Below are 144179 nucleotides of genomic sequence, written 5' to 3' on the forward strand. Positions count from 1 at the left end.
AAGATGAAGCAAAGCAGAATTAAGATGCACGAAGCACGAAGCCAGGGCTTGCAGCCAAGGTCAGAGATGAGCAGCACATTCCTAAGCCGCAGAGACAGGGAGCCACCTGCAAAACAACAGAAGAAATCCTCACTAATTGCAGACCAGAAAGCTACATTTTGCAGTCTTCACCCACAACGTGCAGCCGAACCGAACAATAGCCATTCACTCATGGTGAGAAGTGGAGCAGTTCCCAGGGAAAGAGACATAACATGATACATGTTTTATTCTACAACGTTGCAGCTATGGCAAAGTGACTTTAGAGCTAATAACAGTACCGCAAATTGCGGTACCGTTATTAGCGCCTTCCCCATTGAGCCCTATGGAAGCTCAAATGGGAATGGGGAAGGGCCCTGGTGAATGGGTAATTACCGGCCCGCCAACCTTGGAATGGGGCGGTAATAGCTCCATTCCCCAGGGCAGAGTCGGTAAGGTTTTAGAGGCAGCCATGGCGCTATTAGTGCCATGGTTACCTCCTACCGTGTAATGAGGGCCATAGTCTTTTGCATCACATTGAGAAGGTGCACTGAGCGCTAAGAACAGAGCTGGGTCTCAGGCCTAGGGCTCCAGCCAATCAGGGAATACAAATCCAGGGGTGTATGTCAAAGGGTAAGGGCCAATGGTAATCCTGCGACCATGCCACAACGTAATAGATCGTTTCTGGGGACAGTTCAGGCAAACCCACCTGACATGCAAGGGACAGTAAAATAACCTCTATATGTGCCAGCTTTAGGTGAAACCACCCGAGCCACCCAATCAGGTGGGCTCTTAGGTTTTTGGGGAAGAGCCCTGATTTGCGATGTCAGACCGTAACAAAAGCAGCTGACATGGAATAGGACGAAATGTCAGTAAAAAAATTACCGGCCCCACCATAAGACCTAAAACACACACCACAAAAAGTTTTAACTACCAAAAGTTCTAACTTTTTGTGGTATTATGTGGTTAGGTGTTTTGGTGGGGTCGGTGTGAAAAAAAAATGTAAAAAGGCTGTGGGGGTTGGAGGGTGTCCCCCGCAACACCCCGCTTACCACAGTGAGCGGGGGACACCCCCGCAACTAGCCCGACAGAACAAAATTGAACAAATAAATAAATAATAAATGGGGGCTGCAGGGATGTCCCCCACAACATCCCGCTCACTATACTACACAGTATAGTGAGGGGGGTTGCGGGGGACACCTCTGCATGTTCGCATTGGGAAATGTACGAACATTTTGTATTTGTGCATTTCCCATGCAAACATTTCCATCGCGGGAAAACCATCTGTGGAAAAATCACGTAGATCTGCTGACACAGGCTCAGGAGCTGTGATTGCGGGAGAATTCTGTCTTTCCTGTATGATCCCTATCTGTTATGGAAAATAGAGGACAGTTCAAACTTGCCCTTGGCTCAGTGCTCCGTTTGTATGCTTGGGAAAGGTTCGCTGGGCCCTGGGTGCTCTGAACGGTGTGCTAAATCTAAGACAGACTCAGGACTGATGCAGCTTGAAGTCTTAGAAGTGTGCTAAGTCTAAGACAGACTCAGGACTGATTCAGAGTGAAGTCTAAGAAGTGTGCTAAATCTAAGACAGACTCAGAACTGATGCAGCTTGAAGTCTAAGAAGTGTGCTAAATCTAAGATAGACTCGACTGATTCAGCATGAAGTCTAAGAAGTGTGCTATCTAAGACAGACTCAGGACTGATTCAGCATGAAGTCTAATAGGTGTGCTAAATCTAAGACAGACTCAGGACTGATTCAGTGTGAAGTCTAAGAAGTGTGCTAAATCTAAGACATACCCAGGACTGATTCAGCGTGACGTCTAAGAAGTGTGCTAAATCTAAGACAGACTCAGGACTGATTCAGCATGAAGTATAAGAAATGTGCTAAATCTAAGACAGACCCAGGACAGATTCAGTGTGAAGTGTAAGAAGTGTGCAAAATCTAAGACAGACTCAGGACAGATTCAGCGTGAAGTCTAAGAAGTGTGCTAAATCTAAGACAGACTCAGGACAGATTCAGCGTGAAGTCTAAGAAGTGTGCTAAATCTAAGACCGACTCAGGACTGATTCATCGTGAAGTCTAAAAGTGTGCTAAGTCTAAGACAGACTCAGGACTGATTCAGAGTGAAGTCACAGAAGTGTGCGAAATCTAAGACAGACTCAGGACAGATTCAGCGTGAAGTCTAAGAAGTGTGCTAAATCTAAGACAGACTCAAGACTGATTCATCGTGAAGTCTAAAAGTGTGCTAAGTCTAAGACAGACTCAGGACTGATTCAGCGTGAAGTCTAAGAAATGTGCTAAATCTAAGACAGACTATTAGAAATTGCTGTTAGATGTCGCAGCAGCAGATGAAATGTGTCACATTGGCTGACAGATAACAGCATGATCATGGTTACTGGATTTAGACAGTTCAATGCGCCCCCTAGAGCTTCCACGTCATTGCATTTTTTGCTTTGGACTTTGTGCATTTAGGAATCCATTCTTGATCTTGGCTAACCAAGGAATCTTTAATGTTTGCTCACTGGATAGACATTCTTGGCTATAGCCTTTGTCAGGTTTCCCTGTTTGCTGGTTCACATTAAAAGCTAGCTCAAGGCCAGTACTGCACCTATTACCTTTTCCGCAAACTCCACCTCTAGCTCACAGGGTGTTGTAAAAATCTGGTATAGTGAGTTTTTCTCAATTGTAAGGTGATGGGGAAGAATAGTGGGGTTACCCTTCACTACTTGGTGTGCAAGATATTTCCACCTTGCTCCAGTTTGAGGCAAAGATAAGGGATAATCATGGTTCTGTGTAGCAACAGCTGATTGAAGTCGTGGAATTTATTTTAGAGTAACTAGAAAATTTAGAATGGAGGTATAATCTGAATATTATTGGAGAACATGAAACCATTGAGGGGGCATTAGTGGATTATTGCCAATGCCGAATTGATCAATTTACCAAGATGATGCTACATTATGCCGACACAATTGCCCCATCAGTGGAGATCTAACAGGGTGAGCGGGTAGTAGTGTTCGGCCAAAGAATAATTGTAATGGGAAAGATGAAGCCGCCCCAATCAAAACATTTACCCCCAATACTTGTAATAACCATACCTCCTACAATTCACAGATGAAGGCCCTAATACAACCAATTTCTATGCACAAAGCATTAAATCAAGCAAATGGTCTCATTTTATTGTGGGTGAAAACTGCGATTTCATTTAAAAACTGCAGTTAGTCTTAGGCCTCAATATAAGTTTAGTATCCTTCAAGCAACAAAACAAACAACTTCCAAACTAACAAACCAATCTACTTGGCACATGCAACCTGAATGTGCGGCTTTTCAACCTTCTGGCGTCTGGTGCATCTGACATACTTTGTTAGTTGGAAAACTGAAGTCAGGTTCGAGGTTATTTTGGAAACAAGGGTCTGAGAAGCGTGCTGGTGGAATGTAGTGCACGCTTAAGTAATGATCCTTATATGCCAGCACTCCAGTGTAATCCTCTTTGATAGTTAATTGACTAAAGTGGGGGTGGGGGGATAGCTCAGGGGCAATGCATTTGTCTTGGAAGCAAGACAAGGCAGCGCAACACAGGTTTGAATCCTGCGCTTTTAAACCAATCTCTGGTATTAAGCGCGTCATAAAAGAACAACCATAATTATAAAGAGCACACATCTATCACACATCTCTTATGAATATTTAAATGCAAGCATATCTATTTAGCTAAATGCCACTTTCAAAGCTTTCTAAGCGTTGTTTATTATTCGATAATTTGCTAATGTGAGCGCATCATCACACACAGCAACATCTTTCAATTTGCAAGAAATAAGCCTGGACTTCAGTCTGGGGAAGGAATTTGCTTTTGTGGTCATGTCTCCAAAGAACTCTACCAATGGATGAATAAATACTAACAGCCTCAAAATCAACCTGGACAAGACTGAAATCATGATTACATCCAACAACCATGGAAGCAACCAATACATCCCATAGCCCACAGAACTGGGAACACCACCCAAAGTCGTCAAAAACCTGGGAATCCTACTGCACAACGAGTTAACCCTAGAACCGCAAGTAAACACAATAATTAAGAAATGCTTCTTCCATCTACACACGATCAAAAAGATTCCAGCATTCCTCGCCTTCACGCACAAAACACCGGCCATCATCTCCCTCTTCATGTCCAGTATAGACTATGGCAACAGCCTATACCTCGGAATGCCGGACTATCTACTGAAGAAACTGCAACGTTTACAGAACGCCACAACCAGACTTCTCCTCAAAATCTCACAAAGAGACCACATCACTCCTGTGTTAAAGATGCTACATTGGCTGCCAGTCGAAAAATGAATCACCTTCAAAACAATGTGCATAATGCCCAGAGCAATCCACGGCCTAGGACCGAAATTCCCACAAAAGAAAATCACCATCTTCCAGCCGACTAGAACACTCGTGTCCAGTGATGACATCCGCCTAGAACCTAAACCGTACATAAGGAAAAAAACTTGGTGGACCAGCGTTCTCCTTCTTAGCCATAAAACATTGGAAGTCCCTCCCCAGAGAACTATGAAAGACCACCTAAAATTCCGGAAAATTCTGAAAACCTGGCTGTTCAGCTCCGAACAGGAAGTAAACGATTGAACAACATCCACGCACCTGAGGTGACAACACAACTGAGAAGAAGTGAGGAGTAGGCCGGACCGGAGTGGAGGTCAGGGGAGAAGAGAGGCACCTGAATGGAAGGGGTGGCTTTGAGACCTAGGATGGGCCCATACCGATAGAGGGCCAGAGGGGAAACAGGGGAGGAGGATGGGGTCTGACTTAATTGGACCACTGTTAGAGGACCTAATGACGGAAACATGGGAGAGAGAGGTGTCCCCCTCTCACATGGACGGACCACAGGGGTCAGATAACACATCCCCCCTGGAGGAACCCATGGGGATGGGAACTACGGCACACCGGAATGTACTAAAGGGGAAGGGATCTGGGTGGCACTTAGTCGGAACAGCAGGGGTAGGAAAGGTACTGCCATTAACTAACCCTACTGAAAACTCACCCTTCTACCTACACCCCTCAAATTCTGAACTAAATGCAACCATACCTCCACAGCACAACAAACCACATACTTATCACACCACAACAACTATACAAACCACACACAGTCTCGTCCAGCAGCAACCGAAAAACATACCTATACTCAGCTAATGGTATCACCGAACTAAAGCTGCCAACAGACCATCACAGCTCTCTTGCTCTTTTTTCCCGCTCAGTCCTACTAACTTACCCACCTCCCTCCATGCCTTGCAGATCCGCCAGAGCGCCAAGAGACCACGCAGGTAGCGACAGTGCACGGTATAAGAATGTTTAACTTAGCATAACATAACATACTTTAAAAAAAGGGAAACGTTTGTGTTACCTGAAATACCTCCAGGAAGCACTCACAGCCCTGAGCGCTTCCCTGGTGGTGCAAGGCGCTTAATTCAGTGCAGAGAATCTGATTCAGCCGACCCCTTCTCCAGTCCTGAGAACAAGACACGAACAGCAGTCAGATACTTCCTTTAAGGCCCTGTGGTTCCAGCTGGGATGCCAGGAGAGCTTTAATGACACACCATAGACAGAAGAGCCCACATTTCTAACGCAGCAAGGCTTTTGTCATGACACGCATGCGCACTGCAGAAAAAACCCACTCAATGGACACTTACAGCTCCAACAATATAAACTGAAGCCCATTGATATCAATAATAAGTATTCCCTTATAGCATGAGTTACCCGCTAATTGTCAAAGTGCTATTAGTGTTACGTTCTCAAGGGAAGTTATTTTATTGACCTTAAAACCTGAGAGACAATGCGGACGGGTTGTACTTTGAACCTGTGACCTTCATATTAGACACAAGTCTCTGCAGCGCAGAGCATTAGCCCACTGAGCTGTCTTATTGGATTATGTATTCACAGCATTGCGGTGTTACCGCAAGGTCCATCATGACACATCGGCCCTCATTCCGAGTTTGGAGGTAAGTACCGTCCCTTACCGGCATGGCGCAAATAGCGTGTCCGAGCTGGCAGTAGCCCGCTAAAAGCGCACTATTACGAGTTTGCGGGCACAAGCTTTGCGCGATGCCGGTAAGGGATGTAGCGCCATGCCACAAAAGGGCCCAAAAAAAACCCTACCGGCATGAATGGCACCATAGACAAAACTACCGCCATAGACCAACACGGCATTAGCGGTGACTGTAAATAGCGGTGACCACTATTTACAGTCACCGTTACATTGCGGAACCGGAAACAGTGTCATTGCACAGGAATGGAAAGGAGCATGGCAGCCATCTTTAAAAACACAATCCATTGCCATCCTCACCGCACAGGACCCCTGGCACACTGGTGAGCGACTGGAAACTACCAACAACCACCCAGGAATGCCCAAAGCACCAAAGAAGGGAGCTGCCCGCCTCCGAAAGGAGCAGTTCAGCCAAGATGAGCTGCAAATGCTTGTAGATACCCTACACAAGCATGCTGGGACTGTTTTTAGCAGCAACAGGCGGAGAGAGGCGTTGCAGAAAAAAAAAGAAATCTGGGCACTAAAATACCAGAAGGTGAGCGCAGTGGGCAACACCCCCCGCACCGTAAAGGATTGCTGCAAAAGGTGGGATGACCTGCAGCTGAGGGTGCGGAGCATCCTTTCTGCGAACAGAAACCAGGCCTTGGAGACCGGAGGAGGCCCAAGTTCGCAAATAAAATTCATGCCGTGGGAGGAGACATGTGCGGCTATGATAGGGGCCAAATCCATTGAAGGGGTCGGAGAAATGGAGTGTGGCGCGACGTCATCTGCTGATGGAGGTGAGTGTCCAAAGTAAATACTGCTAAGGCAAAAGTTATGAAAGTCACTGCTAACGTCTGGCCAAAGAGTCACGGCATGGTCGGCCACACACACCCCTCCTGTAAATCATGCTGAAGCAAGTGAGACCCAAGCCAGTGCCAGGTGCAAGGCTGTAGCGTACATGACACATACCACACAAAGTTGCTCATTCCATGAGGCACACAGGGTAGTTGATGTAAACAGAGTTCATGTTAGACATCACAGTGCCTGGCCAACATTAGTGACACCGACATTTGCATGCATTGACCACCCAAGTATGGAATGACGTGCCGTTCCCTGCACAAATGCTGATTACCCACAATTGTCTGAATGTGCTATCGTAGCCATGTATGAATGCAGGCTATCCAAACATCACTCATGCCGTCCCTCTCTTCCACCCCCACAGGCAGTGAGCATGACAGTGAGGAGCAGGACAGCAACCGTCCCAGTACATCCAGGGGCCAAGGCAGGGGCCGCCGTCTCCCAGCGACAAAGACAACACTGGGACGTACACCACCAGCACCAGCAAGGCCTGTGGATGGTGCACCACCCCCACTCCCACCCCTCCCTGCACTGCCTGCAGACACCTGCCCAATGACACGGTCCGAGGAGTCCAGTGTGGCTGGGGAGGTGGCAGCCACAGCCCCCCTCGAAGTTGAGTACAGCCCAATTGACATCTGGGGAGCAACTGAGGATGACACTGTGGAAGTCATGCACACCCCTGAAGACTTCTCAAACCCCCAGGTATCCTTCAGTGACTCTGGTGAGAAAGACACACTGGAGCAGTCTGGCCAAGGACAGACACAGGGACATGGCAGTCCTGTGTACAGTCCCGTTGAGGAAGCGCCGGCAGGACATGTCAGCCCGATCCCCAGCAGGGCCACTGCTTCATCCGCCGATGCACAGCGGGCTGACCAGCTCACTGCCTTGATAACAGAATTTGTGCAGGACAATCGCCAGGCCAGGGAGGAGTGGCATGCTGATTTGAGGGCACTGGGCCAGTCCATAACGGAAAGCACCAACCACCTCTGCGAGGTGCTCGGCCACATAGCCGATGCTCTGGAGGCTGCTCATCCTGGCAAACAGCCTCAGCATGAGGACACACCGTCAACAAGCAACTCCACCCAGACCAGCCCGCTCCGGGAGCGCAGAGTGACTTTACTGCCAGCCACGTGTGGGCTACGTGGACCCTATGGGACTAGTGTGGGGATGTTGTGGTGGGAGGGGGGAGGACGGTGAGGGTGTGTTGGGGAGTTGTGGGGAAGGGGTGTGGGTGTGTTGGGGAGTTGTGGGGGAGCAGGACGGGGTGAGGGTGTGTTGGGGAGTTGTGGGGGAAGGGGTGAGGGTGTGTTGGGGAGTTGTGGGGGAGTGGGAATGGGGTGAGGGTGGTGGAGGGTTTGACATTCATCATTGCGCATGTGTCATTTATTCTTGCACAGTGCATAATGTACATGTATCCCCACACCCAGTGCCCCATGTCCTAACATTATGTCACCCTCTGCTGACTTGTGTGTCAGAAATATTGTGCAATCAATGACTGCCGCACGGCACGTCCCTCCTGTGCATCGGCACCGTGATGATGTCCTGCCACATCTTCCTCCTCCCATTCATCATCATCAGGTGGTAGCAGTTCCATGTCAGGGGGCAGGGGCACGTTCCGATGGATGCACATATTGTGCAGCATTACACATGCCATGTTGATCTTGGACACCTTCTCATGCCTGAGCCCCACCGACCGGCTGAGGCAGCGAAATTGTGCCTTCAATAGGCCAAAGGTCTGCTCTATCACCACGCGTGTACGGGTATGGGAACGATTGTAGTCCTCCTCGTGCCAAGGGATAGCCACCATTAACTGGATGAGAATGGAATGAAGGTAAGTGTTCGCACATTCATTTAGGACAACTGTACTAGTCTCACATGGAAGCAGGTAATTTGTGCCCACACTCACATGTCCCGGGATGCATTGACCCCATTTCTGGCCCCGCTATGTGCCCTGTGCAATGGACTAATGGTGTGGGTTGCATCTTCAAGATGGGTGATGGTGTGCACTGACATCTTGTTGCACGTGCATCGTATATGCATACAGCAGTGTTGGTGTAAAATCAGTGATGAGTAGTGTTCTGTGGAATTTGGTAATAGGGAGCTTTGGCTGTAGTCAGTTCTATATTGGGCATTCTGCACTGATCAGTTCCATGGTGACATGCAGCACTCCTATGGGTCTGCCGAACCAGTGACACACTGTGGTATCCCAGGGCGACTTGTCCTGTGTGGTGAAATGCGGGAGTCAGCAACATAGCGCATATGCAGTGCATAGTGCAGGATGACCTTAGAGTGTGTGATGGCCGCTGATGAGTTGTGCATGTGTTGTGGGCTGGTTACCTGTTAGTCATGTAGTGATAGGTGTCAGCCTTACTTCATCACTATGGGATTTGGTTGTCATGTTACATTTCAGTTGCTTTGGGGCACAGTGTTCGGTGATGTGCACATCGTTCGGTGATGTGCACATCGTGCACTGACGTCAACATTCCCACCCAGGTGGAGTATGCATCCCCCCCCATTCCCACCCAGGTGGAGTATGCATCCCCCCATTCCCACCCAGGTGGAGTATGCAGCCACCCACCTCACAACCCCAATGCACTGCCATGGCCCAGTCAGGCAACTCACCAAGCAGCCAGGCACGTCGTCCAGCATGTCGCTCCATGTAGCGTGGCAGCGTGGAGTTCCACAGTACCAAATAGTCATGAGTTGATCCTAGATATCGGGCACAGCAATGTGTGATGATCTTGCTGGCGTTGCATACCATCTGCACATTGATGGAGTGGTATTGCTTGTGGTTGCGATACACCACCTCCATGGCAGGCGGGACCACCAACTCCATGTGGGTGCAGTCAAGGGCACCTACACAATCTGGAAGCATGGAAGGCAACTTTTGTATCGAATATATCCTGGGGAGTCCCTGGTAGGGACATGTAGTCCCTTGTGTGCTTGAGGAGGCCATCCAGCACTTGGTTCAGTATCCGGGAAAATAAGGGTTGTGATATGCCATATATGTGCCCCACTGTATGCTGGTAGGTGCCTGTGTCAAGGAAGGGGAGAACAGACACTACCTTCAGTAGAGGGGGGATGTCAGTGCGTATTTCTATGAGGCTCATTATGTCGTTGTATATCAGGTCTACTATGGTGGTGATGGTGTCATGGTCAAGCCGGTACAGGGTGTCGATCTGCTCAGGTGTTAGGTTGAAGGGGTGGCTCTGATGCGAGGGATTGGGGGCTGTCGGCGTTGTAACGGTGGCTGCACTGGTGGAGCATGCTGGGCCTGTCTCACCCTCCTTCTCCTCCTGCGTCTCCTCTCTGGTGGCTTGTTGTTGTTGTTATTGTTGTTGTTGTTGAGGCATTGCAAGCAGGGCCTCCAGCTCGAGTAATGCTCCTACTATTGGTATCATCTTGGTGTGGGAGGGGGTGTGGTGTGTGGGTGTGCTCCTTTTGTACTGGCCCTGACTCCATTGCATCCACCTGTGCTGATTGTGTGCACCTGTGGCTCTTGGAAACACTGCTCAGGGTTCTTAACGTCTGGTCGGCGATGCCGGTATTTACTCCATGCCGGTAAGCACTTCTTCGGCCTTCAGCAGGCCGTTATTTGCATGTCTGCGACACTTGTGATCTTATCCTGTTTACGGCATGCCGCTAATGCCGGCATGGTGTGTCGCGTGCGCGCACCCTGACTGCTATTTACGGCATCGTACTTTATGGTGCCGTAAATAGCGGTCTGGTTGGTCAGAATTGCCCGTAGCAGTAAGCGATGCCGGTAATACTTTACCGGCATCGTTTTTCCCTTACCTCCATCCAACCTCGGAATGACCCCAATCAACTTGAAATGTCTTCTAAATTGTAGACAACTCACACCTTATTAGTGATGGCAGAGCCAGAGGACAGCAACATACATACAAACATTGTTTCAAGAATGGGAAAAAAGACGTTTCTACCTCACTGCAAATCAAGCCATTTAGTCAAACCCAAGAAACACAATGGACTCGGGTCCACGGCATATGCTCACCCTTTGACCCTCGGCTACTCATCCAGGGAATGCCACGCCACCACTATGCAATTTGCACCACAACTTGACTTTTCATCCCAACTGTGCCAGCCAATGGCAATCAAGAGTACTCTAGACCTCCACAACCAACGTGGACACTCCAACCCCTGGCATTGCATCCTAGCACCCAAGGGCACAGGTGCTCGCCTTTCTGGACACAAACACCCCAATGCTCTTCACAAAAAACAATTCGAAAGTCACGGCAGCGGTGGGCGCTATTAATCCTAACACCTGGTGGGCGCTATTAATCCTAGTACCGCAGCATAAAAGGATTAATGACACTGTCCAGTGATGAACGAATGCATGGCTTCAAGGATCCTTTTGGTGGGCCTGGCCAAGCACACCCAGTGGGCAACATACAGCATAAGACAGTAGTGGGTAACCCACCCTTACAGACAGTTTGACGGTGCGTCCTGTGAAGAATAAGGGTCCTGAGAAACCGTGGTTTCTTTTTAACAGTAATGTCATGTGCTCAGGTTTGCACCTGATTTTTCTCTCCCTCTTCCCCAAACGCCAACCCCCTGCGACCCCTCTCTCTACCTTTCCAATCATTCACGTATTGTGTCCTTGGAAAGAATAAAGCATTTTTTTTAAGGCCTAACAGGGGCCTGTAAAGAAGTAACATTACCCCTCCCCTGCCCCACCCAATGCACCACGCTATTTCAACACATCTATCTTGCTTTGGCCAGCATGAGAATGACAATGGGCCTGCTTGGCCGGAGTGCCAGCTATCACCCCACTGAACTTGACTGTGGGGTGTGCCTTCTGGTGACTTTAGCCGTTTTAATGCGCATGGAAAAAACTGCGGTACCTGCAATCATAGCGTGTGCTGCAAGGACGTGGCCACGGTTACATGTCCTTATAATGACACATTATATGCAGAATACACATATACCAAAAATGTTACGTTAAAACATAACACCTTTCACACCCCTAAAAACCCACCCCGTCCCTTTCCCTGCTAGATTTAACTCTTTAACCCCCACATACATTTTCGTTATGTTTTTCGTTATAGAAGTTTCGTTTTATGTGCATGCCTACATAAACTTTTCGCTATAAAGACTGTATACCAAGGCCAATCACATCCTATGCAATAATGCAACATCCGCAAGGCATGGGCTGCAAGTACACAAGCATCCACGTCCTACGCAATGGATAGGAACTGCGCATCCACGTCCTACGCAATGGACTGCGCATCCATGTCCTATGCAATGGATAGGAACTGCGCATCCACGTCCTATGCAATTGATAGGAACTGCGCATCCACGTCCTATGCAATGGATAGGAACTGCGCATCAACGTCCTATGCAATGGATAGGAACTGCGCATCCACGTCCTATGCAATGGATAGGAACTGTTTATCCATGACCTACGCAATGGATAGGAACTGCGCATCCACGTCCTATGCAATGGATAGGAACGGCGCATCCATGTCCTACGCAATGGATAGGAACTGCGCATCCACGTCCTACGCAATGGATAGGAACTGCGCATCCATGTCCTACGCAACGGATAGGAACTGCGCATCCACGTCCTACGCAATGGATAGGAACTGCGCATCCATGTCCTACGCAACGGATAGGAACTGCGCATCCACGTCCTACGCAATGGATAGGAACTGGGCATCCACGTCCTATGCAATGGATAGGAACTGCGCATCTATGTCCTACGCAATGGATAGGAACTGCGCATCCACGTCCTACGCAATGGATAGGAACTGTGCATCCACGTCCTATGCAATGGATAGGAACTGCGCATCCATGTCCTACGCAATGGATAGGAACTGCGCATCCACGTCCTATGCAATGGATAGGAACTGCGCATCCACGTCCTATGCAATGGATAGGAACTGCGCATCCATGTCCTACGCAATGGATAGGAACTGCGCATCCACGTCCTATGCAATGGATAGGAACTGTACATCCATGACCTACGCAATGGATAGGAACTGCGCATCCACGTCCTATGCAATGGATAGGAACTGCGCATCCATGTCCTACGCAACGGATAGGAACTGCGCATCCACGTCCTACGCAATGGATAGGAACTGCGCATCCATGTCCTACACAACGGATAGGAACTGCGCATCCACGTCCTACGCAATGGATAGGAACTGGGCATCCACGTCCTACGCAATGGATAGGAACTGCGCATCTATGTCCTACGCAATGGATAGGAACTGCGCATCCACGTCCTACGCAATGGATAGGAACTGCGCATCCACGTCCTATGCAATGGATAGGAACTGCGCATCCATGTCCTACGCAATGGATAGGAACTGCGCATCCACGTCCTATGCAATGGATAGGAACTGCGCATCCACGTCCTATGCAATGGATAGGAACTGCGCATCTACGTCCTACGCAATGGATAGGAACTGCGCATTCATGTCCTATGCAATGGATAGGAACTATTAGGGTAATAATTATGGTGGGGGGCAAATGGTGTCTATGGTGCTGGGGGGAACTCCCCTGCATATTTCTGTGGCCAAATTGCTTAAAAGAAAATAATAAATGAGATGGATTTGGATTCGACCAAAGCTCCTCGATGAAATCACAAAGAACCCTTCCCAGTGGTGCCCAGATTGCTTTGCAAAGCAACTGCCACCCTCTTTTAACAGCTTGCCCACTATGTAGCCACTCCAGAGGAGCTTCCAGCTGTACCTACGAAAGTAAGGCACGCTACAGAACATTTCAGTGCTACTGTGATGGCAACGAGCTCAGCAGAAAGAGAGAAGGAGTTCTGAACACTCACAAGGCATAGTAGGTTTGTCTCCCATTCCCTTATTCTCATTATTTGTTTGTACTATTATTGCAATTATCTATCCTTGCTGTAATTCATTGTCTTCCCCTGTCCCCACCCTGTGTGCCCTGTGGGCGCTTTGAAACAGTTTTGCTAATTGTATAAGCGCCTAATAAGTGACCAATAAATAAATAAAAAATAAAGAGAGAGATCCAGCCACCACCTTGCACTGCACACTCACCATCACACACTCCAGGAACTTCTCCTCGGCTTTCAAGCTCCACCTGCTGTGTAAGGAGTGATCCAGTGCCCCCAGGACCTTCTCATGGACACTGGAATGTTCCATCAATTTCCTGTTAAAAAGACAACACATTAACACTACTTTTCACATCAGTGTCGGGAAACAATGACCCCACACCACACATCTATGCAAAAAACACAGCCCACAATTGCAGTCTATTAGTTAACATGCCCGCGGTCGGCTTTAGTTCAGCCGCTTGGCTCCTTCCAGTTGCTTCTCTGACATTTTAATGTTTTACAAAGTCTCCTTGCCAAATCCCTGCTACATATGAACCCTGTGCATAGCAGTCACAGTAGAACCCTGTGACAATTTGGTATCTGTCGCTGCTCTTCTTTTTGCCGCTACGGCCTTTTCTTCCCGTGTGGTCAGCCCTTGTAGATAAGTGGGTGCCATTTTTACTCCCTAAAAATAGGCAAATGCTCCAAACAAGAAAGAACAGGATGCAAAAATACCTCAGACAAAAAAATACAGGGAACCTTTGGCATACAGTAGCCGGCCCCCTGCTGCCAGCCACACAGCTCCAAGGACATGTGTGGATCGTTTGTGGCAGCACAGCAGCACCGCTGGAAGGAGTTCTAATGTTACCAGGGCCTGGTCTGAAGGGCAGCTTATAAGAAAATGTAGCTTTTAATTTGCATGAATTACTTACTACCTGCATAGAAGCATGCAGTACACAATCATATCACTTTTTAGAGGTAAATCTCGTTTTCGCCACCTAAACATTCCACCAACGGGAATGAGAAGTTGTCACTAGTGGCCAGACCTTCCACATCTGCATCTTTGTCGCTGGAGTAGGTTGGTGACTCGTCTGACAACTGGGGCGGAAGCCACTATGCCTGCTGTTTGTGACAACTAAGGCAGGAGGCCCCCGCCTGAAACAAGCAGGCAAAAGGGAAAAAGCCTACAGGCATAACAAAACCTTTGATCCGGATGGCTCTTGCTGGCAAGTTGTTGTAATCCTGGAGGTCCACTGAATGCAGGAGTCAGAGGAAAGGGAAGCAGTGTGGCGAATAGTTTCCCACGGAATACTCCTTGTACAGTAATGGATGGATGAGCGGAGCGAACTCCAAGAGTATAGCAGTGCTTCACAGGGCGGCACGTAAGCAATAGGAAGTTGCAGTTTGTCAGCGAGACGAGTAAAGAAGGTAGCGCAGGCAGAGAAAGCAGCAAAACAAGGAGGTAAGTAGGGTACAAGTAGCGGACAGGAGCACAAGGCAAGTAAGGAAGGACGGAAAAAAGGAGAGAGAGCGAATATACTCGAAAGACACAGCGTCTTACCACAAAGTGGGTTACGGTTGCAACGCGCAGAGCAGGCACTGTGGAGTGAATGCAATGTGAACAGTCAGCGACCATCTTGGAATTGACTAGACCGGCAAATGGTGTCCAGTCAAATGGTCGACAGACAAATGGTCGACAGACAAATGGTCGACACAATTTGGTCGACAGGTCAAATGGTCGAATTTTTTTTTATCTATATATATATTTTTTAGGTTTTCGTTTGGGGAAAAAAGGGGTTTTTAGCAAAAAAAAGAGGGTTGGGGGGACCCGCCCTAAAAAAAAATATATGTGAAAAAACTAACAAATAAAAAATTCGACCATTTGACCTGTCGACCTTTTGGTGTCGAACATTTGTCCTGTCGACCATTTATTTTCGACCAAATGACCTAGAACCCCGGCAAATCACGTTCCGAAGAACGTGACGGAACGCTAATGACGCTGCAGGCTCCATCTATGCCACAGTCTCCAAGAGGGGCGACTGCTGACAGAAGTGCTTTTTTACTCCTATAAAAATCAAATTTCTCCCAACTTCAAAAAATAGGGAATACATTACTCCCACTTCAAAATATTATCTGTATCCCTGCAGTTCCTCAAAGTTAGTTTTCGTTCTCTGGTCAATGCTTGTAGCTAAAGGTGCAGTTCCAAAGGTGGGAAAAGCCAAAAGAACTTGTTTATAAATGAAGTCACAAAAGAAACAACCAAGTCCCACAGGTAAGAGGGCGTTTCATAGGATAGATTTCCTGATAATGAGTGCAGCCTCCTCCATTGGTCAGTGTTTTTTTTTAAATAGGAATTTCAGCACCCAAAATACTATTTCCAAAAGTGGCACTAGCCTCTGCTTCCATCATGTTTGCATGCAATCATTTATGGTTACATATGTTTAGGCAAATTCAGTAAAGCATCATGAATAAAACGTACAAATCCAAACCTACGTCAAATTCCCATCTCCAATGGACACCAGCTAAAACCGAAAGATATTAAGGGAGACGAGGGTGGTGGATTAGAAGTAAAAAGGTTTTTGTGCATGTATTGAAACACCAAATCCACTCACAGCCTGTGTGTAAATCTTACATGGAAACCATGCTATTCCTTGGTAGCTAAAGATGAAAGTTCAGAGCTCCGCATTTCATCCCTCTTTAAAGACACACTAAATTGATCTTGAGCAGGGAGTTCATTTGTCGGTGAGATGCTCCTCCATGGCGACTGGCCGAGTGCAGGCTGGGAATACCCCTACTGCCGAAGCATGGACAGGAAGTTGGATATTGTTCAGTACTAAGAAAAGGCGTACACCGGACAGGAGATCAAGAAATAAAAGCTAGTCACTTTAATATTCCTTTGGACTGTGTGACAAATCGTGGGATGAGGTCACTTCTCCCAGAGTGGGGGGCGGGGGGCGAGGGCGTTCCTTGTGAGGCTAGGGAGGTGAGCCCACTACGCAATAATCCCCCTAGGGGTGCAGTAAGCGGGACCTCACAGGGAGAGTTTCCCCCCTCAGGGACAGGGACTCCCGTTCCATAGAGGAAGTCCCTAAAGCCCCTCTCTCTAACACCCCGACAAGACCACCAAGTCAGGCCACAGTGAGTTTCTGTCACACGGAATTCAAGTTTCCTCTTGAAAAACAACCCATGACCAATACTAAGAAGAGGAATGGTGAAAGAGTAATAATGATTACTCCACAATACTATGATGAAGAGTAAACTGAAGATGCAGAACATTCATCATACAGAGATGAGGGAGTACAACCCTCCACTAGGGAGGATCCAGCATCCTGTAATTAAAATCGCAGAAGGACTCCTCTTAGCGTCTGGCAAGGTGCAAGGGAGCGTCAAGCCAGTCAAAACGTGGCTGGACTGCAAGACCACACAAGCCTCCGTCAAGACGAAGGAAAAAGGGGCTGATGGCCAAAGACTTTGTAGGAGAACGAGGCTGACAAGCATAGGAGAAGGAAACCCTACAAAGAAAAAGCAGGCAAGAGTGGTGGCATGACCCTGGAGTGGTGGACTAGTGGGTCCAACAACTGCATCGAGACTGTTGAAGCCTTGAATCCCCAGAGCTGCAGAAAGAAGCAGAACGCTTACGGAACAAGCGAGCAAGCCATCTGGACCTCGTGTGAAATCTGCCTCCTGAGAACAGGCCAGCTGACGCCAACCCTTGTGAAACAAGGAAGCAGGGACAGCAGGAGACCTGAAAAGGATCACGGCAACCAACAGTGCTGCCATCATAATCGTTGTAGTACTTAACCCAAATGTAAGAAGAGTAACAAATACTCTGGGAATCAGCCTACTCGTCCCAGTAGTCAGAAAGAAGTTAAGAAGAGTAGCAAATGCTCTGAGACTCAGCCTACTCATCCCAGTAGTCAGAAAGAAGTTATGAAGAGCATCGAATACTCAGGGACTCAGTCTACTCATCCCAGAGAGTGGCTTGAGACTAAGAAAGGCCCAAAAGAAAGAAGAAAGTGGGTGTGAATAAGAGCCATATCATACTCATTATCTAATACACAAAGAGTTGAAGAAACAGAGTAACATTAAGAGTACGGACAATACGAAGAGAGATCCAGTCTCCCAGTTAGAATTAGAAAGAGCAGGACTTTCAGAGACACTGAAGTATTCTGCTCAGCATTCCCAGACTACACAAGGCTGAAGAGGAAAGACCACACTGGAACACAATCAGGGGGGAGAGAGACTCGGAAAAGCCCCCGACAGGAACTACATCCGTTAAAGATATTCGGACATAAATTATGCTTCGAGTTTATCCTGCCACTGGCTTGGGCTACTTATGATCATCATGGTTTTGGTGCAGGGATGCATATCTAAAATGCAGCCCCTGTGCCACAGAGAGTTGGCTGTCACTTCAAATGGGCAACTAAGACCCCTGAACATGCTCTGTGCCTCTGGTAGAACAGGTGCTGCAAATCAGGATGCTGATGCATAGGTGGACATAGATGTACGCTATGCTTTTATGTATTTTGGGGGCAGGAAATTTGTTGAACTTAGATGTGCGCCTAGAGGACTCTCTCGCACAGAGGACCTGATCAAACAGTGGCGTAAATAACAAAGCTCCATCCAAGCCTCAAGGTACATATAAACGCATACATTTGGTGGACATCTGCCGCAGGCATGGCTACCCACATGCACGGATCAGAATGCAGTGACGGCCTATGACAAATCCGATCTAGCTGGCCATATAACGTTTTCGCCACCTTATTTTATTTATTTATTCATTTTCATTTGTGTTATGCAACACATGCTCATGGGCCTCAGGGAGCACATAAAACATAGACAAGACAACAGAAGCAGCAGGAACGTCAGGGGGTGGAGATGGTTTGTGAAAATGAGTCAACATGGTTTAAGGTTGAACGGGTGGGTCTTAGTCATTCTTTTGAACTCTTTTAGAGTGTTTGCTATTCTCAGTCACAGGGGGAAACAATTCCAGACTGCGGGAGCCTGGACACCGAAGCTGGTGTGGGCTAACCTTGAGGCGGTCTGTGAGATGTTTGGGTGCCTCGTTATTCACACCTTTGTAAGAAAGGGTTAAGAGCTTGTGTGTAATTCAGTGGTTTATAGGGAGCCAATGAAGGTCCCTCCTGGCGTTGGTTATATGGTCTCGTGGCGAGAGACCGTGAATGGCGCAAACAGCCCCATTTTGAGTAACCTGGAGTGCTTTGATGTTGGCCAAGAAGCAGACTGTTGCAGTAGTCCAAACAAGAGTTCACCAAAGCCGTGGCCAGCAGCGACATGCTGCCAAAGGAAACATATGGACAAATGTGGTTGAGCAGTTTGTTGATGTACCCAGAGGGGACCTGAATATGTGAGACCTGTGGTCTCATCGTCAACTCAGCGTCAAGAAGGACACCCAGCATCTTCACGCTTTTGGCCACTATAATTCTGCTGCCGGCAGTGGTGAAACTCTCCTATTTAGAGGCATGTTTTTTCAGTCTTGGCAACAATCAGGCGCTCCGTCTTGTCTGCATTGAGGGCAAGCGAGTTAGCTACCATCCACACCTGGATTGCCTCATAGATAGAGTTAATGGCAAGGGAATCCTGTCTGTAAATGCCTGAGTGCTCAAGGACGACCTGGGTGTCATCAGCGTAGCTGGTATATTGCACACCCAGGTCGTCCAGGAATCTGAGGAGAGGCTTGATGTAAAAATTGAATAGGGAGGAAGGGATACATGACCCCTGTGGGACACCACAGGTTATGTCAGCTGGAGAAGAGCTGGCATCATCAGTTGCTACTCTAGTATTCCGGGGTCCCAGAAAGGATGAAATATACTGCCCTGCCACGCTAGAGCATGCAGCCTTGCCCTTTAATCTGGTCACCAGCAAAGAGTGGTCGACCAGATAAAAGGCTGCTGAGAGATCCAGAAGCATAAGAAGAGCTGGCTGACCTCTGTCTACAATGCTGGTAAGGTTGGACTTGAGGTAGGGACTTGCCATGCTTGACTCTGAAGCCCCACTGCTGTGGGCGAAGGATATTATTGCATTCAATAAATTCCTCGAGCTGGATGTATGCCACACGGTTCATGATCTTTAGCAAGAAAGGCACATTTGTTATTGGTCGGTAGTTTTTGGAAATCAACGGGTCTAGGTTGTTCTTTTTCAGTAAGGGCGTAATCCACGCTTCCTTGAGTAATAGCGGGACACTACCATCGCTAAATGAGAGATTAACCAATTTATTAACCGATGGGTGTAATACATCAAGACAGCATTTAAAGATACTAGAATGTCAGCTATCGCCAAGACATGAGGTAGATTTCATGTCTGATATTATCTTTCAGATTTTGGCTTTAGTGGATTGTTTGAATTCAAATTTGGTGGAAACCTTCTTGTCTTCCAGCTCCCCCACCTTCTTGTCTTGAGGGGTGGGGGAGCCGGAAGAGAGATGGTGAGAATGCCCTGTATTAGCCTCAACACCAGATTAAGCCTCAACACATCTGCCATCAGAATACAGCGATGACTAATGATAAAATCCTGTCGATCTAGACACAGAAAGAGTCTCTTTCACTCTTGCACTCTCCTGATCTCCCTCAGCACCCATCCACATGCCTGGTCTCTTGGGTTGCTTACCAGAGGCTGGCCAGCCAACCTAATTCCTTATCTTGGCCAAATGAACACACACATTATGAGCCTTTTCTAAGAACTGAGTCATTCTCCTGGGCTTTCGTTGTTTGGAACTGTTTGAAACCTGTTCGGGAGAAAGGAGTCAACCCCCTGGACTTTTGTTGTTTTCTCATAGTGTTGTGGATATAATAGCATAGAGCTAGATGGAAGACAGACCATTTGTTTGTGGACTTCCCTCAAAGACGAAGAGGCCCCTAGTTAGTTGGTAAAATAGGGAACCCCATAGATTAGGGCTAATTCCGCATTTCTTCACTGATTATTTAAATAAAATACCCTGAACCAAAAAGAACACGTCTGTCTCCTTCTTCTGATCTACTACAACTGGTTGATGTTGGTGAATCCAAAATGTTCTTTATCTGGCAGATTCAGAAAGAAGTAAGTCTGAATTACCCTTGACTTAAACCTAGGAAGGGCTATTTGGTTCATTAAAAGACTAATATGAGTACCTCTAATAGGAGTAAGCCACACTTAATCATAGTAACTTCTTTCTGAACCATCCTCTAAATGTTTAATAGAAATCTTCAGTGATAGGTATATTGCCTAAGTAATGCTGTAAAAACTGGAGAAAGGCATTAGAGTTTTAAGCAAGTCTGAATAGAGCGTAGACGGACATAATATGTTGCACCCATTTGTAGGTTATTTCCAAACAGCAGATATGCCAAGTTGAATATGGAACGTGCTCCTTCCAGCTAAAAAGCTCAGGAATGTGCGATACCACCAGTGGTCAAAGTGAGCGGGAACGGTCGGGAGCGGATTTCCCCTATTTTTATTTTTTACCTTTAACAGTTCCACTACTTTTTGCAACCATTTTCACCATTCCAGAACTGATCTTTGTGAAATTTAGGCACACTTCTCCACTTTCCCACCGAATAGCTGTTACAGCTAACCTGAAATCTGTTCCAACTCAATTGGCTGTCAACCAATATGGCTGCAACCGCCATAACAGTTCCACTACTATTTTTGGTACACTTCTACCCCTTATACCACTTAACCCAAAAGAGTATCAGCCAGTTGCAGTGAGATCATTTACTGATTACTGATCTGCCAAAGAGTTGCGGCAATGCTTGCAACAGGGAGTTAAGCATGAAAAAAGCTTGCTTGACTGGACGGTTTATGGAATCTAACATGTTTTGGTACTGTGAAAAGTAGATAGATACATGAACTCACATGATATGGCATTGTAAAATCAGGGCATTTACGAATGAGGTGGTAGAAATACTATATTTTCTCTTAGACCGTGATATCAAAGCTTACGTTTCTTTAATTATCTTACGTGGAATGCCGCTAATTTAACTAACCTCACTCGCTCACAAAAACAAGAGAATTTGTTAGCTATCACCTGCGCTCTGCAGGAGGTTATGCAGCAGTAGGCATCCCATGCACGACCTCAGCATAACAAGTAACAATTGATTAAATCTTGCAAATCTGGAGAATGGCTCGTTGTGGGTGGAAAGGAACACAGGTGGATTTGATGAGCTTTGGTCAAAATGTGTAGCTTCACACTCTGACAAAGAGCATACAATTAGATTTATTAGATTGATATCGGAGACATATAATAGTTTTTTGTACATGTTATGGTTTTTATAATTCAGTAATTATTATTTGTTAATAGTGTTTGTTTCCAAAGAAATGCAGCACTCTGAACAACCTATTAAAGTAGCCTCCTTCATTCCACACTTGAACTTTGCCTTATTTTTTGTCACTTTCCCCTGCTCAGTAGTGTTGTTCAAATCATTCTATTCACATTGTTATTATGTGTTTTAGTATTTTATCTTTAATCTAGCCTTGGATAATTTTCTTTGTCACTTTATTTTCAAAATCTGGTGTAGTAATCATGTATTTCTGCCATCTCTTTTCCTAACAGAAACCAAAAAAAACACAATTGATTAATAAAATTACACAAAAAAAACACCTGAATCAGGGGTGTATCTTAGCTTCAGCCCTCTTTCATTTTTTCATTAATAATGTCAAAACGGTGTATGCTGATGTAAGAGCTGATCCTCCAAAAATGAACGGGACTGATATCAAACCTCTGTGGTACACGGACGATTTGGTGTTGGTCTCCAAGACGCCCATTGGACTTCAGAATTTGTTAAATGCATTGTTAAATGCATTGTGTACCTATTTTGGTTTAAATGTTGTTAATTTGAAACAAAAAAACAAATAGTGCATTACGTGTCAAGAATGTAACAGAGAAATAAGATGGAGTGGACAGTTGAGAGTAATAGTGTTGAAGTGTTACCCAATTACATATATCTATGTGTAATTTTTGATGGGTGTCCATCTGTTAACTCCCAGTTGCAAAAAATAAGCATAAGCTAACCTCGGCCATATCGCAGACACAACTCATTTTACATAAATTTGGTACATTTTCTATCAAATATGCGATAATGTTCTGGATCCAAAATGTAACAGTGACGCTTCTTAATGGTCTGGAAACAAATAAAATGATCCAACCAACTTATTTGAATGAATTAGAGGCACAATTTTGGCGATCAGTACTTCAGTTACCACAAGGTACACCGGGTCCATGGCTTCGATATGAGCTGGGTTTGACATCTCTAATGGCCATGTGTAATTGGCATATGTGTGCCCTGTTTCAGAAATGTTTACTTGCTGTAATGAATGAATCGACTTTAGAAATTCTATCTCAATATATGTTGACTTCTCATCACATTTTTGCACAGATCTGGACTAGACATATTATTTCTGTTATGGCCAATGCTGATATTACAATTGACGTTCGTGGTTCAAATCCAGACCGGCCAAAGCAAAATTATATATGATGGATTGGATAGACATAAGAGCCTCATGCCTTAAATACAGAGACTTTAACAATCATTGGTTTGGCCCAAAAAGGTACAGAGATGTAGAACCTTATCTGTGGAGAGCTCCATCTCCACAGTTGAGAAGTGCAATATTATGAATGCGTCTCAATTTATGGCCTACACGAGATGTACAAACACGAAGGAAACTCATTAGTGCTGAAGACAGTTTTTGTCGTTTCTGTGGTAATCATCAGACTAAAGAAACATTAAAACATCTGATCGTAGCATGCCAACCGCTTATGGGGTTAAGACAAATACATTTTTGTAAACACATTGCTTACTTTGCTAACATGAAGCCGGAGGAAGGGTGGTTAGCAATTGTTTCCACAAGGATTCTGAGTATTCGATTAGCAACGGTAAACTTTTTGAATGCCTTGAAACTGGTAGAATAGTTCTTACTTGTAATTGAGAAAAAAAGGAACCTCAACACACAACTGATTGTTAAAGTGCATGAAGTGGTGATAGTGAGAACAACGAACCCAGCTGATATTTTTACACTATTGTATGTATGGGAATAGGTTGGACTATGTGATCTGAGGTGTCATTGAATTAGATCTTGTCTTTTTATGACCAAATAGGCATCATGATATTTTTTTTTTCTTTCTTTTAAAAGGAATTGTTTTAACATGTGTTGAAAGATGTTAAAATGTGTGAATATGTTCTTACTTTTCATTTTATTTTAATGTTTGAATTGTTGTATTTTCTTGTATCTTTTTCTTTTTCATTTGGTATTATGTAAATGCAATGATTGAAAAAGTTGATTAATTTCAGCTAACTCAATAAAAAATAAATAATAAATAACATTTCCCTGGTACACAAAGAACTATGTGGGCTTGTGGAAAAACTCAACACTTTGTTTTGGATAAATTCAATATAATTTCATATCTCATTTTTTGCCATGGCAAGGATCAGAGTCGCAGGGGTGCTAACACAGTGTTCAGCCAATAGATCAGATGATTGGTAGGGCTTACCTTTTGAAATCTTTAGTGACCCAGATATAAAGCAATGCACACTCTCCATAATCGTGGCAGCCTGCTAGGAGAGCTTCAAGGTGCTCATGAATGCACCGATCAAAGCATTTTACATAAATTATGAACAGTCCGACTTCTTGGAGAATGGGTGCATTCTTCCAAAATTTCGAATCCAGAATGATTTCAATGTGGCTTAGGTGTTCGCTTAGTGTCCTATTTCTAGAAGAAAATGAGGGAATCAAGAGGTTGATCGCTGTTTTAAGACAGCTCTCCAGTTGGGCTTCCCAGCCTTTGGGAGTCCATTGGACACCGCCATCAGCATCAAAGCTCTTTTCCAGGAACTCTTGTTGCAAGTTCTTCTCCCATTTCACTGATTCCGCCACCTGCCTCAGCGGTTCGTGTGTGTGCAGAGTCCCAGAGAAGAAATCTCCCAGAACTTTCCACATGTGGCGTGCTATGTCCTCGTAGAAGGAATCGGCACAAGCAGGGTTGGTTTTATCTTGTTCGTGGGCATGTGTGCAAGCTTCAAGGAACATGTTTGCATCCAACAAGGCTTTCCAATCTTTGCCTGAAACACAGAAGCACAGCCCTTAAATCATTTTGAAGTTAATTGAATTGACAAATCATATTCCATTTTTGTTTGCTAACAAAAACAACTTTCACACATCAAATGCTATTGGTTGACAGTCCAACTATGGGTTCCTAGGTTATTTATGGCACTTGCAAAGTCCAGTTTCCAAGGAGATCATTCACACTGGACTCCAAATCACTGGTTGTTGCGATGATCCTCCACATAGCGTCACTTCTCTGCAGGGGGGAGCCCCTTTCCATGAGGCTAGGGAGGTGAGGCCACTAACACCTGCGGGTGGTAACATGTGGGAGGAACTCCCCTCCTGGGGATAAGGACACAAGTGGGAGACACAGCCCCTGTAAACCCCAACCCTGCAGGCTGATGCTTGTGCCTGAATCTTCTATACATAAGATCGGTTTATAGTGATAATGTCGAGAAAAAAAATGTCGAAGTACAAAAATGTTGAAAAAAAATGCCAAAAAAAGAAATGTCGAAAACATATAGATATCATTAAAAGAGTCAATGTTTCAACAAAAAAAATGTCAAAAAAATGTCAATTAATATGACCAATAACACGAAATAAATAAACAGGACGAGTATCGTTTACTAGGGGGGGGGGTTCCCCCCCAACCCCTCCTCACCTGACGCCCTGAGCCACGTCCCCCCACCCCCCACCTCTGATCACCCGCTCATCCCTCATACTCGAAAGAAGAGGGTAAGAAATGGTTAAACTCATAGGTGACAACCACGAGTAAAGAACCTTGTTTTGGTACCAAAAAACCAGTAACGGCTGTGGAAAACCGTCATTACCTGACAGAACATCACCTGAGGGCGTACTGCAGGAAATCGATTGGATCTGATTGAGACCCAAAACAGGTAAGACAAACGAACATGTAACTAAATATAAATATATCATATAACACACAGTAGAATAAAAACACACATAATAAAGTAAATTTTATCATTTATTTTAGGATAGAAAATGGAAAACAAAGTGGAATTCATAACCACGCAAAAGGGAGGAAAGCAGTTAGTTTTGATTCGTACGTATTCCATAAAGAATGCCAAAATAAAGAACGCGTTTACTGGCGATGCACAGAATATACGAACACGAAATGCAACGCACGAGCGATAACAGTGGGCTCAGATGTACAAGGTAAACATGAACACAATCATATGCCAGATCAAACTAATATCATCATCAGAAAAACATTAACCGAACTGAAAAGAAAAGCCATTGAAAGTCAAGGGGAAGCTAGTGGATCTGTCCTTAAAGATGTTTGTGGCAAATTACCAACCCATATAACGGCTCACTTACCGGCTGAGAAATTATTGCAGGGCACAATAAACCGCACTACACAGCTAAAAGAAAATCTGCCACCGGCACCAATGTTTTATGAGGATATAACAATCCCAGATATTTTCAAACTAACTGAAAAAGGTGAACATTTTTACCACGCCACAATGGAGTTAAACAGTGAAAAAATCTTAGTATTTTCTACTGCAGCGAACTTTGAACATCTGGCTCGTAGTAAAAAATGGCAAAGTGACGCTACATTTAAGGTGTGCCCGCAACCTTTTTATCAATTTTACACAGTACATGGAACAATAAACGAAAAAATAATACCACTTGTATATATTTTAATGCCTAAGAAAACTGAGGAAACATAAATAATAATGTACATTAAAATTAAAGACACTGCACCAGAATCAAACCCAGAAACAATAATCATGGACTAAGAATCATCACAAATTAAGGGATTTTCTTCGATTTACAAAGGGACGAGGGTTCAGGGATGTTCTTTTCATTTTACGCAGTGTGTTTGGCGAAAGATACAGAAATTGGGATTAGGTACTAAGTATACAGAGGACAGTTGCTATCAATTTAACATAAAAAAAACTGTTTGCATTGGCATTTGTAGAGGAAAATAATGTTGTTGATTTTTATGAACATTTAATAGAGACAGAATACTATAAAAATCATGAAGAGGACAATACTGATTTGCTGGACTACTTCGAAAACACATGGATAGGGCAGTTAACTCGGAGAGGAACTAGCCGCAGGCCAAAATACCCAATACAATTATGGAATTGTTACCAGGCAACGTTGGAAAATACACCATGAACCAACAACACACTAGAAGACTGGCATAGCCACTTAAATAAAAATTTTAACATACACAATCCAAATTTATGGCACTTTTTGCGAGATTTAAAAAAGGAAGAACAGCACCAAGAATTTCGGTTGTCACAAACACTTTCATTGGCTAACCAAGCACCGAAACGCAAAAAATACAGGGATTATGACAGTAAACTGGTAAAACTAGTACAAGATTTTAACGTGGACAATAAGGAAAATTACTTAAATTCTGTGGCTTTCAACTTAAAATGTTAATAATACTTACGATTCGTAGTCATGTGGAATCCGATGTAGGATAGGTGCGGAAAATCCAGAAAAACCAACCAGGAAATCCATAAAACCACATCGGCATCAGCAACCAAACAAAATTCCAAATCCAGTGAGGAACAAAAAAACAAGCAATCCAAGACAAAAAACCCAATAAATCCGAGTTTGAAGCTGCAATCCTTGTGAATGTTCCGAGAAAAAATGCAAGAAAAAAAAAATAATCCAGGAAGAAAAATGATTTTGATCCAAGCGAAAACCCGAAACCAAAAAAATAAGGAAATCCAATACATCCAAACCACCCGGTTAATCCAGTGGAAAAAAAAGCTTCATCCAAAAAGAAAACCAAGAAAAATCCCAAAAAATCCATGAACGGAGCAACGGAGAGGCGACCGCGGGAGAACCGTTTGCTAAATGAACTTTAAACATGGCGGTCACGTATACGTAGCAGGACGTAACATGCGTAATAAACAATAACAAACTTTATATTTTGTTAAATACATATTTAAAGAGCAATAGCACCATCTGATGGACGTTAAATATATTGCAAGTTGGAATGTATTTTAAAGTTATCTAAGCATATATATTTATATATTTAAATGTTAAATGAAAAAATGACATTTACTGTTACAAAAACATACATGTTAACTGAAAAAATGATATTTATAGTTACAAAAAAGATATTAACAGTTATATAAAATAAATGTTAAATCAAAAAATGATAGTTACTGTTACAAAACATACATGTTAAATGAAATACAAAAATATATATATGTTCATTTCGAATAAATATAGAAAAAATTTGACATTGTTTTTCGACATAATTGTTTTCTAAAAAAAGTTTCAACATTTTGACTTTCTACATTATTGCATTCTACATTATGACTGACCACCCATTAAATCACATCCAAAACTATATGTTATTGTAAAATATCAAACCAACCTGATGTAAAAGGTAGAGGGATGAAGAAGAGCTTGAGAACATTATAGAGCTGCTGTAAATTTGAATGACGTTACGCCAGGGCCGTCTCCGCTATTTAAACTGAACAGCAAAGAAGGAGTGAGTTCTTTGTCGTCTTGTGACCCATCCTGCAATGGCCCGTACGGTTCTGGTAAGCTGAAAGCTGTACTTCCAGAAGGAAAACCCAGTGAGTGAGATGGCCTCATCAGAGCCCATAAGGTTGTACGTGGGCTGCGAGACACTGCTGCAAGACACATCTCGAAAGTTAAAGAGATGAAGAGCGGGGCACCTGGGAAGTGTCTTGCGAGCCAGTTGGGAACGGACGCAGTAGACCTGGAGAGATGGGAAGGTGGTGATGCGACATGTAGTGGGTGGGCCATCCGGTCCAAGAACGGTGCCGAGACCTCCTACTGTAGCCTACATCAGAGCCACAAAGGACAGTATGCGATGAATACAAAAGACTGATGGCGTGATCTGTCGTAGGTGGACTGAGTGGTCCAACAACAGTGCCGAGACCGCCAACAATAATCAGCCATGAAGAGAAGCACACCACAGAGGTAGTGTGAAAGAAGAAGTTGAAGTTGAGAGAGTGTACCTGCGACCCCTAGCGAAGCCGGTGAAGAGTTCCCAGGGAGAAGGTAACAGGAACAACTACAAATCCGGGAGGGGGCCGGGAAGACTCGAGACTGTAAATCATGAAGAAGTAGTGGATCACTTTGCAGCACAATTCCCAAGGCAATTCCACAAGAGTGTGATGCTGGAGAGCCGAGAGGGACTCAGGGAACATCGTCATCGTCCCAGTGGGGACAAGATAAAGAAAGAAAAATGTGTTGTAGTTCCTTCAAGGAAGTTTCAAGTTTTCTTATGATATATGATATGATGTGGCATTTATGTACACAAGTGTTTCTAGGCGCGACAAGACAAGGAGAGGGAATCAAGGGTGAACAAAATAACGATCTTACAAGGCCCTGTGTCATTCAGATCGCGCAAGTGCGGGGAAGAGGGAATGGGAGATGTGCCAGGGGGGAAGGGAAGGGGGAAGTGCAGTTAACTCAGAAGTGCAGCCAGCTGGTGGCTCACAAGTGCAGAGAGAAGGGACTGTAGTGTTGCAGATACAGACCCTTAAGTGATGGGGAGCCTGGAGGCAGTGAGAGGGCAACTGGACATGCAGGGGCCTGGGCCTGAGTTCAGAGGGTGACCAGGTGACCAGTGCATGGAGCAGTCAGGTGCATCAGCAGGGGATAGGAGAGAAAAAGCAGAAGCGAAAAGGAAGGTGTTGAGTTGGCTCCGGAACCGAAGGTGGTTCTGCTCAAGTTTGAGAGAGGCAGGGAGGCTGTTCCAGAAGGAGGCCCCAGCCAAGGAGATAGATCTGCCCCCAACTCTCTGCTTGGAGAAGCATCTGACCCTCATAGAGTTGGAGGTGGATGAGTAGAGAGCTTGAGAAGAAAGATGTTTTGAAAGAGAAAGTTGGAGGTAGAGCAGTCTCAGGTCTCAGAAGGCCTTGTGGACAATGCAGAGGGTCTTGAAGTTGATCCTTTCAGTCATGGGGAGCCAGTGAAGAGATTTCTGAACTAGAGAGATACGATCCCTGGGCATGAGGCCAAGGACAAGTCTTGCAGTCCTGTTCTGGATAGGTTGTAAAGGTCGAAGAGTAGAGGCTGTTGCAATAGTCAAGCCTAGAGAGGACCAGAGCTCTGGAGACAGTGAGCTCTTAGGGGAAGAGAGAAAGGGAGGAATACCTCTGAGGAGGTGCAGCTGATAGTTAGACTTCCTAGAGATGTCAGAGATTTGAGGAGAGAAGGAGAGGGTGGAGTCGAAGATGGCACCAAGGTTCTTAGCCTCACAGGAAGGAACAGGAAGAGGGCCAAGAGTGGACGGCTAGAGAGAGAGAGAGAGAGAGGAAGGGAGGGAGCGAGTGTCCCATTGAGGAGGATATCAGTCTTATTGGCATTAAGACAGAGATCATTCTGAATTACGGTCAGACAGTCTGGTATGAGAGAAGACACAGAGGTGGCTGAGGGGAGCCTGAAAGAGAGCTGAGTGTCATCCAATAAAATTGAAACTTGGAGCAGAAAGTAGGGATGCAGTGGGCAAGAGGTGCCAGATAGTGGTTGAAGAGCCAGGGTGAGAGGTTAGACCCCGGGGGAACACCACAAGTAGAGAGAGAGAGAGAAGAGAGGAAAGACACCAGTTGGACCTAAGAGGGACAGTTGGTGAGAAAGGTCAACCAGGCCAGGCCCTGATCAGTAATACCAAGGTTGTGCCGGAGACGATTGAGCAGGATGGCATGGTTGACCATGTCAAAAGCAGAGGATGAAAACGATAAGGAACATTGGGGAACCAGACAGGAGAAGGGAGTCATTCTCCAAGCCCCACGAGGATCCTGTAGAATTGTTTGTACATTACGAAACGCTTGGAACTTTAATGGAATTTTGACTTTGAGAAAACTTGTTGTCTTTGAGACACTTTGCACCCAGGAGAAGGGAGTCATTCTCATGGGTCACGATCAGAACTCAGACTTTACTATTGTTTCTTGTAGTGACAGGGTTGGCGTGGGAGCTTCTGGACTGGGATGGTGCCTTTTGATTTGGACTTTCACAGACTTCCTGACAAGCACCCTAGTTTCATTAATTTAGGTAGGGAAACCCCATTAGACTTAAGTATAGATAGGTTTCTCTTTTGGTTAAATAAAAGTCTATAACAATCACCATTGCAGCACTTAATCAGACTCTTCCTTCTTTGTCGCCACACTGTGCTTGCACATCTAATATGGCGGCCATATCACACGCAGGTAAAACAGCATGGAGATTTCTGTTAATCAACCTATTAGGCTTAAACCTCCAGATAGGTGGGTCAACATAATTATTGCCAAAGTTGCTCAATCCTGTTGTGAAGTTTTGAAATATTACAAACGGAAAGCTCTGGAAATCAACTATAAAGCCACAACTCGAGGAATAGATTTAGGATGTAATCACTTCTTAAACAAAGGGTCTGCAAACGTTGGCATGGCAGTTGTCGTCCAAAGCATCAGCAGAGCCGCAGGTTAACTTAAGTCAAGATGATGGGTGATAAGTATTTATTTATTTATTGGGTATTTATAATTGCCGTATACAGCAAATGGTGTTTCAAGGCGCCACAGGACAAAGGAGGTGTAGGGGGACGGGGTGACACAGCAAAAACAAAGAGGTGATGGCTGGAAGGTTTAGAATGAATCTTAACCACTGGCGTTGCTCTGGGCAACCCTCCAGACCACCGTTCTTCGCCTGCCAAGCCATTACAGAAGGGAAAAGACCATATGCAAATCAGGCTTGGCCCCACCCCAAAAGGGGCAGTCCAGCCCGAACTGCTAGGTCACATTCCCTCTGCACGAGACCACAAGCATCCCCAAACATGTTTCGCTCTTGTTGGGGCTCATCAGTGAGGAGTAGCTTGGGTCTCTAGGCCCAGCAGGCACGGGACCCACGTCTGGGCATACCCGTCCCACTCGGGGTGACACAGCAAAAACAAAGAGGTGATGGCTGGAAGGTTTAGAATGAATCTTAACCACTGGCGTTGCTCTGGGCAACCCTCCAGACCACCGTTCTTCGCCTGCCAAGCCATTACAGAAGGGAAAAGACCATATGCAAATCAGGCTTGGCCCCACCCCAAAAGGGGCAGTCCAGCCCGAACTGCTAGGTCACATTCCCTCTGCACGGGACAGAGATGAAAAACAAAAAACGGCCCTACTAGGCCTTGTGTCATTCATATTGTGCAAGTGCACTAACAAGAAGTAAAGGGGAGTGGGAGGGGCGGGTGCAGGTCAGAGCAGAATGCCTTAATATAAGATGGAAAGGAAAGAGTGGAGAGCAGGGAAGTGCTGGGGGAGATCAAGGGAGAGGGGGAAGAGGCTAGGCGAGTGCTACGGAGAGGACAGGTGGCCAAGTGCCAGGGGAAAGCAGCTAGTGCAGGAAATGAGGGTCCACATGCTTGGTGCAAGGACGGGGCTGGATCAGGCTCAGTAGGGGTGTAGGCCCTGCAAGACTAGTATACAATGGAGGGGGGGCCTGGTAGGGAAAGTGCATATTTGGGGTATGGGGGTCAGGAGAGAACGAAGTGCAGGGGTAGACTGGGCGAGGAGGGCCTGGTGCCCTGTATGTAGTCGAAGGAACCAGGCAGCCAGTCAAAATGAGGTAGAGGGGGGCATTAGCAGGGGAGGGGGAAGGGAAAGAGTAAGAGAAAAGGAGGGTCTTGAGAAGCTTCTGGAACTTAAGGAGATCTGGCTTCAGCCTGAGGGGGGAAGGGAGGCCATTACAGTGGGAGGCTCCTACGGAAGAGAGAGATCTACCCCCCGCCCCCCAACACACTCTCTACTTGGAAAAGCGCCTGATCGGCAGAGAGTATAATTTAAAGAATCTAGCTATACTAGATATATATAAACTGGTTATAGGTTAAAGTACCGAAAACAAAGGATCGAAAGACAAAAGGTTTGAAACAAAAGGATCGAAAGTAAAAGGATCGACATCCCATACACATAATGTAAACAGGTCATTTGCTTGAAACAAAAGGCTCAAACATTGAAAACCGTAATAAAGGTAAATCAGCTAGAGAAAGGGTTAAAGGACAACATCTAGATGAAGAGTAAAGCACCTTCTTTCGAAACCATAAGCACAGGTGACGGTTGAAAACAAACTGTCAGTTCGTGAGGGAAGGTGACAGAGAGAGAACAACTGACAGATACGAGCGAGAGAATAACGTATTTGTGACTGAAATAAAGTGGTAAGTAAAACACATGAAACATGCGAAATTAAAAAATAGTTAGCACATTACAGGAAAACAGTTAAATTAATTTATAAAATTGACTGTTTCAGATACAATTTCGAACGGATATGGAATTCATTAAATCACAGATGGGAAGTTCACAATTGGTATATGAGGGCTACATCTACAGCAGGGAATGTACAAGAAAGGAAATAAGTTACTGGAAATGCAAGGATTATAAAAAATTATAATGCACTGGAAGAGCTATAACCGAAAAGGAAAATATACGGTTAACTGGTGAGCATAATCATATGCCAGACAATCTTAATTAAAAAAAAAATCAATAAATGAGCTAAAACTTAATGTGGTAGAAAATAAAAATGAGGCGACAAGTTCACTAATAAACAGAGCCTATGAGAAATTACCACCACATGTGGCCGCACAGATGCCAAATACAAAATTAATGAAAAGAAGTGTAAACAAGCAAAAACAACGCAAGGAGAATTTACCAATGGCACCTCAAACATATGTAAATGTAATAGTACTGGAAATTTTACAGAAAACAGAGAAGAGTGAACAATTTTTGTGGAAAATATTAGATGTGAACAGTGACATTTTTAAAATGTTTGCAACTTAAAGTCACACTTGGGGGATTCGACTACATGGCACGGGGACGCTACATTTAAATCATGTCCAGCACCATTCCATCAATTTTACAGTATTCACGGAACAGTCAATGGGACAGTTATACCTTTAATTTATGTTTTAATGCCTGGAAAATCAGAGGAACTGTACACATTTATATATACATTAATCAGAGAATCATTGCCAGAAAAAAAAAAAAATCAATAATCATGGATTTTGAGAAAGGACAACTGAGAGCTTTTTCTATAATATATCCGGACACTCACATTCAGGGCTGTTTTTTTCATTTCAGACAATCATTGTGGAAAAAAATTCAGAAACTAGGATTAAGGAAAAAATACGTAGAGGACAGTGAATTCCAACACCAAATCAAGAAATTATATGCATTAGCTTTTGTAAGAGAGCAGAGGACATGGTAGTCAAATATTATGACACTTTGATTTCATCAGAATACTATAATAATCATGAAGAGGAATTAAGCAATTTAATGGACTGTATAGAGTGTACTTGGATTGGCCAACTGACACGACATGGCACAAGGAGAAAAGCGAAATACGAAATAAACATATGGAATTGCCATAAATCCGTTAAAGAAAACTGGCCAAGAACCAATAACATACAGGAGGGATGGCACAGTAAAATCAACAGAGAATTCAACACCAACAATCCCAACTTATGGCACTATCTGAACAAACTGCTCAAGAAATAAAACTGGCACAAACAATATCCATGGAAAACCAACCTAAAAACAAAATAAAATGCAGAGACTAGGAAGAACAAATAACCAGCATTGTGAACAGTTTTGACACTATAGAACCAATGCAATTCCTGGAAGCTATAGCATATAACTTGAAATGTTAACAAAAATTAAAAACAGACTCACTGGAAAACGCCACTTCTGGACACCGGATGGAAACACCAAATGCTGGAAACCGGGAAAAAAAACAATCCAAAAGAGGAGCCAACCATAATCCAAATCAAGAAACCAAAATCCAAGTCAGAACTCCATAATAAAGTAAATCGATGAATCCAAGTGAAAAAAATAGAAAAAAGGCTTCATTCCAAGAGAAAACTCATCCTTGCAGAAAAAAAACAATAGAAAACAGTCCATTGGAAAAAACACAAATCCATTAAAAAGTGGGAACGCGTGCACCAAGCCATAAAATCCGTGCAAAAAGGGCTTCAATCCAGTAGAAAAAGCATCCTTGCAGAAAAAAAAACAAGAAAAATCCATCCGTTGGAAAAAAAAACAGAAATCCATTGAAAACTTGGAGCGCGCACACCAAGCATCCGTACCGCTAACGAAAGACTTCAAAAATGGCGACTACGTTAGCTTACGTAATACGTAATACGTCAGACGTTAAAGACAAATCAAAACATATATATGACTTTCAAGTTCAAAAAGTAAACCAACAGCACCACCAAGTGGTCAAAAAGGAATACGTTTGTAATACGTTTGCTTGCATGTTACAAGGCATTAAATATATTTAATTATTTAGTTAAAACAACAAATATATATTTAATATTAATAAAAAAAAACTGTTATAATGTTAAATGACTACATATTTAAAAAAAGGTTTTACATTAAATAAATTATGTTAAACAAGAGTTGCAAAAAATTGAACATTTAACATAAAAATATGTCAAATAAATACATTTAATGGAAACATAAACTGTGAATGTCATTATTACATGTAAACAAAAATCGAAAAGTTTTGAATATATTTCTACCCTTTGACCAATCGACCCTATTGTTTTTCGAGACAATGTACTCACACCTTTTGTATTCAATCCTTTTGCAACCGATACTTTAACTGGACACCATATAAACTATATATGTGTGTATGAGGTGTCTTGTTCAGTTTTTGTCTACCTTTGTTTTGTCTTCCCATGTACATTTCCTTGCTGTGTTCTTCATGTAGGTTAAATTCCACTAATTCTAGACCGGGCTGCACCTGGAGCTTGCCAATTATAATTTGGGAGAATGCCTTGATCCCATCCGGGGTCAAAAAATGTGGGACTACAGCACATGCAGAGCCCATCGAACAGCCAAACACTAGTATCTACGGATCGGGGTTAGACGCCCGTGACAGAAATCTTCAAGGGAGAAAAGACCAGAGATTATTTTTCCCAAAAAAAACCTTTGGACTTTTTTCCCCTGAACATTTCCAACAACAGCGATCTCCAGATTAGCCCGGGGCTCTGAGACCACCACTGCGGTGATCCAGTGCAGTATATGCAACATGACACAGCTGGAACCCATTCTTATTTCCTTAAATCTCAATCAGAGTTTAAGTAAAACATCACAGTTCCCTTCCTTCTCCAGAGGTCATTGATCAGTCAATGCTGTGAGTTTTGTTCCAATAAGAGGGCTCTTTTCACATGATGATTGCAATTGATGTAATCGTCTTAATTTCATCTCATCGAATAGTCATCAACCAAAAAACGTCAAATTCGATTCCCATTTTATGAACCTTTGCATCGTTTCGATGCTTTTGGAAAGAGAGGAAGGGGAAGGGAACCTTTTCCATCCCCACTTGATGGGTGTCGGTCCAGTCTTCTTTGAGGAAACACCCTGCTGCACTGATTGGCTGTGCCCTCATCTTTCCTCTTCTATTGGCCAAGCCACATTGTGCTTTCTGTATGCTCCTCCCACCGCAGGGAGGTCCTTTGTCATCTCCTACCACTGCCTCAGTGCCCAAGTTCTCCATGCCCGTCTCATCCTAGGTTTCTGTGCCTGTGCTCTTCGTGCCCTTGTTGCCCCATATCTCTCCACCCATCCTCGCCTGCAGACGCCACCAGCCTCCGCCCCACTTCCGCATTCTCATTTTTTGCACCAGCTGTACTCCGACATATCTTTTTGCCAGTTTATAGTGATATTTTCAAACGCCATATTTTCGAAATACAATTTTGTCGACACAAAATTGGCGAAACTTTTTTTTTCATGTTTCTTTAAATTTTATTTTTGAAATTGGGGGGTTTCCCCTCAACCCCCCTGTTTATTTTATTGACACTTTTTTTTACTAACGAAACTAAAATAAAATATATAAAATAAAAAAAAATGTTTTTGCCATTTTGCCATTTCGAAAATATGTTTTTGAACATTTAACCGGATACCATTTTTGCCCTGTCCAGTCTCTGTAACCTGTGGCTGACCCTTTCCTGTGAATGTTTTTTATGGGCAGAGCATTAAAAGAATTTGCCTACGCCCTGGGTACTGCTGGGTACTGCTGCTGCAGCCCTCCCCTCGCGTGGCTGATAAGCACAAACCTTTTCACCTTTCTTATTTGAAGAAAGCTATGAATGTGCAAGCATGAACTATCCCGGTGGTGAATCACCATCACGGTCAATGGAATTGTGTGTTTGAGCTCATAAAAATATGCATTCATTGATCTGTAATTTATTACATGGACTTAATATGGTATATAGTGATATTATCGAAAAAATATTACTGAAAAACAAAAATGTCAAAAAAAAATATTTAGAATGTGAATATGTCGAAATTACATACTTAAAATGGCCCTGGTCATTTGTTTGAAAAAATAAATTTGAAAAAAAATTTGATAACGCAATGCCAAAATATCAATGGTACTTGTCCAAAAAAAAGTACGTTGTTATGGGAGGGGGTCCACCTCAACCCCCCACGGAACCCTCGCACCCTCTGCGAAAATTAGGCATATATTACACATTATGAATGACGAAAAGCACATAAAGTACAATTACTAAGCGTTAAACTAATGAGTGAAAGCCAGAGTAAAGAACCTTAAATGAACGCTGGCGAACAGATGACAGTTGCGACAAACTGTCATTATCTGACAGAACCTGAGGTCAGAGCAAACAGAAAAAAGTACACTGCAGCTACTTGACGTAAATACAGGTAATATTACATAAAAATATAGAAATTAATATAGGCTATAAGAAGATTAATCTATACATAATGTATAACAAAAATAGTGAAACGTTGTTTTTCGTTATTTCAGATATAAGATGAGCGAGAAAGTGGAATATGTTACGTCTCAGAAAGGAGGAGAACAGCTGATTCGTGAGGGATACGTATACAATAAAGAATTAAAAAAAACAAAAGAACATATTGGAAGTGCACAGAATATACAAAAACAAAGTGTACAGGAAGAGTGATAACGGAAAATACAATGGTAAAAATAAAAGAGGAACACAACCATCTACCTGACAGAACCACTATAGTGTTTAAAAAAACAATGAATGAACTGAAAAGAAAAGCAATGGAAAACCCGACTGAGGCCAGCGGGTCTGTGATTGCTCGAACGTGCAACAAAATTCCATTGCAAGTATCGGCACATATGCCATCGGAAAAACATATACAGCGTACAATAAGTAGAACAAAACAACAAAAAGAAAATCTACCGCCAGCACCCAGAAATTACGAAGAAATAAGCATACCGGAAATATTTAAAAAACCAGAAAAAGGGGAACATTTTCATTACACAACAATACAACTAAAGGATGAAAAAGTTATAATGTTCACAACAAACAGTAATTTAAGGCAGCTTGGTAAATGTGACATTTGGCAAAGCGACGCCACATTCAAATCGTGCCCATAACCTTTCCAGCAATTTTATAGTGTACATGGTTCAATTAATAACCATCTAATTCCACTAATCTTTGTTTTGATGCCCAAAAAAACAGAGGAAATGTACAAAATAGTGTTTGAGAAAATTAAAGCAGCCATGCCTGAGAAAAAAACCTGCCACCATCATAATGGACTACGAACTGTCACAAATCAAGGCATTCACCGTAATATATAAAGAAACCAGTATACAAGAATGTTTTTTCCATTTTACCCAGGCAATATGGAGGAAACTGCAAAAACTAGGGCTCAATACCAAATACATCGAAGATAGCACTTTCCAACATAATGTAAAAAAATTGTTCGCATTAGCCTTTGTAAAAGAAGACAAAGTAATTACATTTTACGAACATTTGATCGACACAGATTACTTCAAAACAATGAGGAACAGAACACAGAATTAATGGATTACATGGAAAGCACATGGTTAGGACAATTAACGTGAAATGGCACACGAAGGAGACCCAAATATCAGGTATCATAGTTGAACTGCTACAATGCAGTGATTGAAGGAAGGGCAAAAAACAACAATATGTTAGAAGGGTGGCACAACAGGGTTAACAGAATCTTTAACACCAACTACCCAACATTGTGGCATTTCATGAAAGACTTAATATCGGAACAATCTGCACAGGAATTTAAATTATCACAGAGCATTTCTCTTGAAAACACACAATTGAAAAAAAAAGAAATATTGTGACTATGAACAAAGGATTCAAAATATAGTAAAACAGTTTGAAACAGAAGAAACATACAACCATTTAGAATCAATTGCTTATAATTTAAAATGTTAATGTACTCACAGTCTGGAAAATCCTCGATCCTCCATGGAAAATCGAACGTACCGAACGATGCCAATCAGTCCCAAACAAAAGTAAACATAATCCACTGAGCGTCCTATTAAAAATCCATAGTGCAATCCAGCCAAAGAAAAACATAATCCATAATCCAATCCATGATCGAAAAGTGAAATCCAGCAACAACAAAAAAATCACAATCCATAATCCAATCCATGATCGAAAAGTAAAATCCGGATGTTGAAAAGCCAAAAATCCAAGTAAAAAAACCATAGTCCGTTTCATGAATCCGACGATAAAAAAAAGTCCACCGGAAAAAAACAATCCATCCGTTCCAGGAATCCCACGATGGAAATACAAAAATTATCCAAAAATAAAAAATCCAGGAAACAGCAACGAGTACACCCGACTGGAACGAAAGAGCGGAACTAACGGACTTCAAAAATGGCACTTACGTAAACGTAATGCATACGTACAGTTACGTAAAGAATTTAAGAACTTATAATATTTATGTTAAAATATCTTTTGTTATACAATGGCACCATCTAGTGGTGATAATAAATAGCAGTTAAAACTCAGTTACAACTCAACTATACTACTGTTATTATTTAATAAAATATTTATTTTAGCACTGTTACAATTTAATAAAATATTTATTATACCACTTAACTTGTATATACTACTATTACTATTTATTAATATATATTTTTAATATACCACTGTTACTATTTACCACTGTTAGTATTTAATAAAATATTTAATATATTACTATTACTATTAAATAAAATATTTAATATACCACTTACCTTGTATTTTGAATTTAGAATAATTTGATTTATTATTTATTCGACAAACATTTTTGAAATAATATTTTCGACATTTTGACTTTGAAATTATTACATTCGAAAATATAACTGGATACCACTTAATATAGTATTATTGTTGCAAATTCCGTACAGTTTTAAATAATATTTTTCAAAAAAGGTAGCAGGCGCCGCTCTCCAGAAAGAACTTGGCATGATACCCTGTTCTGTGTTTTTCTTCTCACTTTGAGATTTCGCAGCCATCGATGAGGCTGAAACACGTGTCTGGGGTTGCTGTTGGTACTATTGTTCAGAAGGGAATTGCCATAGCATTTCGGTGCTGGACTGCCCATGTGGGCGGGACAAAGACTGATATGCAAATGGTTATTTCCCATCTGTGAAAGATACAGTGATCAAAAAGCAATGGCTGCGGACTCTCAAAGTGGGAAAAAACCACAGAACAGGTTATCATGCCATGTTCTTTCTGGAGATGGGTTCCTGCTACCTGTTTTGAAATGTTTGCAAGGAAGTTGGGGTTGGTCACCCTGCGGTACCTGGAGAACCAAGAGGTGGACTCCCTGCTCACTGTGCTTAGAGAGGCACAGCTCCACCTCACTGATGAGGACCAACAAGGGTGAAACATGTGTATGGGGTTGCTGTTGGTACGCTTGTTCAAAAGAGAATTTCCATAGCATTTCGGTGCTGGACTGCCCATGTGGGCGGGAGAAAGACTGATATGCAAACAAATTTGTTCATTTGTAAAAGGTGTCAGTAGCGCTCTTGCCCTCGTAGTGTAGCCAAGGAATTCTTCTCGCCAATCTACCGAACTAGTCAGTACAATGAATAACCAGAACAATTGATTGGCGGAAAGATGGAATGCCAATGAAGAATCCAGAACCGCATGGAACAGGATACTGGAACGGGATGTCTTCTCAAGGTGTACAGGCAAGACCCCCAGACAGCTGCAATAAGAGCAATAATCACACTGATGCGACTCTATGCCAAAAATGCAGACATCAAAATAGAAACCAACCACTAACCTGTGCGGTTCTTCAGAATCTCCGAATATCCCCAGGAAGGAATAAGAAGTAAGGTAGTGGCAAACCCTAAACGAAAGGACCAGGAAATCAATCCAGAAATGAAGGCAAAGCAAGAAGCAGGGTGAAGATCCAAGCTGAATGTCCAAAGAGCAAAATCTAACCCGACGGCACGAGGACGCCTAAAGGTACATTAAAGGCAGTCTCTAGTCCGTGTACCAATGGTGCAGAGTACCAATGCAGGAGAAAAAAAAAAGGTAAGCGGGAGACAGTACAAATGAGTAGCAGGGCAGGTCCGTGGACGGTCCGAGGTCGAAGAGCAGGGCTAGCAGCAAAAGTACAAAGGAGTAAGCAATGCAGGTCCGTGGACGATCCGAGGTCGATGAGCAGGGCTGGCAGCAAAAGTACAAAGGAGTAAGCAATGCAGGTCCGTGGACGATCCGAGGTCGATGAGCAGGGCTGGCAGCAAAAGTACAAAGGAGTAAGCAATGCAGGTCCGTGGACGATCCGAGGTCGATGAGCAGGACTGGCAGCAAAAGTACAAAGGAGTAAGCAAGTCGGGTCCGGAGGCAGTCCGAGGTCGAGAAACAGGAAAACAAGGCAAAAGGGACAAGAACCTGGATACGAGAGAAAGCAAGCCGCTAGAATACAAGATTCAGAAGCGCCGGCAAAACTCACAGGCGTGGCTTAAATAATAGTCACATGATCACTATACGTCTTTCAACGTGTACGGGGAAAAGTGAAAGACGTGAGAGGACGCCATCGTCTCCATGCCAACTTCCAAGCTCCCGGCAGACGAGGTCTTAAAGGGACCGTAACCACCGTTCGTCGGCAAATACGAGAACCACAAGTATTAGGTCTCGTGGAAGCCGTGGAAGCCGGATAATTACGGCGTCCTAACACTGATGATTTCTGCCGATACTTGACAGTTTCCTTCCCCAAAGAGGCCCCCACATTCCGAGATTTCCAAAAACGGGACAACAAAACCGGGGCATGTATGTTCTCATATGGTTCCCAGGTGCGATCCTCCGGACTATAACCCTTCCAGTCAACATAATAGAGTCTTTTACCGTTCCGAACCTTGGTGTCCAAGATCGCTGAAACCTCATACTCCACAGCACCCCGAACCCTGACAGGCGGAGGATGGGAGGGAAGACGGGTATCAAGACGGCATGGTTTAATCAAAGACACGTGGAATACTGGGTGAAGTTTCCACGAACGTGGGAGAACCAAACGCACCACTGCCGGGTTAATGACATGCGATATAGCATATGGCCCGACAAAACGTGGAAGGAACTTCCTCTGACCAGGCAGGCGTAAGTTGCGTGTAGATAACCACACGTTCATGCCTGGGAGATACACCAGAGCGGGGGTACGATGCCGGTCTGCATAAAACTTGGTCCTGTTCTGAGCCTCCAACAACTGTCTTTTAACCTGGACATGGGTGCCGGAAATGTCCCTAACACAGGCAAGGGCAGCAGGGTTGTGAGCCGGCAGTTCAGGGGCAAGAGGCAAGGAACGTGGATGTTGTCCATAAAGGGCAAAGAAAGGAGAAACCTGTGTAGCAGTGTGGAGCGAATTATTATAGGCAAATTCGGCCATGGACAGTACCGAAAGCCAATCGTCCTGACACTGAAAGATGAGACATCTTATATACTGTTCCATAGTAGCGTTCAGACGTTCGGTCTGCCCATCCGTCTGAGGATGATACGCACTTGAAAACCGAGCTTCAATACCTAAAGCAGCCGACAAGGCTCTCCAAAAGCGTGAAGTAAACTGCTGACCGCGGTCGGAGATGATTATAGAAGGAAGACCGAACAACCTAAACACGTTCCGCAGAAAGAGATCCGCCAGTTTAGGAGCAGTAGGGATCCCTTGACAAGGTACAAATAGTGCCATTTTGGTAAAATAGTCGATGACCACCCAAATAGTATCAAAACCTTTCACCACAGGTAGTTCCACAACAAAATCCATGGAAATGGAGGACCAAGGGCGATCTGGAAGAGGCATAGGTTGTAGCAAACCCACGGGTTTGCCATGTGATGTCTTACACTGAGCACAAACCGAACATGTATTTATGTAATCAGTAACATCCTGCAATAAAGATGGCCACCAACACCATCTTTTTAGTAGATCAACCGTCTTCCTAATACCTGGATGAGCAGCCAGAGATGAATCGTGACACCATTGTATAGCAGTACGTCGCGTCCCTAGAGTAGGCAGGAATATTTTACCCTGGTTATAGGGCAATGAATTTATGATCTCCAGTCTGTATTTGGCTACTTCTGGCGGATCGTTTCGAAGCATTCCTGTATAAAGGACTTAAGTGACGGACGTAAAGAGCAACCACACACCACCTGAGTGGGTAACAAAGGTACACCAGTGGCGTGAGAGGATTTGGCGGGTCCATGTAGACGAGAGAGAGCATCCGCTTTAGAATTCTGAGAACCAGGACGATAGGAAATAGTGAAATCAAACATTGAAAAGAATTCATGCCAGCGAGCATGCCGTGCAGTGGTGCATTTCACTGAGTGAAGAGCCAAGAGATTCCTATGATCCGTGAACACCTGAACAGGCACTTGAGAACCCAACAAATGATGCCTCCAAACCAAGAAGGCGTCCCTGATAGCCAACAATTCGCGCTCCGTGATAGTATAATTCCTTTCATAAGGCGTTAACTTTCTGGAATGAAAGGCTACTGGATGTAAACCTGCATCATCTGGGCAATGTTGGGACAGGATAGCACCCAAAGCAACATCCAAAGCATCAGCCTCGACTATGAACGGTTGGATTCGGTCCGGATGCTGGAGCACCGGTGCTGAGGTGAAGGCGGACTTCAGAGAATCAAACGCCTGTTGAGCCTCCCCATTCCAATGGAAAGATCTCTTAGAGCTAGTCAGAGCCGTAAGGGGACAGACAATGGCTGAAAAGTCTTGAACAAAACGTCGATAAAAGTCCGCAAAACCTAAAAAGGATTGCAACGCCTTCAGATTGTTGGGAACCGGCCAATCCAGAATAGCAGAGACCTTAGATCTGCTCATCTTGACTGCTTTGTTGGTGATGTTAAAGCCAAGGAACTCGACCTCTTGTATGTGGAAGAGACACTTTTCCAGTTTAGCATATAAATGATTGTCCCGCAGACGTTGTAAGACTCTACTGACATGAACAACATGGGTTTTATGGTTGGGGGAGTAAATCAGAATGTCATCTAGATAAACAATCTGTATACCCAGCTCTCGAGCATAATCACCGTCAATATAGTTCCCCGTGGCACCTGAATCCAAAACAACTGGAATCACCTGCCTACCGAGGGAGGTGGAATTAAGAGTGACGGATAAACAGTAAGGTGTAGACATGAGGGGGTTGCTGCAAGAACCACCCGGCAACTGAACCCCTTCTATTGCCGGGCTTTCGCGTTTCCCTGTTTCTTAACAGGTTTCTTAGTACATGATCGTAGTAAATGATCTGATGACCCACAATAGAAACAAAGGCCGTTCTTTTTCCTGTGTTCCCTTGTTTCTGCTGACAACGGTCCCCGCAGTGCTCCGATTTGCATTGGTTCTGAGGACCCGGTGGTAGGATTTGACGTGGCGGTCGTAAGAGGAGGAAGCGGTCTCCGTTCCCCCCTTCTCTCTGCTTGTCTAGAGTCAATTTGGAGTACCAAGTCAACCAATTCAGAGAACGCTGTAGGGATTACCGGTACCGTGGATAGAGTATCTTTAAGGGAATCAGACAACCCTTTGTAAAATAAGGATGCCTTCTTCTCCTCTGGCCAATTAGTTTTGGCAACCAATTGATTAAACTTGGCTAAATAAGCCAACAGGGTAGAAGTTCCCTGCTGTAAGGCCAATAACTGTAAGTCGGTGGCTTGCGTAGCATACCGCGTATCAAAAACCCGACTCATAGCCTCAATCAACGCGTCACAATTGTACAAGAGGTGACTGCCCTCTTCCAATAGTGGATTGGCCCATGCCGCCGCCGTACCACCCAAGTGTGACAATAAGAAGGCCGCTTTAGTGGTTGAATCTGGAAACGAGGCTGGCCTACATAGAAAGTGTAACCTACAATGGTTAAGGAAGGTTCGATAGGCCTTAGGGTCACCTAGAAACCGCTCTGGTGGAGCCAAGGGAAACTGAGCAGTCAGGTACACTGGCCCAGTGTCAGAACGGGCAGGAGATAGCCCAGAACCCGATGCCACAGCGGGCGAAGGCGCCCCAGCACCGGTGGGCTGAAAACCAGCCTGCAGCTCATCAATGCGTCTTTCGGTGGCAGCATGGGCATTAGCCATTTCACTGCGTAGATCCGCCACCAATTGCATGATGGCTGTCAAAGACTCATTGGCATCCATTTATATAGAAGGCTTCTGAATATGTCAGTAGCGCTCTTGCCCTCGTAGTGTAGCCGAGGAATTCTTCTCGCCAATCTACCGAACTAGTCAGTACAATGAACAACCAGAACAATTGATTGGCGGAAAGATGGAATGCCAATGAAGAATCCAGAACCGCATGGAACAGGATACTGGAACGGGATGTCTTCTCAAGGTGTACAGGCAAGACCCCCAGACAGCTGCAATAAGAGCAATAATCACACTGATGCGACTCTATGCCAAAAATGCAGACATCAAAATAGAAACCAACCACTAAACTGGGCGGTTCTTCAGAATCTCCGAATCTCCGAATATCCCCAGGAAGGAATAAGAAGTAAGGTAGTGGCAAACCCTAAACGAAAGGACCAGGAAATCAATCCAGAAATGAAGGCAAAGCAAGAAGCAGGGTGAAGATCCAAGCTGAATGTCCAAAGAGCAAAATCTAACCCGACGACACGAGGACGCCTAAAGATACATTAAAGGCAGTCTCTAGTCCGTGTACCAATGGTGCAGAGTTCCAATGCAGGAGAAAAAAAAAAAAGGTAAGCGGGAGACAGTACAAATGAGTAGCAGGGCAGGTCCGTGGACGGTCCGAGGTCGAAGAGCAGGGCTAGCAGCAAAAGTACAAAGGAGTAAGCAATGCAGGTCCGTGGACGATCCGAGGTCGATGAGCAGGGCTGGCAGCAAAAGTACAAAGGAGTAAGCAATGCAGGTCAGTGGACGATCCGAGGTCGATGAGCAGGGCTGGCAGCAAAGGTACAAAGGAGTAAGCAATGCAGGTCCGTGGACGATCCGAGGTCGATGAGCAGGACTGGCAGCAAAAGTACAAAGGAGTAAGCAAGTCGCGTCCGGAGGCAGTCCGAGGTCGAGAAACAGGAAAACAAGGCAAAAGGGACAAGAACCTGGATATGAGAGAAAGCAAGCCGCTAGAATACAAGATTCAGAAGCGCCGGCAAAACTCACAGGCGTGGCTTAAATAATAGTCACATGATCACTATATGTCTTTCAACGTGTACGGGGAAAAGTGAAAGACGTGAGAGGACGCCATCGTCTCCATGCCAACTTCCAAGCTCCCGGCAGACGAGGTCTTAAAGGGACCGTAACCACCGTTCGTCGGCAAATACGAGAACCACAAGTATTAGGTCTCGTGGAAGCCGTGGAAGCCGGATAATTACGGCATCCTAACACTGATGATTTCTGCCGATACTTGACAAAAGGTACAGTGAGAATAAAGCGATGGCTGTGGACTCTCAAAGTGGGAAAAACCACAGAACAGGTTATCATGCCATGTTCTTTCTGGAGAGGGGCGCCTGCTACCTTTTTTGAAATGTTTGCAAGGAACTTGGGGTTGGTCACCCTGAGTTACCTGGGGGAACCCAGACGTGGACTCCCTGCTCACTGTGCTCAGAGAGGCACAGCTCTACCTCACTGATGAGGCCCAACAAGGCTGAAACACGTGTATGGGGTTGCTGTTGGTACTCTTGTTCAGAAGGGAATTTCCATAACATTTCGGTGCTGAACTGCCCATGTGGGCGGGACATTTGGTGCTGGACTGCCCATGTGGGCGGGACAAAGACTGATATGCAAATGGGTATTTTCCCATCTACGAAAGGTACAGTGAGCTAAAGTGTGGCTGCGGACTCTCAAAGTGGGAAAAAACCACAGAACAGGTCATCATGCCATGTTCTTTCTGGAGAAGGGCGCCTGCTACCTTTTTTGAAACAGTTTTAAATAATGTATATTCATTTTCAATTTTTCTGGCAGCTAATGCAATAATGTCCTGTGAAATATGATTTGCATGGTCAGAGGTGTTGGGAGCATAGCTCAGGGGCAACGCGCTCACCTTGGTAGCAAAACGACATGGAGCAACACAGGTTCGATCCCCGGGTACCCACATGGGTTTGATTCCTGGGTCTGCGCTTAGAAACTTCTGGATACTAAGCGTGTTATAAATAACCAGCTAAAAATATAATGAATTACAACAGATTGATCTTCACACACAGGGCCCCATTACGAGGAGGGCGGAATGGGTTTACCATTGTAATCTGTCAATGATAAAGCGAATGGAATAATTGCGCGTGTGGGTGCAGGCTTATTGCTGATGGTGTGTGTTGGAACAGTGTCAATTGGGTGCGGCACCGACTAGATGCAAACACGTTGGTCTACAGTGGAATTTCCAAACATCTATTAATCTTAGGTAACCGTGCCAAGAGAAACCTGTTTACAAAGCAATGGTGCTGCGTATATTGTTGCGTATTAACCCCTTAAGTGCCAAGGACGATTATGCTCGTCCTTTTTGCATAGACTTGCATAATAGCCTGGCAGTTATTTGGGGCGGGCCTGGGCGAGGGCATGGAATTCTGTGTCCCTGGATGAAGGCCAGCTTAAATGCCTCAGATGCTCAGTGACCAGACGGTTCAATGTCACCAGGACTCTACCTTTCTAGGCCTTTGCTTTCCTCTCACTCATTAAGGTTGTCACATGCTGTCAATGTCAATGTCAATGTCATTGCTGTAATGTGGCAGCACTGCAGGCGAACCAAGACCACAGCTCCCAGAGTGCACCCATGTCTGAAATGAAAACACAAGCTTAAAATTTACTGTCCAAATGACATGGAGTCATCGGTGGTGGTCTCAATCAGAAGAGACGTCTCAAAGTGCTAAGATGTGGGCATGGTAAGTTAAATACTGTCACAGGATTGTGTGGCACCAACAAGAACGGCGCGGCCATATGTTTGAGTTCAGCACCTTTTGGCGTGTTAGTTACAAGAAAGGGCCAACTTAAAGTACTAGAAATGGGATTTTCCAAACATATTGCTCAGGATGGTTCTTCTCCTTGGTTTGTCCAGGTCTGTCCGCCTCAGGGAGATCCCTGAAATATCCTCATGAGTTCTCCAGGCTCTTGGATTTCCTGGACCCTTGAATCTCTGGCCCAGTCCTTTAAGTCCCAGAGGGGTCCGATTTCCTCTTTATCTGCCTTTAGGCCTGAACTCTTCTTCTGATTATGGTCTAGCTTAGGGCTTTCCGGTTCCCCATACTCAGATTCTAACATATGTGCGTTTGTCCTGCTAGAGACGGGTCAGCAGATGTAGCCGGCATGGAGAGGCCAAGAGGCTTCTTTTGATGTCAGCCTAACCAAGGGTCATGCCTGCTGCTACTCCCCAAACGTCTATAATCTTAACATAACCTCTCAGGACGACTCTTGTTCCGCTTCCCATTGTCTGGTCCTGCCTGGGGCCAAACCGGCCTGCTGGAACACTCCTGTTCTTTCTGCCTGGTGGTCTGTTCCCCACCTTCACCATCTGATCTTCCCCTTCCTGCTCTTCTTTACCAGTGTACCCTCCATTGTTACCTGTCCTTCTCTTCTCTCATGATCACCACCGGATCTGTGCCATCTTCACCAGCTGATGTTTCCACCTGAAAACCATCTTCTCCTCTTTGCAATATCTCCTCCAAGCTACCACCTTCTCCCCTTGATATTACCACTTCCACTGCATCTGTGACACTTTCACCCCACCTCCTCCAGTTGAAGGTTGCAACTTAACTTTGTATCACTCTTGCCACATGATGTTTTCAACTCGTTATGTCTCTTAAGCCCCTGATGTTTTCACCTTCTCCTCCTCTCACTTAGGTCTCACCACCTCCTGTGGAATTGATCTTAATGTATGCGCCCTAAAAATGTAACCTTACCTCACACTACATCACTACTTCACAAGGCATATATCATCTACAAAGCAGTCACGAGTAGCACACAAGCATTTCTAGCAACTAAGCTCCACATATATTGTGGCACACTCTCCACGCACAGCAAATGGACCACCCGGCTCAAATCCCAACTCGTCTGCAAAGAGAGGTTCCTGTCGCAGTGTTATAGGCAGTCAGACTCAACTCAGGGAGTTCCTAACCCCCCCCCCACCACCCCAAAGTAGGGTGACGCGCACCCAAAGCTTTTATACAGATTCAAATTTAGTGAGACCTCCAACCCGTCTCGCATCCACCCCAACAAATACCCTATATCACCAATGGACTAGGAACCAGGCCAGTGTATAGTAAGAATATATATTTATTTATCTATTTAAGGTTTGACAAATCAGATTAACAACCAACATCAACCACCAATTCTGTGGCACCACACAAAATCACAACTCCATATCACTTTCCATTATTAAAACAGCACAGGTAACATTTTGAAATATGCATTCACAACTGACATCAGATTTAATTGCAAATTAACCAATAGAAAACATTCACAATACAATAGAAAAAAACGTTTTGGCTATCACGACTTCACGGCTGGTGCCTTGAGTGTGACTCAGGGTGTTGGTTTGGATCAAAGACTTAAACAGATGTGAGATTGCCAGTTACTGCTGGACTTGGGTGTGCAATCAGGGCTATGGCTGGGTTGAACTAGCAGAAAATGCTACCCTCTTAGTTTTAGATACGCTGGGCAGGTATTTGGTCATTATTGAATTCCAGTTCTTCATGCGGCTGGAGGGTTTATGAATTTTAAGACTGCTTCATGCACAGATGGCAGCCTGCATAAGAAGTAGTAGGGTAATGTATTGAACTTCTCCTCATGTAAATTTATATATTACCGATGTGACTATGGTAGCTTCAGTTTACTTCCTTTTTCTCAGCGCTTGTTTTTCCTGTCTCACTCAATAACTCTTTCCAGTAGATATGTGAGACATTTGTGTCACACACAAGGTAGGGAGCGGATGTGAACTGGGTTATAGGTGGATGTTCAATCTGCCTTGCTGGTTCTCTTCTGTCTTATACACCGTTAGTTTATTGAATTCGCTCCAATATGGTGGGGGGTCTTGGTGAGCCGTGTTTCCTGGTATTGTCACTGCTAATTGAGGCTTCATGTCATTGTCTGGACAACAGTAGACTCCATGGCTACCGTGCTCTACATAGTATATATAGACATTTTAGTAGCCCTCTATGGCCTTCTTATGGTTTTTTTTCTCCTGACTTTTCCTGATTTTTCAATGTTGGGGGTGAGTACTGGATTTGATTCCATATCTTCTGTTCTGAAACTGGTTGCTTCTGGAGGTGGGGTTAGAATTTTTTTTTTTTTTGAGATGGTGATGTTTTGGGATACCTATTCTGTGGTTCTGTGATTTGCCTTTCAGGATTTCATGTTAGTGGGGTTTTTGGGGATTGACCCGGGATGTTGGGTTTTTCTTTTATTTACTAATATTGCTATATTTTCTTGAAACAGTTTTTCTGATGAATATATGGATGGTTTTATTGTATCATTGGGAGGGGTCCTGGGGATGGATCTCAATGTTGTTCAGATTTCCTTTTGGGCTGAATAGACTTCACTGTCTTGTTCGTTCATTTTATTTTTTACATATTTTCTTTAGTTTTCTTTGTGTTTTTTTTACGTTTGATGTCTTAGATATTCAGAGTGTGATGATGACTTCCCGCTCAGGTGGGACTTCTGATGACTTACGTATTATCTCCTGGAATGTGAATGGGATCAATAACCTGTTCAAGAAAAAGAAAGTGTTTCAAATGTTACAAGACATGCCTGCAGACATATGTTTTATACAGGAGACTCACATATTGGAGGATGAAATTTCTAGGCTGGAGAGGGAGTGGGTTGGTATCGCTGTTGGCTCTTCCTTTTCATCCAGATCGAGGGGGGTGGTCATTTTGTTTAGAAAGAAATTGCCTATGAAAGTTATACGCAAAATCGCAGACAAAGAAGGTCGGATGATTGCGTTATTGATTGAGATTCAGGGGGAATTGTTAACTCTCTGCAATGTGTATGCTCCTACGGTGGATGATGGATCCTTTTTCAGAATGGTGGCACAGACTCTTTTAGAGTTGAATAATTCTAATGTTCTGCTTGGTGGTGATTTTAATACAGTGATTGATCCAAAGATGGATAACAGTCAGAATGGCCGTGTACTTCGTTGCGATTATCATCACCGGGCACTTAGGTCGCTTTTAGAGGAACATAGTTTGAATGACATATGGCGTCTTGAGCATCCAGATACGAGGCAATACAGTTTTTATTCCAGTGCACATGCAGTGTTTTCTAGACTGGACATGTTTTTCACTGGTGGGACTGTTTCAGACAGTTGGGTTTCTTTCGATATCGGTAATATTGCATTGAGTGACCATGCCCCTGTTGTGTTGCAATTAAGACTTAAATTTCAGTGTAAAAGGAGCTTCTCATGGAAAATGAATACCTCTATTCTATTAGATGATGATATTTTGGACCGGATCGTTTCCGAAGCTGATTTCTTTGTAAAGGAGAATCGCTCAGAGGAGATCAGTGTGGCAAATACATGGGAGGCCTTTAAGTGCTGTATGCGTGGTGTGTGTCTGGGACTGTCTAGTGGTAAACGGAAGAGAGAAGAGGGTAAGAGGCGGGAGCTTGACTTACGTATTAGTGAAATTTCTCGGGATCTGATGCTTGATTCGTCAGATTCAGTGAAACATGCTGAATTAAAAAAACTCAAAAAGAAATGGAAGATTTTTTGTCTATGAGGTCCGGACGTAGTTTGTTCTACTCTAGGTGTACATATTTTGAGAAAGGGGAGCGTTGTGACAGATGGCTGGCATACAGGTTGCGAAAAAGGATCTCCGATTCGGCTATAGCTTCTATGTTTGACAGGGAGGGTAGAATCACTTTTGATCCGATTAAAATCAACTCAATATTCCGCGATTTTTATGAGAATCTGTATGGCGATGAGGCTGGTATCACAGGTAGGGGTGAGAGGTTTTTTGGTGATTTGAATTTACCTAAGATCCAGAATGCTGAGCGTGATATTCTAGGTGAAATGATAACAATAGAGGAGATTAAAGGCGCAATATCCGGGCTGAATGTGGGCAAATCTCCGGGACCGGATGGCCTTCCATGTGAATTTTACAGGGTCCTCCCGAACTCGGCCTTGGAACTCCTGAGAGATATGTTTGCGTCGAGCAGAATTGTTGGGTCGTTACCTAAGAGTACTAGCCATGCGTCGATTTCGGTCTTTTCAAAAAAGGATAAGGATTGCAATCAACCAGCTAGTTATCGTCCAATCAGCCTTATCAATACAGATAACAAGATCTTGGCCAAGGTTCTTGCTTTACGCTTAGGTCAGCTCATGCCGGTTTTGGTTGGGGAGGAACAATCTGGTTTCATGAGGGGTCGACGTACGTCCAGTAATATCAGGAAATTATTGGTAACTATGGAAATGGCGGACAGATTGGTCGGTGATGCAGCCATCCTGTCCTTAGATGCTGAAAAAGCTTTTGACAGAGTTGATTGGAATTATCTATATTCGGTGTTGAGGGAGATGAATCTGGGGGAGGATTTTATTTCCTGGGTAGCTCTTTTATATGCCAGTCCAACGGCTGACGTTAAGACTAATGGAGTGGTGTCTGAACCTTTTCGTTTGAAGCGGGGCACAAGACAGGGTTGTCCTTTTTCTCCTCTGTTGTTCATTTTAGCGATTGAACCTCTCGCTATCTGCATAAAGAATGAACCAAATTTACAGGGCATTGACTGTTGGGGTGTGGTGCAAAAGGCATGGCTTTATGCTGATGACCTCTTATTGGTGTTGCAGAATTTGGATATGTCACTGCCATGCCTGATGAGGATATTGTCGGATTTTCATGATTGTTCGGGATACAAGGTTAACCGCCTGAAGTCAGAAGTGTTGCCTCTGTCCAGCAGATGTGATAAATCCTTGGTTGAGGGGCTGGGGTTTACTTGGTGTGATAGGCGCTTACGCTACTTAGGGGTATGGTTGACAGTTCCAGTCTCCCGTATGGTGGATGAAAACATGAGTGTGGTGGTACGAGATTGCAAACTGGTTTTGGAAAGGTGGTTTTTGCTTAATCTTTCACTGTGGGGTAAAGTCAATGCCCTGAAAATGGATTTGGCTCCCAAGATAAACTTTATAACTAGTATGCTTCCTCTAAGAATAAAGTGTAGTTATTGGAAAGAACTAGACCGCCTTATTCAAGAATTTTTATGGGACAAGAAACCGCCCAGACTTTGTCTATGGAAATTACAGCGTCCGATTTGTTTGGGTGGTCTAGGAGTTCCGAATTTTAAGGCCTACCATTTAGCATTTTCTGCTCATTCTTTCGTTCCGTTTTTGGAGGGTAAGCTGGACAGTTGGGCGGTGGCGGAGTCGAATGCATATGGGCCACTGGGCCCGGAGGCACTGTTGACCACTAACACAAAAATTCTGGGTGGTAGTTTGTTAACCACGTCCTTTTTGCGCAACTCTTGGATTGAGGTCTTGACATTGCTAGGTAGGGACGCTTTTAAGTATAAGAATGCCTCTATCTGGCTGAATCCTAAGATTAGAGATAACTCCAGGACAATTTTTTGGCCCGAATGGTTCCTAATGAATGTTAAAAAGGTCTCGGACTTGGGCAATGATGTGCGATGGCTGACTGCTGCTGAGCTGAGAGAGAGATGGAGTTTTGAGGATTTGTCGGACTCGGCTTATAGACGACTCAAGAGGTCTGTTGGTGAGGTGGACTGGACTGACTCCTTTGACATAACTATTTTTCTGACGGATTCTAATGGGCAGGGAGGTGGTTTGGCCAGTAGGTTGTACAAACTTTTTATGTCATATTTTCGGAGCAATGACAATTTACGGGAAGTGTGGAGCGAGAGAATCGGGTCTGATATTGATCTGGAGGCCTGGCAGAATATATGCGGAAATGTCTCATTATGTTCGCTAAATCTGGGCGAAAGGTCTAGACAAATTAAGATCCTGAATCGTGTGTATTGGTGTCCGGAAACGTTACATAAAAGGGGCATGACTGACAATGCGGATTGTTGGGGTTGTACTCAAGAAGTGGGATCATTGGAAAACATGCTGTGGGCCTGCGAGAGGGTCAGGGCTTTCTGGATAGACATTTGTGATGTGTGTGTCAGAATTTTGGGTGAAGGGTGTGTCCTAGACTTTAAGACAATGATCCTAGGGGAAGATTCTGAGCTGGCTGAAGTCAGCTCTTCCCTCAAAAAATGGCTTTTCAGAACAACCATTGTTGCTAAAAGGTTGATCCTTCGAGGATGGAAGGGTCGGATCCGTCCGTCATTTGAGGAATGGGTTCAAGAAATGCATAGCCTGTCTAGAACAGAAAAAATGATCTACAAATTGAAATGTAAGTTGTCTTCATATGAAAAGGTTTGAAGTTGTCTTCATATGAAAAGGTTTGGAACATGTTAAATGATTTTATGTAATCCGGTGTTTTCCATTCCTTGTTGTTGTTCCTCTGTACTATGATGTTGCTTTTTGTATATACTTGTAAATAAATAAATAAAATAAAAAAAAAACGTTTTGAAACACACATTCAAAGGACAGGCAGTGTTTTTGGTATTCTGGTTTGGGAGGAGAATGAATAAATGGAAAATTGTGTTTTGGCTTGATTTTTGGAATGGGGATGTTTGAGAAAGAAACTGGATGGGAAAAACGTGTTTTAGGCTTCTATTTGAAAGACAAGGTTGGGAAAAGGAATACATGAAGAATTTCGTTTTGCACCACACATACATGACAGGCAGTGCTTTGGGATTCTGGTTTGGGAGGCAAGGGATTCAATGAGAATAGCAGCGTTTTAGGGTTACTGATTTTGGGATAATGGACACCCCCCATCAGGACCAGAGTCAGGGGTTTCAGAAGGACAGTCACTGAAGTCTTTATTGTCAATACCAGCTCTTACACAGTGAGTGTTAGGAAAGATTTCTTAATTGTGGGTAATTTTCCTTCCATGTGGCAACTCCTAAACTTTTTGCTGTAGTTTTCACCATGATCTAGACATTGCCAGAGAAGTGCAGCCTTCTGCCGCACTCCTCTGGGCTTTCGCTCCATTCTTACGGGGGAACTGACATGCCCTTAAGACAGTCAGTACCGGGAAACGTTGTTTTCTGTAGTTCTTTTATCATGTTGCAGCTTTCGCGCAACATGGCACAAGAGGGCACTGTAAGCTAAGTTACTGCTCTCTTGGGTCTCTAGTCTTCTACAGGCCCTAGATACTCTCTTTGGATTGTAAATGAACGGTGCAAGTGAATCACGAATGGGATTGGTGGCAGCGATCGTTTCTTGTGTTTCTGAGCTCCTTTTGGCGATTAAGCGCGTTTCTCGCGCTTAGCCCAAAATGGTGGCCTGGCTTCCAAAATTGCCAGACCACGAGGCTCTTTGTCCTGTCCGCTGACCGTCTTGCCCCCTTCACCTCCCCCAGGTCGAGCCGACCCGGGGCCTTCCTTATTTGGGCATTGACTTTCCCACGAAACACAGATGCTTTGGCGGGCTTCTACAGGCCTGGTGTGTGCCTCCAGGATGTGGGCTGGGATGTCTGGTCCCAATACACATCCTGAGTGCCAGAGAGTCTAGGGTTTCGTAAATGCCTGGGACTCCCCGTGGTCTGTGATAGGTCCACGAATGGTGTGAGTGTTTTATGAGCAGATCTCCGATTGGGTCCCCTCCGTTTTGGCGCAAAGGGAACCGTGGATAAGAGGGGGCTGGAAACACCACTACCATGTCGATCTCCTGAGTTCTCCCGAACAAAGGAATACAGGAGCCAAGTATCCTGCAACCACGAGGCTGAACCGAGGAATCGCTGGTGACCCGCTGGAGGACTGCTCCTCTGCACTGCTGTCGCTTTGTGAAACCCTTTCTACCTCAGATCGAACGAGAAGGCCTGTACTGGTACTTCGACCCTTGGAATAGTGGGAACAACTATTCTCGGCATCTTCACCATCTCCTGCACGTAAGCCTTCAGAAGTTTTTCTGGGCCATCCAGCAGACTGACCAGCCTACCCAGGAGTCTTGCTCTGTAACCGCCGTCAGGTTGTGTTGTATTACGAGTCCTTGTCACTCTCACACGATTTGTACACTTGGCATTCCCAGATCTGAAGTGAGTAGTGTACATTTGGCTGAAATACACACGGCCGCTCTGTTGCCCTACTGTGGTAACAAACTGTGCGGGTTCACTGCGTTTGGGACATCCTCAACTCAACTTCTGCTGCTGCGGAATCTACACAACGCCGAGACGTCCCCTGCTCGTATCTGAACCTGCCAGCACTGAAATTGACGCGGAGAAGCCTGGGTCTGCCTGCATCGGGGACCGGTGAGTAGCATCGTTAGGAACTGGTCGCTCTCCTGCAGTAGCCCATCGCTTTTCCCCGCTGTGTCTAACAGCACGCCTTTCCGTACTCGCGCTCTGCTTCTGCCCCCAGTTTAGGCTGCGCTTGAGTCGCCGAGCTCTGTTCATCTTCATTTGTTCATCGAACTAAACTGCCTGATTCCCTCGAAGAGACTCCCATTTTGCCCGTTGGCACCACCGTGTGCAGGTACTTTTGAGCACAAGGCTCCACTCTTCGTAGGGCTTGGACTTACTTTTAGTTACGTGCCTCTGAAGGCGGACTGGGTCTAATTATTATTTGCACTGCCTGTTTTCCTCCCCATCTAGGTGGTCTACACATTTCGTGCGTCTAACTCGTTAGATTCATTTGTATTTGTATATATATTGTATTGGATTGGTATGTGTTGGTTTACTTGAGTTTTATTGTGATTTCTCGCTACAATCAATGTTACAAAGGCCTTGTAATAAATGTGTATATATTTTTAATATAACACCTGCTTGGAGTAATCTGTATGTGTCCTTGCTTTGTGTGCTCATTGCGGGCTTTCAGTCACCCTCACCCCTCTTGAGACCTAGTCTTCACCGCCGCGATCGCTACCCTGATTGGTCTGGCTTGTCCAGAGGTTACCCTGTTCCAAGAAACTAGGCTGGCCTTCTGAACCTCTGCCCCTCCGGGACTGAGTTCAGAAATCCATCTTAACAGTGGGCATGAACTTGGTTAGTTTCGAATTCTAACAACACTCATCCTGTGATTGTCTATAAGGGAATTAATTGATATAACTTCAATTCAATGTGCTAAGGATCTACACAGCTTACCTCAACTCCACAATTTAATGGAAAAGATTAAGGTGGGATGTTCCCAACACAATTCAATTTAAATGGATAGGGTGATTTTCTATAGTGGAATTCATTTGAATTGGATTTAGTACAATGTGCCAAGGGCTTTCCCAGTACCACCCCCTACCTGCTATGCGAGATGGAGATTAAGGCTGGCAGTTGTCCCCCCTCACACTTTCATGGCATTTGGGATATCTCGACTTACTTGGGAGGCTTTGGTCAGGGAAAAACAGCAGGGCTCCACTGGGGAGAGCACAGACCTGGTCAAGGGTTTTCTCCTGCACTAAGGCTCCCCTTGCCTCCTCTGATTGGGTCCCAGCTATCTTCTAGATTTCCCTTTCACTGTCTCCAATGCAAGGATTGCAGCTTCTTTGCTAGTTGTTCCTCGCAAGAGTCTGGCAGCAGGCTATCTCCAGAAATAATTGAAAAGGCCCTGTTCTGATGCAAAATGGACCTTTTATAGGGCTTAGGACTCCTACATTATCATAATTTCCATGGTAAGGATTGGCTAGAACTCATACTTCACCTCCCACCAAGACACCCACTGGCTGCCTTTAGGACCAGAACTTGGGAGATATGTATGATGTAGGCTGAGGGAGGATAACGATTTGTTATCTTCAGATCACATTTGGCAATTACCCTTTTGGGTTCTGAAAATCTAATAACATGGCAGCTATTCTAATTTTTCAGATAACTACATAAATCTATATAATTTTGGATTGTACATTTTATGGCGAGTCGGAAAATACAAATTTTATTTCACATGCCCTTCCTGGGTGGAGCAACTGTTTTTGGCGGTTTGCTGCTGTGCCGAAATAGTTACATCTCTGACACTGCATACTTCCAGCATTAATTTCATCGTCTATTAGTCTATCAATACTTCCAATTCCTCAAATTTATGAAAATGCCAGAATCATAATATTGATCATAACTTAAGTTATGTAGATCCGCAAAAGTTATTTTTTACATGGAACCCACTGGCTTGTCATCCCCTTTACAAAAAACCTGGGGAGAGCTTTATGGGGCACACAATGCACTTTTTATTTGAGAAAATGTATTCAATGCTTAATCCATGGCACTGCATAAAAGGTGCTCCCAGTTTCAGATGCCCTCCTCCAATTCTTAGGTTTCTCTTCCTCCTTAAGCATGTGACCAGACACCTGCGTGTGCCAATGTTTATGCTACCCTCTCCTCCTGAGCTTCAAATGGTCTTTGTTCAGAGCTAATTCACCATTAATGGAGAACCTGACCTTCAAGCTAATTTCTGTTAGTTGTGTCATCTGTAAATCCCATAATTTCAATCTACTTCTTTTAATATTTTAGCATTTCAATTGACTACCAGGCCTTCTTCTCCTGTGGTCCTCAGCCAAAGGTCTTGAGTTCAAATTTTTAAAGGCACAGCCCTTTCAGTTTAGTGGGAAACCCCCCAGCTGCGCCCAGCCTTCAGAAAATACAGCTTTAAATCGACAAGAAGTGCTCAAATGTAACATTTTAGAATTATTGTTATATCGCAACGTTGGAGAGTTTGGAAGCATTGGTGGATCAGCTAACATGCTGCCACGCTAATCAGCAGAAGCGTACGCTGCAGCCTAGTTTCCATCCAACATGGCTGCTCCCATTATAGGAGTCCAACTTACCGACGGCTCTTTGCATTGTAACCTTCACGTTTATTCGCCTTCGGGTAAGACATTGTACTCCTTTTTTTTCCTCCTGGCTTTCCTCGCCTTGCTCAGCCTTCCCTCATCCTGCCTCTACCTTGTTCCTCCGCTCCTCTCGGCTTACTACTCCTTCCTCCGTTCTGTGCTCCATCATCACTGCTCCTGTGCATCTCGCCTTCCCTTTTCCTCGGAAACCCTCCCTGGCAGTTTTTCCTACTACTCGGGACGTCACTAGCAGTTCCTCGTTACGGACCACCACACACGGTGTCATTGGACTATTTTTTAGCCTCAAGGCTTTTTCCCCTTCTTTTGGGCTGTCCCCCAGGGGTTCCTCACACTCAGTTCATACCACGAATCAAGGTCGGTGGCCACCAATGAGAACAGACACTACCTCCACTCTGGTCGGAAGTCCACTAAAGGGAAGAAGAAAAAGAAAAAGAAGACTACAGAAGACTCCTCGGATGCAGAAGGTGAGGGGGCTAGATCTGAAAGATTGCAACGCCTAAAAATTGACAGCTTGGAACAATGCCAGAAATTGGTAGCCGCTGTGCAGGGATTAACCCATGAGACGCAGAACTTAAGGACTGAAAATGCAACTTTATGGCAGATTGTAAACACCAGAGAAGACTTAAGGGGCTATCTCCCCACCCTTACATTTTCATTTGGGAAGTACGATGGGTCTCCCCGTAAACTCGAATTCATAGACGCATGTTCATTTTATTTCACGTTCAGACCTAAGGCCTATGAATCGGATAGGGCCAAGTTTGGCTTCTTCATTTCCAACCTAGTAGGGAATGCTCTGGCTTGGGCAACCCCTTTGCTTACATCAGCCAAACCTGTGTTGCTGGATTATTCAGCATTTGTACTTTTGTTCAAAGAAAGGTTTGAAAGACCAGGGGTCTTGTTCTCAGCCTATGAAAAACTCCTGGATATCCACCAGGGTCCCTTCTAACGTATGTCTCCAATTTCTAACGAGTGGCCGTAGAGGCAGGTGGCCGGAATCTGCCCTACAAACTGTTTTCAAAGGGGACTTAATGAATACATTAAAGACGTAACTAGACGTACTTCCTTTCAAGATCTAATCTCCCTTTCCTTGCAAGTGGAATTCCGCATGAATGAGTGAAAGGTTGAACGTCGGAGATAATAGAATCGGCCCCAGTTTCTCAGCCCCGCGTTCCACACCAGTAGATGCCAAATCCACACCAGTCAATGTCAGACCTCCAGAAGAACCAATGCAATTTGGAGCAGCTCCTTTGACCCCTAAAGAACACAAGAGGTGAAGAGAGTTGGGACTCTGTATGTACTGTGGATCACAAGCACACCTTCTACAGGATTGCCTGAAAGTACCCCTCAATGTCAGGGAAATGGTTCACCCCAACCCTAAGTGGGATTAAGGGTCAGGGTTGCCAAACAGATCCCTGCTATATGACAGCAAAAAAGGATGGCTCATTTGATAACCGCGTGACTGTCTTTGATGTCCGCCTTTATCACCATCAAGCAGAACTCATCGAAGTTATAGCCCTACTGGATTGTGGGGCTGCAGGGAACTTCATGGACATCAAGTGAGCAACCTCAAAGAACATACTAAAGGAACATAAGACCGAACTTGTGTCTGTGGAGGGCACTGATGGCTCACCGTTGGTATCTGGACCGAAAGTACAACACAAACAACCATTTCATATAGAGACACTTAAGTTGTATCTAATCTGTGCATTTTCCCCTCATACTGGGCATACCTTGGCTACAAAGACACAATATCTTGATTGACTGGAAGACAAACACTGTGTCATTCAATTCGGAGTATTGTTCTCTAAAATGCAAACCAAAGAACAACCAACAGGAGACAATGGCATCAGAGGAATCACTTTCGTCAACCAGCCCCACCTCTGTTAACTCATGTATTCCAACCAAGTATGAGGTGTTTAAAGATGTATTTGAAGACAGATTGACTAAATAGTTCCCTCCACATTGCGCCAAAGACTGCGCCATCAATCTACTCCTCAATACCTGAATTCCAGTAGGACGAATGTTCTTTCTTTCACTTCCGGAGAAGGAAGCAATCATGGACTATCTAGCCAACAATCTTCAGAACTGCTTGATCAAAGAAGCACTATCAGCTGCTGGAGCTTTGCTTTTTTTTATTCCCAAGAAAGGTACTAAAGAACTGAGACCTTGCATCGACTAACGGGCCCTGGATGCCATTACCATCAGAGATCGCTATCCCATGCCCTTAATTTAGGACATCCTGGAGGCCGTCCAAGGAGCTACTATCTTTACAAAGCTGGACTTAAGAGGGGCCTGCCATCTGTTACGAATTTGTGAGGGTGACGAATGGGAGAACACTTTCAGAACCCCACTGGGTCATTTTGAATATCGACTGATGCCCTGCGGTCAAGTAAATGCTCCTGCCATTTTCCCGCGTTTTATTGACAAGGTATTAGCAGACATTCTCTTCTGTTTGCTTATTGTTTATTCAGATGATATTTTGGTATTTTCTTCATCTATTACCAATCATGTCCAACGTGTTATCAAAGTTCTTCAAAGTCTGCGATCACACAGTCTAAGTGCCAAACCTGAGAAGTGTGTCTTCGAGACCTCCTCATTACCCTATCTGGGTTTCATCCTGTCAAAGAAAGGAGTTTGGATGGGTCCTCAAAATATCCATGCCATTATGCAATGGCCCACACCTCAGGCAGTGAAAGACATCCAACGCTTTTTGGGACTATTACATTTCTATAGGAAATTCATAAAGAATTTCTCCAACCTCTTTCTACCCATCACAGCACTGCTCAAGAAAGGGGTTCACTTTCTTTGGTGTGATAAGGCAGATCTTAGATTCCAGCAGTTGAAATCTAAATTTTGTTCAGCAACCATTTTACTGCAACCAAATCAGACGATCCCATTTATAGTCGAGACAGATGCTTTGGCTGGTCCAATTGGAGCTGTAATTCTTCAGATTGGTTCCAACCAAGAAGAACAGCCTATGGCATACTATTACTGCACTCTGACTTGCAGTGAGATTAATTATTCAGTGTTGGAAAAATAACTTGTAACCAACAGACATGCCTGTCTTGACTGACGTCATCTCCTACAGGGAGCAATACACCCATTTGAGGACCAGACGGGCGATCGCAACCTAATCGTCCGCCAACAGATGACCTGTCAAAACTCCAGACATGCCAGATGGGTGTATTTTTTCTCCCAATTTACAATTTTTCTGTCACCTATATACTGGGGAAGAACAACATCTTTGCGGACGCCCTTTCTCGAAGTATCAAGACCGCCCCAGGGAAGCCTGACACTCAGGAAATCATACTAACTAAAATTCATATTCGAGGTGAACACTTTTTTTGGAAGACGTAAGAGAAGCATCAAGACAAAGTATACATCTACAGATGAAGGGTCAATCCTATTCGCTGAGGAATTAACAGGGTCTGTACTTCTAAGTGTACAGACTATATGTACCCACAACCGAATTGCAAAGGAAGGTGTTATCTTGGTGTCACGATCTAAATACCACCGGCCATTAATGTATTGCTGCCACACACAAATTGATCAACTGTTCTTTTTGGTGGTCATCTCTTAAGAAGCATGTCCGGAGCTACGTCCTTACCTTCCCCACTTGTGCACAAAGCAAATATTCAACGGCATGACCTATGGGCCTTCAGCAAGAAACCCCACCTACAGGACCTTGGATTCAGGTCGCTACAGACTTCATCATCGATTTACCCCCCCCCCCTCTAAAGGTCATACAGCTATCCTGGTTACGGTCGATTCTTTCACAAAGATGGTGCATTTCTCTCCCTTACCCGGGGTTCCCACAGCACCCCAGATGGCAAGAGTATATCTGCACAAGGTCTTCAGACTACACGGAGTACCCCAAGTGGCGACGTCGGATCGCAGATCTCAATTCACGTTTGTATTTTGGTCCACTCTGTGCGGTCTCTTAGAAATCCGACGTGCACTATCCTCAGGATACCACCCACAGAGCAATGGGCAGACCGAAAGATTGAAACACACTCTCGAACAATATTTGAGATGCTTCACCAATAAGGAACAGGACACTTGGTTTGATTTATTGCCCATAGCGGAATTCACATATAACAGTACCACCCACACAGCCACACAGATGAGTCCCTTCTTTTGTTCATACGGTTATCACCCCAAACACCTACCCACCTCAGTGTTACCTTCCTCCAAGGTTCCTTCAGTAGAAGTCCTGTTAGAGGAACTTTCAATAGACCATAATGAAGCTTTGGTTAATCTTGATCTAAGTAAGAAGGTAAACAAATTCTATACAGACAGGAGAAGAAAGAACCCGGACTGGGGGGAAGGATCCATGCTATGGCTTTCAAACAGATATTTGCCCGGGTGGGTTAGATTGTTTAAATTATCTCCCAGGTACATCTGTATCTTCAAGGTGCTATCTAAAGTCAATCCAGTGCCTTATCCGACTAAAACCTCCCAAAAATCTTAGTAGACTGCATCCTGTGTTTCATGCCTCCTTGCTCAAACCCTTTCATTCTGACCGCTATCATCCCAGAGAAAGAAAGAGATTAAGGATTACAGATCCGATCCCCAATGAATATGAGGCTTCTCACATCATATATTCCAGATATCATCGAGGAACTCTCCACTACCTAGTACACTGGAAAGGATTCTCAGAGGCAGAAAGAACATGGGAACAAGAGCACAATATTCATGCTCCTGTCTTAATACAACAGTACCATCACAGACATCCCTGGAAGCCAGGCAACCCCAAATTAAAAAGGGGTCATACTGTCATATCGCAATGTTGGAGAGTTTGGAAGCGTTGGCGGATCGGCTAACGTGCCGCCATGCTAATCAGCAGAATTGTACGCCGCGGTCTAGTTTCCATCCAACATGGCCATTCCCATTATATCAGTCCAACATGCCAGCGGCTCTTTGCGTTGGAAACCTCACGTTTATTCCTGTTCGGGTAACAGCTGTACTCCTTTGTTTTCGCCCTTGCTTTCCTCACCCTCCTCAGCCTTCCTTCCTCCTCCTCGTCATTCTGCCTCCACCTTGTCCCTCCGCTCCTCGCATCTTACTACTCCTTCCTCCGTTCTGTGCTCCATCATCACTGCTCCTCAACATCTCGCCTTCCCTTTGCATCGGAAAGCCTCGCTGGCAGTTTTTCCTACTACACAGGATGTCTCTAGCAGTTCCTCATTACGGCCACCGCACAGGACGCCATTGGACTACTTCGCTTGACATCAGGTTTTTTTAGCCTTCTCCCTTCTTTTGAGCTATCCGGCAGGGGTTCCTCGCACTCGGGTCCTATCACGGATCGAGCGTGGTGGCCTTCAACAGGGACAGACCCTACCTCCACTTTGGTCGGAAGTCCACTAAAGGGAAATAGAAAAAGAAGACGAAAAAGAAGACTCCTCAGATTAAGAAGGTGAGTGGGCTAGGTGTGAGAATTATATCTAGGTCTGCTGTTCATAAATACAATCTTTCTTTTCTACTACATTAGAATAGATGTAGATTCACTATTAATCTTGTGCACATAGATAAACCACAGTTACAGAAGACCAGTGTTCATTTATGCAAAGGAAACAGACCTGCTATCATTTTATGTGCTGAAATTTAGTCTCTTTATTCCTCATGAAGGCAATTTGTCATTCGACTTTATTTTCAAACGTAAGGCATAATTCCTCCTTTTTAGCTTCCAAATGCACAGTATTTCAAATGTATTTATTTCCTTCCATGTGCACTTTACACAAAGTCATCATCTGCAATGCCACATGTCCTTGGAATCCATTGGACGCAATTAACAATATTCCAGTTCTATGTCTCACTTTCCTTCGACTGAATGAATGCCTGTACATTCTAACAAAATGGAGGGAGGCCCATTCCCGCTCATTCACTAGGCCTCATGTTGAAATCATTGTTTTGTACTGGCTTTTATATTTCAATAGAACTCCACATTTAACCAGCTCCACTCTCACAATGGGGCCTAGCATGGCCTCTCCATCTCTGTCCCTCTGGGACTGTCTTTTTACCCCACAATCCAAGAAAAATTCTTCTCTTGTCATGCGCCCACCCTCTGGAACTCTATCCCGGTGTCGGCTCGGAATACTCCCACAATTCTCCAATTTCGCAAATCTCTCAAAACATGGCTTTCCAACAACACCTGACCAAGAACTACTCCCAACGGATGCAAATACTATAGCACAGATGTTCTAAAATCTAAAGTGGCTGATATAAAGTAGTGGTGTAATGTGAGCTAAGGATAGTTTGAGGTGTCATGGAGTTTGTATTAGGAAAATACTTCAATTGTACTAAACAAGTTCCTTTTGGTGAATCTGATATTTCCAAATGTTTGCTCCGTCGAAGCAGACAATTGAAAGTGACTGCTACAGAAAGCTGGTTTATTTTGGGTTTACGAAAAACTCAGTGGAAAAAGAGACATTTTTCCTGCATTGGTGGTCTACATTTCTTGCCACATTCGGTAACATTTCACGGTTTAGGTGAAATGTTATAGAGTGAAATGTATTTTAATTTGTATGGAATGAGTCAATTAACCTTAACAAGGGTGTTGCTTCCATGACATTAAAATGGCCCTGATTCACAGCTCCAACACAAGCACTGAAAAAAGCAACAACTTTCAATAGCCTATTCTTTTATTCTGCTTGAAATCGGGAATGGTCCTGTTCACAAATTGATTGCTGGCTCTGGCGCTGCATTGCATTATGAAGTTCTGCCATCCCCATACACCAATCCAGCGCTGCACAATGTTCGACGTGTACTTACAATTTGCACTGGATTGTACAATCTTTCATGGCTTTGTGGAGTTTTTTTTTCTACCAAGGAACTATTTTATGCAGTAAATATCTGTTGATTGCTTTCTGTAAAATTGTTAAATCTCTGTGCAAAACTACCCAAATTCACCCTGATCACCACGTTTCAGGGCAATTATAAAAGACCTTACATTATAAGAAATGTTTTCAGAATGTCTCGGTGCAACTTTAAAATTAAAATTACTCTTTTACTCTTGTAACACACCTGTTTTTCCATATCGCTTTTCCCCCTCCATTGAGCTCAAATCCCCACCCCAGGGAAATTCTGAACGCCTCCCAACATGTATCTTCAAGCCAGCTTTAGCAAATGACTTTGCTGTCCCTCATCTTGCACGCACTCTCTGCTTCCATGTTGCCTTCCCATTCGTTCCATGTTGCCCTCCCAGTCGCCCCCCCTCTTCCTCCTCACCAATCTGCACGGGTGCTTTCCAAATGACAGCGAGGCCTAATATCTAAACAGGTAACTAGGAGCTCTGCACTTAACACTTGACCTGGTAAATATCTGCACATGCCGGATTGCAGAAGGAAGTATCCAGTGTGTTAAGTGGGCCGGGGCCCTGCCAACAAGTTGTATCCAACAAGTGGGGCTGAGCCGGGGACCTGCCAGGGCCCCCCAGTCGCACCACGCCATGGCAGGACACATTATCCCACCACGACTATAGCCGCGAAGGGAAATGCGCCCGCTATTTTAAAGTCAGGCAGCTGTGTGACTCACAAAAGTGCCAGCCAGCCACAGCATCGGCGAAAAGTGAAGTTGCAGTTTCAACAAGGCTGTGTCTGGATGGCACTTCTGTCAGCCACTGAATCGTCCTCTTGTGACCCCTCGCTTGAGGGGTCACAAGAGGAAGTTATGGTCCCTGTGTTTCCTCTCCCCAGGTCACTAACCCTCGACGAATCTGGGGGCTCTGTGATCTTATCTGCAGATTAGATCACGGAGCCCCCGGGTTCGTATAGGGTCAAAGACACCTCCGGCTTGTGGTGTGGCTCCTTTAACTGGGGCGTGTTGCCCATTTAAGAAAACGAGTCATGACTTTCTCATGACTCGAAATAATAAAAGGGGCATCTGTGTGCACATGGAGGCACTGCAGCAGAGACCCAGAAAGTGGCAACCCTGTGTCTGTGTCAGTTACTAGTATGTGTTAGCCGTGTGCCTACAGCCTGTGTCGGATCCTCAGCTTGTGTGATCACAGAGCCGAGGACCCAGTGCACTGGGTGATCCCAGTGTTGGTGTCCCGTCGAGTGATCCTGACCCCTGCATGGTGCCCCCTGCTGTATGATCTACTGCGTGATCGCAGTACTCCTGTCCAGCTGGGTGCTCCACGGCTGTTGTGTGTACTGCTCGGTTACCCCAGAGCAGGACACAACAGGGCACAGTGAACTATCTGCTCTGCAGAGCAGAGCACAGATCACTGAGCCAGAGGCATCATTGTCTGTTGGCATACACCTTATTATCATCATCATCATCATCAAACACCTTTATTCGGACCATCAAAGTACATCCTGCAAAAAACAATTCTAGAAATAAAGATACAAATCCGAAACAGAGTTACAGGAAAACAACATTAAGGAAAAACACAAGGCCGTTCGAACAAGCCATCCCCTTCAAAGGAGACCCTAAACAGTTCTTTGAGACAATGGTCTAAACCCACCATCCCCTTACTTCAACCAGTTCCCAGGGCGCCTCTGGCCCAAGGTGGTCAGATTTGCCCCTGAGAGTGGGCTGTTGTTAGACAAAACCCCAGTGTTTACTCTGGCGGATCTGGGAGGGGCAGCAAAGTTTAGAAAAGGGTGCATGCTGATTGAAATCCCCCTCATAGCTAGATGGCCTGCCCGCCCCAAACCTTCCAAAACCCGGTTAGCTGTACTATGGTCCCAAAAAGAGAGTTTAATACTATCCAAGGTGTTCTTATCCATACTTGGAATTCTGCAACAGCCCACCAAAGCTTCTCTACGTACAAACGGGCAACCTCCAGAAGTGTTCAGCCAAAATAGACATTTGTTAAGTAGGTCGTCCTTTGGTTCTGACTTGTTTACTACCAATTTAGGCACCCCCTGTAGGAAGACAATAGGGTGTTTGAGCTTTCCATGTTCAGAGGGTTTGTGCTGGCCCCCAGACTTCCGCAAGCCCTGGTCTTTGGACTCAATACCCACAGAGCCCAAGATGGCAGAGGACTGAGCTACCGATGGCAAAGCCCTTAAACTAAAGTTGGAGACCCTGCTACTCTCCCTGGTAATTACATGGGGAACACAGGGCCCGTTGTTGGAGAGCGATTCCCCTAGTGCCAGGTTAAGGGGGACGGCAGTCCCTTTTAGGGTGGTCAGGACTGTGGGGAAACTGGGCAATTCCACCACCCTTCAGTTGGGCCTCTAGTACAGATAGTAAGAGATCCTTGATGATGGCCAGTTCCGCCAGAACTTGGTTACACCCACACCCCCTATATAACAGAGCCTCCTCTGGGAGTCGGGCGATGGACATGTTACACTCATGGTTACTGGCGACAGTTGTTTGCTTGGTGGTCTCGACCATCCGGGGTGGGGTCAAACGGGGGGACGGACTAGCCCCAGAGCTTATAGACGAGAGAACATCAATCCACGAACTGTCGTGGGAGCTGGAGGAAAGTTTGCCCTTTTGGACAAGTTGTTCCAGTCTGTCCCCTACAGCCAGGAGAGATGACGCAAGTGCTGAGGGGGTTCCATGGAAGAGAGGTTTGATGGGTGTGGCTGTGGTCAGGCCCGGAGCCGTGCTTTGGGACAGGGAAGGACTTAGTTCCGGCTTGCCACCAGCAACTGCGCTGTCATCCGGAAACAGCTTGAACAGTCCACCCTGATTACAATGTACGGTGTCTTGGCTCCCCAGGTGCTGCTGGAACGTTACTGGAGGTGGATTAGGTGTTACTGCTAGGGTGCCAGACATAGACAGGGACTGATTAGCAATGGGCTTAGTGGCAAACAAGCCGGCACATACCCCAATGGCCCCCAAAGTGGTACCCAAGGTAGTTGCTGAGGGTGCCCCCCCTGTGGTCGCTGTCTCCTCAATATCACAGTCTTACGCTGGTATTTCTGCAGGGGGGGTCATGGTCAATGAGATGGGGGCGGGACAGGAGTGTGGAAAACAGGGATAAGGGGTCAGTAGTCGGCTGCGCCATAGCCGATTCTTGTGGGGTTTGAGTGTCCAGTGTCCAGATACTTATAGGGGGGCACGCCCCACACCTCTATCGCAGACCGCCTCCCAAGCTCACCTCTGAGTTCAAAGTCCAGTCCCAGTGCCAGTCCCACGAATCTTGCTCCTAGGTCCACTGGACTCCAGCAGCGCCGAACACCAAGCGGCGCCAAACACCGCGCCCTTGCCCCGCCGCGGGTTTCACCGCGGCGGGAATGGGAAGGCGCAGATAAGCCCAGGGGGGCGGAGCCAATGAAGCAGGAAGTCCTGGAGACCCACCAAGCGGCGCCAAACACCGCGCCCTTGCCCCGCCGTGGGCTTCTTTACACCTTATTATGGTTTTTGTACTTTTCAGGCCACGCCCAACATGGAAGCCATGCCCCCTCAATTTCTTACCCCATTTAAATCAGTGCGTGCATGGTATGGTATTGTTCACTTGTAAAGCGCCTATACACAAAGCAAAGGTTTCAAAGCCCTCAAGGAGAGAGGGAACAAGGGGAAAAACAACAGTCATTCAGAAAGATACAAGTCTGCACGGGTAGTGTACGTGCATAAAATACAATTAACAGTGTAGATAACAGCAAATAAGTCTGACAACGATTCTGCAGTTCTTCTAAATACATTGAGGCGCATCCATGCAAGGGGGGAGATAGAGAAAAACAGATAGACAATCTTTATGGCATCGTACATTCAGATTGTGCAAGTGCGCAGACAGGTGCAGAAGAGGGGAGGGGCCGTGGTAGGGGAGGGAACAAGTGCAAGGGGTGTGGGGGGCAGTACCAAGTGCGCCCAGTCAGTCAGAAGCTGGGGTAGGTGCTAAGAGATGCCTCTCTCATGGGTCATTGACGGAGTGCAGAACGCGGCTGCAAGTACAGGCCGGGAGGCAAGCGCGGAAGACTGGCGGGGGTGCCTGGGACCTGTGTGACTCTGAGATACATCAGGCAGCCAGTCAGCAAGCTGAAGCAGAAAGGAAGAGAGAGAGAGGATAGAGAGAAAAGAAAGGTTAGCAGGGTGGAGGGAGAGAGAAGGAGGAGAAGAAGAGGAATGTCTTAAGGGGTTTCTGGAATTTAAGAAGATCAGGCTCAGTACAGAGTGCAGAAGGGAGGCTATTCCAGAGGGAGGCCCCTGCTGAGGATAAATATCTACCTCCAAATCTCTGTTTGGAGAACCGGCTCACTCGCAGAAGGTTGGAGGTAGATGAGCGGAGGGCTCGGGAAGGAAAGTATTTAGGTAGGCATTGTTGCAGATAGGTAGGTCCCAGAAAGCCTCGTGGACAATGCAGAGGGTCTTGAGCTTGATCCTTGCAGCCATGGGGAGCCAGTGGAGGGATTTCAGTGCCAAAGAGATACGGTCTCTGGGCTTGAGGCCAATGATAAGTCTTGCGGTTCTGTTATGGATGAGTTGCAGAGGGCGCAGAGCAGTGGCAGGAAGGTTGCAAAAGAAACTATTGCAGTAGTCCATCCTTGAGAGAACCAGGGCTCTGGAGACAGTGAGCACTTGGAGAAGTGGGAAGTGAGAAATGGAAGAGTACCCCTGAAGAGGTGCAGCTGGTAGTCTGAGAAGTGAGAGGAAAAGGAGAGAGTGGAGTCGAAGATGACCCCAAGGTTTTTCGCCTCGAAGGTGGGTGCGGGCGCAAGGCCAAGGGAGGTCGGCCAAAGTGAGAGTGGGAAAGCAGGAGCAGGAGTCCCAATGCAAACAATCTCAGTCTAACTGGCATTTTGCAGCACACCATGACTGAATTGCGGACAGACGGTCAGATATGAGCTGAGGGTAGCCTGAAGGAGGGGTGTGTGTCATCCACTTAACACTGTAAGTTAAAGGTGAAACTGGCAATCACACATGCCAGGGCAGCCATGTAGACAATGAAGAACCAGGGGAATAGGTTAGAACCCTGGGGAACACCACAGGTTGAAAGAGTTATATTAGAGAGAAAGGACCCAAGTTCCACCTGGGATGGGCGGTCAGAAAGGAAGGAGGTTATCCACGCCAGAGCCTACCCTGTGATTCCCAGGGTGTCACAGAGATGTGCAATCAGGATGTTGTGGTTTACCATGCCAAAGGCAGAGGAGAGGTCAAGAAGAATGAGGACAGAGGGAGCGTTAGTGTGGATATTTGAGAGCAGTTTCCGTGCCTCTGGATGCTCTAAAGCCTCACTGATGGTCGTGGAAGCAACCAGCAGTTTCAGTGTGGCGGGTGAGCTGAGAATGTCAGCTTCTCCAGGAGTTTGCCCAGAAAAGAGGTGATAGAGATAGGGCGGTAGTTTGCCGGAAATGAGGTGTCGGCAGAGGGTTTCTTGAGCAGAGGGTGCACAAGGGAGTGCTTAAATTGGCAACACTCCAGTGGCAAAAGAGATGTTGCAGAGATCAGCCAAAGCTGGAGCAAGAAAGTCAATGTTGTCCTTAATGGTTTTGGAGGGGACGGGTCCACCTGTTTGGATGAAGCTTTCATAGACCGGACTTGTCTGGTGACCTCATCAAGTGTGACAGGAGTGAGAGAAGAGAGGAGTAGTGGTGGTGGGGCCAAGGGAGGCTCCAGGGATATCGGTCTATGATGTGGTGTAGAGGAGAGAGAGAGGAAAGGATGTCTTGGGTGTTAGCAGTGAAGTGTGCGTCCAGGGCCAAGCAAAGGTCCTAGGTGGGTGTAACAGAAGTGAAGGCTGCTGTAGGATTGGCCAGTTCCTAACAGACTTTAAAAAGTTTGGGCGTGTTATTTGATGCCACAGAGATACAGGCTTGAATATAGACTCTTTTCTTGGGGTGCATGCATAGTCGATATTGCCTTTGAAGTAGGCTGCAGGCAGTTTGTCAGAGGGTCCACCCGACGAATTCCATTTCCGTTCAGCTGCCCTACAGTTGCATTCGAGGGCCGCCAGATTGGAGTCATACCAAGAGTTGCACTTTTTGGAAGGCTTCAGTCAGACCCTCATGACAGGGGCAAAAGTATCAAGGGTGTTAGAGATAGAGAGATTGAAGTTAGCGAGGGCTGTGTCAGGGTGAGTGTCAGCCGCAGGAGTAAGAGGCAGAGAGTAGGTGGAGGAAAAGGTAGCTGCCGTCACTCTTTTCATGGGTCTGGTGACTTTGAAACCGAGTGGCCACGCCGGGTGTGCCATTGCAAGAGGAGAGAAGTGCTTCAAGTGTGAAGTGAGAAGGGAGTGGTCCGTCCAAGAAAGAGAGGTGGTGAGAAAGATAGAGAGAGGGATGTCAGTTGAGATGAAAGCATCCAACGTGTGGCCTACAGTGTGTGTGGAGCCCGAAGGTAAGATAGCGAGGGAGAGAGAACCTCATAGGCTGCAGAAAGGCCCTGAGGAGTCAGGAGAGTCCAGATGGATGTTGAGATCACCCAGCAGGAGGAGTTGAGAGGAGCAGGAAAGTAGAGAGGAGGCCAGGTCATCCCATTCCGAGAGGAAGAGAGTGGCCTGTCTTGGTGGCCGATAGAAGGAGCCATAAGGAGAGAAGATTTAGGAGGAGAGTGAGAGCCTGCACACTAGGCACTCAAAGGAGGAGTAGGCCTGATTAGGGAAGATGGACACAGGTATCCATTCTGGGAAGATCAGGGCCACTCCCCCTCCTGACCCCTCGGTCCTGGGTACAGAGAGGATCTTGTATCCTTCAGGGAGCAGTGTGTCAAAGCTCATGACAGAGCTGTCCTTGCACGATGTCTCTGTGATGGCGAGCACATCAAGGTCCATGAGTTCAGGGTGGTTGCAGATGTCAGACGAGTGTTTGACAGCAGAGCGAGAGTTAAGCATGGCAATATGGAGCAGTCTGCCATCTTTGAAAGTCTTCCGCGGGAGGCGCAGGGGACCTTTGTCACCTCTGAGGGTGGCAGAGGAGAGATAGTGGAGGGTGGCGGAGGGACCAAGACTGGCAAGGGAGCTGGACAGTGAGGAAAGGGGAGGGCGGATGTGCAGAGGAGGAAGGCACAATAGGCAAGGGAGCCCGTGCGGAGGAGGAGGAGGAGGGCACAGTAGGCAAGGGAGCCCGTGCAAAGGAGGAGGAGGAGGGCACAGTAGGCAAGGGAGCCCGTGCGGAAGAGGGGGAAGACACAGTAGGCAAGGGAGCCTGTGCAGAGGAGGAGGAAGACACTGCAGGCAAGGGAGCCCGTGCGGAGGAGGAGGAGGAAGGCACAGTAGGCAAGGGAGCCCGTGCGGAGGAGGAGGAGGAAGGCACAGTAGGCAAGGGAGCCCGTGTGGAGGAGGAGGAGGAGGGCACAGTAGGCAAGGGAGCCCGTGCGGAGGAGGAGGAGGAAGGCACAGTAGGCAAGGGAGCCTGTGCAGAGGAGGAGGAAGGCACACTAGGCAAGGGAGCCTGTGCAGAGGAGGAGGAAGACACTGCAGGCAAGGGACCCTGTGCAGAGGAGGAGCAAGGCACAGTAGGCAAGGGAGCCTGTGCAGAGGAGGAGGAAGGCACACTAGGCAGGAGAGCCTGTGCAGAGGAGGGGGAAGGCACACTAGGCAAGGGAGCCTGTGCAGAGGAGGGGGGAGGCACACTAGGCAAGGGAGCCTGTGCAGAGGAGGAGGAAGGCACACTAGGCAAGGGAGCCTTGCAGAGGAGGAGTAAGGCACACTAGGCAAGGGAGCCTGTGCAGAGGAGGAGGAAGGCACACTAGGCAAGGGAGCCTGTGCAGAGGAGGAGGAAGGCACACTAGGCAAGGGAGCCTGTGCAGAGGAGGAGTAAGGCAGACTAGGCAAGGGAGCCTGTGCAGAGGAGGAGGAAGGCACACTAGGCAAGGGAGCCTGTGCAGAGGAGGAGGAAGGCACACTAGGCAAGGGAGCCTGTGCGGCGGAGGAGGAAAGCACACTAGGCAAGGGAGCCTGTGCGGAGGAGGAGAAAGACACTGCAGGCAAGGGACCCTGTGCAGAGGAGGAGGAAAGCACACTAGGCAAGGGAGCCTGTGCGGAGGAGGAGGAAGACACTGTAGGCAAGGGACCCCGTGCAGAGGAGGAGGAAGGCACAGTAGGCAAAGGTGCCTGTCCAGGGGGGGAGGTAAGGTTTGTGAGGCGAGGTAGGAGCCTGTCAAAGAGGGGAAGGTTGGGTTGAGGACCCTGAACCATAATGGTTCCATTCCGATAGACACTAATGATGACCACGGAAATGGCGACCAGGTCAAGGAGGACCTCCGAGCGGGTGCCACTATTAATAGGAGAAGAGGTGACAGGAGAGGGAAAGGCGACCACGTACCGAGTTCATGGGTTGGGTGAGGTAATAGCAAAGAGGATGTCTGTGAGAGTCTCTCTGACGGAAGCCGTGACATAGGTGGCTGCAATAGGAAGGCCTGGGTTGGAGCCCATTATGTCCTTCTTAAGTTTCTTCCTGCCAGATTTAGTGATAGGAGAGGGATAGGAAATAGAAAAGCAGTTGGAGCAGATAGGAGAGATAGACAGCTATGTGGGTAGCTGGAGTGGTGAGGAGGACTGATGCACTAAGGCACAAGGAGTGGGGGGGACGGGATAAACACAGGGGGTGGGGGACAGGGTATAGCGAGACGCTGAAGACAAGTTAGGGTGTGCAGGGCGATTAATGCAGGATGTACTCACAACAACAGCAATTTTTTAAAAAAGGTAGAAAAGTAAGAGTTGTGCACCCAGCACAAGCGTTATTTATTCATTTCTTTTTAGAATGGTAACAGCAAGTGCACAGCCAAGTTCGATTATTGTCTCTGCAGCTATAATTCTAAGCATTGTGATGCTGTTCTGTGCCAGGCTGTCACGTGTTGCCTCCAGCAGTGTTTAGCCTGGCAGCAGAAACACTGGGAAGGTTTTCTATGAAGTAATCGGGCGGTTGCCTTAACGTGTGGTGGCTGTCTTTGTTCTGATCCAACTGGGGATGGGTGGGTGTACGTCGGGGTGATATTGGGCACAGTGGGGGCTTGTGCAAGCGAGGGGAGAGAGGGCGCAATTCTGATGCAGGCGCATAAAGGGCGCAAAGAACTTAAGCCACATAAGAAGTGCAAATTGCATACTATTTCCAAGTGCACCGAAAGTGGAGTGATAACTCATTTACCACCAAGTTTGTTTGGTTGGTGCATTTTTGCATGTGCCCAAGTTTTTTCCATGACAACGCTTGATGGTAACTATCAAAAACGCATCTCCTCTATAAAACAAGCATTGGCAAAGCAAATCAGTTTTGGCTTATGGGTAGGTGTTATGATGTAAGTGTAAGTTAAAACAAGTTCATAAAAATGTATTACCAGATCCTAGTTAAGCATTGAGCTGCACTATGAGCTCATTAAGTTCTAAGAATGTTATTCTAAGAATGTTGATGGGTTACAATTCAGACTGCAGGGAGAGAGCCATGTTGGCACTCGGCTCTCATAGGCCGCTGTCGCTGTAATGAAATAAATTACTGTTTCTTCATCACTGCTGCCTGGAGCCCTTATTTCCTCATTGGCGACGAGGATGGCTCTCAGCAGTGTCTCCCTACTCCTTTGAAGTCTCGTCATAGCGCGGCCTGCATTATTCCACACTCCCGTGCGACAGCGGACGCTGCAGGAAGGTCAGGAGGAGCGGAACAACAGGTCAGCAGGCGCGTCCCCTGGGGGTGTAATCTTGCCTTCCCCATTACTGTATTGACTCTGTCTCAAAGCAACAGTGTTTACTTTCAAAGATCCCCGGCTCGAGCACTAGTCACTGAGCAAGGAAGTGGGCGTGGCCTTCCTAGCATTGACATTATCGTTGCTGAGCAACCTGCCCATGCAGTTCTGGCAAGTTTCAGGAGCCAGCCATTATGACATGTATCCATTCTGTGGATGAGCAGCCATCACGTTCCAATTCAGACTGATGTAAGGAGGATTGTGACATCATACACAAGGGATTGTACTCATACAAGACTGATCCCTTTGTCTGCATAGCACAGCACTGTCACTGCTCAGTCTGTGCATCCACTGGGCATACTTGAACTGATCCAGAGTCTATTGGTTGCATCTAGCAAGCCCACTCTTTACCACTTTTTTTTACCGCTTAAGACATGGCAGCTGCAATACCTCCGCCAATGTAATTTTTGAATGAACCTGGACGCCCCCAAGTTAGGTGGGACAGGTGGAAAGACATGTTTGAAAACTACCTGGTGGCAATAGGAGGAGAGAGATTCAGCTCAACTCGCAAAAAGGCATTATTATTTCACAATCTTGGTGTGGAAGGCCGTGCAGTGTTTGATGGGTTAGGCAGTGCACAAGCTGGTGAAGCGGAGGACACAGATGAATATGCCCTTGCGATTAAACAACTCAAAGATCATTTTGAGCCTAAAGAAAATGTTACATTCGAGAGGCACAAGTTCTTTCAGCGTACGCAGGAGTCCTCAGAATCTGTGGAATCGTACATAGCCTCATTAAGAACATTAAGCCATTCCTGTGAATCCGAACATCTATCTGACTCGTTAATTAGGGATCAGTTAGTGAGGTGCACAAATAATATTAGGATACAGGAGAAATTGTTGGCAAAAGACATGAAGTTGGATGAAGCAGTGGACCTAGCCAGAAGCATAGAACAAACCTCACAATATGTCAAAGAACCGAGGTCTGACAAACAGAGTACCCAAGCTGTGTGCGCAGTTGATCACAGGAAGATACTTAATGTCAATACAAGCAGGAAAGGAACATGGGGTGCGAAGTGTACCAGATGTGGCAGTGTCAAGCATGGTCCGAATTACCCTTCGTGCCCAGCAAGGAATGCTGAATGTTTCAAGTGTAGGACCAGAGGACATTTCGCTAATGTATGCAAGAGGTCATCAATAAATCTCTTAGAAACCAGAGACAACCAAGAAGAAGGTGCTCACTCAGCTTACAACATACAGGAGGTATACTCCTCGCAAGACAACCCCAGACATGTCTTCGAGATTTCGACCATTGGAGGAGGAGACAGCAAAGGTCCAACAGATGTTTTTGTAATTGATGGTCAAGAAATACTCATGAAAGTTGACACATGTTCCCCATGGACCATCATTTCTAAAGAGACATTTAAAGATGTTCTAAACAAGGATGAATCAATGCTGGATCCACCAAGAATTCGGCCCTGCGGTTATGCAGAATCCCCTATTGAGATGCTGGGACAGTTTACTGCAAGTGTGCAATACAGAGGTGGAGAATGCATAGCTGACATTTTGGTTGCAAGAAAGGGAGCCTCCCTTTTAGGTTGGGAGGAACAGAGGAAGTTGAGAGTCAGGGTGCAAGCTAGTGCCACTGAGCCTGTCACCATTGCCGAGATTGATGATATGTGGTCAAGAGAGTTCCCAGAGGTTTTCACCGAAGGTCTGGGCAGACTCAAGAACTTCGAACATCATATTAGACTAAAGAAAGAATCTCAGCCTATTGTTCATAAAGTGAGACATGTGCCGTTAAACATGAGAGCGCAACTACGCAGTGAACTCGATAACTTAGTAGATAAGGGTGTCATTGAACCTGTTGAGGCCACAGAGTGGTTGTCCCCCATTGTCTTAGTGGCCAAAAATAATGGTAAATTAAGACTCTGTGTAGATTTGCGCAGTCTTAATCACAATATTCTGGTGGAGAGACATCCCCTACCCAACATTTCCGAGACACTCTCCACTCTTGGCGAACCCAAATTGTTCTCTGTCATTGATCTCTCTGCTGCCTATCACCAAGTTCCCCTTTCCCGAGAATCGCAACATCTCACTGCCTTTATCACACCTGAAGGCACTTATAAATACAATCGCATGCCATTTGGGTTGGCCTCGGCCGCATCTGTGTTCCAAAAGGTGATGGAGGAAGTGTTAAAAGGGTTGGGAAATGTTAAGGTGTTTCAAGATGACATTCTGATTTTTGCAAGTAATGAGCATGAGCATGACAGAGTACTTAGGGCAGTACTATGCAGACTGAAAGAGGCTGGGTTAACGGTCCAAAGAAGCAAATGTAAACTAAGTGTTGAGGAAGTGGAGTATCTGGGACACAAAGTTTTGAAAGAAGGTATTTCTCCCAAAAAGTCACTCATAGAAAGTATTAGTAATACTCCTCAGTCCCAAGACAAGGACCAACTACGTTCTTTCATGGGACTAGTGGAATATTACCATAAATTTGTGAATGGCTTTGCATCCATCTCATCTCCATTGAGGGAGTTACTAAAAAAGAACGTGAAGTACACATGCACGAGTCTCTTTAGAACCTCGTGCATGTATATTCCATTTGAGAGTGCCTCGCCAGTTGGTGCCTTCACTGTGACTACCTCGGGGGCCTCGAATAAAGCTCTTACTCACCTCCATTTAAGTGTGCCTCATTATTACAATGGCGACGAGGCACCGTACCCCGAGGCCCCCGGGAGCGTATCATGCCACCTGACTGCGAGCACAGCCCCCCCCCTTCCGCTGCCGCCGACTTCTGCTGACAGCTGACAGGCAGGCCGCTGCGGGCGCTGCCAAGAGAGGCCTCGACATCCTTTCCCCCCACCTTCAGTTCTACACTGTAAAGGGTGCCGCTCCTCCCCGCTGGGAGTTCAGAGCGGCGCACATTGCACTCCTGCCCTACTCCAAAACTGCTTCAGACAGCAGGAGCTGTCCATCTATCAGGTCAGAGGAGGGGGGAGGACGAAGTGAAACTTACACTTTCCTTTCATTTGGAATTTTTTTGTGTAAAACGGACGAGGTGAAACGTGCGCTTTCCTTTTGGCTGGCATTTTTTTTTTTTGTGTGTGTAAAACCCTCACCGCTGCCCTGAGCAGAACCCTGCATCATTTTCAAAAGCTGCTAGCTGTTGCCCAGCAACGCACACACAGCATTAGCAGTCTTCATTCTCTCAATGGCTACCCTGACCTTCCGGGACTGATCACTCACTATCTTGGTCCATTGTGACATCACAACTGAACATTCCATCAGGTCTTCCCCTAACCAGCCAACCTGTGCTCCCAGCCCATTGTGAGGTCACAATCTGTACTAAGGACCATCCATCACTGAAGCCTAAAGACTCTGCAGTACAGATACACCTGGGCATTCTCTGAATGGGGTCCCACCCTGCCATGCAAGCAATTCTATAAAGACTGTATTTCAGCGCCTCCTTGCTAACTGCCAACAGTACTGAAAACCTCTGCCTACACTACAGCAACTGGTGCCACTCAACGCCATTCCTCACCACTTACAACCTAGAATCAGGCACACCACCATGCAGGGCGTTCCGCCTCCCACCAAGTTTCTTCCATGCCCTGGGAGCCCAACCTGCCCATGGGAACAATGGATCGATGGATTCCACGTCTACCTCAGAGCCATTGGGGGCAGCAAATTCAATGATGACCTCAAGGAGGCGACCCTTTTGAACTGTATAGGGGCAGAAGCACTGAGACTTTTCAGGACCCTTCCCGAACCCGGCAACATGGGAGGAGATGGCAACCGCAAGTTTGACATAGCATTGGCCAAACTCACCAGTCATTTTGGCAACAAGACCAACGTAGTACTGGAAAGATACAGGTTCTTTTCCAGAAAGCAGCTCAAAGGCGAGTCTATTGATTCATACATAGCGTCCCTCAGGGCGCTTATGTCAACCTGCAGTTTCACAGGTGTCTGTGATGAGTATTTGAGAGACCAATTGGTGCTGAATGTGGCTGATCCACGCATCCAACAAAAATTGTGGCAAACCAAAAATCCCACCCTGGACCAAGCCACGGAGATAGCAAGGAGCATGGAATTGGGAGATCGATGCATGAGGGAAAGATGTGACCACACGACCAGTGTGGAGATCAAATGTGTCAGCCCTGAGTCCGAGCCTTACGAGCCTCTAGTAGCAGCAGTAAGAAAGGCTCTGCCATCAATGGGTTCGAAATTTGGCTCAAACAGAGCGAGGCCATACAACTCCCAGAATCCAACGCGCTGCCAGAGGTGCGGATGGTACAAGCATGCAAATCCTGACAAAGAATGCCCCGCCATCGCTATGGAGTGTTATAAGTGCAGCCAGATTGGACACTTTGCCAAAGTCTGCAAGAACACACGGGGAAAGACAACCAGATATGGCGATCTCACCAGGCGACCTTTCATCAGACCGTCCTCTGTGAGAGTCATTGAAAGCAACCAAGAGCACAATGACATGTTATCTATCAGTCCAATGCAACAAACGGTACAAATACTCACTGTAACATCCCAACAACAGAGCAACGGTCCCTGGGTCAAAATGCAAATCAACGGCATATCATTACCCGTAATGGTAGACACTGGCTCCCCCTACACCATCGTGGATCTCAAGACCTTTTTGAGTGTACTCTCTGGCAAGATACATGACCTGCGAAGAACTTGTGTAAGAGCTACCGGTTATGGAAAAACACCCATCGAGATAATGGGATATGTGTGGGTGAACCTCAAGTTCCATGACAGAGAAACATATTGCAAACTCTTTGTAGCCAAAGATGGCTCCTCTGTTGTGGGATGGGAAGAACAAGCCACCCTTCGAGTAAGAATACACCCTGGAGAAGAAATCCCTGTGCTGAGTGTGCTCAATAATGATATGGACATCAAATCTAATCTAGCAAAACAATTCCCCAAGGTGTTCTGCGACAAGATTGGACTCCTAAAAGGTTTCCAACACAGAATAATCCTCAAAAGAGGTGCTGTCCCAGTGGCCCACCGAGTCCGCAGTATTCCCTTTGGAACAAAAGAGGCGTTGAAGAAAGAACTTAAGCGACTATGCGATGAAAATATCATACAGCCCATCGAGAGTTCAGAATGGCTTGCCCCTATTGTCTTAGTAAAAAAACCGGACGATTCCATAAGAATGTGCGTCGACTTGAGAGACCTAAACAAAAACATATGGGTTGACAGACACCCACTTCCCAATATATCTGAACTCCTATCGACCATGAAACCTGCAAAATACTTTACAACTCTGGACCTCTCCTCAGCCTATCACCAGATAGCTTTGGAAGAGAGCTCAAAGAACCTAACATCTTTTGTCACACCTCTCGGTGCATTCATGTTTAACAGAATGCCATTTGGACTCGCTTCAGCCGCAGCAGTCTTTCAGAGACTCATGTCACATCTATTTGGAGGACTTGATGGCATACACTGCTTCCAAGATGATATCCTCATATCAGCCAGTACAGAAGAAGAGCACAACGCAAAACTTGTGGGTGTCCTAGAGGTCATACAAAAAAGTGGGCTCACACTCAAATTAGAGAAATGCAACATAAAGTGCGACCGAGTTTCATACCTGGGCCATTCCATTGACGCCAACGGCATCAGCCCCAAGAGGAAACTCATGGACACCATAATGAATATCGCCGAGCCTCAAAGTAAAGACCAATTAAGGAGTTTCCTCGGGATGACAGAATACTACTCCAAGTTTATAAACAACTATGCTGATAAGACCAAAAACATGAGGAACATCTTGAAGAAGGCAGCCAAATTCATATGGTCCACTGAATGCAAGAACGAATTCGAAGAAATCAAATTCCAAATTAACCAAGCTCCAGCCTTAGGAATGTTCGATTGTAAAGCCAAAACCATCATATCCGTAGATGCAAGTAAAAGCGGACTGGGTGGTATCCTGGAACAGCAACAAGATAAGAACATTGTGACGATCGCATTCGCATCGAGAGTACTGAGGGGAGCCGAACTAAACTATTCCACCATTGAGAGAGAAGCTCTGGGTCTGAGGTGGATTCTTTAGCATTTCAGGAACCTAATTTGGGGCTTACCCGTCATACTGAAAACAGACCATAAACCTCTAGTAAATGTCCTTCAGTCCAAAACCCCTCACCTTATATCACCGAGAATAAGACGTTGGTTCCTCGACATCATGCAATACAACCTCCAACTATGCTATACTCCTGGTCCACAAAACCAAGTAGCAGATTGTCTTTCCAGATTATCGGCCAACATCGACACTGAGATTGCATCTCCAGATGAAGACATCATAGCTGTCGTAAACCCTGCCATCTCGAGTGATGAATGGAAAATTAATGACAATACTGATCCAGAACAGCGAGAAATCAGGGAAGCGATAGCTAATGACTGGGTGGAAACGGGAGAGGCTTTAACTACCTTCATTCCCTTCAAGGAAGAATTATCAATGGACGATGAGCATATCTTCAGAGGCGATCTAGTAATCCCACCCACCCAATACAGAAAAAAAGTACTCCAACTGGCACACGAAGGTCACCTAGGAAGGAGCTTGACGAAAAACAAGTTGAGAAACAACTATTGGTGGCCAGGAATGTGGAAAGAAGCAGAAGAACTGGTCAAAAATTGCTCCACGTGTGCCATGAGTGACAAGTCCAAGATCTTAAGAAAGACCCCCTTACAGCCTATTGAACCTCCCAAACATGTGTGGTCTAAAGTGGCAATCGACATCATGGGTCCATTCGAGAACCTCAAAACAGTCAAAGTATATATCATAGTACTTGTCGATTACACCTCTAAATGGACAGAATGGGGAATAGCTGAGGACAATGTGACCTCAAAGAAGGTCACAGATTTCCTGACAGAGATCTTCAACAGGGAGGGAGACCCCAAGGAAGTGGTTTCGGACAACGGGTCTCAGTTCATGTCTATGGAATTTGGGGAATTCCTCAAGAAAAGGTCCATCAGCCACATAACAACATCTTTGTACCATCCAAATTCCAACGGACTTGTGGAACGCATGAACAGGCTCGTGAAGAGCGTAGTTCAACTGGCCACGGCCAACAACCTCCCGTGGAGAGAAACCCTCAAAGAAGCTTTACATGCGTATAGAACAACCCCACATACCACCACAAACATAGAGCCCTTCACCCTCATGCGAGGTAGGGTTGCAACCAACCGATTTAGACCGGCGTGGATGTTCTTATACACGGGAGAAGCAAGGGTGAACATGGATCTACTTCAAAAGACAGTAAGAGAAAAACAAGCAAAATACAAAAGACAATACGACTCCAGACATGGAGTAAAAGAGATGATGGTTCGTGAAGGAGACTGGGTATGTGTCAAAGAACCGAAGAAAACTCTCAAGGGTGAATCCATCTTCAGACCTCCACAGAGAGTTGTGAGTTGTCATGGGAAGTCTGTCATCCTCGATGATGGAAAGAGATGGTCTGGAGATGATCTCATAAAAGTAACAAAAGACATCCAAAAGACCAGCATATCTAAGGACAACAGTCCTGACAGACCATCACAACACACCTCACATTCCCTAAGAGAATCCCTCCGTGACCATGTGGACAATGATAGACCTCACTCCATGCATCAAGGAGTCCCCACTGGAAGAATGTCCAGAAGGAACCGCAAAATCATCCAAAACTTCAACAATGACTATGTCTATTACTAATGTACCCCAGTTTACCCCTCTTCCCTCTGCCTCTCCCACTTGACCCCCTTTTTTCCCCTTCACTTTCCTGTTTCCCCCCCCCCCCTGTTTTTCTTTTTTCTTTTTGCCTCAGGTGGGGGAGATGTTATGGTAATACATGCACGAGTCTCTTTAGAACCTTGTGCATGTATATTCCATTTGAGAGTGCCTCGCCAGTTGGTGCCTCCACTGTGACTACCCCGGGGGCCTCGAATAAAGCTCTTACTCACCTCCATTTAAGTGTGCCTCTTTATTACAATCCATCTCATCTCCATTGAGGGAGTTACTAAAAAAGAACGTGAAGTACACATGGTCCAAAGAGTGTCAGGAAGCATTCTTGCAAATCAAAGATTGTATAGTCAAGGCCCCATCCTTAAGTGGATTCATGTTTGGCAGGAAAACGTTGCTTTCAGTTGATGCTAGTACCCTTGGCTTAGGAGCAGTTTTGACTCAGTTTGACTCAGGTAAAACTGAATACACAATTGCATTTGCATCCAGGCCACTTAGAGGAGCAGAAAAAAATTACTCGGTCATTGAAAGAGAGGCACTAGCAGTATTTTGGGCAGTCACGCACTTCAAGTTCTTTCTATGGGGTCGACCTTTTATTGTCAGATCAGATCACAAGCCTTTGGTTCAATTGATGAACGGTTCTGAGTGGGCCAAAGGGTCTCCAAGAGTTTCAAGTGGATGGTAGAACTCTTGGGTTATAATTTCAAGGTGTGTTACATTCCCGGGAGGGAGAATGTGGTACCAGATTGTTTATCCAGATTACCTATGTGTGATGGTGAATTGGAGGGAGCACCTGAATTTCAAGATGTGAGCATTGCAGAAATTGAGCATGATGCCATTGATAAAGAGATGTGGATAAGAGCTAGTGAGGAAGATTTAATATTGAAGCAAGTTATGATTTGGACCAGAGAAGGATGGCCTCACAAGAATATTGTGGGAAAAGAGTTTGACAGATATTTTGGTGTGAAGGACGAGTTAAGTATGTCTGAGGACAGATGTAAACTTAGAAAAGGAAATAGGATAATACCCCCCAGTGGAGTCAGATCTCATTTAGTAAATATAGCACATCAAGGTCACCTGGGCATGGGAGGACCAAAGAGATATTTGCTGCAATATTTCTGGTGGCCCGGGATTGACAGCGATGCAGAGAAGTGTGTTAGGGGTTGTAGAGAGTGTGGTAAGAGTGACAAGACCAAGATGGTTAGAGAAGTACCAATAAATCCTGTCAAAGTACCGAGTGAACCATGGCAAAAAGTTGCAGTTGATTTGATAGGACCATTACAAAACCTTGACAATGGGTATAAATACATTGTTGTGTTAGTAGACTACCATTCCAAATGGATTGAATGGAAGGCTTTGCGTGAGGCAACCACTGCAGAGATGGTGTTATTCTTCGAGGAAGTGTTTTACAGGGAGGGTTTCCCGACAGAATTAATCACTGATAACGGAGTACAATTCTGTTCTGAAAGGATGTTAACTTTCTTGAAGAAATTTTGCATCAGACACACTAGAACTGCTTTATATCATCCAAGGGCCAACGGCCTCGTTGAGAGAGCCAATAGGTTCATAAAGGGTGGTTTGCAATTGGACATGGCTTCTAATCTAAGATGGTTTGGTGTAGTAAGAGAAATAATATGGAACTACTGTACCACACCACACTCAGTTACAAATGTATCTCCGTTCATGTCATTGAAAGGGAGACAACCTGGAACAAAACTATGTCCAGGGTGGATGGACTTAGCCAAGAGTTCCAACATTGATCGCGAGAGAATTATGACTCTCATCAAAGAAGCACAGGATGTGTACAAAGAAAGATTTGATGAGGACAAGAGTGTCAAAAGTAATACCTGGAAAGTGGGAGATTGTATTCTCATAAAGAACCCTAGATTCACTCCCAAATGTGTAGAAAGCAAATACATTGGTCCCAAGAAAATATCTGCGGTAAGAAACAATGTAGTAATTGTAGAAGGGGGGGAGTGTTGGTCAATGTCCAGAATTGTGAAATGTCCAGAATGCATGAAGGACAATGCACATGATAAACATAACAATGGTGAACATGACAATGGTGAACACGACAATGGTGAACATGACAATGGTGAACATGACAATGGTGAATTTGCTAATAACAGTATCAGAGACTCCAGTGTCATAGATAAGTGTTCCAAGGATGACAACAATTCAAGGTCTGCAGCAGAGACACATTCAAATAGAGTCAAGAACAAACCCAGCTGGTTTAAGGATTATTATGCGGAGTAAACAGCTGTATGGTATGCACATAAGGGATGAGATGTGTTATGATGTAAGTGTAAGTTAAAACAAGTTCATAAAAATGTATTACCAGATCCTAGTTAAGCATTGAGCTGCACTATGAGCTCATTAAGTTCTAAGAATGTTAGTCTAAGAATGTGGATGGGAGACAGTAGAGACTGCAGGGAGAGAGCCATGTTGGCACTCGGCTCTCATAGGCCGCTGTCGCTGTAATGAAATAAATTACTGTTTCTTCATCACTGCTGCCTGGAGCCCTTATTTCCTCAGTAGGCCTGGGATAGTCCGTTGCCAGGCACGGCCACAATGGTACTGCTTGGCCATAAGGTAGCAACAGCTGGAAAATGGTGTGATTATCTGGGAATGTGATAGCAATGCCTGGCAAATGCCTATCTAATACCCATACACAAGCGAAACTCGGCTCTGCCTAGGATTATTTTTAACAAGGCTTCAGTGCAAGGAATGGACGAGGAGCTATACCTACTGGGTCTAAATTAAGTGGCTGAAGGCACACTTCGGTAAGACATTTTTAATTACACCAGCAGCTCATTTACAGCTGCAATTAAGACATCAACTCTTGGAAGACAACTTGAACACAGACAGGCCATTTACAGTACAGTTTGATGTTACTGCTTGATAAAGCTAGCCCAACTAGTGCCCAAAATAATTATATTTTAAATTGTTCTTTTATAACACGCTTAATACGACCAGTTTCTAATTGCGGGCCCGGTCTTCGAACCTGTGTTGCTATGCATTGTCCTGCTTCCAATACAAACTCGTTGCCTCTGAAAATTTTTTTGTGCAGGTATTGGGGGTTGTCCATAGGGCTTAAGATGTGCATGCACAGTTAATGGGTGGGTAAATAACCAAGCAGCACACAAGTTGCGTGTGCGTCCCGCCTCACATCCCACATCTCTTCTATCTCTACTCCAATGCAATGGTTTCACTTTTAAGGTGGCACTTGTGTGCCACCTATTTGCCAAAACTAAAAAGAGTTAGTGCTGCTATTTTGGTGCCCTGTTGCACTATTTTTTTCCTTTTGGAGTGTGACGCTTTAGTGCAACTGCAGAAAGGTGCCATCGTGGGTGAACGTGTGCATTGCAACAAGCTGTTTTGAGGGGTTGGAGCAATAATTGTTCATTGTGATGCATAGAAAGTATCAGCAGAGCAGTGTTCCAAAGAACCTTTAAAAATGTTACGCCCACTAGTAAAATCAAATGCTTCGAAAATCCCCTTTACAGCCCTACGATTTGTGGTGCAGTGAAAAATCAAGTAGCTCTATCAGAGGCAATCCAAAACAATAAGGGACACTACAATGAGCCCACGTGCCCATCGGAGTGCCAGTGCTATGGCAGATGTCAGCAGAACCGCTCTACCCTAAACCCACAGACTCCCCCTGATTGTATATTTCGTGCAGTTTCAGCGGAGGCCATTATCAAAATGGTGGGCAACCTAAACTGATACTATGTTTATTGGTTCCGATGAGTTAAATCTCCTCGTTAAGCCTAAAAAGGCTTTGTTCTTGCTTCTGCTCCTTAAGCACATTACATGGGGAGCATGCATTTATCAATCATGGCCCCCTCATTACAAATGTCACCTCCCTTTACTTTACATAGCAAAGGCACGGCGCTTCCAGCACCATTGCACCTTCAGACTAAATCTCCAATCCGGTATCCATGAACACTCTGGTCCACAGCTGTCGATGCACATTGAGGAATGTGATGCATCCAAGTGAGCCCTCACGGACTCCCCAGAGGGAACCTCCTCCCATGTGGCCAGGGGACAGCAGCCGCTCCCTGATCATGACCCTGGGGGCGGTTTCATGAGGGAGGATCACCTGGGAGGAGACATGGGGTGTAACGGTATAACGGTATACCGTTATAGATACCGTGAACAGCTTAACTGAACAATAATAACTGTCACGTTGTTTATACCGTTATACCGTTTTAGGGCCTGCAGCTATCAAGTGAGCTTTTCAACCGGATTAGGAAAGGCTGCAGTAAGCAAGTGCTGCGCATTCTGGACCTTGCACTGTGGGATGTGGCGTTTGGCAGACAAGACCATAGGGAAAGTCAGGCCATATTAGTAAATGCAGCTTTGATGCTGTGACCGCTCTTTCTCTGTGATCAGTAGAGTCGGGTTAAAGATCAGCAGATTTGTAGTTTTCCCACCAATTTGAAAGATGGGGAACTACACATCCCAGAATTCAAAGGGGGGAATGCACTGGATGCTTTTCTGATGCATGTCCACAAAAATCGTTAGCTCTGTAAACTGTATGAACACTGGGCCTATCCGTGCTTTGTGCTAGTATATAAACAGCCCCCTTCAACCCCCCAACTGTAGTGTGTGTACATTTACACATTGGTACTAGAGTTGTTGCTTCGCTTGATCCTTCACCTGCCTTCTGCATATGGCACTGGACTCAAGCAGGCAGGAAAGATTCTACATTCAATTTGAAGTATACAGAGCAATGGGGGTGAGATATTTCTCAGGGCTGTCCTTGATTTGTGACACCACCCACAAAAGCATTCCTTCGTCTCAACTCATATGACAAGGGTCCTAATGCGCTCAGACCTGGGGAAAACGGTAATGAAGGGGCTGTGGTAATGTGGTGGTCTAGGCCATATTTGTGCCGATATGTATTTTAACTTAGTCATTTTCAAAAATGTTTTGTGCCACTATCTTTAAGAAGGTGAATGAACATGTATTGTAAGAATCAAGAAAGAAATCAGCAGCGCCCACTGAAGGCTGTCCTGTTAGGATTATATGGTCAGTGGTGACTCCAACAGCAGACCTTTATAATGCACCAGGCAGATGGTAAACCAGCTATAGTGATTTGATCAATATGCAACCTTTCGGTGAGTGTGTGTTGGCTATGACATTTGGACAAAAGAAATACAATGACATGGACTTTCAGACCTCACATGAGTGACTATTCTCCCTTCAATGGGATAAAGCCTTATCAAAACAAACTTTTATGACTGATCGCAGCAAGGGTTCATGATGCCCATGTCATGTGGTTCCAGAATAATGCAGGTGGAGACAGATTTTCAAAGCGATGACCTGTGACTGAGCAGCAAGCTCATTGCTCAAAATGTGCATTTTAACACTTCCACTAGTCACTCTTTCATTCAAGGCGATCAACAAGTCAGCGCAATGAAAGACCAATTCTGCAGCTGCCTTAGATTCCTGGAGGATCAACTAAATATGTGCAGAGACAAGTTTCAAAATGCTGACAATTTATGACCTTTAAGCAAAATATTTGTTAAGATTAGTTAACTCCACCTGCTATACCGCGATAAGCATGATATACCGTCATTTGGCATGAAGGTTATCATACCGCCATAAAACCAATACCGTGACACCCCTAGCTCAGGAGACAACTACCGGGGAGATGTCGTGACTTCATTGGAGAAGTCACAGCATTCCGGATGCAAGTGCACCCTCCTTCCCCATGAGGAAGACCCTCCAAGTTCTTAATGGCCTATTGTAAGCTAACAATCCCCTCTGTAGGGCAAGTCAGGAAACCTTTTTGTCTACATCATTCTAGTCAGACCCCCACTTTCCATCCAAACACCAATAACTCACACATAACATCTTTTGTTCTTGATGTGCCTTTAAGTAAAGCCCAGGAGAAAAATGATTTAAGAGCTAAGAGTCCAAAGGTAACCATGACCTCTAATCTTGATGTACATTGAGTTAAAAGCTGAAAGAAAGTTATGGGATTCAACTCCCATAGCCACTCAGGTACCGAGACGAGGAGGAGGACAAGGGAGTTTGTGCAGAGTGACAGGAGCTCACAGTGCAACATGCAGACTGGTTGTTTTTTCAAACCTGCAATGACTGGGACATATAGAAATGGCGACCGCACTATGGAAGAGAGAGGGGCAGTGAGCAGCGCAGAAGGAGACGTTGCCATGCACGGCCGCGCTCCTGAACGCAAAAGCACACCGACAAAGCTGGCAAAGCAGAAAAGCCCATTCGGATATGAAGAGAAACGCCAGGAGAAGTGCAGGAGCACCTGAAGGTTCAGTCGCTTGGCGAGGCAGCAGACACCATCACGGGCTGTGAAGGAGAGCTGGCGTGTGACCGCAGAGCAATGCCGGGTGCTGAGGGAGCATCTGCACACTCCAACCTGGAAGGCAGAAGAAGACGCCATAACACAGAGGTACGTGCAACGTCAGAGACGTTGGAAAAGACTGGTGAGTCTGCCCAAAGCAGCTGGGGACCCCATGGCATTCCGACAACTGCTCCAACAAGTGATTGAATGGTACAAGATTGCTTATGCAGAAAATGTACAACGGCAAAGTTTATTTGAAAGCAGTCAAGGCAAAGTACAAATTCAACAGCCAAAAAGAAGATGTTTGATGCAGAAAATATACAAAGGCAACGTTTGTTTGAATGCAGTCAATGCAAACAAAGGCAACGTTTGTTTGAATGCAGTAAAGGCAAAGTAGAAAGATAAACCCCAATGAAATACAGAAGCATGAGATGCCAATATGGGGGGATGTTTGAGCAAGTACATTTGAGTTAAATATTACCACAAGTAGATATAGCAAGCAGCACATTGTACATGCTATTGTGGTATATCAAGGAACTGTGAAACACACAAGGAGCCCTGGCGGGTCAATACCCACGCAGCTGCAGTTGAATCTAAGAACTGTGAAATGCATAAGAAGCACTGGCAGACGAGTATACCAGACAGCTGAACATTGTATGAAAATTCCTGGCAGGGGAGTATACCAGGTAATCTGCAAACTTACAAGAACGTTTACAGAAAAACTATTACAGAACTTCTTTTTGCTTGAATATAACTTTTTGGTAGAACAAGAACACTGTGAGTCCATTGAAGACACAAAGGAACTGTTAGCTAAAGAGTCAGTTTGCCATCCTGTTTAAGAATCCAGGTGAAGGGGACCATCCTCGAAGAGGAAAAGAACATTTTCGTTGGCGTTATTCTTAAACTTTTGGTTTTGAACACTTTTTTCTAACATCAAGTTAAGGACATTTCCTTGCACATTTTATTGTTTGTTTATAAGCGTAAGGGTCAGGTTAGGTTGTTTTGGACACAAGGATGGCTTCCAAGTTACTGACATCCTGACACAGACAGATCCTTAGTTTTAGTTTCTAGGTAGGGAAGTCCCTCTTTAGAACAGGGCTAGAGAGGCGTTTTTCCAACCCATTTTTATTTAATAAAAATGTCTACACTTAAGAATACAACAACCTTGTGTCCATCTCTCATTTCTGACCCCTCACAGGATGCTGTGGTGTAGGTCCTGCTGCTAACGGCGTCTATGTTCGTCCTGAATTCCCATAACAAATAATTGTAGGCTCCGCCCACTGCCGCAGTTAGCAATGCTGTTGGTGGCTTCCACGGTGCCCTGCACAATTTCCTCCCAAGCTGCCCACTTTTCTTTAGGGCAGGACCTGATGTATCCTATGTGAGACGTGTAATTTACTCTCTGCCAAGCAGCTGAAAATGACATCTTCCACCCGTGAAGGCATTTTCCAAGTCCGGTTGAAACTTCCATCGGATAGCTTTGGGAGGTTGTCACTAACCTTGGATTGATGCGGACAGCAGGACCTAGAGCTGGGCAGCCATCGGCAAAATGGCTTCCTTCCCATCCTAGCTTTACTCTAGTGTGCAGACCACAAGTATAATGCAAAAGCACAAGTGCAGTGAGATACCCCAGTTGGAGTTATGGGCCAAAAGTGTCCTTTTGGTGGGAATTGGGAAATGGCTGTGCTGAATGGGAAATTTGCTCCCCTTAGCTTTCAGGGCCCCCTCTCCCTTCCCAACTTTAATTTAACTTCCGGCTTCTTATGGCGACACACCACCATTCGATGATTGTGTCTGGCCAAGTCCTTGTGTCTGAGGTTTGGGGAAGTGTGAAGGCTTGGGTATATTTACACATACTCACAAAAAGCCCAGGCAGGGGCCCTTTTGAATGGCTTTGAAACATGACAAGAAGCTTAACTTCATTCTTTAAACTTCCTTGTGCTTTTATGGATATCCTGTGACGAATCCAAGGATGTCGTCTCCTTTCCTATGCAGGGAAATCCTTCCTTGGTGATTGTTATGATGTTGCTGAATAGGAGTTTAGCATTGCAGTGCTAAGCAGTAAGGCAGTATGGAGTGTTTATAGCTCCAAGGTTTTTGTGAGGTCATAGACCATGTATTTGCTTGTTTAGTTCCCAGTATTCCATGTTTGTCAGTTGAAAGTATCTTTGGATATGCAAAGAAGCCTCTGCTGTTGCTGGGGGACTTTTGCCTTTTATCTTAATAAATATACATCCCAAAAAAGCTTACCTGCATTCGTGCGTGGCATCACAACAATGGCGACGAGGATGGGATCGTGAGAGGAAGGCAAAGGAAGAAAAAAGACTCCCAGCAGTGATCGTGGTCGCTGCAGCGTCGCCGCCCCCTCCCCGACGCTGACACTTTGCTGTTTGAAGATTCGCTGCTCCGCCATTTCCCGGCGTTGAAGCGGCGGCCCAAGGTTGGAAGATTTCCCAACGCTCCCGTGTTCCCTGCGAGACGGGCAGGCCACTCCGCCATCCCCGGCGTTGTAGTGGCCACTCTATCTGCTGAGGTCCAGTGGCCGTCTGTGACAAGTAAGTCTGCGCTGCGTTTTCCTGTTCTCCAGGCGGACCTGTGATATTCGCATGATATTCGCAGCTAAAACCTCTGCGCCTACTGTTCCAGTGTTGCGCTGTCCCAAGAATTGAAGAGCAGACACGTCTAAGATACGTGCGCGTTTCTTACGGTGTTGAAGTCAACGCGACTTGCGTGGAGGAAAAAGGGCCGGCGGTTCTAGCAGCAGAGGATACTACTGTATGTTTGCTAATATAAGCAAATTTGGAAATGGATTTCGCAATGGTATGAGCTTTTGCCCAGAAGTGGAACACCGGGGAGCATTCCTAAAGGGAAAAAGGGAAGCTTTAAAAGAATTTGAGTTTTTTTTAAGTGTGCACCACTTGCACAGATCGCCCAGAAAATTAAACAAATCTGAAAGTGACAAGGTCTAGGGAAGTGGAGCACTTCAGACTTGATTACATTTTTTTCTGCAGTGCACAATCAGCAGATCTTGGTGAGAGACTAGAACATTACCTGTGCATCCGTGCAAAAAGGCTTAAATTGCGCCTTGGGCAAGTTTACACATACCCCACCTGATCAGAAACAGGAGCATGGCAGGGTTACCAGGAATTGCAGGACCTCCAACTTCCATGCCAATACCAGGCCCAGCGAAAATACGATGGGATCAATGGCGAAAAGGATTTTTACATTACATGAAAGCTGCCGGTGGGACTTCATATTCGAGTGAGAGGAAACTGGCTTTATTACTACATTTTCTGGGATATGAAGGTCAAAGAATAAATGAGACATTACCGCAACCAGCGGGAGGAGGCGATGGGGACGCTGTCAATGAGTTTGACATGGCGTTGGTTAAGCTAGATAAGCACTTTAACCCCAAGACCAGCACGATCCTGGAACGTTATAATTTTCGCATGAGGATGCAGGCTCAGGGCGAATCCGTAGAAGAGTATGTAACGGCTTTGCGCCATCTGGCATTGACTTGCAAGTTTCAAGATGCATTTGACGAACACATCCGTGATCAGTTCATGACGCACTGTAGATCTAACAAGATACGGGAAGAACTATGGTTGAGGGATGATCCCATGTTAGATGAAGTTCTTGATGTCGCAAAACACGTGGGAACATTCGCTAGCGTGTGTCGCTAAGTTGTCAAAAAATGAAATGAATGACATCAAAGAAACAAAAACTCAAATACTTATTATGGGAGATGGCAAGAGCAAGAGAAGGGGGAAGACCAAACAACCTAATCGAGTTGCTGTCGAAGAGAAGAAAAACCAAGAACCGCCGCAAAGAACAGAGAGGAGGGAAGAGAGACTATGCTTTCGATGTGTGAGTAGTACGCATTTTGCCTCGTCCATAGTGTGTCCAGGTCGCAGAACCATTTGTGGGAAGTGCAAAAGAAGGCGGCACTTTGCGAACTGTTGTAAAAACTATCAGTCTGGACAATTTGGACAAAAGAAAGTTCTTTACGTGAATGAAGAAGAAGAAGGGAGGTCGTCAGAGGAGGATGTGATGTTTCCTACGCAGAATGTTATTGTTAATACTATCAATGTTGTAATGGATGGCGAGAATGTGGATGATTGCGAGCGTCCATGTGAGATATTGAAGGTGAATGGTCATGAAGTTTCTATGATGGCGGATTGTGGTTCAAAAATAACTTTGGTGTCCAGAAAGGTTTTCGAGGAGGAGATGAATGGGGTTGTGTCTAGGTTACTAAGACCTGATATTAGCCTTGGAGGATACAACCAAGATAGAATTGAGTTGCTGGGTTATGTTTGGAGTGAATTCGAGTTTAAAGGACGGATATGTGATGGTAAAGTTTACATAACTAAGAAAGGTCAATCTTTACTTGGCTGGAGGGAACAGAAAAACTTAGCCATCCGACTAGATCCAAATCAAGTGGAGCAGGTACTCCAGGTGTCATAATTACGTAAGAGTTCAAACAGATATGTGATGGAGCATGGTAGAGTGTTTGATGAAAGCTTGAGGAGAGTGAAGGGATTTCAAGACCAGATTGTCCTCAAAAGAGATTGCTTACCTGTTGTTGCAAAACTTAGGCCTGTACCTTTCTCTTTGAGGGAAGGTGTTAAAAATGAGTTGAAGAAATTGCTTCAGATGGGTGTTATTGAGAGGGCAGGTGGAGTTGAGTGGGTATCACCAGTTGTGGTTGTTAAAAAGAGTACTGGCGATCTGAGATTGTGTATAGACATGCACGAGCTTAATAAGTGTGTGATGGTTGACAGGCATCCGTTACCCAATATGTGTGAGATGCTAACTATGGTGGGTCGAGGAAAAGTGTTCTCGAAACTTGATATGACATCAGCATACCACTAGGTGGAGCTGGTGGAAGAGTGCAGAAAAGTTACGGCTTTTATAACTCATGAGGGGGTATTCCAATTTAGAAGAATGCCTTTCGGATTGGCATCTGCCTCATCAGTGTTTGAAAAGATCATGGATCGTTTACTGAGAAGTGTGAAGGGAGTATTCTGCTTCCAAGATGATGTGTTGATTTGTGGTGAGACACTTGATGAGCATGATAGATGTTTGAACAAGGTGCTGAAAATATTTGAAGAGAGAGGAATAACACTGAGGGAGGAAAAATGCAAATTTGCTGTATCCAACTTAGATTATTTGGGTCACGAGGTGTCACATGAGGGAGTGAAACCCAAGGAAAGTATTGTTAACTCCATAAGGGAGATTGAGAGACCAACAACCAAGAGTGAGTTACGCTCATTTTTGGGTATGACAGAATTTTATCAAAAATTCGTAGAGAATTATGCTACCAAGGTGTTGGAAATGAGGAAAATACTGAGGAAGGGTGCAGATTTCATATGGAATCAAGCGTGTGAGGTAGAGTTCACTAGAATCAAAGAAGAGATTGACAGGGCTAAACCATTATGGTGTTTTGACACCAGAAGGTCGTCTATTATCACTGTGGATGCAAGCGAGGGTGGTTTAGGAGCCGTTTTGTCACAGAAACAAGAAGATGGTACTGAAATTGTGATAGCACATGCGTCACGTGTATTGAGAGGTGTGGAAGTACGATATTCTGTTATTGAGAAAGAAGCTCTGGCGTGTTACTGGGCTGTTGCGCGATTTAGAAATTTTGTGCGGGGTGTGGAATTTGTGATACGGACAGATCACAAGCCATTGAAGGTTATATTTGAGACGAAAGGTTTGGACAAAATATCGCGCAGAGTGGCTGGCTGGGTCACTAGGATGCAAACACACAAATTTGTCATGGAAGTAATACCTGGGAAAGAGAATAAACTTGCAGATAGTTTGTCAAGGGTGAAGGTACAGTCTCAGGAAGGATCAGAAGGTGACAATATGGGAATGGTATTTGTGAACACGGAAGGAATTGTATCCAAACAAGACTGGTTAGATGAAATAGGGAGAGATGAGATAATGAAAAAAAATAATCACGTACGTGGCTTCTTCAGTTTGGCCCAATAAATCAGGGTTGGCAGAGGAAGAAAAACCAAATTGGGAGGTGAAGGATGAACTGTCAGTTTCTGATGATATATTATTCAGGTGGGAGAGAGCGCTGGCACCAGTGGGAATCCGCAACAAGATTATCGATTTGGCGCATAGTGGCCATATTGGTGTTACAAAAACCAAAGGAGTGTTGAGGTCAGATTACTGGTGGCCAGGTTTCCATAAGGAAGTTGAGAAACGTTTAAGTGAGTGCCATTTTTGCATCAAGAGTGGGAAGGGAGTTGAAGCCAAAAAGCAACCGTTGATTGATGTTGGCGTTCCATTTAAAATTTGGAGTGACATAGCCATGGACATACTAGGACCAGTTGATTTAGGTTATGGTCGAGGAAGGTTCATAGTATTGGTGGTTGATTTATTTTCCAGGTGGGAACACTACAGAATTGTGAGAGAGATATCGGGAGAAAATATGGTTACGGTATTAGAATACATTTTTGCGAGTGAGGGACTTCCTGAAAGTGTTCTCACTGATAATGGTACACAATTCACCGGTGGGTGTTTTTCTAAATATTTGAAGAAATGTGGTGTGAGTCATAAAAGGGCAGCCCTTTATCATCCTGAAACCAATGGAGTTGTTGAAAGATTGAATAGATGTGTGATGGAAAGCATTCGCATGGGGGAAGAGTGTGGATTTGATAAATTGGTGACCATCCAAAATAGAATGTGGGCATTGCGTATGGCGCCAAATGTTACCACAGGTTTATGTCAATTCGAACTCATGAGAGGTCGAAAACCTTATTCAGTGGCATGTCCTCCATGGTTAGGGAGGTGCAGAGAGTCGGGTGTAGTTATTGATGAAGTGAGGAAGGATCTCAAAAGGAAGAAGAGCGAGTGGATCATGCGTGAAAATAAAAGGAGAGGTAGAAAGGAGTTGCATGTGGAGTGTGGTGATTGGGTGAGGATTAAGAAATGAGTGGTCAGAAAGAAGGGTGACTTATTATATTCAGACCCAGTCAGGGTTGTTGCTGTGTTGAAGGGTGCAGTGCGTGTAGCTGGAGGTCAAGTCTGGAATAAAAACCGTATTGCTACAGTGAAAAGATGTCATGTATAAAGTATGAAATTCAAGGTGAAGGAGTTTTTAAAAAAAAGAGGAAGATGTGTTATGATGTTGCTGAATAGGAGTTTAGCATTGCAGTGCTAAGCAGTGAGGCAGTATGGAGTGTTTATAGCTCCAAGGTTCTTGTGAGGTCATAGACCATGTATTTGCTTGTTTAGTTCCCAGTATTACATGTTTGTCAGTTGAAAGTATCTTTGGATATGCAAAGAAGCCTCTGCTGTTGCTGGGGGTCTTTTGCCTTTTATCTTAATAAATATACATCCCAAAAAAGCTTACCTGCATCCGTGCGTGGCATCACAACAGTGATCAAAACAGAACAACCTTAACGTCATAAGTCTCTTAACGGTGGTATAGGACGGGAGGAATATTCGGAGTTAGATGGCCCCTGTGGGATTAAGCATAAGGTTCTCGAGGAGACATGGTATTCACTATAACAGTCCCACAACGTATACTCTTACAAATACTCAAATACTGCATAAACCCATGTATTTGGCTAGAAGGGATCTGTTTGGATTTAATGAATACTGAGATGAGGAAGAACAGAGGAGATCCCTCATATCATAATGAGAGCCAAACTGAGACGAAGAGGTCCTATGCGGATGCAAGGAAATGACGAGAGAAGTACAATCAATGTTTTAGTCTCTGTCCATCAACTGAAAGTATTCAGCAAATAGAAAGGGAAGAAGGACGAGGTAAAAGACACCGCAGTGGTTGGATTAGGAGGAGTCGTGGAAGTAGAGAGATGGGAGAAAGACCATAGAAACAAAGAAAAACGAATCAGCAAATTAAAAACTGGTCAAGTGACCAGGTGCAGAGGTTCAGGGAAAGATCAGCGAGGACCTTCATAACCGGACTTCTGATGAATGGTTGTGCAGCCGATGCGAGGGAGCGCAGCAGTGTCTCCCAACTCCCATGGTCACTGAGCCAGACAAAAAGAAAGCATTTAACCAGCGAAACAGGAAATAAGGTATTTAACTGGGGAGAACGCCTCTGGGGACCGGGGTAATAGTGGCTGCCCCGTTGGGGTAGAGCAAACCCAGATAAAGAATCTGACAAACATTCCCCAAAGCACATGACAGAAATGAAAGCAACAGGTAGTGCTACGCAGGTGAGTGGACCCAGCCTACCACAAAAGAGACACAAAGAGGCACACGTGGTACATTTAAAAACACTAATCATCCTCGTCCCAGTGGTTGGGAAGAAGGCAGTACTTGGTGTCTCCATAAAGCCAACAACATCTCTAGGTACTATGAATACTGAAACCTGCGAAGAGCCAAGGAAAACATTATACCCCTTGACACTGTGACTTGCCTACTCACAGTCTTGAGGGAAAAATAGGGATAATTGCCAGGCGAGTAAAGCATTCATGACAGAAAACCAGAAAAGACTCAGGGGACGGGAATCACCTGCTGAGAATTGTGGAACTTTGCTTGTACTGGTGCCTTCTTCTTTGGAGCTATTGTTGTAATGTAGTCTTGTCCTGCCACTGGCCTGGATGTTTGCTGTAGAATGTTGGTGCATGAATGCAGCTCAGGAGAATGTTGGGTGGATCTGTGTGTGAATGTTCTGTGAGTGTCAGCTGGGGGCCTGAGCAGGGTTGAATGGATGGCCGGTGGGTCTGCTCCTCTGTTAGTGATATTTATACCTTCCTATGTTCCTGTCCATGTCTACGCGTGCTGTAAATACATGAAGAGTAACTGGAGTATTGTACAGATTGTACTTATGTGAATAAAGCCTACCTGGAACCAAACCTAGACTACAGCTGGTCTGTACTTCAGTGATGCATCCTGAATGTCTAGCATAAGGCTTTACAACAGCTTTATGTTGTAATTTTGGAAAGGGCTGCGAGTGGCCAGCTAAGAGACAATTCGCGTATCACTTTACATTGAATTTAGCGTGTAAGGGTCAGGTCCGGATTTGGGCACAGGACTAAGAACTTTACTTTGGACATTCCAACACAGATACTAGTTCGTTTTGTTGAGGCAGAGAAACCCCTCTTCGAGTTAGAGCAAGTTGGGACCTTTCTCCAACCCGCGATTTAGTAAAACTTTTTATATCAATAAACACACTACTCCTGTGTCAGTCTTCCATCTACACATCCTCACAATCCCTACTATGATGTCAAGGTATTGAAGCAAGTCACATGTTCCCTATGCCTGGACCTATTTCACCTAAAACATTTGACCTAATCACATTTGATTTCAATTTATTTGACCTTTTTTCTGGTCTAAAATGTAGGGGGGAGAACCCCTGCAACCCCCTCGCACTTCCCCTCGACATAATCTATGCCCTTACTCAGCCCCATATATATATATATATATATTTAATTTATTAATTAAACACAATTGCACTATACAAAAAGGTTTTAGGGGTTGACCAGCTGCCACAATTTAGGTCCTTGAAGACTCTAGGGTCACATGAGGGAGTCTTACTGTTGAACACATGGCGCCTAAACTGTAAAGAGATCCTGCAGCAATTAAATACGAATACATTTTTTTTTTTAAGATCTAAGCATCTAAAAAATGAAATCGACAAGTGCACATCCTGCAGTGGGGAAGAATGGTGGACAAGAATGCACAATGGAGAAAGCGATAAATTAACCATAGCACTGGTATTTTATCTCGTCGAGCTGAATAAGAGGCTGACCAAGCAGGAAAAATAATAAGCTCGAGAAAAAAAAAGGAAAAATAAATAAATAAATGAAGAATTCAGTTGCGAGATAAAAACAAAACTCTTAATAAATGCCAGGAACTGTCTGAACTGATTAATATGGAAGTTTGAATGTTTTAAGTCACAAAAGATTTTACTTTGTGTTTTATGATCTTTCTTTGTCTGTACTTTTGTATCCCTTATTTAAAAAAGTTTGTAACAAACTAATAAAAATAAATAAATAAAAGAATTTAATTAAATTTGACGGAAAAAAGGTCAAAAGAATTCGATCAAATGTTTTAGGTCAAATGTTTGTAGGTCAATTATGTTAATATCAAACACACGTCCTCTGTCTTGCACTGTGACTGTGAATACGGCGGGAACAGTCAAAACATGAGGTATTTTAACTACCACTTCTTTCTAAAATAATACCTAATTAACATGATACGTGCTGCATGCAATGTACAGAAAGTACAGTGCCGAGTAAATATTGCTGATTGACTCCAAGCAGCACTTTCGATAAACCCCACGTAGAACGTATCCCATTCAACCCCAAATCTTAATTAGGTGGTATTTTTAAAAAAAGGAAGCAATTGAACTACCACGTTTTTACTGTTGCCACCACCCTCATACGGAGACCTTTAACTTGTGTTTCCATCAACACCGCTCCATTACCTTGCACGGCCGGACGGTTCCACGCAGCTACGACTACAGGAGGACTGGTAAAGAAAAGGAAAGTCCCACTAAACACTTACTGAAATTCTTAAAGGCACACTAGGGTTTGCATGATGAAAGCTTTTTTGCGCCTTGAAACACGTGTGTCTAGACACGCTATAAATAAAATATCATATCATATCATGTGTGGTAGAAAGTGACCTCCTCCAGTGGATGCTTGTAGAAAAGTCCCCTGTGCTGTCCGACCTCTTCACTGTAACATGACCATAGAAAGAAATACCTTCGCCAAACAACTTGATTCATGGAAATATTGTTACTGCGCTCCTCATTCCAGGACTTAGACAATTCGACCCCCTCTCCCCCAACCTCAATGCACCTGCGCAATGATTCATGTGTGCCTCGAATTGTGAAGAATGACCCTTTACTCTTTATTCAGCACAAGTTATTATATGACTTGCTACCGACTACCTCGTTCAAAGCCACACAATGATGTGATTGGTTATTTATAACGCGCTTAATACCCAGAGGTTTCTAAGCGCGGACCCGGGGATCGAACCTGTGTTGCTCTGCGTCGTCCTGCTTCCAAGGCGAGCACGTTGCCCCTGAGCTATCCTCCCGAGGCTGAGCTAGCCATTTTAAGGTGCACCGCAAAATACATGACTCCCATATGTACCACAACATTTTAGAAACGGCGTAAGTTCCTAGCTGCAATGCAATTATGATCATTGACGAAACCTTGTTTATTATAATACGAGCAAAAAATACCCATACTTCGCACGGGGTCTGTACACAGACATGATAATACTGTCATCAATTGCTGGAACTCAATGATCCCATAGGTTTCTGTTCCGAGTCGCTTACCGCTTGATGTTCCTTGCACTCTGAAGCAAACTGCATTAAGAATGGGTGCGTGTGGCTGGATGACATACCTCAGAGTAGACGTGAAGGGGAGGCGAGAGTTGGCGTGTTGTATCATACTGTGACCTTCAGTGCGCTCTCCACACCTGTTGCCTCACCCTGACATGCACCGTGCATTGCGGTGCTAATATCTTGGAAACAGTGTGTGGTAGGGCCTTGAAGCGTGGTTTTCAAAGCCTTATAGGGACCTTTGAGTTTTTTTCTTCCCATCGAGACGCTTGAAACGAGCTTTGTCTGATCCTGCTACGACCACATTGATGTTTTGCCGATTTCAGGCAACCGTCTCATATGGGAAGGGGCTGAAATCCAGGGGAAAGGGGTGGGTTGCCCGAATGTCATGTAGCCAGTAATGTCCGGAGGGTCCTTAAAGATAACTATGCAAAATGTGGGGAAGGTTGGTAGAATGTTGTGGAATTGTGTAAGGACCAAACTAACAGATCTGCTGCTTTATGTAGATAGATTCTAAGGTTTTTAAATAGCACTTCATGCCCAATGCATCCAACTTCTAAGTACTGTAATAACATGAAACAATGGTATTCCATTGATCGTCCTCAAAAAGGTAAAGGGTTGGGTCGGCCCAGTCAGGATGCAAGCACTTAGCTTAGTGAGCTAGCTCACTGTTTCAGGCATTGGGCTTTCTCCCAAAGATGAGTGTGCACTTAGGTGGGATGACTGGCATACATTGGCACAGCGAGTCTCAACATATTTTCTTACACTTTAATTACAGCATTATCAGCAAAGCCAATAGGATTGTTTCCTTCGGTGGGAATACTGGCATATATTGGCAGAGCCCACAGCTTTCCACTCGGAGCAGGAGCTCTGCTCGCCTGTGCCTGTGCAGCCTACTCATCCTCCATAGCTCATCCGAGAAGATGAGAGACCAGTGCCGACACCTGATTGGCCTGCTGTGGCTATACAGCCAACCAGGAGGCACCGGCAGGCGTGAGCCGGCCTCCAAGGAAGGCAGAGAAGAAAGGCTCCTGACCAAGCCTGACCAGAGTTTGGCAGAGGCCAGGGCCAGAAACTCTGCTCAAATTATCCTTTGTCCAACGACTGAGGTAGTTCTGGACCTGGGTCATCGATTACGACTACACAAACTGTTCGGTAAGCAAAGCATGAACCTGTGCCTCTATTACATCTATCTGATTTCATCCTAATTTACCCACCGTAATCTCGTAAACCCTGAACTAATTTCACAGCCAATACCCGCACTGCGCCACCCACCGGTCTCTGCCTGCGGCTGCAAGCCCATATCCACTGTGTATTATTACAGTGTGACCACCAACAGCATCCACCCTCACTCTCATACCATTAGGAACTGGCATCAGCACTCCCGACCGCCTATACTACTGGGTACTGCCTCTACTGCACACATAAACTATGAGAATCTGGTCCGTTGTAATTTATAAAAATGCTCACTGACCATAGTCTATTGCTTGTGGAATTGTGCATTGGCCTTCTGTTGAACTTATATACCACTTTGCCTGATTGTAAAAGTGGCCAACAGCATACTGCTCAATTTTGACCTTGCCTATCTGTTTAGAGAAAGTGTCTATTAGCCCATTTTATTCTTGAATTAGCTAAATCACTGTCCTACTGCTTATTCTTGAATTAGCCTACGCATTGCCTACTTTTTATGTGGTCCGAGTATACAGTATATTACACTCTGCATAGTTACTCAGTGCTGCATATGATTAACACATCAATGCACCTGATACTGTTTTTAATGATTGTCTGTGGCATAACCACCCCCAGGCGTCAGTCGCCAATCCGTCAGGGACTCCTTATAGCTGTTTTTTCTCGGCCCTGACGTATCACAGTCTCCATTGCTGTACTACCTAGGAAGTAGCTGCATTAACGACCCTCCCTCGAGCTCACGTACCCATTTGAACAGCTGCTCTTCAATTTATGGCCATTGCTGTTCCATAACAGTCCCCCATGCAAGGTGCCCCGCCCCAACCCAGGCACATATAACCATGCTAGACTGGTTTCTCGTCATCATGTTCCCTTTCTGTATTATTCAGAACAGTGTTCTCTGAACGGGGAGTCATTACATCAGATACAAAAATGGCCTCTCCAAACTGCCCTGCAACCGGCATCACCCCATCCCATGCCCCACCCCTTTCCTGCCTTCTATGCCCCCCTTCCCGACTATCCTAGACCATCCCCACTCCTGTAGCCCCAATAACATTACTCATGGCGCAGTACCCATCACCACCCGCCACCTACTTGAGTTCCCACAGACCCACGTCACCTCAGAGGAACCCCACTCTCAAACCATCCTGGGCAAGACCAGACTCTATTGCTTAAGATCACGTACCAAGCATCACTTTCACTGCTTCCCTTCAGCCTCCGAAAAACCCAGACACCACCCAGAGTGCACCCATGCCACTACAAGCCAAACACCAACACCAAACTAGCACCTACCACATCTCCTTCACAGACCCTCACGCCCTTCACTATCCCAAGCAGGCTCGCCCCTCTAGCTTCTAGGGGGCCCTCATCAATGCCTGATCGTTAGGAGCCCACGCCATTGAAATACATGATCTCATCATCGAACAAAATCTAGACCTCTTAGTAGTCACAGAATCCTGGCTTCACCAAGCCTCTGGCCATCTGTTGACACTTGCCATCCCACCAGATTATACCATCCTCAGAAATGATAGATCCCAATCTCATGGAGGTGGCGTTGCTATCATAGCAAAAACATCACTGCAATTAAGAGCCTGTCCCACTGCAAATATTGCAGGCTACGAACTACTTCTAGCTAAATTTGCATGTAACCAAAAAACCACGATTAACCTTGGGGAAGTGTACAGATCACCTAGCGCCAACAACCATCCTGAAGTGGACATTCCCTGCTCTTAGCTCCTCTCATCAAACCCAAAACCAAATGCATCATCCTTGGAGACATGAACCTCGGTTTTAATGACATCCAAGACCCCAAAGCAGAAGCCCTACACTCCTCGCTTAAAGATATGAACTTCACCCAACAGGTGAATGCTCCCACCCACATTAAAGGAAGAACCCTAGATTGGGTTCTCTCTCTCAACACTGCCATAACCATCGATTCAATCTCCACCCTAGACTGGACTGACCATTACAGATTGAGTACACTCTTATCTCTGAAGAACCAGGCCCCTGCATAACTAATGTAACCAACATTTACGAAACAAGAAATTTGCGCAAGCTCACTCCTGCCAACCTTGCCCGATTACTTAGCAAATCGCTAGACACTATGCCAATCACCAGTGACAACCCTTGTATTCTTGCAGATTCCTACCATAAATGTCTCACCTCCACCATTAATGCCATAGCACTGTTACCCACCAAAACGAAACGTACCGACAAACGAACCTGCTTCTGGTTAAATGAAGACCTAGATCTACTAAGGAGAACCAAACGTGCCCTAGAGCACGCCCGTAGAAGACATCCCTCCACTGAGTCTCAGACTTACCTCCAGGCAGCAAATAAAACCTATAAAACTGCCATCATCACTTCCAAAGCCAATGCATACAATTTGCAGATTAGTAATGATGCATCGGATTCCAAAGAACTTTTATCGATCCTGAGAGAGTTGGAAAACCCCACCCCAACCACAGCAGTTACTAACTCCAGTAAAGAGTGGTGCGCCACCATTCAAGATGCCCTAGCGGCTATGATTACTCTCTTGCAAAACAAAATCTTATCGAAAAGGCAATCATTAGCTGACAAGCCAGCTAATAGCAACCCCTGCACGATCTCCAATGAGAACAACTACCCCTTATTTCACTTCACCCCAGTCACCGAAGAACTAGAGCTTGACACTATTACTAAACTCAAGGCCTTGAACTGCAAAGGAGACACTGCCCCAGCGCAAGTAGTCAAATCATGTGCCAACACTCTCACTCCCATTATAACTAATTTTAACGCTTCTTTCAACTCTACCGTGCCCACAAACTACCGGCCTATAATGACAGTCCCTTTTATACTCAAAATTTTAGACAAAATAGCCTACACCCAAGTCCAAGCCCACTTGGAACACAATCAGCTCCTTGGAACCCATCAATCTGGCTTTAGGCCTAATCCCAGCACGGAAACAGACCTCCTTGACTTAAAAATCCAGATGGATTCCATGAGGGACACAGGAAAACTATGCGTCCTCCTTCTGTCGGACCAATTCGCAGCGGTCAACCTTGTGGACCACAATAAACTTTGCTCCACTTTAGCTGAAAATTTTAATTCCTCCAAGGGTGCCACCTTATGGGTGAAATCATTTCAAGATGAACGAACATCCAGGGTCTCTATAGGAAAAGAAGCTGCAGATCCCATCCCAGTCCCCATTGGAGTACCACAAGGATCGTGCCTCTCACCTACTCTTTATAATTCCTATACCAAGCCCCTCTTCTCGGCTCTTGACGACATGGGTGTCATCTACACCAACCTTGCAGATGACACACAAATCCTCATACCTCTCTGTTATGCTCCGGCAGCACGGTTTCCCCCCTGCTTCACTACATGCTCACACAGCCCGAGGAAAGGCTTCTGTGTGGCTTCGTTACCGGTTGCCATGGAGGTTGCATGAACGCCAAAGACAGCCGTGTCAGCTGACACGTTCCTTGCGTACGATGCGTACGCGGAAGCCCCGCCTCTCAACTGTATAAATCCAGTTCCTGCGGGGGTTCCTTTCTGCTAATTGTAGCATTAGTCGCGTTGTCCTACATCTCCGTGCTATTTACTTCGGATCACTCTCCGTGGACTTTCTGCTTCATTTCCAAGTTACCCGAACTTGGTCTGCTTCCCCGGACTGCCTACGGATTGCCCCTTTGTTTTTGGTTGACTCACCGTTAACGAATTTGGAGCTCTTCCCAGATTGCTGTTGCTACTTCCTGGTTCAAGCCTTCCTTATCCGTTTCATCGCCCCCTGCGGTTTTGGCCACGAAGACCACAGAGGGAAGAGACTCTCCTGACAGTGTGAGTTCTCCTGAAGGTGTGAGTTATTTCCTTGCACCTTGAAACTGTGCCATCCTTGTTAAGTGGACTCTTTCCATTGCTTCCCTCTCTCCACACTATTAATCCAACCCTATTCCATACTGACATTCCTCTGACCTGGAACTTCAATTGTGACATTCCATTGATTCTTGTTTTCTGGAACTTCTTCCCAAAGAATTGGATTAGTATTGTGTTGCCTGTTAAAGTGCATTCCAGGGCGCTTTCCAGTACATGCACCAACCCGTTCCTAGCACGTCCCTCATGCCGTTCGGGTATATTTTCCCTTATTAATTTCCTGTTTGTTATTTTCTCCTGTCGTTGAGTTCTATCCTTCTGGGAATTCTGTTTCCACATCAAGAACCCCTCAGGTTTGTCCTTGCATGCTATGTTGAATAGTGGGAAAATACTGATAGATCTTATAGCCTCTCATTGTTTTGGGGATTTCTCTTATATAGGCACAGGATCTGTTTTTCCTAGTCCAACGCCACCTGACCATATCTCAGATACTCATTGTGCGTTAGCTTACTGCCATTTATGAAATACAGATGTCTAATCCATTTTGTGATTCCTTTACAGCGTTGGCTTAGCGGTGTGTGTGTTCCCCGCTCTTTTATACGATTGATACCTCTGTCTGTATTTATATTCAAACAGCAGAGTGATACATCGTAAAGAAGAGTCCCTCTTCTTGAGGAAGCCTGATTCTTTGAAATCAGGGTAGCTGGTGTAAGAGAGGCTGATTGGCAAACTACCACTCTGTCTACAAGGTCAAACTCCAACATTCCGACCAATTGCAGTGTGGTGATAACACTCTCTCTGGTAGCTACGCCCAAGACACACTGACTATAAATAAGATCTATGTCATAATACAAAACTGGATGGCCCTAAACAGCCTCTGCCTAAACGATGAGTCACTGTGGGCTCCCAAACTAAAATATGTGCTCTCCACCCAGACTACTCAGCTATTAACATTGACGGAACAATGATCGCCGTACTCAAGCAAGTTAAAACTCTAGGAGTCTATATTGACGCTAACCTCACTATTGCCAAACATATAAGTACACTTGCATCTTACACCGCTAAACTAATAGCCCTAAGCCGCCAATTTCTGACACCAACCAATTGTATTACCCTAGCCAGGGCTTTGATCTTATCAAAGCTCGACTGTTGCAATTTCTTGCTACTCTGATCCTCCAATTCCAACCTCAACAAACTACAACTAATACAAAATAAAGCATTACAGGCCGCACTAGGCATAAAAAGAATTCAAACATATCTCCAAGATAAGAAGAGATTCCCACTGGCTGCCCCTCAAATCCAGAATCATCTATAAAACACTATGCAGCGCCTTCAAATGTCGTTACAAAAAAGCACCCGTCTATCTGAACAACGCCATTGCAGAAAAAGAACCCACTCGTGGGCTAAGATCCAATAACCACTTACTAATGGCAACCCCCCGCTATAGTAAATCCAGAGCTGGGGGTTGCAGCTTCCAATGCTTAGCCCCCAAACATTGGAACTCCCTCCCGCTCAGCATCGAAAACGAGAAATCATTCCCTGGCTTCAAAAAACTGCTAAAAACGTGGTTATTCAATCAATAACAATGAAGTTGTATTCCTCAGAACTTGTAAATAATGCTGCATACCTGCTGTATAAATGCTCACTGTAATTTCTGTAACAATGTAAATTTGCTGTATACCTGATGTCATTGTATATTTTCTGTATTTTTTTCTGACCTACTATTACTAAGCTGTCTGAACCTCGCCGTGATACCTCACGGTTTGGCCGTGTAACAAATGTTATAAATAAATAAATAAAATTAAAAAAAATGTTCTACTGCCATGGCATTACTGCATTATAATGGCACAATATTGGTGCAGCCTCTGACAGCATGGACATGTGTTCTTACAATGGCATTACAGCGCTGTAGGTGAAGTGTGCCAAGTGGGCATACTAGCATATCTTGGTGCTGGCAGCCTTGCCATATGTTCTTAAATTTCCTTTTCTTCATTATTGGCAAAGTCAACACGAGTGTGTTCTAACATGGATATATTGCTAAATGCTGGCACAGCCAGCGTGGACACGTTTTCCTACAGACAGCAGCATTACTGGCCCAGTGTGTGGATACGTGCGTATATTTTTTGCAGCCATTGACATGTTTTCTTATAGTGGCATTGCTGGCTTTGCCATTTGGTGATAATGCACACCCAGTCAGTTTTTTTACCTTTGCATTCTGGGCCTAGTGCATTTGCTTTTTCCATAGAAATCGAGGACTACAAATGCCAGAATGCAAGATGTCATGTGTGCCTGTACCTGTAGTCCAGCTGGATGCCAGATGTAAGCAGAGGGCTGCTGTAGTGTATCATTTTGAAATGGGACCCTGCTCGCGTTCAGCTGGCCCTTGGCAGGGCCCATGGTACAGCTCTTCGTATAAATGCAGAATCCAGCGTCACATCTGTTGTCTTCACTGTGCATTTAGTTATATCGCACAAAATGCACGCGTTGATACCTTGCAGTTGACCAATAGAAAAAGTAATGCTGACATTGCACAATGCATTAGCTTTGCAAGTCCCACAGACCTCTTCATCAGATGGCGGTCGCAGCTTGGAACTTGTGTGATTTACAAAAACCCTCACACCTTTGCTTTGCATTTAATATAAAAAGGAGTTTGTTAAAAGGTGCAATTTCTAGAGCATGGCATTCCAAATGCTGTTTCTCGTCCCGAATTTGGATGGAAACTTTGCAATTTGGTAGAGTTTTTTTGCAATAAAGAGCAGCCCTGTTGCCTCTCCCACGCCCCGCAGGCACAGCCTTACCTGGAGGCGCCTGAGCTCTGTCCCTCTGCTGCCTTCGCCTTTTCTCCAGGGGCAAAGCGTCCGCAATTTTGCAGGCCAACTTCTTTATCGTGACTGGAACCCCCTTACATTTGGCTTTCTTGTTGGTTTCTTGGGGGAGGAGGCTGGAGCTTTCGTTCACAGCCCCGCTGTCGTCCTTCCTGGAGACGTTCAGTTTCTTCATTGTCTTGCCAGGCGCGGGCATTGCCAGGCAGCTCTGCGCGGGAAGTGACCCACTGCTCTCTGCGGCGGAGGCGACACGAGGACTTGCACAGCTCCTGCCTGCAGCGGCTGCGCTGTGCCACACGGCGCACAGTTGGCAGCCTCCACACACACGTGGACTGCTGCTGGCTTCTCAGAGGAAAGTAGAGACGTAATCCAATGCTTTAGGGAATTCCCAGAAACATTTCCCTGCTTAATAAAATCGAAGGAAAACACCCTGACTAACTCACTGTCTCTTTGTTCTGCTGTGGAGGTGAGGTCGTGTGCGCTAAAAAAAAAAGGTGGCGCTCCCGAGTGGCCACCTTCACCAGTCACTCAGTGCCCTTGGATAATCAAACCACAGATTAGTTTATCAATGTGTATACGGGTACAGCTGCCAGGTGCATAATTACCAGTTCCATGCCTGACACCTGGAGCCAATCCTGTTTATTTTCAATTGCATACTGGTACTTGTAGTTTCATTTTTCCCGTTGTAAGGATGGGCCTAAAAGTCCCAGCATGCAGTGTGGGGCGGGGGTGGGTGGACAGGAGAGGCTGAGGCGTCACGCATCGTTACTGGGAAACTTGTTGTAAGGAACTTGACCATCCGCATGGTGGCCGTACACTCGCCTGGGCTATTTGGATTTTTAAAGAAATTGAATGATGGGAGATCAAACTCAGAAAATGTGTGGGGCTAAACCGCGCACATTTTCCTATGCTCACTGCACAACAAACACCTAGATCAAGGTACTCTGGGTGGACACAGCCTAAGGCACCGCCCCATACGCCTGTCTCTTTTAGTTGGAATTTGATAGCCAGGAGTACAGGAAGGCATTTCAAGAGGAGGAGGGTAAAACCTCCCTCCGGCCATGGCCAGCCTAATTCACTATCAAAGGCTCCATGGATCTGCCCTGCCCATTGTCAGTCCTGCTGGTGGCAGCGCATACAGACGAGAGGTAATTGAAACGGGCCTGTGAGAGGCCTGGTCGCAGAACTGACAAAGGGCAGGAAACCCAACACCTTTTTGATATGCATCTGTGTCAACCTGTAGTCAGCTCTCGCCTCTTAGTATCAAGGGCAGTGAAATGTCATGTCTGGGGCAACTGTTTAAAGTAGTCATCCCTGCAGGAGGTCCCGATGCAGAAGGTTTGATAATGTGATTTGTCAGCGACCAAGAGTCTGGTCTGGACCGCCACTTTAAGGGAGACCTGCCGCTTTTAATCAGGAACTACAGAGAGCACAATTAACCAGAGGAACCCTTTGATCCACACAGACAGGAAGATGGGTGGGACTTACTAGTACATGTTTTCACCCCTTTACCTTTCCTGTTGCAAAGCACTCTGGTTATGGCCTCAGGCGTAACAGAAGATTGCTGGTAGGGACCCAGGATTGGTTTGTTAAGGTAGGCTTAGCCCTCACCAATCACTGTGGCCCATTTGGCTTTGAAAGAGGGTTGAGCCCCTCTTTTGTAAGATCATCTGAAGACTTTGCAAGGAGTAACAAGAAGGACTAATTTGAACCCTGGCTGAAGGTACAGTCTGCCTTACCGCTTCCGCCAGTGAGGGAAGGCCATGATTTCCAAGAGGGAAGCAAGACCCCTCCCTAAATCCAGAGGACCCTCTAGCAGCTCCAGAACCGGTACCTAGCCAGCAAACAGCAGGTCCTGTTAGGCTCTGCAAGCAAGCATCCTATGAGGTAAGTGCCAGAGAGTCTCTGAACCGAAAGAAGGACAAGGCCGGTGCCTGCAACAATCACCTCAGCTTTGGGCCGTCCGCCTTAAAGGATGACGCAAGCCCAGCGAAGAAGCTAGGAGGTGGATATTTTCGAGGCAGTCGAGCCCCTCGAGCTGTAACCGACTGCACCTCTGACTGTTGCCATGCTCCAGTTGCTCACACCGTCCGAGGCGCCTCGACCAGTACTTCAGACCCGCCATCAAGCACTGAGACAAAGATTCCTGACACCAAGCCGCTGTGTAGGCCAGCATGCAGACGTCTGTCCAGCCTCGCTAGCCGAACTGCCTGCTGCCAGATAACCCGCAGCTGTCTCCCGTCTTGAACTCTGTTGCAGAAACTACAAAGCGGCCTGAAACCGACTCGATCCTGTCGAGAACCAAGAAAATCTACAAGCACAAAGTACATTGTGGTTCTGTCCCCTAGTCCTTTTCAGAAGGCCCCTAGTGACATTTCATGACCCATTGCTCCCTTTGTGTTGAGACCAAGTATCCTTGAACTATTGAGATTAATTACTTTGCCGACTACCTTCCTGTCAGTATCCAGAGTGCATCCCCTTTCCTTCCTGAAACTGTCTGCCCTTTGCATTCCTTTACAGGGTGGGTTGTATTTTGTGGTGTGCTAGAACTATCTGCTGTGATAATAATAAAGTAGATATTTTTATACAACCTTGACTGAACAGTCCCTTTTATCACTGGGTAATAATTGTGTTCTCGCTGTGTTGCAACTAACCAACGATCCACGACCTTGCAGAGATAAGCCTGCCATTCCATCCACGTTACCAAAATTGGACAAGGAGGTTTACAATTGACTTGTGTTTCCAATCTGTTTGGATGCCTTGTGGTGTGCTAGAGGTGTGGGGCTGATTGATGGTTTAGAAACTGATATACATTCCTGGACCATTGGTGCCCCCGAGGTTGATCCATCACAGTTGTCAGCTGCGCAAATGGCTGAACGTGCTGTTCTTTGGATTTACAGCCACAGACGCCCAAGACCTGCAACCTGTGAGACTGCAAGTGCCAGTCTATCCCTTTTTGTCCCTTGTTGACAGGTGGGAACACAAGAGGACGGAGCAGCTGGGAACTAGATGCAAGCGGAGTGGAGTGCGGCAGGGAGACCACACCACAAGGCTAAACGTCTAGAGGTGTTCCAGATCTATCACTGTCCAGGAGTAAGCTTTCTCCACCCTGAGGATTGAGTCCACCCGTGCACACCCTCAACCTTAACGCAACAAGATAAATGCAACACATGAAGCAGGCACACTGCAAAGTGATTTGTTTGTGTGAAGTGAGTATACAATTCAAAGCTCTGGGGGGTACAGACATCCTGGACTCCTTTCATGAGATGACAAAGAACACCTGAGCAGGGACTTCCACTTACCTCCCCAAACCTGACTCACTTCCCAATCCATGCTACAGGTCACAAAACCAATGCAACACGAGTTCGTCATCCTCTGTGTCTAATGCCACAAGCTTAGGGCTCAGGCCTCGAGGTTGGAAAAGTCCATCTAACACGCAGCTACAGACTGTGTGGGCTTTAGAAATATGTCCAGCCGGGCCATACAAAATGCAAGCTTTAAGATAGTCAACTCTACTACACTCAGCAGGGACAGTGGTCCAAAGTGCACCTGACCCTGGCCCTTAAACTTGGCACTGCAGTGTTCATGGATTCCTGGGGAACCATTTCACTGTGCCTCTGAGATGGCCAATTATAACTGTAAGTCACTGGCTGCCCAACGCCCTCTTTCACGCATCTTGCACCCACTCACACGCTTTTGCAGCAAGCAGGCAATTTTATTCGCTTGCGCTAGTTACCATTCTTTCTGCAATGGCTGCACCACTGGCAGACTGCTCCGCTGTGCTTCTCAGTGGCTAGTCCTCGCATCAAGGGCCCTGGCAAAAGGCTGGGAGGGGCCTTGTGGCCTGTGACATGTCCAGGGAGTGGCCTGGGGTGGCACGTGCTACCCCAGGAATCTGTTTGGCCACCCCAGGTGCCACCCCATTATCCTGAACTGTGATCATTTTGTGATCTTGCCATCTCTGCATAAGTCAGAGCCCCACTTGGGCCACTCCAGTCAAAGGAGTCTGGACACACCACTGCTAGTACCAAAGGGGTAGGGGGGTGGGAGGGGCCTCCCACAGCAGCCTTGTTTTCTACCTTAGCAAATATGAAGTAAACACGCGTGGAAAGTGTGTGTGCGTGTGTGTGTATGTGTGTGCACCAGTATTATTATTCGTAGTTTTTTTTGTACTGCGCCAACTCCCCTCCGTATTAGTCTCAAAGCACATAAACCTTGCCTGAGTTAAAGCGCGTTAAGTCCCGGCCAGGGACAGCAGGGTCCGTAGTCGGCTTAGGGTGCATTGACCAGAAAATTGTCTAATACAAGAAGAGAGAGATGTGTAGAAGTAAAAAACGGTGCGGAGCATGAGCAGACGTGAAATTATATCAATAGGTGTAGATTGCCACTTATTAAATTGGAGACATTATATAAGCATTAAAGCTGTTTTTACCAAGGGCAGAGTCCATGAAAGACTTTTACAAGAAAGTATAAAATATCATTTGCAAATTTTGATCCAAACGAAGGAGCTCAAGGGCCACAACCAAATGATTTGGCAAGCCTTCTCCGTTCTCTGTCCATGTGTGCATGCGTGTAGAGTGGTCTTAGTATCACAAACCAAGTTGGGAAGCTGTACAACAGCAGGGGAGGGTACAGAGAAGGTAAGGGGGTTTCGGTTGTCTCAGGAGAAGCAGACTCCTATCCTGATCCAGTGATCAGCGCCAGACCAGATGCTCTTTGAAGAGTCGCCTTTCCATCTCCTTCCTGGAGAGGCAGGGAGTTGTCTTGATGCTGTTCCACAGTGTCGCTAGTTATCAGGAAAAGACAATCTATCAATGTATTTTACTTTATTTATTTATTTTGCATGTTGGTTACAAATTATAACCTTTATACAAAAACAAATTCAAGCAGATCACGTATAAAAATACAAAGATAGCAAATTACATACAAAAAAACCATGACACAGTAATAGCAGTTCATCTAATCACATCTACAATAAAATTCATAGTGCAAAGTGCGCAAATGTACCTATCTTCAGCAACTTCATTCAACATGTCAAAAGTATGCTTTGAAAAATCTATTCAAGCTAAAGGTAGGCTCAATTGTCGTGCAGCCAAAATTCTGGACCACAAGGCATCGGAACAAAGCGCACTCAGAGAAGGAACACATTTTTCAAAGTGCAGTTGATCATAACAAAGCGCACTCGGAGAAGGAACACATTTTTCAAAGTGCAGTTGATCATAACAAAGCGCACTCGGAGCAGGAGCACATTTTTTAAAGTGCAGTTGATCGGAACAAAGCGCACTCGGAGCAGGAGGACATTTTTCAAAGTGCAGTTGATCGGAAACAAAGCGCACACGGAGAAGGAACACATTTTTCAAAGTGCAGTTGACGCCTCACAACCAGCGTAGGACATTGGATTATCAAGTGATACAAAGTTTCCATTTGCTTCCATTCACAAATTCTACATGTGCGCTCAGTCAGACAGAACTAGAACTTCCATCGTCTGCAATACTCTTAAAAGCCACATCCTACGGGCATGTTTTAACATAAGCCATAGGGGACTGGAGTGTGGTGAGTGCGACCCAGTAAGACTTCAGAAGTTTTAAGTATGACAAAGATTCACGATTTTTTATATTGTTTAACTCTTTTAATATTTTTACCATACCATAAAATGAGGGTTTTCCATCAACACTGAGTTTTCAAGATTTGTAGCTGCCAGTAAAATGTCACACTTAAATTGAAGCACCCCCGCTGTCTGGGATCCATAGGAAACAGGATATTGTCCAGTTATTAGAGGCGAGTCGGTTTGGAGTTCCGAGGGATGTAGTGCCGGATTATGAGCTACTCTGTCCACATTTTTAAGACACTATATGCTAAAGGTGAAGGCTGCCCATCAGTCCCTGTAATCTATTTAAATTTCACTGGATCTGCTGTCATGTTTAGAGATGCGTCTCTCTTTTGGACAGCGTGAGATTTTGGCCTAGTACGTCCTCATTTCGTAAGTACTGCGATGAGAAAGATGGACGATGAGGTGATGCCTATTTTCCATCTGGTACTCTTCATTCGTCTGAGTCCTGGTCGTCCTCATCACAGTCCTTCATCACGCTCCCTAAACCCCTGGAAGCGTAACTACAGAATAAGGCGGGTGACTGCTTATTTATACAGGAAGTGAGGAAACGATAGAAAAAACAAGATCAGGGGATTAAGTCAGTCCTCTCAGCTCTGTCAATATCCTTGAGGACGTTGGCTTGGATTGTAGGTCTTTTGTCTGCATCGATACAGGTGATTTTTCCAGCCCCTCTCCAATGTCGAGCACTTCAGACGTTGAAGGGCCTTCACCCCAGGCAGGATCCGAGGTCTGCAGAGCTCATTGCACTCTCGTAGGAAGCAAGAGAAGCGTTACAGTGGTGGCAGAATCAAAACCATCTGTGCGATGACTCCAGACCTAGACATGAAATCCAATGACAGTCGGCAAGGCTGGGAGGTGGTTCCTTAGCCACAGGAGGGAAATGAACTGCCCAGGAGAGGGAACGTCATATAAACTGTCTGGAGTTAATGGTGGGTTCTTTCGCCCTTAAGAGTCTGTCAGAAAACAGAGTAAATTGTTGCATACATTTGAGAATGGACATTTAGGTGGTCCAATATGGCAACAACATGGGAGGTCACAGATCCTGCATGTTGTAGGAGACAGGGATGGACTGGCCTATAAGGAACTCTTGAGATTTCCCGGTCGGCCTCTGCGCCCTGTGCCTCTTTTGTGTGGTATTTCCAAATGTTCCCATAGGAAATGGGTTGGGCTTGCTGAGCATGTGTAATATGGGGCCACTTTAAAAATTATTTCCAGGGCCTCTTTTGGTTCCCAGTCCACCCCTGGGTGGAGATGGATAAAGATGTCTTGCCTGGACAGGCAGATTTTTATCCAGGCAGAATATCTTCCAGGAATTCAAAACACTATAGCGTATTGGAATTCCAGGCATATGAAGGATTCCAGCGATTGGAAACATCATCCAAGTGTGTTACAACAGATTTACCAACTCTGCAGTCCACTGGATATAGACTTGTTTGCCTCACACCTGAACTGTCAGTTACCAACATTTTTCAGTTGGAGACTGGATCCGGAGGCATCAGCCTTGGATGCGTTCCAGCAAAACTGGTCCAAGATCAAAAGGTATGCCTTTACTCCCTTTGCAATGATTCAGAGAGTGATTCAGCAGGTGAGGGTGCACAGGGCTTCAATGGTCCTTAGGACCCCTCTTTGGCTGTCTCAGAACCATGTCCAGCCATGCTAGAGCCATCCATAGATTGTCCTCATCTTCTGACCATGTTGCTGGAGATCCTTTCGGATGCAGAGGGTAACCCACACGATCTGGTCACACAATGCTATCTTCAACTGGTTGAGTATCAGATTTCAGGGGTTCCCGGGATGTCCGAGGACGTTTGTCTACAGCTTCTTCCATAATCAGGGAGTCTTGGGCTCCAGGAACTTCAAAGGGAATCAAACGGCTTAGTGAACTTGAGTTCGCTGCTGTGTCAGGAGAAACCTGTATCCCTTTGTGGCAACACCAGTAGAGCTGGTACATTTTCTTTGTGGGTTATTTGAGCAAAGCAAAGCTTTTCAAACCATCAACTTATACAGGTCAGACATTTCAGCTGGTCTTTTATTGATTGACTGGTTGGCGGTAGGTAATCACTCCCTTACATGAGGTTTTATCAAATGTGTGAAGTTGCTAAAACCTCCGGGACCCAAACACACAGCTCTGTGGTATGCTAATTTGGTTTTTAAATTGCTCTGCCAGATAATGAACTGTTGTCACTAAAATACCTGTCTGAAAAATGTACTGTTACTTTGCCTAATATCCTTTAGAAGAGTTAATGATGTTGAAGCGTTAGATGTGAGTAATGGATCTTTTACGCCTTTTGAAGTCTGTTTCCAGACGCACTAAACGTGGTTCTACCATCAATGCATACCCTGTTTTTCCTAACCAGGAGAAATTATGTGTGGTGAAATGTTTAAAACAATATGGAAGAGCAACAGCCGATCAAATACACGACAGCTACTAATTTCTTTCAAGAAATCTTTAGCACGCGTCTCTTTTGCTACCCTCACCAGATGGGTCCAATGGGTTATGACCCTGGGCAACATTGATTTTTCTGCCTTTGGCGCACATTTCGCTAGGGGGGTATGGCTTCCAAGCCTTACTTGGCAGGAGGTTCCTTGCAGGAGCTTTTAGGATAGGCTGATTGGTGTAGTGATTGCACTTTCAAGGCGTTCTATGTTAAACCGGTTTTGCATGTTTCGCAATCTGTGCTGAATGCGCTTTCAACGTGCAAAATCGCAGCCTCGGTGTGCTGACGTAACATTGCGATTTTCTTAGCAAGCTGTGTGGGAAAATCAAGATTTTAATAAAGACAAATGAGGCGTGTATTTTCCTACCCCAAGCCCTTCCTGCTAAAAACATTGTTGGTTTTCTCAATTCAGGAAGCATCACTTGAATCCATGAAGAAATTGATCGAGGGATTGCTTCACGTTGCTGGTGTTGTCCATTTCTTGTGGCGGACGTTCCTTCTGGACAGGGATATGCATAGAGTGCTGACTTTGGACTGGTTCACCTGTGCCATGCTGGCGTTGCCAGAGAGTGCTTTCCTCTCTTTTCTTTCATGTTAATTCATTCATGTTCTTTGCTGCTGGCAGATCAATAAAGAGGTTACATTCAAAACCTGCGTATCCATTATCTTTATTAAAATCGCGATTTTCCTACACACCTTCCTAAGAAAATCGAAATTATGCTATGGATTTCGCTGGCAAAATGTTCAGAAAATCGGAAAACAGGAAGTGAGGAAAAAGGAAGCAAGTTTATTGCCGGTGGTGGGTGTGTCTCAGAATGACAGTCAGACACAAGGCGAGAGGACAGTGGCATTTGCAGCTTTGAGATCTGTTATGTTGTGATTCATTTAATGCATTCCTCCATTGTGATGTCTTGTGTTCTGTGTTACGTATATGTTATTTTCTAACCTGCGCCCGAGAACGTGAAGAGTTCGAGAGCGGTTATTGAGAGGTTTGCCCACCTGCAGCTGTGTCTGCTGTCTGCTCCCTTTTAACTTTAATGAACTTCCTTTACGCTTCCATTCGGTGACATCCTTGATTTAACAAGATCTCAACCCCACTCTGTAGACTGCACATCATCTGCATATGGACAAGGAAGAGCTCAGGGCACATGACATGATTGTGCGGTGACGGTAAATGGAATACCTCGAGTAGCAGCGAGACAGAAACAAAGACTTCCGAAGATGCCTAGCACGCAAAACAGGGACCTCATTGCGTGCCACGCGCAACAGTAACCTTATTGCGCGTCACTCACAACAGTGACCTTGTTGCACGTCACGTGCCATGCAAGCGGCCATGGCGTTCATCAGGTTGCTTAGCATCATGAATGTATGAATGAAAGAGTTTCTTCACATTCCAAAATACATTGATATTGCAATAATTACAAATCCAAGAAGATTAAAACACTAAATGTTAAAATACTTGTGCGGTTACCTGAATAAATAAAACCCAGGTAAAGGAATTTAAATGCAGATAAAACAAAGTGATCATTATAGTGACCATAAGAATTCATAGAAACCTCTAAACACAATGGCAATTACGGGTCCGGCGGTAAACGTGCCGGCGATACCGGCGTGTTGCCGCTGGACCTGCAAATATTTACTGGCGCCTGACTTCCTGGTGCCACCGGGAGATTTAAAACCTGGCGGCCCCAGAAAGTCAGGCGCTAGTAAAATGTTGTTCCGCCTTCCCATAGAGTACCGTAGGACTCTATGGGAATGGGGAACACGGATCCATCAGCACTGTTCTTAACAGTGCCGGTGCTTCTGTGGCCGCTGTGCCCGGCAGGGTCAGACCTGTCCGGCACAGGAGCTCCAGCAGGCAGACCTGTAATATGCCAGTCCGGAAACAAATGTGCCGGTAAGCTTACCGGCACCGTTGTTTACGTACCAGCATACTTGCAATAAGCCCCAATGTTTTATAATTCTTTGTCAAGACAGGAAGCTTCATATGATGCATTATTTCTTTACTTCTGAAACCACAGCAGCAAAGAAAAAACTTTACAAACAAGAACATTTTGAACAACAGCAACTAAAACAGAGTTCACAGTCAATGCATGGGGAACTCCCCAATCCATCATGGAGGACAGGTCATGCCCTGTAGATGACCAATATGCCCTGTAGATGATCAATGAGAAGGGACCCGTCTCCATATAAGCCCTTTACTCTAATCCCAATTCCTCTTTCTTTGCTGCTGACGCCACAGCTAAGTCACTCCTCCTAGTTGTTCCTTGATGCTAGTCAGTAGTGGCCTTGATGCATTGTGTAGAGGGTATTGTGTTACAATATCTTATTTCAATTGTGACGTGGTCGCTTTATTGCTCGTTCACTTTGAAAATGTTTGTTGCCTTTCATGGTGCTTTGTGAATTGTACAGTTCTTATAGAATATACGTTTTGTTTCACCCGCGTTTGGCCGGAGCTTTATTTTAGCAGTCCAATTCACACACGGTGCGCTCCTCCTCCCGACACAGTTCCTAAATAAAATTTTAGACATACATACATATATACATACATACACACACACACACACACACACACCCTCCCCCTCATCAAGAGATGCGTACAATTCCTCCTCTGCTAGGGGAGTGCAAACTCAGTTTTACGCTCAAAGGAGTTTCCACTGGAGAGGACGTGCCGCCAGGGGTGCTTATAGATCAAGAGCAGCGTCAGGTAATGCCACAGGTGTTAAACATTTCTTCCCACAAAGGTTTAGGGGACAGGCTGATGAGGTTTCTTCCTCAGTGGCAGGCTCTCACCTCAGACCCTTGGGTGTTGCAGACAGTGAGGGGGTTTCAAATAGAGTTCTATTTCCCTCCTTGTCAGCTTTGCTTGCCTCCTCCCCTAGTGTTCGACAAGGTCAAACAGGATTTGGTGGTTGTGGAGGTCAGAGACCTCATTTCCAAAGGGGTGTGGTCCCAGCGACCTTCACAGCTTCTTAGTTTCTGAGCACGATATTTCTGGTCCCAAAACCTGAGGAAAGGTTTCGCCCCCGGTCATAAACTTGCAAGCCCTAAACTCATTTGTAGTGTATCGTCACTTCAAAATGAAGGAGATTCATCTTCTCAGGACACCCTTCTCCCGGAAGATTGGATGGTCAAGTTAGACCTCAAGGATGCATACCTGGTGGTGTCCGTCTTCCTTCCCCACCAGGAGTTTCTTCAGTTTCAATGGGGAGCTCACACTTGGCAGTTTGCCTCCCTCCCGTTTGACCTTTTGTCAGCCCCCTGGTGCTTCACCAAGTTAATGAAACCGGTGATGGTTCACCTCAGGTCCAAAGGGATTCGGAAAATAATCTACTTGGACGATATGCGTATCTTAACTAAGTACACTCATATTCTTCTGTATCACCTGGTGTTAACGGTGGCCCTAAAACAGACGTTAGGGTTTGTTTTAAATGCAAACAAATCCATATTGAAACCTATGCAATGTATCCAATTTCTGGGCTTCAATATAGATTCCAAGCTCTGCATCCTTCTCCCTCCGGACTGCAGACTTTCCAAGATAAGGAAGAAAATTTGTATCCTCCTCAAGAAAGGGAGATTTTCCCTCAGGCAGCTAGCCAGGGTTGTGGGGATGTTATCAGCTTCCATCCAAGCTATCTTTCCAGCTCCTCTCCATTACAGAGCCTTGCAGCGCCTCAAGGCCAAACATCTTCGCAAGAGTATGTCTTACTCCCATTTGGTGGTTCTGTCTCCCGAAGCCAAGTTGGAGCTCCTCTAGTGGCTCCGGCACATGGATGCCTGGAATGGCAGGGCAATTTTTGGTCCCTCTCCGGATGTCATTCTGGAGTCAGATGCCAGCAGAGTGGGTTTGGGGCGAGGATAGGTCATATTTCCACAGGTGGAAAGTGGCCCACTTCAGAGAAGCAACTACATATCAACTGTCTAGAGCTGTTAGTAGGCTCTTTTACAAAGGGAATTGTTGTGTCCTTCTCAGGATGGACAATGTTTCGGCTGTGCGATACATCAATCATCTGGGCGTACCAGGTCCAAGGCCCTAGCAGACCTAGAAAGGGAATTTTGGCATTTCTGTCTGGATCGGGACATTGGCCCTCATTACAAGTTGGGCGCAAAGGGATACCGGGCACCGGTAATGACACCGGTGCCGGTAATCCCTTTGCGCCCTATTCCGAGGTCCCTTTGCGGGTCCTTCCTTAATGCCTGTTTTTAGCAGGCGTTAAGGACGGGACCCGCAAAGGGATACCGGGGTCAATAATGGTACCATAATTTACTGTACCGTTATTGCCGCTTTCCCCCTTCCCATTGAGCCCTATGGGGCTCGAATGGGAATGGGGAATGGCTTTTCAAATGGGGACTTACCGGTCCCGCAATGGCCAGAATAGACAGGTAGGTCCCCATACCACCAAGTCGGTGGCGGTACCGGTATTGGTGCTAGTCCTGGCGCTAATAGCACCATGACTAGCACCAACCTCGGAATGAGGGCCATTGTGTTGAAAGCGGAGTATCTTCTGAGTGACAGCAACACTGTCTCGGATTGGAACTCTCACTTTGGGGACCGATTCATGTAGATCTCTTTGCCTCGAGACTTAACTGCCAGGTTCCCCGGTTCTACAGTTGGAGACCGGATCCCAGTGCACTGGCTACCGATGCTTTCCTTCAGGATTGGTCGGGTCCCCTTTCGTATGCTTTCCCTCCTTTTGCCATGATAGCCAGAGTCCTAGTGCCGGTGCGCAGGCAGGCGGCTGCGCTAATGTTGATTGCCCCATTTTGGCCTTCCCAGGTGTGGTTTCCAGGCCTTCTGGAATTGGTGGTGGATATTCTGTGTCTTCTCCCTCTCCACCCCAGGCTTCTCTCCGACCTGAAAGGTCTCCATCACGACCTGGTCCTTCAAGGACACCTCTCCCTTATGGCTTGGAAGATTTCAGCTCTTCTTGGTGCTTGCAGGGGCTTTCGCAGGACTCTATCGGGGTCATCAGGGACTCCTGGGCAGCCTCTACTAAGTCAGGGTACTCTTCAGCATGGAACCGCTGGGTTAGCTGGTGTGCAGTCAACACTTTGATCCGGTTTCTGCTCCTCTAGTAGAGGTGGTTAACTTTCTGGTGGAATTGTTTAGAGAGGGCAAGGCTTACAGGGCTGTAAATGGATTAAGATCTGCGATCTCAGCGTGCCATGTTTTGGTTAAGGGTGAACCAGTGGGTAGACACTTCTTAGTGCGCAAGGCCCTTACGTCCATTCGTATTTAGGTCCCACCTAAGGCTAGGTATTCTGTCCTATGGGATGTTCATTTGGTTTTGGATGTCTTCCATTCTTTGCCTTCTAATGAAGATTTGTCTTTGCAACAACTGTTTTTCAAGTTAGCCATGTTGTTATGCCTTGTTTCTATTAAGAGGGTTTCTGATATCAGAGCTTTGGATGTGGACAATAAAGTGTTCACCGCTCAGGGGGTCACTTTTTTTATTTCCAGGAGAACTAAGTGTTTAATTTCCTCAATTTCTTATCCAGCTTTTCCAGAAGATTCTAAGTTATGTGTCATTCAGTGTTTAAAATATTTTGAGTTGAAGACAGAGGCTCTTAGACCTCCTTATACCTCTCAGTTGCTAATTTCTTATAGCAAACCCCATACGCCTGTGTCTCCTACCACTTTAGCCAGATTGCTTAAGTGGGTTTTACGGGAGGCGGGAGTTGACACATCCTCCTTTGGTTCTCAATCAGTTAGAGGTGCGATGGCATCTAAGACCACTTTTCTGGGGGTTAGTCTGGAGCAAATTTTAATGTGCTGCAAGGGCTTTAAACTTGCATAATATGAAGCCTCCTGTCTTGACATAGAATGACTAATCCCCTCACTAACGTGAGAGGGGGTTTAGATTCTATTAAAGACAAGGAGGCGAGTTTTATAGCCCATGTGGGCGGGACAAAGACTGATATGCAAATGGATATTTCCCATCTGTGAAAGGTACAGTGAGCAAAATGTGTGTGCTGCAAACTCTCATCTTAGAACAGGTTATCATGCCATGTTCTTTCTGGGGAGGAGCACCTGCTACCTTCTTTTCGAATATTGGGCCATGTAGTGTTGATAGCAGAACAACATGTCCTTATTTTGTTGCCTGGTTTAGGATGGGAATACCTTTTTTGGTATGCTGGTAAATACCATCTTTCTTATTTGCTGTTTCTATGTGATGCCATATGGGCTCTTCATTCCCTCAGATGCAGGTGGTCCTTGGTTCTCATTCAGTTTCTTTCTCCTGGCCGAAGGAAGACATGTGCTGTGGCACCTACCCTCTGTGCCACACAGTCTTTGGTTTTATAGATGCAGAGAAGGGAAGTGCAGTTCATGCCAGCTAGGGGTCCTGTGAAAAGCAGCCACTTGTACCTCCAAGAATAGAAACTAAAGAAATGGACCCACCTGGCACCAGCGCCTCCAATAATTACACCAGTGACAAGGTCTTCATTGTGTCCATATGCCTGGAGCCATCTCACTTTGTGTCTCCAATGTCATCACATCGTGCCCAAGTCCACATCCCCCAGAAGAGCGCCTCACAGGCATATCTGCACAGCACGGGCGGCTGGAGAGAATGCGTGCAGCAATGTGGCAAGCATTGCACTGTGCAATGGCATTGCTTCCACCAAGATAGAGGTGGTAGATGGTGCCAATAGCCATCCCATGGTGCCGTGTAGCCCACCTTCACTTGCATTGGCCGGGAGGTTCAAGTGACACCTCAGACAGTGCATGGATCGCCCTTCAGTCTGGAGCCTTGAGGCCATGCTGCTTATCATCAAGGCAGTACACACTCTTCTTTTTTTCGGTCTGCATGGATTTTTTAACTTTTTGGCATCTAATAAAGGGCTCTCGTCAACATATTGACATCTGCTGTTTGGTTTTGTACCTGAGACAGCCAGATCTGATCCTGCCTGACAGGTATGATCAAACCAGCCTGGTACTCTAAGAATACCTGAACCGCGCTCTGAACCAGCCCAAACATCTGAAGCGTAAAAGAGGATGACCCAGGTGCACAGCGTCGCAGTAGTCCAGTCTATCCCTCTTCAAGCACTTCTGTGTCATCCGCAAATTAGTTAAATCTACAGCCGCGGGAAAGGCTATAAGGCTATACACAGATATTAAAGAGCACAGGGGAAAGGAGCGAGCTCCAAGGAACCACGCAGGGAAATCACGAGGGCTGGAGATCAATTGAGAGATGGGCGCCAGGGCAAACCCTCAGATCCCCGCCCTGTCTGAGCCACCCAGTAGCAGTGGATGGTCGAGCACCGCAGAGGAATCCCAGGGGATCATGGCCGGATTCAGTAGCCCGGGTGGGCTAGATAGATCAGAGGTCTCACAGACCTTCACGCATCTGTCCAGAGACTACTTTAGCAAAGGAGGGGAAGATGAGAAATGGCCACTTAAGGGAATGTGGGTTTCATATACTCTCATGCATTTGCATACTTTATTTAAAATTAAAGAGACATAAATCAATTTTCTAAACAAAGTTGATATTAAACAGTGGTAAACAGTTTCCAAATGTACAACCCAAGTGTTGACCTATTACTTTATTCTGACAACCTTTTTCAGACTGCATGGTGCAGGATGAAAAGGTGAAAAGACATGTTTTAAGAACTGGTGAATGTCACATGTGATGGAGTGACCCAGTGAGGGAGTGATATGGGCGCGACATAGAAAGTCTTGGTGGGGACACACAAAGGTGACATGCTCACCGCCATCCTCTTTCAACAACAGGTCACTGACTCAAAACGCGAATGTCTCCGCTCTCAATACTTCCTCTTGCTCCCTTTAGACAATGTGCCTCTGTTAGCAAGGTCTGCTTCTCATGAAAAGCCCCTGACCTAGCTCCTACTTCCCCTTGTTCAACCGCCCAGAATAAACAGCCGGCATTGACACCAGGTTCCTTCCCTTACTGCTCATCTCGCTGTCCCCACCATTCCCACCAGCGAACGTGCAAGAGGAAAACCAAGTGAAGGCAGGTTTTACATCACAGTTGGTGGTTCTTGAAGACTTGGTGATTGTGATAACTTCTGAATATAAATATATAAATACACATATGCGTAAAGGAAAACACAAAGGGCATTGCAGGTGTATTTTTATGTTCTGAGTTACTCTTGTTATGAGTTTCCTGTAATCATACTTCACAATAGAATGTACCAGTATTCTGAGTTCTCTGTGCCACATTCCACAATAGAGTGTATTAAGTCATTTTAGAGTGTTTTTGGTTTGAAACATGGACTGTCACTATGTTGGAGTCGGCAGCACAGGCCGTGGCTCTGTGGGCTTCAATAAAGGAGCTGGTTTAACTCACCCAAGCATCATCCTTTCATGTAACATGGGGTAGGAGAGCAAATATTGATGGAAACTGATTGGCCTCCTAAATGTGTGTCTCCTTCATAGAAACAGCAGAGATGTTTCCTGTGTCGGGTGTTGTATTACATTGTTCAACGTGTCATGTTACACGTGTCATGTTGGACTGGCGCTCCTTCAGAGTGAGGATGGTGAGAATGTTGTGATTAGAATGAGTGAGTGGAACGGAGGAACGTGAAGAGAGGTTGGTGACAGTTGGAGAGTGGAAGGTGGATGCAGAGGGAGTGCTTGGTCGTCCTGTAATAAAGACTCTCTAAGTTCACTCGAGCCTCACCTGTTTATTTTGCAAGATGCTACATTTGGCGACTAGGAGTTGACAAACCCGGCTGGAGAAGCGACCCACGTGTAAAGTGAGAGCGATTAGCAGCTCTGGAGGGATAAGCTCCCTTTTTGCAGATCCACAAGTCCACGGTAGCCGTGCCGATAGTGATATCCAGTAAGTACAGCCAGAGCAGCATACAGAAGGGAGAAAACATTCACAAGCGTAGATCTTCAAAGCATTGCGTGCATGCACGTGCCCCGACGATGAGAGAAAGCTGTGTTCAAAGAAAGGAATGTTATTAGAGGAAAGGACCTAAAGTGTCAATTAACATGGCACCATCTTGGATTTTTTAGTCGAGTGAGCAGGTAATCTTCACAGATCAAGCTCTTCCTCTTCACAGTACCTAAAAAAGCTCATTTGAATTGAGTTCTAAAAAGGCACATGCAAAATAAGAAGAGAGGTTGAACTTTGCCTGGAGGGGAACAGTTGAAAAAAGAAGTATGCAAGGAATAATAGTCCATCCACCAGCAAGTTTTCTACCGGACCCAGGTCAACCAAGTGTGGTGTGGCCAGAATGGAGAGAGTACTGGAAGAATTACATGAAAGCAGTAGAACAGGAAGGATTATCGCCACAAAAGAAGAAGTTGCTTCTGTTACACGCATTGGGCCTTGAAGGACATCGAAAGTATAGAGAGTTACCCAAATTGTCAGGAAACGAAGCAGGTGATATAGATGAGTATGAGAAAGCTTTGAGACAATTGGACACGCACTATGCTCCAGAAGTTAACATAGCAGTCAACAGACGCAATGTTTACACTAGAGTACAAAAGGAAGAAGAATCAGTTGAGGAATATGTGTCATCTCTAAGAAAATTAGCTCAAACTTGCCGATTCGGCAAATATATCACGCTAGAAGAACTAATCAGGGACCAAATAATCATACACACCAAGGATTCATTAATACAGGACAGACTGTGGATGGTGGGCACATTACCAGAAGCTATTGCCATAGCTAAGAGAGTTGAACACACTCAACTATGCACGAAAGAGATGAAGAACAAAAGTTGGAGACAGTCCAAGCTCAAGGTGTTGGACAAAACACAGTTAAACCTGCACAGGAATCAGGAGATCAATCCTCAGTAAGTGAGGCCCGGAGTAAAAGTGAAAAGGAGAGCAACGATGATTCGAGCAGGAGGAATTACAAATCTAGAGAACAGGATCACAGGGAAGTCAAGAGCAACATGAGTAAGACTTGGTTCAAAGGTGAGACAAGGACATCATCTTTTCAAAGCACAGACAAGGACAAATGCTTCAAATGTGGCAGATTTGGGCATTATGCAAATTCAAGAAACTGTCTGGTGATAAACCAGAAATGTGCAAATTGTGGAATGAGAGGACATTTCACGGTGGTGTGCAGAAACAGGAAAAGAGTGTCAATGATACAGGAACGATGAGGATTCAGGCGGGGAGAGAGTGGTGGTAGTTCGTGAACCACCTGGTAATGAATTGGAATGTCCACGGTGTGAGATAATATTGAAAATTTCAAAATTCTCAGTAATGATGGACAGTTGCTCACTGTACACCATAATAACAAACCAGACATGGGAAAGGTTGGTGCAAGAAGGACTGAGAGCAAATATATTTTCACCTGATATCAAAATTCCTAGAGCATTTGAAGGGTCAAAAATTCATATCATAGGAAGGTTTAAGAGCATCGTTCAATTCAAAGATCGCCAAGCAGAGGTCAAGATGTATGTGGCCAAAAAGGGTGTGAATGTGCTTGGTTTGAAGGAACAAGCAGTGTTGAGAATAAGACTAGATCCATGTGAAAAGGAACCAGTGTTGTTGGTAAAGAGCAGTAGCAATACTGATTTAAAGAAGGATGTAAAGGAGGACTCCAGCAACATATTTCAGGGGTGATTGGGATTATTAATAAACTATGCTCACAGAATAGTGATGAAACAAGGAGCGAGACCTGTAACACACTACAAGGCTAGGCCTATACCTTTTGCTTTGGTAAACAAAGTCGAGCAAGAATTGAGCAGACTTGAAATGGAGAATGTTATTGAAAAATGTATATCTTTTCAATGCGTGAGCCCCATTGTAGTGGCAGTGAAAAAGAATGGCAAATTGAGGATTTGTGTGGACCTTAGAGATGTGAATGAGAATATAGTTGTAGACATGTATCCAGTACCCACCATTTCAGAAATGTTAAATTATATCAAAGGTGCGGATACATTCACTACTTTAGACTTATCAAATGCATATCATCAAATTAGCCTTACTGAAGACTGTAGAGACCTCACTGCGTTCATCAAACCATTTGGATTGTACCAGTACAAAAGGATGCCATTTGGTCTAGTCTCTGCGGCTGCTGTGTTCCAGAGGGTCATGACCCAAGTTACTAAAGGAGTCATAGGCACATTGGTCTACCAAGATGACATCATTCTGTTTGGAAAAGGGGAATGTGAACAGGATGAGACGTTATAGAATATTTTGTCCAGATTGAGTGGAAAGGGATTGAAAGTAGAGCGAAGAAAATGCAAATTTAAAAAATCAGAAGTTGAATATTTGGGGCATGGTGTTAGTGGAAAACGTTATAGACCGAAATTGGAGGCTAAGAAGGCTATCAAAGAGGCACCTGACCCCAAGAGTAAAGAAGATCTCAGATCATTTTTAGGTCTTTGTGAGTACTATAATAAGTTTGTGCAGAATTTTGCCAGCATAACAGAACCCATGAGAAGATTACTTAAGAAAGATATCAAGTTCGAGTGGGACAGGAGTGTGAGAAGTCAGCAGAATGCATTAGGAAGAGCATACCTGAGTCGATTGAGTTGGGTGGATTTGTGTTTGTTAGACGAACCAAAGTGACTGTAGATGCCAGCTGTATTGGTTTAGGGGCAGTTATTTCACACATTTCTGAAAATGGATGTGAGAAGGTCATATGTCATGCGTCAAGAGCAATAACAGAGATTGAGAGCAGGTATTCTGTGATTGAGAGAGAAATGTTGGCTTGTGTATGGGCAGTACATTATTTTAGAAAATATCTTTGGGGAAGTAAGTTTATTGTGTGTACCTCCCATAAACCGCTGGTGGAGGTGCTATCAGTGCGAGGTATGTGCAGGGCATCCCCCAGGATAGCCAGGTTGAATTTGAAGCTACAGGACTATCATGTTCAGGTAGCATACATAGCGGGAAAGAAAAACCAAGTAGCTGATTTTCTTTCGAGGTTGCCATTGGACATGGAAGAGGTAGATCAGAGTGAAGAAGTGGAAGGTGTAGCTGTGGTTGTGGAAGTCACCTTGAGAGAGTAATGGATTGAGGAGGTTCAAGAGGATGAAGTGTTATGTAAACTCATTGAATATACCAGAAAGGGTTGGCCTGATAAAAGACTAGTGGTTGAAGATTGTCTGCAATGTTGGAAAATTAAGGATGAATGTTGTTTAGAGGACGGTTTATTGCTGAGTGGAGATAAATTGATTCCGGTCCAGAGTTTGCAAGAAGGATTATTAAAGAAAGCTCATAAAGGACATCCGGGCTCCTCGGGCACAAAACGTAATGTTCGATCAATCTATTGGTGGCCGGGAATTGATCTCATGGTAGAAAGGTTTTTGAGAGGTTGTTGGCCAGAATTGCGATAAGAGCTGCAAAGTGTTGAAAACGGCACCCATTAGGATGCATAAACCTGGACAGCTGTGGGAGCAGATTGGTATCGACATTGTAGGACAATTTAGCACATGAAAAGAAGTTTTTGATTGTCATGATTGTATTATTGCTCTAGGTGGATGGAAATCAAGTTGTTAAATAGGATTGACACTCATGAAATTATTAGGTTCATGCAGCAAGTGTTCAGGAGAGAAGGGTACCCCAAGGTGATAATCAGTGATAATAGCATGCAGTTCAGGAGCAGAGAGATGGGTGAGTTTGCCAGATGTGTGGGTATCGAATGGAGGTTTTTGACCAATTATCATCCCCAAACCAATGGATTGGTAGAGAGATGTAACAGAGTGATTGCGGAAGCTGTGGAACAAGTTTTGAACAACAATATGCCAGTTGAAAGGGCTTTGCAGGAGAAATTATGGAGTAGCAGAACATCAGTTAGAAGTGACACTGGCAAATCACCATTTGTGTTGATGAGAGGTAGAGAACCTAATACAGTGTTGAACCCGGTGTGGGTAAACAATAGGAGGTTAAAGATCAGTGATGAAAAGAGTGTTGGTCACAAGGAGACCAGTGGGGTGAAAGTTGTGTCTGGCGATTTTGTCAGAATAAGGAAGGGGAGGATGGTGAGAAAGGGAGAGTCAAAGTACTCCAAGCCAATGTGAATCAAGGAAGTATTTAAGAACGCAGTCAGGGTCCAGGATGGTCCATATGGAATTTAGATTGTGTAAGTAAGTGGAGATGGCAAGGGGAGACTGTGAGAGTTAAAGAAAGAATGAGGAATGCCATTGAGTTATTTGAAGAAGAAGGTGGAAGACAAGGTAGTTTGAGGGGAGCAGAGCAAGGTTGCGTGTCCACAGGAGTGTCTGTGGATGATGTGAACAGTAGGATGGGTACATCGGGGGGGGTAGGATTAGGAAGCTTCCAGCATGGTCTAAAAACTATTTGATGAGTTAGTGATGAACATTCACAAATTGTTTAGACCCAGGAATTACACTAGTCATGCCCTTATGACTCTTCTCTGAATTTAAGATTTTGTGTTGAACAATTAGTCTTTGTTGTTGAATTGCTTTATTTCTTTAGTTGTTGTTGTATATGGTTGCTTTGTTCTTTTGTTAGTTGTTCAAAGGGAGGAATTTTGTATTCCATTGTTTGTTCCACGTGTCATGTCGCACGTGTCATGTTGGACTGGCGCTCCCTTCTGAGTGCGGATGGTGAGAATGTTGTGATTAGAATGAGTGAGTGGAACAGGGGAACGTGAAGAGAGGTTGGTGACAGTTGGAGAATGGAAGGTGGATGCGGAGGGTGCGCTGGGTCATCCTGTAATAAAGACTCTAAGTTCATTCGAGCCTCACTTGTTTATTTTGCAAGATGCTACATCAAGCTTATTTACAGCCTTCTGGCTTAGCAATGGAGACCTCTTAACCGGGAGACAGTGAAAGCAAGGTGATTGCAAGAATTTCTTAGTGTGGAGTCCTCAGCACTGCAGTTTTCCAGAGATCCACAAGATCACAACCACAAGGATCACCGTGGACCAAATTCCGCAGTTGGACCTCTGGGGACTCTCTCCACTTTGGTCTTGTCATCGCTCTTCTTATTTCCCCACAGGTTTATGCACGGTCTTAATGGCTTCTCTTGGAACAGTGTCCTCATCCCCAGCCATCAGTCAGGTCTTGCACGCAGTCCCAAGGTCTCTCGCGGATCTCGAGGCGGGGTCTCCAGTGTCCATTATTACTCTGGTGATTCAATCTCCTGGCTTCTCCTCAGACATCCTACCACTGTCTTTGGACCTCAAAAAAACCCTTACAACAAAGAGGAGTCTCTGCTACTGTCTTCAACCTGGCTCCAACCTAACCAAAGTCAAAGAGCCTTTCGCTCACAGCACTTTCTGCACCAAATCTTCTGCAAGCTTCAGCGGCTACAGCCTCTCCTTCGCCTCTTGCAGGTGTCCCCAGAGTGAGCTGGCCGTGTTTCTTATCCCAAAAGGTCTTGTGTGTATTTCTGTATGGGAATGTGTGGCGATAGAGGGAGACACTACACAACACCTGTCAGAAACATCAGTCAGCTAAGGGCTTGCTTGCTGAGAGCTATGTTGAAAATCCTGGTCACAGGTTGGAAACAGATCAGCACCAGCTGAACTGGCCATCATTCTGAGGTTGATAAGCTGAGTGCTGTTAAACTGGGAAGTAGCCCCACCTGGTATTCATTATGGTACAACTTGTGGCCATGATTAAGTCTAAGGCACGAGGCATTTGATTCAGATTTGTATCCAGCAGCTTTCTATGGCTCCTCAGAGTTTTTTGTAAGGGCTTGCAGATTTCTGGTTAACAGGAAGTTGATAGTTCTTTGCAGGGTTTGTATTTGTCCTGATTTACTGAAGCCGGTGTGTGCTGTGTGTGTCCTACTGCTTCTCTCTCAGCGTCTGGTAGCTTCCCAGCCTCGGGGAAAAGCCCTCTAAAGGCTCGATGGTTTCTCTCCTTGACCACGTATTGCCACTCCCAGTTTCAGAGATAAAGCCCTCACAAGCTCTGCAATTTCTCTCCTTAGTATGCCTGTTCTGTGACTCAGTGGACTAATGCATCCACTACAGGGGCCTGTGTTTGACCTCCTGGTCACAGGTTCAAATCCCGGCAGGTCCACTCAGCCCTTCATCCTTCCGAGGTTGATAAAATGAGTACCATTAAGTTGGGTAACAACAAACACCTGTTATCTATCAATAATGCCAAGATGCCAGTCTGGGGGTGAACGTGCACTCTACAAATGCACCTGTTATATTATGTCCTCTGTTTGCAGATATCTCTCTCAAGAGCTGACCTCTGCCAGAGTGCGAGATATATCCCTCAGCAGGCTTACAGTTATCTCTCAAGGGCTGGCCTCCACCAAGGCCTGCAAAATAGCCCTCAGCAGGCTTCTGGTTATTGTCAGGAGTAAGGGCCTGTGGTGCAGGAGGAAGCAGGTACGGCATATCTAAAAACTACAATTCCCAGCAGGCATGGGGAAATGTGTAGTTCCTTGGGCCTGTCGGTACTCAGCTGCCGCACTTTGCAATTAGGGATTGGGCTCTTAACGGCCGCCCGCCCGTGCTCATGTGCTGTTGATTAATGTTGGAGAGAATGGGCGGCGGTGGGCGACGGCGGCAGGAGCGAAGCAATAACGCTGAAGGTGTAAGCGAGTGGTGGGAAGGAATCACGCCGGTTATGTCGCAAGGCATCTTTATATCCCGGGGTGCGGCGGCACACGCTCCTTAATCTGCTCCAGAGCTACAGGTCCGGGTCAGCCGCAGTAGGCTCCCGGACCATCAGTTAAGTGTTTCTATGTTTGTTTACTTGGCCGGTTTACGGCATTAACATGGAGTAAATCAAAAGCTTCAAGTATTTATGTCCGGACGTCTGAGGAAAACGTCCGGACCAAAAGTTAAGTGCAGGCACATAAATCCTTGGTTTTTGGGCAAGATAAATGCCAGTCTGGTAGCCGGCACATTACTTACCTCACGTTCTAAGCACCAGGGAAAATTCAACTCTTCTAATCCGCATTTCCAGTTATTAAGTTTTTTCTATGTGCATTGTATTATGTTAATCCATGTTTTGTGAGGCAGAACTGTCATGATTACGGGGTTCCCTCGCAAAAGAATTTCCAAGAGTTCCTGGTTGGCCGCTTACAGTTGCTGGTCTAAGAATAGGCAGGTTGACTCTTCCTCATCACTCAACATGGCTGCCTGTAGTTACAACCTCTAGGTGGGCCAGCAGTCTAGTTTTCTGTCACTCGGGAGTATTTAAGCCCCGCCCCTTTGCTCAACGGCGCTTCGCGTCTTCAGCTGTCTCAGCGAACGCTTACCGCGGTTCAGCCCTCTGACAGGAATTCCTCAGCTTCCCTAGTATTCCATGGAAACCCTTTTCTGTAGTGCCCTGGAATAGCTTTTCCCGTCCAGTCCGCTGTCCCAAGTTGTGAATTCTGTGTAAAGTTGGCTTTCTTCAGTGCGGTGTTGGCGGTTACGCTTTTCCAGTTGGCGTTTATTGTGAGGAGAGTTTTCGAGGCGCACCTCCCAGTTCTGTCGCCCCTGTTGTTTTCACAGCAAGTATCTTTCCCTTTTAGTTCTCGCTATAGATTAATGGTTCCTATAGTAGCAACTGCTTTTCACACATTAGTTCTTTCGCGCAAGTGAATGTTCAAACCATATTCACCTCACAGAAGTTAAGAGGGTTGTGTGGAGAATTGTTTCTAGGAACATTAGTGTTCGTTTTTTCTGTCGTCATCAGGTACACTAAGTTTACGCATTTTGGAACCAAAAATGTTGCGGGTTGTGCACTTCAGTTTTTAGACACATTAGGGTGTTTCTGCATTTAGAGGGTTAGTGACACCATTCCTGTCTGACACTGTTAGGAAGTGTACCCCTTTAGACATTTCTGGAAGTTTAAGGATAATTCCATTCTCCTCACGTCCCTTCTTCAGAACACGCACCCCTGCGCAGAAGCAGGATGGAGAGCTAACCAAATCACCAACTAAGGTAACCGAAGAATACAGTTTATTTTGAAGGTGATTCTTTTTTCCCTATTTTAGGAATCACTTAGTTATTGAGTGTGGTAATTGTTTTCATGTATAGATAGAGAGTCCAATTGGGATAAGATAACAGCGCACCCTGAGAAGTTTCCGAATATCAAGTGGTGTCCCCGAGGAGTCTAAGGTAAGCGTTACAGAACGCGAAGCCAGTCATAAAAAATACTCCGCCTGGGCATCATGGGAACTTCTGAGGTAGATCAGTTAGCTCAACTACTGGGAGAACTTAGAGCTGAAGTCCATGCAGCCCGGTCCGAAACCGGCGCTCTTAGAAGGGAACTGGGAATCAATAGGGAACGAACTGAAGAGTTGGCTCGCCAGTTATTACAGAATCAGGCGGGACAGGTTCCCCTTCCCCAAGGTAATGCCCAAGCTTCCTCTTCTACATCGCCCTCAGTTCCGTTCCAAGTGGTAATTCCAGGAAATATTCCCTTAGCCCCTCCTGAGAGATTCACGGGGGACCCGAAAAGGTTTGCCGTGTTTTTAAATCAGTGTAGACTACATTTTTTGTGCAGACCTGGGGTTTTCTCCACTGACCAATCAAAGGTTGCTTTCGTGTTGTCTTATTTGGGTGGTCATGCAGCAGATTGGTCCATTCCTTTGGTTAATCGGGATGATCCCGTGTTGCAGAACTTTTCAGAATTCCAGAGAGAGTTAGAGAAATTGTTTGCTCGCCATTCACAAGGTCAGGCATTGGACAATGAGTTACTGTCACTCAAGCAGGGCAATCAGGAGCTGCTTGCTTACGTGGCTACTTTCAATCGATTAGTGGCAGAAACTAATTGGCCTACAGAAAAGAGAGTGACACTGTTTTATCGTGGTCTGCGCAGTGAGCTGAAGGATGTTCTCGCTCAAGTTGTCAATCCGCCCGAATGTCTCACAGAATTCATAGACCTGACAATCCAGTTGGATCATCGTCTTCAGGATAGGAGAACGGATCGAGCTCGTCAGGACAGTCGACCCTTTGTAGTCCGCTCCCGAGAACCAACGTCGAAGTCAGGATTAGATGTTCCCAATGAACCCATGCAGTTGGGCGGAATTCGAGGCCCAATTTCCCAAGCAGAGAGAGAGAAGAGACGACAGTTGCAGTTGTGTTTGTATTGTGGCAAGGCCGGTCATTTTTTAAAGGATTGTCCAGTAAAACCTTCACGGAGGCCTTTAGGAGGAATCAATCCGGATAAAAAAGAACAGACGGCGGAAAACTCCAGTGCCCGACAAGTTTAGAGGTCCGCTTGTCGAGCATGGAAAAGGTTGCAGCGACCTCACACTTCGTGTGTCCTATTGTCCTTTCTTGCCACAATAACCCCACACAGAGGCATGCATTGGTTGCGTACATAGACTGTGGGGCCATTGGCAACTACATGGATCAACATCTGGCTAGTAAATTGGGATTCCCCTTGAGGAATAAGTTGGAAGCTGAAAACGTCTCCGGAGTGGATGGTACACCTTTGGTGTCAGGTCCCGTGACCCAGTGCACTGACCCCCTCTTAATGCTTTGCCAGGAAGGACACAGGGAGAGGATCTCTTTTGACCTGATTCAAGCTCCTCAATTCCAGATCATCTTGGGAATACCTTGGTTGGAGAAGCATAACCCTGTGATCGATTGGTGTTCCCGGACATTGAAGTTTGACTCCAAGTGCCAAAGTATGTGTTTTTCTGCAGAAGGTCCAAAGGACGCCAGGCAGTCTGAGATGACTATCTACACCACCTTGGGTCTCATAGGTTCATTACCAGTAGAATACAAAAAATTCCAGGATATTTTCCAAAAAGAAAAACAGGCAGAAATTTTGCCCCCTCACAGACCCTATGACTGTCAAATTGATCTCATTCCAGGGGCTCAGCTTCCTTGTAGCAGAATTTATGCCCTCACTGAAAAAGAAAATGCTCATCTAAAGGCTTATCTGGATCAATACCTGGCCAATGGGTTTATTAGACCGTCCAAGTCACCGGTGGCATCTCCTCTCTTTTTTGTGCCCAAAAAGGAAGGGGATTTGCGAACCTGCATAGATTACAGAGCACTGAATCAAATCACGGTGAAGAACCGCTATCCTCTTCCCCTTATTTCGACCTTGCTGGATCAGGTGAAGCAGGCACAAATATTCACCAAGCTTGATCTAAGAGGTGCCTATCATCTCATTCGAATTAAGAAAGGTGAGGAGTGGAAAACCGCCTTTCGGACACGATTCGGGCTCTTCGAATATCAAGTCATGCCCTTCGGGCTTTGCAATGCTCCTGCTGCCTTCCAGGCCTTTATGAATGATATCTTCAGAGATCTACTGGACATCTGTGTGGTGGTCTATGTGGACGACATTTTAATTTTCTCTGCAAACCTGGCGGATCATGTAAGGCACGTGACATCGGTGCTTCAAAGGCTCCAAGACAATTCTCTGTATGTGAAATTGGAAAAGTGTCATTTTCACGTCCCTGAGATTGAATTCTTGGGGTTCATTCTATCTTCTAGTGGAGTCAAAATGGATAACAGAAAGGTTGATGCCATCCTGTCTTGGCCTGCTCCAACTTCTGTCAAAGGAGTTCAGAGTTTTCTGGGATTCGCGAATTTCTATCGGCGTTTTGTTTCTGATTTCTCTGGCCTAGTTCATCCTATCACCTCACTACTTCGAAAAAACAGGAAATTTGAATGGACTAATGAAGCTGATGAGGCATTTAAGAAATTAAAAGAGCAATTTACTGCTGCACCTGTTCTACAACATCCAAGACCTGATCTTCCGTTTGTAGTCGAGACTGATGCCTCTAACGTGGCTATGGGAGCCGTATTGTCTCAGCGTGATCCTGACACCCAAGAATTGCACCCCGTAGCTTTCTGGTCAAGGAAGTTCGCTGCTGCAGAATTAAATTACACCATTACCGATAAGGAGTTTTTGGCTATAATTTGTGCCTTGAAGGAATGGAGGCATCACTTGCTGGGCGCACGACACACGGTGACCATCTTCACCGATCATCGGAACTTGCAATACTTACGCTCTGCAAAGGCACAATCTTCAAGACAGCTACGATGGGCCCTCTTTCTAGCGGAATATGACTTTGTTATTACTTTCAGACCAGGAGTGCGAAATGGTAAGGCTGATGCCTTGTCTCGAATGGGTAATGGAGAAGAAGCCTATGTGCCAGTGAATCCAGTGGAGATCATTTCTGGAGAAAAGATCCTGGGAGTAATGAACACAACGGACTCTGCCTTTGAAGAGTTAAAAAGGGAAATTCAAAACCATCTTACGCAGGATGAATTGTTGAACTGGGAGTCCAGAGGAGTAGGCTTTACAGTGCAGGAGGGTCTTCCCTTTTATCAAGAACGGTTATACTTGCCCACGCCTCAACTACAAGAAAGAGTGGTTACCAACTATCATGACGCTCTTTTGGAAGGTCACCCCGGAATCAAAAAGACCATGGAGAAAGTTAAAAGATCTTATTGGTGGCCTACCTGGAGAAAAGATGTCATTCAGCATTTGAAAACTTGTGGTAACTGCGCTCAAAATAAGAATCAAAAGAGAAAACCTGCAGGCTTGCTTCTTCCATTGAGTGTGCCACCAACCCCCTGGCACACCATCTCCATGGACTTCATCACCGATTTACCTCCTTGTGAAGGGTTTGACACGATCATGGTGGTGGTGGACTTGTTCTCCAAAATGGCACATTTTATCGCATTGAAAGGATTGCCGTCAGCCTCAGTTCTGGCAAAAACCTTTTTGGAGAATATTGTGAAGCTGCATGGCTTTCCTGCGGTGATAATCTCTGATCGAGGTAGCCAATTCGTCGCCAAGTTTTGGAGAAGATGTTGTGAATTGGCCAAAGTTGATGTACGTTTGTCCACCAGTCATCATCCCCAAACTGACGGTCAAACTGAGCGAACCAATCAAACTCTAGAGCAGTACCTCAGATGTATGTTGCATCAATTGGAGAACACCTGGCTAAATGTTTTGTGGATAACCGAATATGCATATAACAATTCTGTTCATTCCTCCACTGGTTTGAGTCCTTTTTACACCTTACATGGCCGACATCCACGCACCTCAGCTTACGATCCACCTGAACCGTTAGAAATGCCAGCAGTAAAATCCCTGCATGAGAAAATCACCTCAGCCATCGCTCAAGCTCGAGAACAATTATCCATGGCCAAAAAATCCCAGAAAAAATTTGCAGATGACAAAAGAAGTGTTGCACCAGAGTATGAGGTGGGGAATTTGGTTTGGTTGGCCACCCGAAACCTGACCTTGAAGGGAGCTAGAAAGTTCCTTCCCCGCTTCCTGGGACCTTTTGCAATTGAAAAAATCATCAATCCCGTGGCCATCAAGTTAACCCTTCCAAAGAACATGAAAATCCATCCAGTATTTCACGTCTCTCTTTTAAAGCCTGTTAATCCAAACACACGAATCTCCGAAGCACCAGCCCCTGTGGTCATTGATGATGACCAACTAGAATACGAGGTCAAGGCCATTTTAGATTCCAAAATTGTGCGTAATAGGCTATTCTACTTAGTGGATTGGAAAGGTTATGGCCCTCAAGACAGAACTTGGGAACCCTGCGAGAATGTTCATGCCCCTAGGCTACTCAGAATGTTTCACCGCAACCACCCATCCAAACCAGGGAGAGGGAATTTCAGTTTTGGAGGGGCCTTGGGGGGGAATACTGTCATGATTACGGGGTTCCCTCGCAAAAGAATTTCCAAGAGTTCCTGGTTGGCCGCTTACAGTTGCTGGTCTAAGAATAGGCAGGTTGACTCTTCCTCATCACTCAACATGGCTGCCTGTAGTTACAACCTCTAGGTGGGCCAGCAGTCTAGTTTTCTGTCACTCGGGAGTATTTAAGCCCCGCCCCTTTGCTCAACGGCGCTTCGCGTCTTCAGCTGTCTCAGCGAACGCTTACCGCGGTTCAGCCCTCTGACAGGAATTCCTCAGCTTCCCTAGTATTCCATGGAAACCCTTTTCTGTAGTGCCCTGGAATAGCTTTTCCCGTCCAGTCCGCTGTCCCAAGTTGTGAATTCTGTGTAAAGTTGGCTTTCTTCAGTGCGGTGTTGGCGGTTACGCTTTTCCAGTTGGCGTTTATTGTGAGGAGAGTTTTCGAGGCGCACCTCCCAGTTCTGTCGCCCCTGTTGTTTTCACAGCAAGTATCTTTCCCTTTTAGTTCTCGCTATAGATTAATGGTTCCTATAGTAGCAACTGCTTTTCACACATTAGTTCTTTCGCGCAAGTGAATGTTCAAACCATATTCACCTCACAGAAGTTAAGAGGGTTGTGTGGAGAATTGTTTCTAGGAACATTAGTGTTCGTTTTTTCTGTCGTCATCAGGTACACTAAGTTTACGCATTTTGGAACCAAAAATGTTGCGGGTTGTGCACTTCAGTTTTTAGACACATTAGGGTGTTTCTGCATTTAGAGGGTTAGTGACACCATTCCTGTCTGACACTGTTAGGAAGTGTACCCCTTTAGACATTTCTGGAAGTTTAAGGATAATTCCATTCTCCTCACGTCCCTTCTTCAGAACACGCACCCCTGCGCAGAAGCAGGATGGAGAGCTAACCAAATCACCAACTAAGGTAACCGAAGAATACAGTTTATTTTGAAGGTGATTCTTTTTTCCCTATTTTAGGAATCACTTAGTTATTGAGTGTGGTAATTGTTTTCATGTATAGATAGAGAGTCCAATTGGGATAAGATAACAGCGCACCCTGAGAAGTTTCCGAATATCAAGTGGTGTCCCCGAGGAGTCTAAGGTAAGCGTTACAAGAACATCTCAATGTTCTCTGTTCATTATCAGTGTGTTATGGTTTTAAGTCATTTCAAGTTATTCGCTTTTCCCAAATGGAGAAAAGCGCCTTTCTATGTGCATTATGTTGTGCTAATCCATGTTTGCTCACGATTTGTGTAGGGTGACGTGTTATGTGTTCATTAATTACTGAAGATAGAGTCAGGTCAGGTTGCAGGAGTATTAAGCTATCTAGTCAGGAATTGTAGGGGTCTTTTGTCGTTTTATGTCTTGTTGTCTTTCCTTCCTTCCCCTTATTGGTCCATCCCCTTTCCCTAACTCCTTCTTCCCCCCATTGGCTGCCACGTGGCTACCTGTAATTCGAACAACCAGGCGCCCGTGCCAACCACGGTGGGAGGGGTCGATCCATTCAGCTTCTGTGGTTCGGGAGAGGGGATTGAAATCCTCCTCCCTTAAGTTTAGTTGTGACAGAATCAACAGCCCCCGATTTCGGGATTACTGAACCACCCAGGCCAAATGGATAACCCTCCCTCGTTAGTGGAAGTGCTAAAGGCACTTCAGGAGATTCAGGTGGAATTGATACATGTCAGACAGGAATCTAGTACTCTGAAGAATCAAGTACAAGGATTGGTAGCACAAGGGACTCCTTTGGAGGAAGCATGGTCTTCTACCAGTAGAGCAGGAACAAGAACGCCCACTGTGGTGGTTCAAGCTCCCAGTAGTGTACCATTGGCTGCGCCTAAAAGATTTTCTGGGGATCCAAAAAAATACATGACTTTTTTGACCCAGTGTAGGTTACAATTCCTGTGTAAACCATCGGCCTTTGAGACTATTCAAGCAAGAACTGCCTTTGTGATTTCATATCCAACAGGAGATGCGGCCGCCTGGGCAATGCCATTGGTACAGAAAGATGATCCATTATTGTATAATTGGGATACTTTTCTGGCAGAATTTGGTCGATTATTTGACCAAAGGGAAGTGTCATTAGCACAAGACAAGGAGTTATTGGCACTAAAACAGGGTACCAGGGATTTGGTTTCTTATGTGACACACTTCAATAGACTGGTAATTGAAACAGATTGGCCAGAAAATAAACAGACAGTTTTATTCTATCAGGGCTTGAAAGAAGAATTGAAAGACGCTATGGCACAGGTGGAGCCTCAGCCCAACACATGTACAGCTATGATTGATTTGGCATTAAGGTTGGACCATAGGATGAATGAACGAAAAGGAGATAAGAAAAAACCAGAGGTGGTACCTTTTGTACGATTGGATAGAGGAAGGGTGAACAGAAACGGTGAAGGGGAACCTATGCAGATTGGAGGGGTGAGGGGACCTTTATCGGCTATAGAAAAGGAGCAGAGGAAGGTTAATAATTTGTGTTTGTACTGTGGTCAACCTGGACATTATGTTCGTACTTGTCCAAATACCCCCAAAAAGATGGGTGGGGGAGACAAGAGCAAAGGCGAGTCGGGAAAAGGATTGGGCCGGCCTTAGGGGGAACACAGGTGTCAGGCTCAGTGGTTGAAAAGTTCCCCACTTGGGTAGCAAATACTTCACGAAAAGGTAATTCTCATTTGTATATCTTGGTAACTTTATTTTTTGCTTGTACGAAACAGATGGTGTCAGCCATGATAGATTCAGGGGCAACTGGAAACTTTATTGACATTGATTTGGCCAAAAGACTGGGGTTACCATTGCGAGAAAAGACTCAGGTGGAAGGGGTGCAGTCGGTGGATGGGTCGCCTTTAATTTCAGGACCCATTTGTCAACAAACTCAACCCATAGAAATGAGGTGTCAGTCTGGACATGTGGAGGACATTGTACTGGATCTAATTGCAGCTCCCCAATTTGGTCTTATTTTAGGAATTCCTTGGTTGACTCAGCATAATCCAAGAATTGATTGGGTAGCCAGAGAGATTTTTTTTGAGAATCCAGAATGCATTGGTCACATTGAGGAGGAGGTGAGTCCTGCATTGTTTTTGGCAGATCAGCCACAGGCAGTGCAAGTGGTGGGGGCTGTGGGGTTACAGGTTCCGGCTCAATATCAAGAGTTTGCAAATGTGTTTGACAAAGGAGGAGCGGAACAATTGCCTCCCCGTAGACCATATGACTGTGTTATAGAGTTAGAACACGGGGCTAAACTGCCATTTAGCAGAATCTATGCATTAACAGAAACCGAAAACCAACATCTGAGAGAGTATTTGGATATGTTAAAGAAAGGATTCATTCGACATTCCACATCACCAGTCTCATCTCCATTGTTTTTTGTGCCTAAAAAAGAAGGTACGTTGAGGACATGTATTGATTATCGTACCTTGAACAAAGTAACAGTAAAAAACAGATATCCACTCCCTTTAATTTCTGGATTGCTGGATCAAGTAAAAACAGCAGTGGTATACACAAAACTTGATTTACGTGGAGCTTATCATTTGATTTGTGTCAAACAAGGTGATGAGTGGAAAACTGCATTTAGAACTAAGTTTGGACTGTTTGAATATTTGGTTATGCCTTTTGGTTTGTGTAATGCTCCTGCGGCATTTCAATTTTTTATGCAGGAGGTTTTGAGTGAGTTTTTGGACATTTTTGTTATTGTATATATTGATGACATTCTAATTTATTCTAATTCACAAGAACAGCATGTGAACCATGTAAGGGCAGTGTTAAAGAAATTGCAAGAACATCAGTTATATGTGAAATTGGAAAAATGTGCCTTTCATGTGAAAAGAGTGGAGTTTTTGGGTTTCATTTTGACCCCGGAAGGGATAATTATGGACAAAAGCAAGGTGCAAGCAGTCCTGGACTGGCCCAAACCCCAGTGTGTCAAAGATATTCAATCTTTTTTGGGGTTCGCCAATTTCTATAGACGATTCATTACTAATTTTTCTCAGATTGTGGCACCGATAACAAGGTTATTAAGAAAAGCAACACGTTTTTGTTGGGATGTGGGGGCGGAAAAGGCTTTTCAAGAACTAAAAATGGTATTTACCACAGCTCCAGTATTACGACATCCAGATTTGGATAGGATGTTTCAAGTAGAAACTGATGCGTCCAATGTGGCCATAGGAGCAGTATTATCTCAGAAGGATCCAGGAGGGAGTTGGCATCCAGTAGCCTATTATTCACGAAAGCTCACTCAATGTGAACAAAATTATTCCATCACTGATAAAGAATTGTTAGCTATCAGGGCAGCTTTCTTGGAATGGAGACATTATTTACTGGGGGCTAAACATCAGGTGGTGGTAGTGACAGAACATAAAAACCTACAGTACTTTAAGACGGCTCACACATTGAGTCCTAGACAACTACGGTGGTCTCAATTTTTCAACGAATTTGATTTTGTGGTGACCTTCCGCCCGGGAAAAAAAAATGGAAAAGCAGATGCCTTATCACGCCAACAAAACATGGACAACATGGTATCGGAAACTAAATCTATAATTCCGGCAGAGAAGGTGGTAGGAGCCGTAGTCTCTAAGTTGATGAAGCAGGTGAAACAGGCAATGAGGAATCAAAAGAATCAGAGTTGGGGAGTGAATAACCCTTTGGAAACATTTAAAGAGAATCTCCCTTATTATGATGGCAGATTATATTTGCCCACTTTGGAACTCCAAACGAAGGCTATGCATTGGTGCCATAATTCCCCTCTGGCTGGACATTCAGGGAGTAAAAAGACACAGACTTTAGTGGAAAGATTCTTTTGGTGGCCCAATTTGAAACAAGAGGTAATTAAGTACGTGCAGGAATGTGAAACATGCGTACGAAGTAAAGCTGATCACACCAAGAAGTCAGGGTTACTTAAAGCCTTGCCCACTCCCACCAAAATATGGACACACATATCAATGGACTTTATCACAGACTTACCACCGGATGATCAGTATGACACGATTTGGGTGGTAGTAGATTACTTGTCTAAACAGGCTCACTTTGTGCCTTGTAGAGGCATTCCAGGAGCAGGGGAATTGGCAGAATTGTTTTTGCAGCATGTGGTTCGCCTGCACGGACTACCACGAACTATTGTGTCTGATAGGGGACCGCAGTTTACATCAAGGTTTTGGCGCGCTTTCTGTCAGATGTTAGGAATCAATTGTGCCCTGTCTACTAGTTACCATCCCCAGGCGGATGGACAAACTGAAAGAGTTAACCAGACGCTGGAGCAATATTTGCGCTGTTATTTACATGAAGGAATGGAGTCGTGGGTTCAAGCCTTATGGTTAGCGGAATTCACTTATAATAACGCAGAACATGCTTCCCTGGGAATGGCTCCCAATGAGTGCGTGTATGGGCAAGTAAAGGAAATGTTACCAGAACAGCTACCAAATGTTGAGAATTTTCCAACACTCCAAAACAGAAAACAATTGCTTCTAACCATCAGGCAGAAGGCACGAGATAATTTGGAATATGCAAAAACTCAATATAAGTTGTACGCAGACAGAAAGAGAAGGGAGGCTCCGCAGTACAAGGTGGGGGATAAGGTATGGCTATCCACACGCAATTTGCCTATAATTGGATCTCGAAAATTTGCTCCCAAATTTATTGGACCCAATGAAATAGTAAAAATTGTGTCAGAAGTTGCTGTGAAATTGTGTTTGCCTAAATCTCTGAGAATCCACCCGGTATTCCATGTGTGTCTGCTTAAACCCGCAGCGCCTGGAACACGCGTGCAGAGACCTCCAGCTATCCACAAAGAGGGTCATGCGGAATATGAAGTAAAGCAGATCTTGGACTCAAAAAGGAGGAGACAAGTGTTATGGTATTTGATCCGGTGGGCTGGTTATGGACTGGAAGATTGCTCCTGGGAACCTGCTAGTGCAGTGCATGCACCTCGTCTGGTAAGAATGTTTCATGCAAAGTACCAGGAAAAGGCAGGTCCTGGGAAGAGCCCTGGAAGGGGAGGTAATGTCAGGAATAAGGGCCTGTGGTGCAGGAGGAAGCAGGTACGGCATATCTAAAAACTACAATTCCCAGCAGGCATGGGGAAATGTGTAGTTCCTTGGGCCTGTCGGTACTCAGCTGCCGGCACTTTGCAATTAGGGATTGGGCTCTTAACTGCCGCCCGCCCGTGCTCATGTGCTGTTGATTAATGTTGGAGAGCATGGGCGGCGGCGGCGGCGGCGACGGCGGCAGGAGCGAAGCAAGAACGCTGAAGGTGTAAGCGA

At 45.3% G+C, this 144179-nt stretch overlaps 1 protein-coding gene across 1 annotated transcript; it reads right to left on the minus strand.

Moving 5' to 3' along the window:
• Positions 1-13389: 13389 nt before the first annotated feature.
• Positions 13390-108682, minus strand: LOC138527230 (uncharacterized). Its single transcript, XM_069638346.1, has 4 exons — positions 108390-108682; positions 24182-24749; positions 13925-14036; positions 13390-13422 (listed from the first exon to the last, which is right to left on the minus strand). Exons 1-4 carry the CDS (start codon positions 108610-108612, stop codon positions 13390-13392), a joined length of 936 nt encoding a protein of 311 aa, XP_069494447.1. The 5' UTR covers positions 108613-108682.
• Between the last annotated feature and the right edge of the window lie 35497 nt (positions 108683-144179).

This window comes from Ambystoma mexicanum, chromosome 14, assembly GCF_040938575.1.
Source record: "Ambystoma mexicanum isolate Mex_15411 chromosome 14, UKY_AmexF1_1, whole genome shotgun sequence".
In the NCBI taxonomy this organism is placed as follows: Eukaryota; Metazoa; Chordata; class Amphibia; order Caudata; family Ambystomatidae; genus Ambystoma; species Ambystoma mexicanum.

Excerpts from the sequence above, each read along its gene's own strand:
- LOC138527230 (XM_069638346.1), bottom strand. The coding sequence starts at position 108,612 with ATGCCCGCGCCTGGCAAGACAATGAAGAAACTGAACGTCTCCAGGAAG. Across the intron at positions 24,750-108,389 it reads CAGAGCTCAGGCGCCTCCAG|GCAAAGATTGGAAAGCCTTG; the intron begins GTAAGGCTGTGC and ends TCTGTGTTTCAG. Across the intron at positions 13,423-13,924 it reads AGTTCCTGGAGTGTGTGATG|AAATATGCAGGGGAGTTCCC; the intron begins GTGAGTGTGCAG and ends ATTTGGCCACAG.